The 115,386-nt window shown below is 52.8% G+C and overlaps 4 protein-coding genes across 6 annotated transcripts in view; 1 reads left to right on the forward strand and 3 right to left on the reverse strand.

The window, feature by feature from the left end:
- The window catches only part of LOC139239462 (heterogeneous nuclear ribonucleoprotein U-like protein 2), a 23,372-nt gene extending 10,981 nt beyond the window's left edge, over positions 1-12,391 (reverse strand). Inside the window, exons 1-6 of the mRNA XM_070868225.1 lie at positions 11,811-12,391; positions 4,437-4,602; positions 2,809-2,885; positions 1,983-2,122; positions 311-410; positions 61-173 (exon numbers count right to left, since the gene is read on the reverse strand). Of these exons, the coding sequence (XP_070724326.1) occupies positions 61-173; positions 311-410; positions 1,983-2,122; positions 2,809-2,885; positions 4,437-4,602; positions 11,811-12,360 (1,146 nt within the window). The 5' untranslated portion in view covers positions 12,361-12,391. The remainder of the gene's footprint in view (positions 1-60; positions 174-310; positions 411-1,982; positions 2,123-2,808; positions 2,886-4,436; positions 4,603-11,810) is intronic.
- Positions 12,392-34,763: 22,372 nt separating this feature from the next.
- Positions 34,764-46,818, reverse strand: LOC139239464 (transmembrane protein 179-like). The gene is made up of 4 exons (XM_070868229.1): positions 46,447-46,818; positions 40,913-41,050; positions 39,365-39,443; positions 34,764-36,942 (listed from the first exon to the last, which is right to left on the reverse strand). Exons 1-4 carry the CDS (start codon positions 46,752-46,754, stop codon positions 36,751-36,753), a joined length of 717 nt encoding a protein of 238 aa, XP_070724330.1. The 5' UTR covers positions 46,755-46,818; the 3' UTR covers positions 34,764-36,750.
- LOC139239463 (adenylosuccinate synthetase isozyme 2-like) lies at positions 46,612-87,140 on the forward strand. 3 transcript variants are annotated; one of them, XM_070868228.1, is made up of 13 exons: positions 46,612-46,709; positions 60,175-60,277; positions 68,588-68,656; positions 70,134-70,184; positions 73,187-73,253; positions 73,427-73,534; positions 75,863-75,944; positions 76,931-77,057; positions 79,272-79,426; positions 80,836-80,960; positions 81,489-81,586; positions 82,233-82,382; positions 83,481-87,140. In XM_070868228.1, exons 7-13 carry the CDS (start codon positions 75,894-75,896, stop codon positions 83,531-83,533), a joined length of 759 nt encoding a protein of 252 aa, XP_070724329.1. In that variant the 5' UTR covers positions 46,612-46,709; positions 60,175-60,277; positions 68,588-68,656; positions 70,134-70,184; positions 73,187-73,253; positions 73,427-73,534; positions 75,863-75,893; the 3' UTR covers positions 83,534-87,140. The 3 variants fall into 3 exon arrangements, with proteins under 3 accessions (XP_070724329.1, XP_070724327.1, XP_070724328.1); XM_070868226.1 differs by lacking the exon at positions 46,612-46,709 and adding an exon at positions 57,399-57,664; XM_070868227.1 differs by lacking the exons at positions 46,612-46,709; positions 60,175-60,277; positions 73,187-73,253 and having other exon boundaries at positions 68,587-68,656.
- Positions 87,141-93,569: 6,429 nt separating this feature from the next.
- Positions 93,570-107,736, reverse strand: LOC139239298 (zinc finger and BTB domain-containing protein 3-like). Its single transcript, XM_070867971.1, has 2 exons — positions 107,530-107,736; positions 93,570-95,422 (listed from the first exon to the last, which is right to left on the reverse strand). The coding sequence occupies exon 2, from the start codon at positions 95,358-95,360 to the stop codon at positions 93,816-93,818; it is 1,545 nt and encodes a 514-aa protein (XP_070724072.1). The 5' UTR covers positions 95,361-95,422; positions 107,530-107,736; the 3' UTR covers positions 93,570-93,815.
- Positions 107,737-115,386: the final 7,650 nt, after the last annotated feature.

The raw sequence follows: 115,386 nt of genomic DNA on the forward strand, positions 1-115,386 counted from the left end.
GAGAGAAATTTGGAGTCGAGGCAAACAACTCGCCCAATCAGGCCACATCAAAGTACTTACAGCGAAACAACCAATCACGTCATTTTCATCGAACTTCTCTCCGTAATCCTCAAATTTGGAGTTCTCCCACTTTCTCCCAGCTCCATCGTATCCGTAAGAAAACTCCGCGTCTCCTGCAACGTGTTAAAAATTGGGCGTCACTGAAAGCGAGATTAAAAACAAACTCTGCGGCAAGACGAGGCGACCGCTCCTCAAAACAGGTGGGAACCTGAAGTCAGGCGGAGTACGGGCCCTGTGGGCTGCTGCTTACCCAGCTGTAGCGAGGAGCTGTCCAGGGACCAACCCACACGAACAATGTGCCGCTCGCTGTCGCTCTCGGGCAGCTGCTTCACAGGGAACTTCTGGGTCACCTGGAATCGAAGTTGAGAGAGAGAGAGAGAGAGGGAGAGAGAGGAGTGCCTGTTAATGTAGACTCGCCAACAGGCAACGCACGTTTAGATTTCTTCGATCCAAACCCCAACCCCCCACACAAACTTTCCCGCTTCTTTGAAAGGTGCTGGAGTACGATTCCCTGCATCCCCTTCACCGAAACGGCCTTTCCGCACGCCCCCCCCCACCCCACGACAGGACGACAAGTGTCTCCAGGCTATTCGGCCACAGGGCTTAAACCCATTCCCACAACATGGTTCAGGAAAGGTGGTACAATTCCACAGGTGGCAGTCACCCTCCAGCATCTCAGCCGAGTGGCCACCCTGCACGAGGGAGCTTAGGCATGGAGTGTCGGCGGGCTATTCGACTACGGGCAGCATCGCAGCCAATCCTCAACCCATTCTCACTCAAAAATAGCCACAGTTCTGGTAAAACCGCTGGATAGGAATCGGGAGCAGTTACCCTGGCTAACTAAGCCCACAATAGGGCAAAGAACGCATGTGAACTGTTAAACACGAGGCGATTAACATAGGTTTGCAGAATAGCGTTTCATTGAAACATTAGGTTCGCTGCAGAGACACACACGTCTTGGCACAAGAATATAATTAGGAGGAGTAGACCACACCACCCCTCGAGCCTGTTCTGCCATTTAATAAGATCATGGCTGAATATACTCAACAACTGAGCCTCCACAGCCCTTTGGGGCAGAGAATTTCCAAGATTCACCACCCTCTGAGTGAAGAAATTCCTCCTCATCTCAATCCTAAATGGCCGTCCCCTTATTCTGAGACTGCGTGACCCCTGGTTCTAGACTCCCCAGCCCGGGGGAGACAGCCTCTCAGCAGCTACCCTGTCAATCCCCCTCAGAATCTTGTGTTTCAATTAGATCACCTCTCATTCTTCTAAACTTCAGAGACTATAGGGCCAATCTACTCAATCTCTCCTCATAGGAAAACCCGCTCATCCCAGGAATTAGTCTTGTGAATCTTCATTGCAATGCCTCAAAGGCAAGTATACCCTTCCTTAGGTAAGGTGACCAATATTGTGTACAGGCGTGGTCACACCAAAGCCCTTTACAATTGTAATCGGAGGGGAAGGTTGGGGCGGGTGAGCGATCGTGGCTAAGATTCGGCAAGGGATCGTGGCGGAGGTGCGGTGAATGTTTGTGGCGGAGGAGCGGCGAGAGATCGTGGCGGAGGTGCGGCGAATGAGGGTACAGGGCCTAGAAGAGCCGAGGGCCCAGGGGCAGCACGGGCCAGCCCACACTGCGATTGTGCGCGCACTAGGTCCGTGCAGCAGAGCAGGTCTCCAGTCATCCTGGTTCAACCCATGCCACTGGATAAAGGCCAAGCTGTGTCAAGGCCGTGTGGTGGCTGATGTGCAACGGTCACCACACGTTAAAAAAAATCCACGCACAGGCATCTTCCACCCCCTCAATTGGAGTTCAGGACTTGAATATCATGTCCTTCATTGAAACACCTGTGAACTCGTGTGGAAGCAAGTCATCCTGGTTCGAGGGACTGCCTATAATGATATTATAATTGTAGCCTTACCTTCACCTCGAAGCAGAGTTTGCCCTTCGTCACTCCGTAGGTAGCCCGCGCACCGCCCCAGAGGTATCCAAACTTCTCGGGGGAGAGGGGCTGCCCGCCATAGCGGTCTTTGGCCACCTGGAAGTGGAGGTCGGAGTTATCTGTCGGAAAAGAAGGAGAGGTGAAACAACCGACACGTCCGGGACGCCAGGATATTGGGGTCCATAGCCAAAGCACAGCTCGCCCGAGATCGAGACATACCCAAACCGCTCTAATTTAAAAGATCACAGGTTATTAGAAAGAGGTCACAGTACAATCTTAAAACGAGCACCCCAGTGGCTCAGGTGGTAAAGTCAACGTGTGACTGGACCAGAAGTGCCGGGGGGGGGGGGGGGGGAACGGCCCACGTTGTGGCCAAACCGAGCCGCTGCCCGCGTTGGAACCTGTAAGGTACAAAGTCTGTTCTGCTGGCCAATGTAAACCCACGAGTCAGTTTTAACCTCTGCCCAGCGTGTTTAACGTCCAATATGTGCAGCGGTAAATGGTGCACGCAACGAGAGCACTCGAGAGACAGAGAGAGAGAGAGAGAGACGTCCTGTCGATGAAGCATCTGGATGAAGAGCCTGGTTGTCCGGAATTTTTTAGCTCCCTCTCGAAAATTAACAAATTCACGAGACCAATAATCATCGCACGTCATCCGATTCCCCCACTTCCTGCAAACCCCCACAGCCATCCGGCACGATCGGTTAGACAGGCGTAATATAAAACGTTAAGAGAGAGACCATTTTTTTTTTTTTAAACTGATGGAGTGAACGTTGACCTTTGCCTCACAGAACGTCACACTTACAGGTGTCGAGACAAACTAAACTGTCGTCAAATTCTTCTTCAGCCTCCTCATCCCCCACAGGCACCGGGGACCTGGCCCTGTAGGGATCAACAGACACAACTTAGAGATAGGAGCAGAAATCAGGGCGCGGGCGATCAACAAAGTGGCCCCGCGTCTGAGCATGTGTGCACGCACCGAAACGAAAACTCAACAATTCAAATGCCAATGGGGGGGGGGGGGAACAACGCGCTTCTCCGAAAAGAATCTGGGTCTCACCCAGGAATCGGTTTGGAAGTCGGGGCTGGCTGGACATGCGAGCTTTCGAGTGAGTGGCATCGTCACTTACTGTAACAGGCAGACCACACATCAGCAGTCATGTACATTATATCGAACTTGGGTACTTAAACTCACCTGCTAATTGCTGGCGTGGCTCCAAGGTAATTAGATTTACAACTACCAGAAAACACTCCAAGTACACGTTACGCTGTAAACTGGATCGACATGTATCATTTATTCCCCCTCCCATGCCAATTTGCTGCCCTCCACTCCCTCTCTCGAAGCCACCGACACCTCACATTTGCGGAAGCCCTCCAATACTGCACCCAAGAGGCCGTTTCCGATGCAGGAGGCTTGATTGCATCGGTAGCCAGCCTCCAAACAGGAGGCACCACAAAGCAGCCCAAGATGGCCAGCGCTCAGGAGGGGGACCTCTATCTGTGGCCTATTTCACCCCTCCCCGACCCCCGCATCCCATCCCAGGGCACTGAGGCAAAGTGCAGTCCATTATCGCCACTTTGGCTAAGATAAGTCAGATATCAAACCCACCCGGTTCGCCACTCGGGTTCACCATATAACACTCGCTGTAAAAATCAGGGAAAATAAGAGTAGATTTTTCTTTAATACATTGGGGCGTATTTAATATTTACTTGTAAACGGCCTGTGGTTTCTAATGAATATAATTTTTTTTTTAAATATATACATACAAGGAGTTGGGAGAATGACTAAAGAAAGATGTTCTACCAGCCGTGTGGTTCCAGGGGCTATAACGGCATCGCAAATTACTTTGCCAACTGTCAACAGTGTGAAATGTGGACAGAAAAGCACGACGAATAAATCATAGAATCATACAGCACAGGAGGCCCGTGCTGGCTCTGAGAGCCTCCAGATGAGTCCCACTCCCCTTGCTCTTTCCCCACAGCCCTGCAATGTTTTCCTCTTCAATTATTGATCCAATTCCCTTTTGAAATAAGTCTCCTTACTTAAAAGGAAGGATATACTTGCATTGGAGACAGTTCAGAGAAGGTTCACGCAGTTGATTCTTGAGATGAAGGGGTTGAGCAGGTTGGGCCTGTACTCATTGGAGTTTAGAAGAATGAGAGGAGATCTTATTGAAACGTGTAAGATTGAGGGGGCTTGACAGTGTAGTCAAATCGCCTAAAGGCATTGCACACAGGTAGTGAAGACCATGTATAGTTTGCTAAATGAAAGGCCGAGAGGGAAGGGGACAATTGCACAGGGCGTGCAAATGTCATTCAGTCCCCACTTTGAACCTGGTCAATATAGTATTGATAGGAGTTAGAAGGCTTGCCGTATTAGTGTTACTTGAAACCACCGGTGAACCGGTTAAGCAATGGTGTGCATTCTCTCACCGGTTGTAGTAAGTCTCCTCCCTGAATTCGTAGTACCCGCGCCCGCGGTTCTCGTGGCGCCTCTTCTGCCCGCGCCGCTCGTTTTCAGATGGCCGCTCCTCGCTGCTGCCCGAAGCACGCTCCTCGCTGCCTCCCTCTCCGGGTTCCTGCTCGCTATTGGGTTTTTCTGCCAGCACAGACGAAAACAACGTTCAGAGTTACTGGTGTCGCGCGTTACACAGGAGTTCTAAACCAACTTCCGAAACGGGACGCACCGAGCATTTCCCACCTCTCCTAACTCAAGAGGCTCGGCAAGAGCCGTCTTGGCTGGGACATTCCACGCCAACAGGCCCCGGTGCTTTAAACACGAGGTTACATCAACACATTGCTCGGGGGTGTGATCACTTTTTAAAACAACTTAAAACCTCAGATCGACACAACAACAAACGGTACAAATAGATACAACTACACTTCAATAAATAACACATTTGTGCAGGAGAAACTTTATAAATAAAGGCTGAGACTATACGAACAGGAGGCCCTTCAGCCTCTCGAGCCTGTTTCTCCCATTCAATTAAAAGACTTGGATTCCCACAGTGCCTTTCACGACCACCGGATGTCTCAAAGTGCTTTACAGCCAATTAAGTACTTTAGGAGTGCTGTTGTAATGTGAATTAGATCATGGTTGATCTGTATCTCAACTCCATCTACCCGCCTTGGTCCCATAACCCTTAATACCCTTGCCTAACAAAAATCCATCAATCGCAGTTTTGAAATATTCAATTGACCCTCAGTCTCAACAGCTATTTGGGGGGAGAGAATTCCACTCCCGTGTGTGTGAAGAAGTGCTTCCTGACATCACCCCTGAATGGCCTGGCTCGAATTGTAAGATTACGCCCCCTTGTTCTGGACACCCCTACCAGAGGAAATCTAGCCTTCAGCTCCTTTGATAATCTTAAAACACCTCGATTAGATCAGCCCTTACTCATCTATAATCAAGGGCATACAATCTAGTTTATATGCAAGTTGACTTTATAATTTAACCCTTTTAGCTCTGGTGAATCTGCGCTGCCAATATACCCTTCCGGTGCAGAACCCAAAATGGGTTTGATGTCCTGTACAGCTGTAATATAACTTCCACCCCTCAAGATTATGACTGGCATTCCATTAGCCTTTTAAATTCGGTTTTGTACCTGTCCACTAGTTTTGCGATTTCCATACTTGGGGTCCCCCCCCACCAAGTCTCTCTGCCCATCCTACACAGTCCCGAGCTCCGTACCATTTAGAAAACACTCTGCTCTATCTTTCTTGGGTCCAAAGTGGATGAGCTCACACTGAGCTCCATCAGCTAGTTTTGCTCACTCACTTAAAATCGAGCAAAGCAGCCTACCGTTGCCTTCTACACTATTTACAGCGCCACCTAACTTAGCATCGGCAAATTGAGAAATAGAAACATAGAAAATAGGTGCAGGAGTAGGCCATTTGGCCCTTCGAGCCTGCACCACCATTCAATATGATCATGGCTGATCATGCAACTTCAGTACCCCATTCCTGCTTTCTCTCCATACCCCTTGATCCCTTTAGCCGTAAGGGCCATATCTAACTCCCTTTTGAATATATCTAACAAACTGGCCTCAACAACTTTCTGTGGTAGAGAATTCCACAGGTTCACAATTCTCTGGGTGAAGAAGTTTCTCCTCATCTCGGTCCAAAATGGCTTATCCCTTATCCTTAGACTGTGACCCCTGGTTCTGGACTTCCCCAACATCGGGAACTTTCTTCATGCATCTAACCTGTGCAGTCCCGTCAGAATTTTATATGTTTCTATGAGATCCCCTTCTCATTCTTCTAAATTCCAGTGAATATAAGCCTAGTCGATCCAGTCTTTCTTCATGTCAGTCCTGCCATCCCGGGAATCAGTCTGGTGAACCTTCGCTGCACTCCCTCAATAACAAGAATGTCCTTCCTCAGATTAAGAGACTAAAACTGTACACAATATTCCAGGTGTGGCCTCACCAAGGCCCTGTACAACTGCAGTAAGACCTTCCTACTGACTAATACTCTATGATTCTATGACAGGGGGTACAGTAGCATGGTGGTCATGTTACTGGACTAGTAATCCAAAGGCCTGGACTAATGATTCAGAGACATGAGTTCAAATCCCACCACGGCAGCTGGGGGAATTTAAATTCAGTTACTTAAATAAATCTGGAATTTAAAAAAAGCTAGTATCAGTAAGGTGACCATGAAACTACCGGATTGCTTCACACCGCTACAAGTCAGCACTGCGGTTCAAGAAGGCAGTTCACCACCTTCTCAAGGGCAATTAAGGATGGGAAGTAAATGCCAGCCTTACCAGCTGCCGTGGTAATATTACTAGGAGGAGTCAAGGAGTATGGCGAGAAAGCAGGAAGGGGGTACTGAAGTTGCATGTTCAGCCATGAACTCATTGAATGGCGGTGCAGGCTCGAAGGGCCGAATGGCCTACTCCTGCACCTATTTTCTATGTTTCTATACTCAAATCCTCTCGCTATGAAGGCCAACATGCGGCTCTCAATGTTGCCTGTAAGGTGCGCGGCTACGCAGCGCTCCAGGGAGCCCGTACAACCCGGCTTTTCAAGGCAAAAAAACGCGCAGGGCCAAAAGAAACACAGGGAGCGTGGCTCTCTATTCCTTCATCCGAGTCATTTACGGGTATAGCGAAAAGCTGAGGCACCCGTACAGGTCCCTGGGGGTGATGCGCTGGGTTACACTTCCCTTTCACCTTGAAAGCCTGGGTCCAAATCGGGCCCAGACTACTGACTGTTTGGGTCAGATTTCAAATGAGTTTGGGCAGTCTCTGTACAACCTTGAGTAAGCACGGCCCCACTTCCCCGAATTCTGAGCTCCAGTCAAGAGAGAAGAACTTGCATTTCTGTGGCGCCTCTCAGGACCTCAGGATGTCCCAAAGCACTTTACAGCCAATGAAGTACTTCTGAAGCGGGGTCACTGTTGGAATGTGGGAAACGCGGCAGCCAATCTGCGCACAGCAAGCTCCCACAAACAGCTACGAGATAATGACCGGATAATCTGTTTTAGTGATGTTGGTTAAGGGATAAATATTGGACACCAAGGATAATTCCTGCTTCTCTGTGGCCTGTGGGGAATCTTTTACGTCCACCCGAGAGGGCAGACCGGGCCTCGGTTTAACGTCTCGCCTGAAGAGAGGCCATAGGTTCGGCGAGCAAGGAGACCGTAAAGATTGCAGCAGGGGTGCTCTTCTGGAGGAGGGTGCTAAGGCACATTGTTGGCGCAGAGTAGAGGCAGTGCGAAGCTGCTGGGGCATCGAGCTAATGCCGCTGGCTCCCAGTCTGCAGACAGCAACAATTGCACGATGAACCTGGCAGATTTGCGGAGGCTGGCAGCCTTGTATAACTCAAGTAAGTGTGAGTTTACTTGGGTTATACAAGGACTGAGAGAGAGCCAGTCACAGTTGTTACCTGGGGCTTGGTTTACTGAAGGTATAGGATTTGCATTTACATAGCGCCTTTCACAACCTCAGGAATCTCCCAACGCACTTTGCAGAACAGTTCACTGCAGGACTTCTTGAAGTGGAATATAGGAAACGCGTCAGCCAATTTTGGGCATGGTAACGTCCCACAAACTGCAACGTGATAATGACCAGATCATCTATTTTAGTGAGGGATAAATATTGGCCAGGACGGTATTTAAAGAAAGAAAAGACTTGCATTTATATAGCGCCTTTCACGACCACCGAATGTCTCAAAACGCTTTACAGGCAACGAAGTACTTTTGGAGTGTAGTCACTGTTGCAATGTGGGAAACGCAGCAGCCAATTTGCGCACAGCAAGCTCCCACACACAGCAATGTGACAATGACCAGATCATCTGCTTTAGGTGATGTTGGTTCAGGGATAAATATTGGCCCCGGGATAGTATTTAAGATGACATTTGTACTCCCTTTTCAAGGAGTTGGGTTCAAATGGACCTCCCTGTATTTAAAGAAAAAATGTCACAATTTTCTTTGAAAGGGATATGGGGACAGTTCAGGAAAGTGGAGTTGAGGTCGAAGATCAGCCATGATCTTATTGAATGGCGAAGCAGGCTCGAGGGGCAGAATGGCCGACTCCTGCTCCGATTTCTTTATGTTTTTATGAAACGGCACTTGCACTGTGGAAGAACACTCCAGCGGGATAGTTGTAGATTCTGTCCTTCCGTTGCGCCCAGAGAGCTTATCTACTGAGCCATGGCTGACACTTTGTACATAAAGACATCCCAAAATATTTCATAAAAACTTATTTAACCTAAGAGTTCTCTTCTCTTCTCACCCTCAGTTGAGTACAGCTCCCTCAGCAGAAACCAAGGATGAACTGGGGAGCTTTCTGGTCTCTCCAGCTCAATTCCAGAGAGACCATTGCAATTATATTCATGCAAATATCAATGTTGTTGGCTCCAAAGCCAAACTGCAAGAAAACAAAGCTGGACATTCCGCATACTCATACACAAACATTGCATAATCATTGTGACCTTTACAGTGTCTCTCAGAAAGTTGGGGACAGTGTAGCAAGACTTCAGAAAAAATGACTTAAGCCAAAGTGTTTTATGCTTTTTGAATGCACTCAACATTAGGATTAGGAGCAGGAGTAGGCCATGCAGCCACTCGAGCCTGCTCCGCCATTTAATAAGATCATGGCTGATCTTCGACTCCGACTCTGCCTTCCCGCCCGATCCCCATATCCCTCGACAATCCAAAAATCTATTGACCTCAGTCTTGAATATACTCAACGACTGAGCATCTGCCCATTGGGGTAGAGAATTCCAAAGATTCACCACCCTCTGAGTAACAATTTCTCATCTCAGTCTTAAATGGCTGACCCCTTATCCTGAGACTGTGTGACCCCTGGTTCTAGACTCCCCAGCCCGGGGGAAACACCCTCCCTGCATCTACCCTGTCAAGCCCCCTCAGAATCATGTATGTTTCAATGAGATCACCTCTCATTCTTCTAAATTCTAGAGAGTACAGGTCTAATCTACTCACTCGCTGTGTGATCTTAAATCGGTCACATCAGATTGCTCCAACCATAACCAGATCGGTCACCGCCAGACCACCCTGCTGTTATCGAGCTCAAAACGCTCTCTCCACACACAGCCCAAGTGTAAAAGGCCAAAACATATGACTGTACCATTGGGAATCCATTCCCCGATTCATGTATCTTTTATAAAGCTTACAAAAACACAAAACTACACTGGATTTGGGATCACTAAGGGAGATGACTTGATCTCACTAGAGAGCTGCAAAATCAGGTCAGTGCTGTCACAGCACTCATTAATGTATTAGCACCGAAATGCTAACATTTTTTAAAATAACACACCAGCCAATATACTTAAACACCGTCAGGTTTTTGTGCGCTGCTCATAATACATTATCTCAGCTACAAGCATTAGAGTCAGCTGTGCCTCAATAGGTAGCACTCTCTCGTCTGTGAGTTCGAAGGTTGTGGGTTCAAGTCGCACTCCTAGACTTGAGAACAGAAGTCCAGGCCGACACTCCCAGTGCAGTGCTGATGGAGCGCCACACTGTCGGAGGGGCGGTGGCGAGGGAGTGCCGCACTGTGGGAAGTACTGTCTTTTGGATGAGACGGTAAACCGAGGCCCCGTCTGCCCTCTGGGGTGAATGTAAAAGATCCCGCGGCACTATTTAGAAGAAGCGCTGGGGAGTGATCCCCGGCGTCCAGGGGCCAATATTTATCCCCGGCGTCCAGGGGCCAGTATTTATCCCCGGCGTCCAGGGGCCAGTATTTATCCCCGGCGTCCAGGGGCCAATATTTATCCCTGCCGTCCAGGGGCCAGTATTTATCCCCGGCGTCCAGGGGCCAATATTTATCCCTGCCGTCCAGGGGCCAATATTTATCCCCGGCGTCCAGGGGCCAATATTTATCCCCGGCATCCAGGGGCCAATATTTATCCCCGGCGTCCAGGGGCCAATATTTATCCCTGCCGTCCAGGGGCCAGTATTTATCCCTGCCGTCCAGGGGCCAATATTTATCCCCGGCGTCCAGGGGCCAATATTTATCCCTGCCGTCCAGGGGCCAGTATTTATCCCCGGCATCCAGGGGCCAGTATTTATCCCCGGCGTCCAGGGGCCAATATTTATCCCTGCCGTCCAGGGTCCAGTATTTATCCCCGGCGTCCAGGGGCCAGTATTTATCCCCGGCGTCCAGGGGCCAGTATTTATCCCCGGCGTCCAGGGGCCAGTATTTATCCCCGGCGTCCAGGGGCCAGTATTTATCCCTGCCGTCCAGGGGCCAGTATTTATCCCTGCCGTCCAGGGGCCAGTATTTATCCCCGACGTCAAGGGGCCATTATCCCTGCCGACCAGGGGCCAGTATTTATCCCTGCCGTCCAGGGGCCAGTATTTATCCCTGCCGTCCAGGGGCCAGTATTTATCCCCGGCGTCCAGGGGCCAGTATTTATCCCCGGCGTCCAGGGGCCAGTATTTATCCCTGCCGTCCAGGGGCCAGTATTTATCCCTGCCGTCCAGGGGCCAGTATTTATCCCCGACGTCAAGGGGCCATTATCCCTGCCGACCAGGGGCCAGTATTTATCCCTGCCGTCCAGGGGCCAGTATTTATCCCTGCCGTCCAGGGGCCAGTATTTATCCCCGGCGTCCAGGGGCCATTATCCCTGCCGACCAGGGGCCAGTATTTATCCCTGCCGACCAGGGGCCAGTATTTATCCCCGGCGTCCAGGGGCCATTATCCCTGCCGACCAGGGGCCAGTATTTATCCCTGCCGACCAGGGGCCAGTATTTATCCCCGGCGTCCAGGGGCCATTATCCCTGCCGACCAGGGGCCAATATTTATCCCTGCCGTCCAGGGGCCAGTATTTATCCCCGGCGTCCAGGGGCCAGTATTTATCCCTGCCGACCAGAGGCCAGTATTTATCCCTGCCGACCAGGGGCCAGTATTTATCCCTGCCGACCAGAGGCCAGTATTTATCCCTGCCGACCAGAGGCCAGTATTTATCCCTGCCGACCAGGGGCCAGTATTTATCCCCGGCGTCCAGGGGCCAGTATTTATCCCTCAACCGACATCACAGCAACAGATGATCCGGTGATTATCACATCGCTGTTTGTGGGAGCTTGCTGTGCGCAAATTGGTGGCCCCGTTTTTTTTACATTACAACAGTGACTACACTCCAAAAGTACTTCACTGGCTGTGAAGCGCTTTGGGACGTCCAGTGGCCCTGAAAGGCGCTATATAAATGCAAGTCTGCCTTTTCTTTCACACCCGACACCATTGACAGGGTGAATGCAGTCAGAAAGCCCTTCGCACCCACGCCAGTCGCAGTGACACCACTCAGGGTGGTCTGAACACCACAATTTGCAGGGCCTCACCGGCCTGGGGCTGAGCCTGGGCCTCGCTGGGAGGCTTCTGGCCGTTCTCCTCTTGCTTGCTCCCGGCTTTTTCCGCCTCTTGCTCCTCCTGCCCGGGCTGCTGCTGCTGCTCCTTGTCCGCCTGCTCCATGGCCTCGAGCTTCTGCTCCCCCTCGCCTTGCTCTTGCCCCTGCTCCTCCGGCCGAGGCTCAGGCTGGGTAGGCCGCACCTCATCCTCGGCCTCGCCCGCGGCGCGCTGCCGCCCCTCGGCTTTTTCCTCCATTTCCTCCTCGTCGTCCTCGGCCAGGAGCTCGTCCTCGTCCTCCTCCTCCTCGTCGTCGTCCTCTTCCTCCTCGTCGCCGCCGTCGTCGTCGTGGCGGCGCTGGCGCTGGTAGGCCTTGCTAGGCCGCGCCTCGTCGCCGCCCGCCTCGTCGCCCAGCAGCTCGGCGTCCAGGGCCTCCTGCAGCCGCTGCGCCAGCTCGGCCTTCAGGCCGCGGGCGTCGAGGCCCCGCTCCTGCAGCTCCTGCCGCAGCTCGGCCACCTTCATCTTCTTCACGTCCAGGCCGCTCATCCTCCTCCTCCTCCTCCTCCCTCCTCCCTCCCTCCTCCTCTCGCCGGCGCGCCAAAACCAAAAAAAAAACCAAATTATTTTCCCTCCTCCTCCTTCCGTAAACAAAACAAAAAAAAAAACAACCGTTTCTTTTAATTTTTTTTTAAATTTCGACCGTTTTTTTTGGCCGTTTAACGGTCGGAAAAATAATTTTTTATATTTTTTTTTAAAAAAACAAAATGGCGCCCGACCAGCTCCGGACGCCGCGCACTTCCCGCCCCTCCTCGGTCCCCTTTGATTGACGCCGCCGTGCCGCCGTGGCTGATTGGCCCCCGCCCTTGGCAACTGGGCGGGACGCCGCGCCGGCCGCCAATGGGCGGCGCCCGCTCATCCTCCCCGCCCCCGTGGCGGCTGCTGCCGTCTCCTTTTCCCCTCCCGAAGCGGGATCAGCCGCGGGGTGGGCGGAGTCGCCGCCTCTCCGCCAATGGCCGGCGCCCGCACAGCCAGCCCGCGCAAGCTGGTCCGCTCCCGCTGCAAGCTGGTCCGCCAGTGGTGGGATTCGCCGGCGGGTGGGCGGGGACGGCCGCTCTCCACCAATGGGCTTGCCCCGTACGTTGTTTTAATCTTCCCGCCGCTGAGATTGGGGGGGGGGGTTGCTGGCAAGGGCTGATGGGAAATGTAGTCCTGCCTGATCAATGATGGAGGAGGCAGCCATTCAGCCCCTCTAATCTGTCCATTTAATTCGATCATGGCTGATCTGTATCTTAATTCCATCCCCCTGCCTTGGTTCTCTTCATAAACTTTAATTTTCATGACCCTTAACACCCTTGCCGAATAAATATCAGTTAGTGACATTTTCAATTGACCCTGCCGCCTCAACAGCATTTATGGAGAGTTCCAGAATTCCACTACCCTTTGTGACAAGATTCCCTTTAATACCAAATGGAAACAGAAAATGCTGGAAACACTCAGCAGATCAGAGGCAGCATCTGTGACGAGAGAAACAGAAGTAAGGTTTCAGGTCAATGACCTCTCCAGTTTAAAAAAAGAAAGATTTTCATTTCTATAGTGCCTTTCACGACTATCAGACGTCTCAAAGCACTTTGCAGCCAATGAAGTACTTTTGGGGTGTAGTCACTTGTAATGTGACTGTGGCCGGCTGAGGAAGAAAGTGTTCGAAGATCAGGCCCTTAAATCTGGCACCAAGCTCATGGTCTACAGTGATATCCGCCCTCCTGTATGGCTCAGAGACTTGGACCATGTACAGTAGACACCGCTGGAGAAAGACCACCAACGATGTCTCCGCAAGATCCTGCAAGTCCCCTGGGAGGACAGACGCACCAACGTTAGCGTCCTCGACCAGGCCAACATCCCCAGCATCGAAGCACTGACCACACTCGACCAGCTCCGTTGGGCAGGTCACAATGTTCACATGCCCGATACGAGACTCCAAAAGCCAGCGCTCTACTCGGAACTCTTACACGGCAAGCAAGCCCCAGCTGGGCAGAGGAAATATTTCAAGGACACCCTCCAAGCCGCCCTGATAAAGTGCAACATCCCCAGTGACACCTGGGAGTCCCTGGCCCAAAGACCAGTCCGCCCTAAGTGGAGGAAGTGGATCCGGGAGGACGCTGAGCACCTCGAGTCTCGTCACCGAGAGCGTGCAGAAACCAAGCGCAGGCAGCAGAAGGAGCGTACGGCTAAACCAGTCCCACCCACCCCTTCCCTCAACAACTATCTGTTCCACCTGTGACAGGGACTGTGGTTCTCGTATTGGACTGTTCAGCCACCTGAGAACTCACTTTTAGAAAGGAAGCAAGTCTTCCTCGGTTTCGAGGGACTGCTTATGATGAAATATTGGCCAGGGCACTGCGGATAACTACCCTGCTCTTCTTCGAAATAGTGCCATAGGCTCGTTTACATCCACCTGAGCAAGCAGCCTGGAGCTCGGTTTAACGTTTCATCTGAAAGACGGCACTTCCCACAGGGCAGCACCACCTCAGCACAGCACCGGGTGTGTCAGCCTAGATTTTTGTGCTCGGGTCCCTGTTGTGGGACTCGAACCCACAACCTCCTGACTCAAAGGCAAGTGCGTTACCCACTGAGCCACAGCTGACCCTGGAAAAAAGTTGGCGATGGAACAGGTTTTAAGCAAGTGCAAGGGGCAGGGAAAGTGGGAAGGGAAGTTCTGTGATAGGATGGAGGGCAGGAGAGATTAAATGACAAAAGGGATGAAAGTACAAAGCAAATAGAGATGGTAATGGGAGAGCTAAAGAATCATCAATAGCTGCCATGTGCAAAAATAAGGGTAGAGGTTATGGACTGAAATTGTTGATTCGATGTTGAGTCCAGAAGGCTGTAAAGTGCCTAACCAAATGAGTTACAGTTCCTCGAGCTTACGTTGAGCTTCGTTGGAACAGGCCGCGGACGGAGAGATCAGAGTGGGAGTCGAGCGGAGTATTAAAGTGACAGGCGTGTCACTTAACACCATGTGCTTTAATTTTTGCAACAAGTCTCTCATGTGGCACCTTAGCAAATGCTTTCTGGAAATCTATTATATGAACACAAGAACCTAAGAATTAGGAGCAGGAGTCGGCCATACGGCCCCTCGAGCCTGCTCCGCCGTTCAGTACGATCATGGCTGATCTTCGACCTCAACTCCACTCTCCCGCCCGATCCCCATATCCTTTGATTGCCCTATCGATCTCAGCCTTGAATATACGCAATGTGTGAGCATCCACAGCCCTCTGGGGCGGAGGATTCCAAAGATTCACCACCCTCTGAGTGAAGAAATTCCTCCTCATCTTAGTCTTAAAAGGCCCACTCCTTATCCTGAGACTATGCCCCCTAATTCTAGATTCTGCAGACAGGGGAAACAACCTCTCAGCATCTACCCTGTCCATCCCCCTCAGAATCTTGTTTCAATTCGATCAACTCTCATTCTTCTAAACCCTAGAGAGTAGAGGCCCAATCTACTCAATCTTTCCCCATGTGACAACCCTCTCATCCAAGGGATCAAACCAGTTGATACGCTCATAATAAAGGATGAAACTGAGTACTGTGTACAATGAACAAGTGTGACCTTAGCTCCCTTAATAAGACTCTAGAGTGCAGGTACCTCTTGGGTGGCCTGCTTATATACCGTGCTCCCAGGGGATGCTGGGATCCCTTGGGACTCCAACAGGTAGGCTCTCTGGTGGTAGAGTAATACAGGTTATAGGGGTTAAATACATAACACCAGTGAACCTTTATTGTACTGCCTCCAAGGCAAGTACGTCCTTCCTCAGATAAGGAGACCAAAACTGTGCAGCAACATCCACTGTATTTCCTTTATCAATACAGTTTGTACTTTTGTGCAGTTTGTACGGTTAAGCAACGCCTCGATTTCAAAATTCTCATCCTAATTTTCAAATTCCTCCATGGCCTCACCCCTCCCTATCTCTGTAATCTCCTCCAGCCCCACAACCCCCCCGGGATCTCTGCACTCCTTTAATTCTGCCCTCTTGAGCATCCCTGATTATAATCGCTCAACCATCGGTGGCCGTGCCTTCCGTTGCCTGGGCCCCAAGCTCTGGAATTCCCTGCCGAAACCTCTCTGCCTCTCTTTCCTCCTTCAAGACGCTCCTTAAAACCTACCTCTTTGACCAAGCTTCCTGCGCTAATTTCTACTTCAATCCGGAGAAGTGTGAGTTAATACATTTGGGGAGAGCTAACAAGGTAAGGGAATACACATTAAATGGTAGGACACTGAGAAGTGTAGAGGAACAAAGGGATCTTGGAGTGCAGGTCCACAGATACCTGAAGGTTGCAGGCCAGGTAGATAAGGTGGTTAAGACGGCATACGGAATACATGCCTTTATTAGCCGAGGCATAGAATACATGAGCTGGGGGGGGTGTTATGCTTGAACCGTACAAAACACTAGTTAGGCCACAGCTGGAATACTGCGTGCAGTTCTGGTCACCGCATTACAGGAAAGATGTGATTGCACTGGAGAGGATACAGAGGAGATTTACGAGGATGTTGCCAGGACTGGAGAATTCTAGCTATGAGGAAAGATTGGATAGGCTGAGTTTGACAAAAACCTTTAAAAAGTACGTGGATGTGCACTTGAAGTGCCGTAACCTACAAGGCTACGGACCTAGAGCTGGAAAGTGGGATTAGGCTGGATAGCTCTTTGTCGGCCGGCGCGGACACGATGGGCCAAAATGGCCTCCTTCCCTGCTGTAAATTTCTATATTCTACAATGTGTGAGGTGTACAACAGAGATTGTAAGAGGAGATTGAATCAAGTTTTCTTTTAATGCAGGAAGGGTTTTTGATAGGATTAACAAAGAGTCGATGACAAGTGTCAATTTAAACTCGTCACTGTTAGATATGCACACTATAGATATACTCGCTTCAGTCACTGTAGACACTGCATAAGATGGAGACTTGTTACCTGATGTACTATCAATTAGGTTTACACTGTGTATATACTATGCTGGCACCACTAGAGGGTGCAACTGGTGGAGACCGGGGTTTCCTGCCCCTGTGGCAGAGGGCACTGCGGTGGGAGACCTGAGGATCACCTGCATAGGTGTGCAGGGCCCAGTATAAAAGGCTGCTCACCATGCTTGTGTCTCACTCTGGAGTTACGAATAAAGGACCAAGGTCACTACAGTTTGAGTACAACACATTGCCTCGTGGAGTCATTCACAAGTGCATTACAGACATAACAGTCATGAAGACCAAGGAGAGAGCGTAGGAGACATTTCTTGGCGGAGAGGGTGGTAGGAGCAGGGAATGCCATGCCACTGGGAGTGGTTGAGGCGGAAAACATTGCACCTTTGATGGGAAACGAGGACACAGTTTTGAAGCAAAGGAAAATACAGGGCTACGGGCAGAGATTGAGGCCAATGGGGTTCACAGAAACATAGAAATTTACAGCGCTGAAGGAGGCCATTTTGGCCCATCGTGTCCGCGCCGGCCGACAAAGAGCCGCACGGCCCTCGGTCAGCAGCCCTGAAGGTTACATATAAACCTATGAACAATGAACAATGGCGGACAGATAAAGAGCATCCAGCCCAACCAGTCCACCCCATACAATTGCGATCATATATCATATCATCATCATCATAGGCAGTCCCTCGGAATCGAGGAAGACTTGCTTCCATTCTTAAAATGAGTTCTTAGGTGGCTGAACAGTCCAATACGAGAACCACAGTCCCTGTCACAGGTGGGACAGACAGTGGTTGAGGGAAGGGGAGGGTGGGACTGGTTTGCCGCACGCTCCTTCCGCTGCCTGCGCTTGGTTTCTGCATGCTCTCGGCGATAAGACTCAAGGTGCTCAGCGCCCTCCCGGATGCACTTTGTTAGCGTTAGTGTTTTCTTAGAAGAATCACTCAACACTCAGGGTCGGTTCCAATGCTGAAGCAGCTTTTATTACGCTCAGCGGGAAGGAAAAACTCAGGACCGTATCCAGGTTTCTCTTGACAGAACAAAGAGTTACATGTACCTTTATATGTTTCACAACAGTTACAAAACAGTTTACTGCAGCTACACAGCCCATCACGGCTGGACACAAGCCAATCACAATGATTATAGATTACATATAGGTTATTTTAACCCAATAGAATTCCCCTTATGTCTCAGGAACCATGTGTTCGTCTTTTGTCAGCTTGGGCTGATTGATATAGGTTCTCTCACTAGTTCTTTCTTCTTGGAGAAATAATTGGTATATAGCCTTGTTTACAGCAAATGGTTTCCCTCTTATCTTTCTTCCTGAAATAATTGGTTTCATGGCCTTGTTCACAGGAGATGGTTTCCTTCTTATCTCTGTCTTCCCAGGCATTCCTACAGTGGGCCTCACAGGGTTATTGCTCGGTCAGTGAACGTTCAACAGTTCACAGTTTGACTACCTGATTTCCCATAATGCCTGGGCAGCCATTTTATGTGTGTGTCCATTTAAGCTTATGTGAGTTTTAAATATCCAGCAGGTGCCTAATGCCTAAGTCTATATATATTTCTACTCTCTACAACAATTCCCCCCTTTCGGTAAAGGGACTAGTCCTAGTCCCCTTTTAACCGACCGTACTGCCTTTATCTGATATTTGTGCACTGCCCGGTACTCCTTGCCTCAACGTGCTGGCCAGTCACGCGGTTTCAGGAGTCCCGGTTGCTTAGATCAAATTAACAAAGGCTAGCTCCTCCCGTCCCCTTATCAAACAGGCTTGTTTAATATCCAGGGAACGGTGATTGGTCCGTTTCCGCCGTTTGTGGCGCCTGCATACCTGGCAGGCCATCACGCCCCATGTTATTGCTAAGATTAATTGTATTCCGACCAGTGTGTGTGAAATAATTCGAATCCATGGGTGGATATTCACATTTATTCCCCAGTCCCAGACCTTTCTCCACCAACTCTGACTTTGTAAGTCTACCTCGGTATCTTCTTTGATTTTAGTTTGTAGCTGGTGATAGAGTTTTACAGATTGACCCACTCTGAGCCTCAACTCCCGTAATACTTAGGTTAGATGTGGGATAGGGACCTGCTCTGGCTCGTCATAATCCTGCAAATGATCATGGAGCTGATCAGTTACTTCAATAACTTCGGACTTCCGGCGCCTAACCTGGGTGATATGCGATTGCCCGATTGCGACAGGTCGTAGTGGTGTAAAGCAAAAGTTTGGCTGCGGTATAGGGCACTGCAGGTCATTATACTGGTATGAACGCTCAGTAGTAGAGACGCAGTATCTTCCCCTCCCTCCGTAGCCTTCCCTCGCGAAGTGCATGTGTGCGGGCACTATTTCTAGTACACACCCGTTGGTTCGGTTAAACCCGCACTCGTCTAGTTCCCCTCGGCCCACCGGGTGAGGGCATACTGTGATTTCCCCCCTTTGCTTGCAATCTGCTAGGGAAATCCCAGTAAGTATGTTGTTTCGACGAACGGCAGAGGTGGTGGTTAGGTAGTAGCGAATGGAGACATTTTCCCGTATTACTCCGATATTCTCTAGTTGGTATAAGGGGAACGGCCCTGAGTCCGGCGTTGCTATGGGGATCAACAGGACTATCCCTATCCCGGTAGTCCTACCCATCTGGCAATCTGGAATTGCGGGGTATACTCGGGTCAGTCCCTTCAGAGTACAATTATCCAGTGTCCCCCTTTGGTTCGCCAACTGAGCCAAATGTGAACTGTCTATCCAATCGGGTACTTCCCCGCGTTGGATCTGGTCGAGGTTGTGGCGGATCTGTCCCACCATCCACAGACCATAAGCATGACAGAGTTGCCCCTGTCTTTGCTTTATTGTATCTTCTTGTTCTCTATCAATGAGGTGATTGATGGTTTTAGCGTGAGCTTCCAGGACTGAGATGCCATCCAACTGGATTTCGGCACCCTCCTTTCCTAGGTTGGCCTGGTCTTCCTGGTTTTGCTCCACCCTCTCCAATAACCCCTTCATCACCCCTTTAAGCTGTTCTACCCTCTCATTTAGCCCTTGTATGTCTATCGAGTTCACTACGGAGGTTCCTGTATTGAAAACGGTAGCAACATCATTTACTATTTCCCTCTTCACCCTGGGTGCTAACCCCTGTCCCCGGAACTTACTGGCACCCATGGCATCGGCAGCCTGCTGCATTACGACTTTACTTAATACATTGTACATCTTCCTTGACTGTTCGGTACAATATTCCGGCATCTGGATGCCTGAAATATTGATCAGAACAGGCACAATTTCATGTTTAACATTATCATACAATAATTCCCCTTCGTTGTACATTGCAATCCCATTTTCTGGTCCCTTAGTAGTTATGGGACAAGGCAGTTCTTCGGGCAATGTAGTGATTCTTATGGGGCGCGGTGTCGGAGGGGGTGAGAAACATACATACAATTATATTGCAGCCGCCCCCGCCTCCTCGTAATACCCACACAGCCCCATTCCCTTCTTGCGGATGACTGATTGCTGGGATTGTCCCGGAGGCGCGCAAATTATGCCAAAAGTACATTTATCAGGCCCTTTGACATCCCTCCGTTTAATGCATCTGCTCCTTATACCCGTGGAGCACTGTACACATACTCTTATTCTTATTAGGATTCTTATTAAAATAAGTCCTGTCCTTGCTCCAGTCCTTGGCTGCTGGGATGCACATTCCGTCCGTTAAATTAAACAAGACTCCATAGTTCATATAGTTGTTTATTTCCAGCGTGCTCTGCAATCCGTCGGTGTTGCCCAGGGTACGTGCCTGTCGCAGGGCTATCCATATTACGAGTAGCGCCGTTCGTATTCCCATTCCGGTAAGTATTATCTGTAATTTTAAACAGACGGCCTGGTCGTCACCAGGGGTTAAGTTTTTTTGCTCTACGAGTGTCCCTGTCACCCTGCAAAATCAGAAGCACAAGGTTATAATCGAACCATTTCGAGCTGAATCTGTAGGGCGTGCGCCTGTGTCTTTACCCACTTAAATATTACCCAAACTCCTATTATGACCAAGGCCAAAGCTATTCCTCCAAACATCGCTGTCTGCTTTACCGTTAGGTTGGGTTTGTGGACTACACCTACCCACCGTGGGGTACATTGGCTCTATTGCCAGAGGTGATGGTGCTATGGCTGCGCACTGCACTATCCGTCTAGTCCCGTTATCTCTTCCAGCCTGTTTATCTTAGCTTTTAACTCTTCAATTTGTTTTATTGAATATCTATTTCTTTATTGTATCAGGCAAGTATTATTACATAAGCTAGTTCTATTTTTATTTTTGTTTCCTCTGTTAGGTGAGTCTTTTTTTTTCCCTATTAAGAAATCCAAATTAATAATGTTCAGTATAAAACGGCTGTCAATGGAAAGGGTTAACTCCTTTCCAGGTTTGTAAGAAGACCTGATGTCATTACGTGACTTCACGTAATCATCTGGAAAAAAAAAGTCTTTGTGCCTTCAAAACTGGCTTCGAAATTAGGAATCCGTTAAACAGCATAAATCATTAGAGTAAACTCCAATGTTTTCTTAACTTCTAATTCAAGTACTTGCCAAAGAATTATTTTTTTTTTTTAATTGTTTTAAAACAAGACCACACATACAATAGCAATTTTGTTTACTGAAATTCAATTCTGTTTTTTTTTATTTCTCTCTTTCTCCTCGTTATCTTCAAAACCCTCCTGCTTGTTTAGACTGTTCGGGACATTTTGGAAATCTTTTCAAACTGCATTGAAACTTTTTCATAATTGAAAATTCGAATCCATGTAGAGTGTTTTTTACTTATTCCAATTTTTTTTTTTTCTAATTAAACCAATATCTTTTTCACAGCAAACATCAACTAGTATTTAGTAAGTTATGTCTTTTTCCATTTAGTCTGTTACATCTTTTTTTTCTTTCTTCAAATTAGGTTTTGTATTTTACACGGAGGGTTCGTAACTCCATAAAGTTGTTAATTTAAAATTTGTTTACTTTCAAAGTGGCATCTTTATCTTTTTCTTTTTCTCCATAACTGGAATGAAGTCCATCTTTGAGAGTTTGAGTGCTTTTTCGTTATCTCAAAATGCTCCAGTTTCAAAGTCGTTACTAAAGCTTGCTGTTTTTTAACATTTTCCAAAAGTTCCTTTTACACCTTCGCAGATAGCTCGCCACTTGCCCAGGAGTTTGACCTGATCAGATTTAATTTAATCTTTTTTTTTTTTAAATCCACCTCAGTATTTCCTGTGCCTTCTCTGAATATCTCAAAATCCCAATTCAAACTTTGTAATTTCAATCTTTATTTAAAACTTTTTTTTTAGAAGCTCTCTTTTTTTTCAGCATTCTTTATCTCATTCCGAGACTAAATTTATGTCTTTCAACCCAATCAATCATTGCATGTTTTCTTTCGGCAAGTAAGTGAGCATGTCAAATAAATATTTTGCTCAACAAACCTATTCTTTATTTGTTTATTTTCCTAGCTCCGTAACTTATCATCCGAATAAATCCACACCTGCGTTTCTAACTTAAATGTCTTAAAACTTCCCACATACAGGACAACATTACAAAGGGTTTAAAAAAAAAGACTTTCACTCTGTTTCTAAAATAAACAGACACTTGCATTCCTCTTCCAACCAGACTTTCGGAACATGAAAACATAAAAAAATTCATTCTGCAGTCAAAAATCACACAGACACTTCTCACTCAACGATTTACAACAGTCTCTCTTCTTGTTTTGGCCGGCTCTATTTTTGGATCCATGACCTTTCAGGGAATTCGTAGTTTTATCTAAATAATTCCTCACATAACTAATTCCTGAGGATTCCACCCTGCTTTAATCATATTTTCAATAAGCTTCTTTTGTTTTTCCGCCAGGTGGCGGGTAAGCGACCCTTCTGGTCCCCACTCGAGTTTACTTGTTTTCATGGCCATTCCTGGGTAGGACTACTACCGTTAGGAATCTACTCTCAGAGGTCCGCTTTCTTTCTAGCGCGACTTGTAGTAAACTTTCTCTTGGCTACTGTCAGGTCACAAGTTCTGCTGTTGCACAAACTTATACAATTCTTAAAAACGCGTTTAAGCAATTCCCGCAGTGCTCTACATATCCTTAACGACTACCTACCACCGCTCAGCCCGTTGGTCCGACCCTGTTCACAGGTTTGGATTCCGTTAGCCGCTGTACACCGCTTGGTTCTATCCCGGGGTATTTCAAATTACACTACTGGGTCCGGAAGATGTCTCTCGGTATCACGATCCCACGGTCTAAGTGTGTTCCCTACGCCTACTTGGTTCCTGGCCGTCACGTGGGACAAAAGTCCTCTTAATTCAGGCTCAGGCTAGGCGTTTGAGATATTAGACCGTCTCCTCATGTCGATCAACCAGCTTCCACCTTCCGCACCCTTTATACTTAAAAATAGTTTTTTTATACTCACCCGGGTTTTTTCCAAGGGCGTCCAGCGACTCCGGGAAATCCTGCCGACTACGCCATTGTTAGCGTTAGTGTTTTCTTAGAAGAATCACTCAACACTCAGGGTCGGTTCCAATGCTGAAGCAGCTTTTATTACGCTCAGCGGGAAGGAAAAACTCAGGACCGTATCCAGGTTTCTCTTCACAGAACAAAGAGTTACATGTACCTTTATATGTTTCACAACAGTTACAAAACAGTTTACTGCAGCTACACAGCCCATCACGGCTGGACACAAGCCAATCACAATGATTATAGATTACATATAGGTTATTTTAACCCAATAGAATTCCCCTTATGTCTCAGGAACCATGTGTTCGTCTTTTGTCAGCTTGGGCTGATTGATATAGGTTCTCTCACTAGTTCTTTCTTCTTGGAGAAATAATTGGTATATAGCCTTGTTTACAGCAAATGGTTTCCCTCTTATCTTTCTTCCTGAAATAATTGGTTTCATGGCCTTGTTCACAGGAGATGGTTTCCTTCTTATCTCTGTCTTCCCAGGCATTCCTACAGTGGGCCTCACAGGGTTATTGCTCGGTCAGTGAACGTTCAACAGTTCACAGTTTGACTACCTGATTTCCCATAATGCCTGGGCAGCCATTTTATGTGTGTGTCCATTTAAGCTTATGTGAGTTTTAAATATCCAGCAGGTGCCTAATGCCTAAGTCTATATATATTTCTACTCTCTACAACACACTTCCTCCACTTAGGGCGGACTGGTCTTTGGCCAGGGACTCCCAGGTGTCGGTGGGGTTGTCGCACTTTATCAGGGAGGCTTTGAGGGTGTCCCTGTAACATTTCCTCTGCCCACCTTCGGCGCGTTTGCCGTGAAGGAGTTCCGAGTAGAGCGCTCGCTTTGGGAGTCTCATGTCAGGCATACGAACAATGTGGCCCGCCCAGCGGAGCTGATCGAGTGTGGTCAGTGCTTTGATGCTGGGGATGTTGGCCTGATCGAGGACGGTAACCTTTGGTGCGTCTGTCCTCCCAGGGGATTTGTAGGATCTTGCGGAGACATCGTTGGTGGTATTTCTCCAGCAACTTGAGGTGTCTACTGTACACCTGTTATTACAACTGCGATACCCCATGCATCGCAACATTTTACACTTCACCCCACGCGGAGCTGTGCAATCTGGGAGAGGCCAAAAAAACAGATAAAACCCAGGCCAATTGGGAAAAAAATTTGGAAAAATTCCTCTCTGACCCATCCAGGTGATCAAAACTAGTCCGGGAGATCACTCTGGCGGGATTAGATTCCCTGACGTACTTACCTTCGTATCTGCGCCAGCCAACAAGAGGTTATCTAGTCTAGCGACAACTTTCCCAGTGGCTTATGACTGGTAAGCATCAAGGCTGTGACCTCCCACTCTGAACTCCAGTGGACCACTGACCCTCTCAATGCCTGCCCTCAACCAAGCCCCCGACCATCTACCATCAAGGGCGCTACTCGGAGCTGAGCTTGTGGCCAATATCTCGCCGTAGGCAATTAGGCTCATTCAGCAGTGCCCGGTCTCCAGTCGTCTTGGACCTTCTTGCCACTGGACCAAGACCTTGCTCAGCTCAGCCCGTGTGCAACGGCCACCCCACGTTAAAAGAACTCATGCACAGGCATCTTCCACTCTGTTAACATGAAGTTTTGGACCTGGAACGTCAGGACCCTCATGGACAACACCAACACCGACAGGCCGGAACGCCGCACTGCCATAGTTGCCCAGGAACTTAGGCGCTTTGATAGCGACATCGCCGCCCTAAGTGGAGGAAGTGGATCCGGTAGGGCGCTGAGCACCTAGAGTCTTGTCATCGAGAGCATGCAGAAACCAAGCGCAGGCAGGCAGTGGAAGGAGCGTGCGGCAAACCAATCACACCCACCCCTTCCCTCAACAACTATCTGTCCCACCTGTGACAGAGACTATGGTTCTCGTATTGGACTGTACAGTCACTTAAGGACTCATGTTAAGAGTGGAAGCAAGTCTTCCTCGATTCCAAGGGACTGCCTATTCCCAGTCTAACCCCACTTACCAGTTCTAGGTCCGTAGCCCTGTAGGTTATTTCATTTTGGATTTCTCGAATACAGTGCTGGCACCAACACGATGGGCCAAATGGCCTCATCCATGCCTTTGTTACCTCTCGACTCGACTATTCCAACGAACTCCTGGCCAGCCTCCCACCTTGCACCCTCCGTCAACTTGAGCTCATCTAAAACTCTGCTGCCCATATCCTAACTCGCACCGAGTCCCGCTCACCCATCACCCCCTGTGCTCACTGCCCTGTATCCTAACTTGCACCGAGTCCCACTCACCCATCACCCCCTGTGCTCGCTGCATCATGTCCTAACTCGCACCGAGTCCCGCTCACCCATCACTCCTCTGTGCTCGCTGCCCCATGTCCTAGCTCGCACCGAGTCCCGCTCACCCATCACCCCCTGTGCTCGCTGCCCTGTGTCCTAACTCGCACCGAGTCCCGCTCACCCATCATCCCCTGTGCTCGCTGACCTACATTGGCTCCCGGTCCAGCAACTCCTCGATTTTTAAAATTCTAATCCTTGCGTTTAAATTCCTCCCTGGCCCCCATGGCCTCGCCCCCTCGCTATCTCTGTAACCTACTCCAGCCTTACAAACCACTGAGATGTCTGCGCTCCTCCAATTCTGGCTTCTTGTGCATCGGGGGCTTCTTGTGCATCCCCCGATTTCCATCGCTCCACCATCGGTGGCCGTGCCTCCAGCTGCCTGGGCCCCAAGCTCTGGAACTCCCTCCCTAAACCTCTCCGCCTCTCTCTCCTCCTTTAAAATGCACCTTAAAACCTACCAGTCTTTTGGTCACAAGTCCTAATATCTCCTAATAGTTCCTATGGAGTGGAGGGTAGCCAATGTAACCCCACTTTTTAAAAAAGGAGGGAGAGAGATAACAGGGAATTATAGACCGGTCAGCCTGACATCGGTAGTGGGTAAAATGATGGAATCAATTATTCAGGATGTCATAGCAGTGCATTTGGAAAGAGGTGACATGATAGGTCCAAGTCAGCATGGATTTGTGAAAGGGAAATCATGCTTGACAAATCTTCTGGAATTTTTTGAGGATGTTTCCAGTAGAGTGGACAAGGGAGAACCAGTTGATGTGGTATATTTGGACTTTCAGAAGGCTTTCGACAAGGTCCCACACAAGAGATTAATGTGCAAAGTTAAAGCACATGGGATTGAGGGTAGTGTGCTGACATGGATTGAGAACTGGTTGTCAGACAGGAAGCAAAGAGTAGGAGTAAATGGGGACTTTTCAGAATGGCAGGCAGTGACTAGTGGGGTACCGCAAGGTTCTGTGCTGGGGCCCCAGCTGTTTACACTGTACATTAATGATTTAGACGAGGGGATTAAATGTAGTATCTCCAAATTTGCGGATGACACTAAGTTGGGTGGCAGTATGAGCTGCGAGGAGGATGCTATGAGGCTGCAGAGCGACTTGGATAGGTTAGGTGAGTGGGCAAATGCATGGCAGATGAAGTATAATGTGGATAAATGTGAGGTTGTCCACTTTGGTGGTAAAAACAGAGAGACAGACTATTATCTGAATGGTGACAGATTAGGAAAAGGGGAGGTGCAAAGAGACCTGGGTGTCATGGTACATCAGTCATTGAAGGTTGGCATGCAGGTACAGCAGGTGGTTAAGAAAGCAAATGGCATGTTGGCCTTCATAGCGAGGGGATTTGAGTACAGGGGCAGGGAGGTGTTGCTACAGTTGTACAGGGCCTTGGTGAGGCCACACCTGGAGTATTGTGTACAGTTTTGGTCACCTAACCTGAGGAAGAACATTCTTGCTATTGAGAGAGTGCAGCGAAGGTTCACCAGACTGATTCCCGGGATGGCGGGACTGACCTATCAAGAAAGACTGGATCAACTGGGCTTGTAATCATTGGAGTTCAGAAGAATGAGAGGGGACCTCATAGAAACTTTAAAATTCTGACGGGGTTAGACAGGTTAGATGCAGGAAGAATGTTCCCAATGTTGGGGAAGTCCAGAACCAAGGGACACAGTCTAAGGATAAGGGGTAAGCCATTTAGGACCGAGATGAGGAGGAATTTCTTTACCCAGAGAGTGGTGAACCTGTGGAATTCTCTACCACAGAAAGTTGTTGAGGACAATTCACTAAATATATTCAAAAAGGAGTTAGATGAAGTCCTTACTACTCGGGGGATCAAGGGGTATGGTGAGAAAGCAGGAATGGGGTACTGAAGTTGCATGTTCAGCCATGAACTCATTGAATGGTGGTGCAGGCTAGAAGGGCCGAATGGCCTACTCCTGCACCTATTTTCTATGTCTATGTTTCTATGTTTCTTATGTGGCTCGGTGCCAAGTTTTGACTGATTATCGCTCCTGTGAAGCACTTTGGGATGTTTTACTACGTTAAAAGGTGCTATACAAATACATATAAGAACATATAAGAAGGAGTGGTGCAGAAGGAAGGGAGATTCAAATTCCTGGCACATTGGAACCGGTTCTGGGGGAGGTGGGACCAGTACAAACTGGACGGTCTGTACCTGGGCAGGACCAGAACCATTGATCTAGGGGGAGTGTTTGCTAGTGCTGTTGGGGAGGGGTTAAACTAATATGGCAGGGGGATGGGAACCTATGCAGGGACATAAAATGGAGGCAGAAGCAAAAGATAGAAAGAAGAATAGTAAAAGTGGAGGGCAGAGAAACCCATGGCAAAAAACAAAAAGGGCCACATTACAAGCAAAATTCTAAAGGGGCAACTTGTGTTTAAAAGGCAAGCCTGGAGGCTCTGTGCCTCAATGCAAGGAGTATTCGGAATAAGGTAGATGAATTAACTGCGCAGATAGCAGTTCACGGATATGATGTAATTGGCATCACGGAGACATGGCTCCAGGATGACCAAGGCTGGGAACTCAACATCCAGGGGTATTCAACATTTATGAAGGATAGACAGGAAAAGGAGGCGGGGTGGTGTTGCTGGTTGGACGAAATTAATGCTGTAGTAAGGAGGGACATTAGCTTGGATGATGTGGAATCGGTATGGGTGGAGCTGCGGAATATCAAAGGGCAGAAAACGCTAGTGGGAGTTGTGCACAGACCACCAAACAGTAGTAGTGAGGTTGGGGACAGCATCAAAAAAGAAATAAGGGATGTGTGCAATAAAGGTACAGCAGTTATCATGGGCGAATTTAATCTACATATTGACTGGGCTAACCAAACTGGTAGCAATGCGGTGGAGGACGATTTCCTAGAGTGTATTCGGGATGATTTTCGAGACCAATATGTCGAGGAACCAACGAGAGAGCTGGCCATCCAAGACTGGGTGTTGTGTAATGAGAAGGGACTAATTGGCAATCTTGTTGTGCGAGGCCCCTTGGGGAAGAGTGACCATAATATGGTAGAATTCTTTATTAAGATGGAGAGTGACACAGTTACTTCAGAAACAAGGGTCCTGAACTTAAGGAAAGGTAACTTCGATGGTATGAGGCGTGAATTGGCTAGAGTAGACTGGAAAATTATGCTTAAAGTGTTGGCGGTGGATAGGCAATGGCAAACATTTAAAGATCACATGGATGAACTTCAACAATGTACATCTCTGTCTGGAGTAAAAATAAAACGGTGAAGGTGGCTCAACCGTGGCTAACAAGGGAAATTAAGGATAGTGTTAGATCCAAGGAAGAGGCATATAAATTGGCCAGAAAAAGCAGTAAACCTGAGGACTGGGAGAAATTTAGAATTCAGCAGAGGAGGACAAAGGGTTTAATTAAGAGGGGGAAAATAGAGTAGGAGAGGAAGCTTGCCGGGAACATAAAAACTGACTGCAGAAGCATTTATAGATATGTGAAGAGAAAAAGATTCGTGAAGACAAACGTAAGTCCCTTGTAGTCAGATTCAGGTGAATTTATAATGGGGAACAAAGAAATGGCAGACCAATTGAACAAATACTTTGGTTCTGTCTTCACGAAGGAAGACGCAAATAACCTTCCGAATGTATAAGGAAGCCGTGGGTCTAGTGAGAAGGAAGAACTGAAGGAAATCCTTATTAGGCGGGAAATTGTGTTAGGGAAATTGATGGGATTGAAGGCCGATAAATCCCTGGGGCCTGCTAGTCTGCATCCCAGAGTACTTAAGGAAGTAGCCCTAGAAATAGTGGATGCATTGTTGATCATTTTCCAACAGTCTATCGACTCTGGATCAGTTCCCATGGACTGGAGGGTAGCTAATGTAACACCACTTTTTTAAAAAGGAGGGAAAGAGAAAACGGGTAATTATAGACCGGTTAGCCTGACATCAGTAGTGGTGAAGATGTTGGAATCAATCATTAAGGATGAAATAGCAGCGCATTTGGAAAGCAGTGACAGGATCGGTCTGAGTCAGCATGGATTTATGAAAGGGAAATCATGCTTGACGAATCTTCTGGAATTTTTAAGGCTGTAACTAGTAGAGTGGACAAGGGAGAACCAGTGGATGTGGTGTATTTGGACTTTCAAAAGGCTTTTGACAAGGTCCCACACAAGAGATTGGTGTGCAAAATCAAAGCACATGGTATTGGGGGTAATGTACTGACGTGGATAGAGAACTGGTTGGCAGACAGGAAGCAGAGAGTCGGGATGAACGGGTCTTTTTCAAAATGGCAGGCAGTGACTAGTGGGGTGCCGCAGGGCTCAGTGCTGGGACCCCAGCTCTTTACAATATACATTAACGATTTAGATGAAGGAATTGAGTGTAATATCTCCAAGTTTGTGGATGACACTAAACTGGGTGACGGTGTGAGCTGTGAGGAGGACGTTAAGAGGCTGCAGGGTGACTTGGACAGGTTAGGTGAGTGGGCAAATGTATGGCAGATGCACTATAATGTGGGTTATCCACTTTGGGGGCAAAAACACGGAGGCAGAATATTATCTGAATGGTGGCAGATTAGGAAAAGGGGAGATGCAACGAGACCTGGGTGTCATAGTACATCAGTCATTGAAAGTTGGCATGCAGGTACAGCAGGCGTTGAAGAAGGCAAATGGTATGTTGGCCTTCATAGCTAGGGGATTTGAGTATAGGAGCAGGGAGGTCTTACTGCAGTTGTACAGAGCCTTGGTGAGGCCTCACCTGGAATATTGTGTTCCTAATCTGAGGAAGGACATTCTTGCTATTGAGGGAGTGCAGCGAAGATTCACCATACTGATTCCTGGGATGGCTGGACTGACATATGAGGAGAGACTGGATCAAGTGGGCCTTTATACACTGGAGTTTAGAAGGATGAGAGGGGATCTCATAAGATTCTGATGGGACTGGATAGGTTAGATGCGGGAAGAATGTTTCCGATGTTTGGAAAGTCCAGAACCAAGGGACACAGTCCAAGGGGTAGGCCATTTATGACTGAGATGAGGAGAAACTTCTTCACTCAGAGAGTTGTTAACCTTTGGAATTGCCGACCACAGAAAGTTGTTGAGGCCAGTTCATTGGATATATTCAAGAGGGAGTTAGATGTGGCCCTTACGGCTAAAGGGATTAAGGGGTATGGAGAGAAAGTAGGAATGGGGTACTGAGGTGAATGATCAGCCATGATCTTATTGAATGGTGGTGCAGGCTCGAAGGGCCGAATGGCCTGCTCCTGCACCTATTTTCTATGTTTCTATAAGAAAGAAACAGGAGCAGGAGTCGGCCATTCGGCCCCTCGAGCCTGCTCTGCCATTCAATAAGATCATGGCTGATCTGATCATGGACTCAGCTCCACTTCCCCGCCCACTCCCCCTAACCCTTCACTCCCTTATCATTCAAAAAGGTCTATCCCCACCTTAAATATATTCAGTGACCCAGCCTCCACAGCTCTCTGGAGCAGAGAATTCCACAGATTCACGAACCTCTGAGAGAAGAAATTCCTCCTCATCTCAATGGGCGAACCCTGATTCGTAATTTATGCCCCGTAGTTCTAGAGTTGTTGCTGGTGTTTGTAGAAACTTCCATAGTTGCATGGAGTGAATATGCATAAGCTTTGTCCCAAGAAATGTTCTGGATTTAGTTGTAATACAATTGATAGTCACGGTTCGTAGAGGAACATAATTAGAAGAGATGAAGCTCTGTAATTGATAGTGATCTAGTGTGGAATGCAGGTGTATGACATTTTTTATTTATTAATTCCTGAGATGTGGGCGTCGCTGGCAAGGCCGGCATTTATTGCCCATCCCTAATCGCCCCTTGAGAAGGTGGTGGTGAGCCGCCTTCTTGAACCGCTGCAGTCTGTGAGGTGAAGGTGCTCCCACAGTGCTGTTAGGGAGGGAGTTCCAGGATTGAGGCCGAGCAACGCTGAAGGAATGGCCGATATATTTCCAAGCCGGGATGGTGTGTGTGTGACTCGGAGGGGAACGTGGAGGTGATGGTGTTCCCATGCGTCTGCCGCCCTTGTCCTTCTAGGCGGTAGAGGTCGCGGGTTTGAGAGGTGCCCCTCCGACAGTACGGCGCTCTCTCAGTATTGCCCTTCCAACAGTGCAGCGCTCCCTCAGCACGGCCCCCCCCACAGTGTGGCACTCCATCAGTACTGCCCCTCCGACAGTACGGCGCTCCCTCAGCACTGCCCCTCCCACAGTGTGGCGCTCCCTCAGCACTGCCCCTCCGACAGTACGGCGCTCCCTCAGTACTGCCCCTCCGACAGTGCGGCGCTCCCTCAGTACTGCCCCTCCGACAGTGCGGCGCTCCCTCAGTACTGCCCCTCCCACAGTGTGGCGTTCCCTCAGTACTGCCCCTCCGACAGTGCGGCGCTCCCTCAGTACTGCCCCTCCCACAGTGTGGCGTTCCCTCAGTACTGCCCCTCCGACAGTGCGGCGCTCCCTCAGCACTACCCCTCCGACAGTGCGGTGCTCCCTCAGTACTGCCCCTCCGACAGTGCGGTGCTCCCTCAGTACTGCCCCTCCGACAGTGCGACGCTCCCTCAGTACTGCCCCTCCGACAGTGCAGCGCTCCCTCCGACAGTGCAGCGCTCCCTCAGCACTACCCCTCCGACAGTGCGACGCTCCCTCAGCACCGCACTGGAGTGTCAGCCTAGATTTTTGTGCTCAAGTCTCGGGAATGGGACTCGAATCCACGATCCGGCTCAGAGGCAAGAGAGAGGAGTGCTACCTACTGAGCCAAGACTGGCAATCCTTCGCCTCCCTCCCCCAATCTGCTGTGAGGGGGAACCACTTAGGCCGGGGAGGGGAGGGAGGAGACTGTTTGCCAGGGTTTCGGGCACCCCGACTCCCCCCGGTGTAAAGTGAGGGTGACGGGATCGGGGGCTTCGTTGCCGGCAGATCATTAATGGATGAGGTAGCAAGATTCTCTGCTTCCCATGCAAGCTGTTCCCCAGCGAGAGCCAGCGTCCCCTGGGAAAGGAGTGGGGGCGGGGGGGGGGAGGGGAGGCAGGGAAACTGGACAAAGCCTTAATACTCGTTCAGCCCCCGATACGCAGCTGCTCAGGCCCCTTTGAATTCTGACCGTTGCCGGGCGATAAAGCGATCAGGCTCGGCTAAGTGTCCCCAGGCCTTGGCCTCACCAACAAACAGATGCGGCCTGGTTTTCCTGGGTCTGTGTTGTCACGGTAACCCCAGCGAGCGGCCAGCTGTCTGGCTTGTTTTGTTTCAGGCCCAGCCGGGAGTTGGGGGTCACCGATGGGGCTGAGAGGGATGTGTGGCGAGATGGAGAGAGAGTGAGAGATGGCGGGGGCGGGGGTGGGGGGGGGGGGGGGCAGGGAGACAGAAATAGAGAGAGGACAGCATCCCCGAAGGTAGCGGGCCAGGTCGATAAGGTGGTTAAGAAGGTATGCGGGATACTTGCCTGTATTAGCCGAGGCATAGAATACAAGAGCAGGGAGGTTATGCTTGAAGTGTATCAAACACTAGTTAGGCCACAGCTGGAGTACTGCGTGCAGTTCTGGTCAACACATTACAGGAAGGATGTGATTGCACTGGAGAGGGTGCAGAGGAGATTTACGAGGATGTCGCCGGGACTGGAGAATTTTAGCTGTGAGGAAAAGATTGGATAGGCTGGGGTTGTTTTTTTGGAACAGAGGAGGCTGAGGGGAGACCTGATTGAGGTGTATAAAATTATGAGGGGCCTGGATAGAGTGGATAGGACGGACCTATTTCTCTTAGCGGGGGGGGGTCGACAACCAGGGGGCATAGGTTTAAAGTAATTGGGGGGAGGTTAAGAGGGGATTTGAGGGGAAATTTCTTCACCCAGAGGGTGGTGGGGGTCTGGGGCAGAACTCACTGCCTGAAAGGGTGGTAGAGGCAGAAACCCTCACCACATTTAAAAAGTACTTGGATAGAAACATAGAAACATAGAAAATAGGTGCAGGAGTAGGCCATTCGGCCCTTCGAGCCTGCACCGCCATTCAATGAGTTCATGGCTGAACAATGAGGAGAGACTGGATCAACTGGGCCTTTATACACTGGAGTTTAGAAGGATGAGAGGGGATCTCATAGAAACGTATAAGATTCTGACGGAACTGGACAGGTTAGATGTGGGAAGAATGTTCCCGATGTTGGGAAAGTCCAGAACCAGGGGACACAGTCTTAGGGGTAGGCCATTTAGGACTGAGATGAGGAGAAACTTCTTCACTCAGAGAATTGTTAACCTGTGAAATTCCCGACTGCAGAGAGTTGTTGATGCTAGTTCATTGGATATATTCAAGAGGGAGTTGGATATGGCCCTTACGGCTAAAGGGATCAAGGGGTATGGAGAGAAAGCAGGAACGGGGTACTGAGGGAATGATCAGCCATGATCTTATTGAATGGTGGTGCAGGCTCGAAGGGCCGAATGGGCCGGCCGACAAAGAGCCACCCAGCCCAATCCCACTTTTCAGCTCTCGGTCCGTAGTCCTGTAGGTTACAAATGCACATCCAAGTACTTTTTAAATGTGGTGAGGGTTTCTGCCTCTACCACCCTTTCAGGCAGTGAGTTCCGCCCCAGCCCCACACCAGCTCTGGGTGAAGACATTTCCCCTCAAATCCCCTCTAAACCTCCCCCCCCCATTACTTTAATTCCACACCCCCTGGTTATTGACCTCTCTGCTCAGGGTAATAGGTCCTCCCTATCCACTCTATCTAGGGGGGGATGGGTAAGAGAGAGAGCATGAGGGAAAGAGAGAGAGAACGTGAGACAGCGGGTACGAGTGAGAAAGAGAGAGAGTGTGAGCGCGAGCGACAGAGAGAGAGAGAGAGAGAGTGAGCACGAGCCACAAAGAGTGGGAGAGAGTGTGAGCGAGAGAGAGGGGAAGAGAGAATGTGAGCACGAGCAGCAGATAGAGAGAAAGAGGGAGAGAAAAGGAGGTGGAAAGTGTGAGAGAGACAGAAAGAGAGCCAGCGCGATCGAAAGAAAGACACAGAGGTACAGAGAGATGCAGACATACAGAAAGAACGATGCAGAGAAAAGAGGAGAAAGAGAGGTCTAAAAGAGAGAGAGAGACAGACAGCAAGGAGATGCACTGAAGAGAGGGAAGTGAAAACAGTGAGAAATGCAAAGAAATATGGAGAGAAAGAGTAAATGATTAAAACTGGAGAAATTAGCACAGAACTCAGTCTCATTGTATTGTTGTTTAATAAATACAAACAGATTGTAGACAGGAAGTAGCACAATTAATAATAACACTGTTTATACCAGTAAAAACTTAAAACAGTTTCATTAAAAAGTCCAGATAATAAAACACAGGGGGGTAGTTCTTGAGTGTGCTTGTGTTTGGGCGATAGGGAGTCATCTTACAACTCGCCCTATTTTTGTTCCCATGGATTCCAATTCGCTTTTGCCTGTTTCACACTGAAGTCAAGAACCACCCCACACAGTTTCTTATTTCACAGCTTGAAGACAGGACCCCTGTCCCAGGATACCAGGCCCCCCCTTAGGTGGGGAGTCCCTGGCTTTAATCCTCGATAGTAACACCCCACCCCCCCACTCCGCGCGCCCCCCCCCCACTCCCCTCCTGACGGTGACAGCTTAGTTCCAGGGACTCTGGCCGCATTCAGGCGCCTTGCCCGAAATCACCCACGGCCCGGGGCAGTGGAGCTATCCGGCTACAGCAGGCATCGCGGGCCGAATACCCGATCGCACCCTCATCCCCGCACGCGCACCGATGGGGGTCACTGGATGGCAATCAGGAGCCGGTACCCTGGCTGCTTTCTATGCCCTGCCCCCATCCCCCTGCTCTTAGCCCCACCAACGCTGAGAGAAATGGAGGAAGTGGGGGGTGGGGGGGGCAAGGGAGACGAACTAAGCGATGTTGAGATACTTTGAATTGTTAAGCTCTCCGAGAGAACGAGCACAGAATTATTTCTGCGTTTCAACAAGCACTGCCCTCCCTCCCACTCCCCAGTCACCCACACGACCGCTCGAGTTGCCGAGTGCAGACTCGTGTGAGACTCTCTCCAGATTCCATCCCTGGGCTGTGCTGAGATAGCTGGTCTCAGATGTTGGGATGTGAGTGGGCGTTACAGATAATCCCCAGCCCTGGGATGCAGTCTACATTCCCCCGTGTGTGTGTCTGCGTCCGTGCCTGTGGGTATGCATGTCTGTGTGCGCGTGCCTTTTAGAAAATGTATTCGCTCGCGGGATGTGGGCGTCATTTGCAAGGCCCAGCATTTATCGCTGATCCATAATTGCCCCTTGAGAAGGTGGTGGTGAGCCGCCTTCTTGAACCGCTGCAGTCCGTGTGGTGAAGGTGCTCCCACAGTGCTGTTAGGGAGGGAGTTCCAGGATTGTGACCCAGCGAAGATGAAGGAACGGCCGATATATTTCCAAGTCGGGATGGTGTGTGGGTGTGACTGGGAGGGGAACGTGGAGGTGGTGTTCCCATGCGCCTGCTGCCCTTGTCCTTCTAGGCGGTAGAGGTGGCGGGTTTGGGAGGTGCTGCCGAAGAAGCCTTGGCGAGTTGCTGCAGTGCGTCTTGTAGACGGTGCACACTGCAGCCAGGGGGCGCCAGTGGTGGAGGGAGTGAGTGTTGAAGGTGGTGGGTAGCGTGCTGATCAAGCGGGCATGTGAGAAGCTGACTGGACTGCGACGCCCCTCACGGTCGAATGGCACACCGACACTCGCCGCCTAACCTCACGGGTGACAAATGGCCGCTCGCAGGAAGGGGAGGGGTGGGGGGGGGGGGGTGGCATCATGGAACCCGTTCCCTAGCCCAGGGATGGAGATTGGGCGGGAAAATCAAACAATCAGTGACAGACTGAGATTGGGAGCTGGCCGCCTGTGGGAGTTGGACAGGTTCAGAACTGCATCTCATGGGCCCGCCGAGACCATGTGTCGGACCATTCCAGAGTGGCTGTGAAGCAAGATACCGTAGCTACCAACAAAAAGTCCCAGAGCAATAACTTACTACAAAAAAAAAACACACACACAATTCTTCGACACTACTCACCAAGTGTATAAATGGGGACCGGGGGCAAAGGGTTAACTTATTTGTCCCACTTAGAAGGCAATTGATATAGGCCCGAGGCCTCGCGACCTCAGATTTGACCTCTTCCCACAATGCAGCGTCTCTTAGCGGTTGGTTTGCACCCAGCATGCTGTGCGGCGCCGGCCACCCATTGGCTCAGATGAAGACGCTGGGGAGGGCGGCCTGCTCCTCCTGAGGGCCCTGCCTGCGGGAGGAGGGATCAAGAAGCAGCTCCTTCTCCCGGGATAGGCAGCGGGCCAGCTCCTTCCGCTTGTAGTTCCGGTAGACCTTCAGGAAGGCCAACACGCCAAGCAACACCCATATCGTCCAGATGCTCCACAGCCCGAACTGGAAAGAACAATAACTTGTATTTATATAGTGCCTTTAACATCGTGAAACGTCCCAAGTGCTACGCGATAAAAGTTTGACACTGAGCTGCATAAGGAGAAATGAGGACATGAAGCTTGGTCAAAGAGGGAGGTATTAAGGAGCGTCTTGAAGGAGGAGAGAGAGGCGGACAGGTTTAGGGAGGGAGTTCCAGAGCTTTGGGCCCAGGCAACCGATGGTGGAGCGATTATAATCAGGGATGGTCAGGAGGGCAGAATTAGAGGAGCGCAGAGATCTCGGGGGGTTGTGGGGCTGGAGGAGATTACAGAGATAGGGAGGGGCGAGGGCCATGGAGGGATTTGTAAACAAGGATGAGAGTTTTGAAATTGAAGCGTTGCTTAACCGGGAGCCAATGTAGGTCAGCGAGCACAGGGGGTGATGAGTGAGCGGGACTCGGTGCGAGTTAGGACACGGGGGCAACGAGCACAGGGGGTGATGGGTGAGCGGGACTCGGTGCGAGTTAGGACACGGGGCAGCGAGCACAGGGGGCGATGGGTGAGCGGGACTCGGTGCGAGTTAGGACACGGGTCAGCGAGCACAGGGGGCGATGGGTGAGCGGGACTTGGTGCGAGTTAGGACACGGGGTCAGCGAGCACAGGGGGTGATGGGTGAGCGGGACTCGGTGTGAGTTAGGACACGGGTCAGCGAGCACAGGGGGTGATGGGTGAGCGGGACTCGGTGCGAGTTAGGACACGGGTCAGCGAGCACAGGGGGCGATGGGTGAGCGGGACTCGGTGCGAGTTAGGACACGGGGTCAGCGAGCACAGGGGGCGAGGGGTGAGCGGGACTCGGTGCGAGTTAGGACACAGGGCAGTGAGCACAGTGGGTGATGGGTGAGCGGGACTCGGTGCGAGTTAGGACACGGGTCAGCGAGCACAGGGTGTGATGGGTGAGCGGGACTTGGTGCGAGTTAGGACACGGGGCAGCGAGCACAGGGGGTGATGGGTGAGCGGGACTTGGTGCGAGTTAGGACACGGGGCAGCGAGCACAGGGGGTGATGGGTGAGCGGGACTTGGTGCGAGTTAGGACACGGGGCAGCCGAGTTTTAGATCACCTCTAGTTTACGTCGGGTAGAATGTGGGAGGCCGGCCAGGAGAGCGTTGGAATAGTCACGTCTGGAGATAACGATGGCATGAATGAGGGCTTCAACAGCAGATGAGTTGAGGCAGGGGGCGGAGACGGGCGATGTTACAGAGGTGGAAATAGGTGGTCTTAGTTATGCTGCAGATATGTGGCCGGAAGCTCATTAAAGGGGAAAAGCGGAGAGGTCAACGTCAGTTGCAGGATCAGGAAGCTCGTGGCTTGCCCCCACCTCCGCTACTTCCAACCCCACCAACAGCTCACACTTAAACAGCGTCTTTAACTTGGTGTCAGCCGTGGCTCAGTGGATAGCACTCTCGTGCCTCAAGAGGTCATGGGTCCCACTCCAGAGACTCAGGCACAAATATCTAGGTCAACACTCCCAGCCCTGCGCTGTCGGAGGTGCTGTCTTTTCGGACGAGCCTTGCATTTCTACAGGGCCTCAGGACGTCCTAAAGCGCTTTACAGCCAATGCAGTACTTTTGGAGTGCAGTCACTGTTGTAATGTGGGAAACGCGGCAGCCAATTTGCGCACAGCAAGCTCCCACACACAGCAATGTGATAATGACCCAGATCAGCTGCCTTAGTGATGTTGGCTGAGGGGAATGCTGGCCCCAGCACACCAGGGATAACTCCCCTGCATCTTTCAATAGTGCCATAGGATCTTTTATGTCCACCTGAGAGGGCAGAGGGGCCTCGGTTTGACGTCTCATCCGAAAGACGGCACCTCCGACAGTGCGGCACGCCCTCAGTACTGCCCCTCCGACAGTGCGGCGCTCCCTCAGTACTACCCTTCCGACAGTGCGACGCTCCCTCAGCACTGCCCCTCCGACAGTGCGCCGCTCCCTCAGCACTGCCCCTCCGACAGTGCGGCGCTCCCTCAGCACTGCCCCTCCGACAGTGCGGCGCTACCTCAGCACTGCTCCTCCGACAGTGCGGCGCTCCCTCAGCACTGCCCCTCCGACAGTGCGGCGCTCCCTCAGCACTGCCCCTCCGACAGTGTGGCGCTCCTTCAGTACTATACTGGGAGTGTCCGCCTGAATTTGCTGCTCAAGTCTCTGGAGTGGGGCTTGGACCCACGACCTTCTGACTCAGAGGCGAGTGTACCATCTACTGAGCCAGGCCTGAGATAAAACCACCTGCCAGTACTGGAGATGACGCTCCCATTCCTGATTATGCTCCTCCCGAGGGAGAGGTCTTCCGTCTGGCTGGCTCGCTTGCTCCCAAGCCACACGGTGGAAGAGGAGGGCGGGCCGCTTCGATTCATCAGGTTACCATGACAACAGTACGCGTCTGCACTCACCTGGGCAATCCTGAAGTGGATGTAGAAGGCAGATGTGTCCACATTCAGGTGAAGGTTCGTCGATTGGATCTCCTCACAACTGCCAAGCAAAGAGAGCAGGAATAAATCCCAGAGCAACGCAGGAGGAAAAAAAGCATCGGAACAGGAGGAGGCCATCCAGACCCTCGAGTCTGCTCTGCCAATCAGATTGTGGCTGATCTGTACCACAACTCCATTTACCTGCTTCGCCTTACAGCCAATGAAGTACTTTTAGAATGTAGTCACTGTTGTAACGCGGCAGCCAATTTGCGCACAGCAAGCTCCCACAAACAACAATGTGATAACCACCAGATAATCTATTTTTGTTATTTTTGATTGAGGGATTAATATTGGCCCCAGGGCACCGGGGAGAACTCCCCTGCTCTTCTTCGAAATAGTGCGATGGGCTGTTTTACGTCCACCTGAGAGGGCAGACGGGGCCTCGCTTTAATATCTCATCCAAAAGATGGCGCCTTCGACAGTGCGGCGCTCCCTCAGTACCACCCCTCTGACAGTGCGGCGCTCCCTCAGTACCGCCCCTCTGACAGTGCGGCGCTCCCTCAGTACTGCCCCTCCGACAGTACGGCACTCCCTCAGTACTGCCCCTCTGACAGTGCGGCACTCCCTCAGTACTGCCCCTCCGACAGTGCGGCGTTCCCTCAGTACATCACTTGGGTGTTGGCCTAGATTTCTGTGCTCAAGTCCCTAGAGTGGGACTTGAACCCACAACCTTCTGACTCAGATGCGAGTGTGCTGCTTACTCAGCCACGGTCAACATCCATCCCACTCATTATTCCTCGCTTCTCACCATCTGGAAATCGAGACTCATCATTGCCCCATCAACTACTCTGACTCATTCTGTCCCCAGGTCCTCTGTCTCCTCCCCTCCCTCAGTCCATCATCGCCTACACGCTACAGTCTGTTAAAACCCGACAGTGCGGCGCTCCCTCAGCACTGCCCCTCCGACAGTGCGGCGCTCCCTCAGCACTGCCCCTCCGACAGTGCGGCGCTCCCTCAGCACTGCCCCTCCGACAGTGCGGCGCTCCCTCAGTACTGCCGCCTACGACAGTGCGGCGCTCCCTCAGCACTGCCCCTCCGACAGTGCGGCGCTCCCTCAGCACTGCCCCTCCGACAGTGCGGCGCTCCCTCAGTACTGCCGCCTACGACACTGCGGGACTTCCTCAGTACTGCCCCTCAGGGCATCTAGTTTCACCTCACCCTCAGAACAGAAAGAGGCCATTTGGCCCATCGTGTCTGTGGTGCTCTTTTGCATTGTGAGCTTTGAGCCATCTGTTTTTTTTCCATTCATTCATTCACGGGATGTGGGCGTCGCTGGCAAGGCCAGTATTTATTGCCCATCCCTAATTGCCCCTTGAGAACCGCTGCAGTATGTGCTTTATATACACCTTTGTAGCAGTTTGGTACAAGGCCATTTCCGAGGGCAGTTAAGAGTCAACCACATCGCTTGTGGGTCTGGAGTCACATACCGGCCAGACCGCAGATGGGGGAGGGAAGAATTCATCAGCTCACCTCATGGGCATGTTGCCGTGATCGGTGACCAGGTCACACCAGATGTTGAAGCCCACACTGATCATCACGCTGGCCACGATGGTCAGGAACAGCACCGAACAACTCAGCAACAGGTTCAGGAACGCAGAGAAGAATGTGCTGAAAGTCAAAACACATAGGACGCTCCGTCATTACAATCGAGATCCAGTGTCTGCAGCACTTGAAGACATAAGGTCTACCCTCATGTCAAATGCCAACGAGACCACATTTTGCCAGGCCTTGGCCAGGACGTCGGTACCGGAGAAAGAGAAGAAAGATTTGCATTTATATAGCGACACTGGATGTCTCAAAGCACTTTACAGCCAATGAAGCACTTTTTGGAGAGCAGTCACTGTTGTAATGTGGGAAACACGGCAGCCATCTTGTGCTCAGCAAGCTCCCACACACAGCAATGTGATAATGACCCAGACCATCTGTTTTAGTGATGTTGATTGAGGGTTAAATATTGGCTCCAGGACACTGGGGAGAACTCCCCTGCTCTTCTTCCAATAGTGGCCGTGGGATCTTTTACATCCACCTGAGAGGGCAGACGGGGCCTCGGTTTAACGTCTCATCCGTAAGACGGCACTGTTGGAGGGGCAGTACTGAGAGAGCGCCGCACTGTCGGAGGGGCAGTACTGAGGGAGCGCCGCACTGTCAGAGGGGCAGTACTGAGGGAGCACCGCACTGTCGGAGGGACTGTACTGAGGGAGCGCCGCACTGTCGGAGGGGCGGTACTGAGGGAGCGCCGCACTGTCGGAGGGGCGGTACTGAGGGAGCGCCGCACTGTCGGAGGTGCCGTTTTTCGGATGAGACATTAAACCGAGGCCCCGTCTGCCCTCTCAGGTGGATGTAAAAGATCCCTTGGCACTATTTGGAAGAAGAGCGGGGGGAGTTCTCCCCGGTGTCCTGGTGCCAAAATGTATCCCTCAGCCAACATCACTAAAACAGATGATCTGGGTCATTATCACATTGCTGTTTGTGGGAGCTTGCTGTGCGCAAATTGGCTGCTGGGTTTCCCACATTACAACAGTGAGCACACTCCGAAAAGCACTTCGTCGGCTGCAAAGCGCTTTGAAAGGCGCTATATAAATGCAAGTTTTTATGGGAACATACTGGCCCTTTCCCAGGTACTTCTGCATCCTTCCCTATAAACGGGGATGGCTGCAAGGAGCAAAATAATTCAATGCACGTGGAAGTAGCCGGTAATAATTTGTTCTCGCGAACAGTTGGAGGGAGAGGCTGGTCACTTTAGCAGCAAGGGCTGAAAAGAGCATGTCTGCAAGGGACGAGAGAGAGAGAGAGAGAGAGAGATGGCGAGGGGGAGCACCACAGGCCAAGATCATTAGCAAGGCTCCCTCCTGGTCAAATGGGCTTCTCGTCCCGACAATGTAATGGGGCCTGTGATTGAATGCACTGTGCCTGCAAGTCACGGTAATGGAATCGGCTAAACAGCGCACCCACCCCCACCCGGCGCCAATGGGCAGCTGCCCGGCAGTGTGGGAGGGGCCAGTCTGACAGCTTGTATATTGTCATACATCGTGTGACAATCAGAGGTTCCAATCTCTCCCAGAAACCCCCCCCACTGGCCATCTCCCCGACCCTAAACCGCTGTGCAAAACATGCAAGGAAAACTCTTAGAATTTGCAGAGATGGGTCGCTTTTTCGATCTTTCCCCCACGCCCCCAACTCCTCTCCTGCCCATCACTAGAGCAGGAGGCCCACAAGCAGGTAACTCGGGTTACCAATCCCTCAGAGACTGCCCGGGAATCTCCAGCAATTAACGATGAACCTGCGGGACACTGCTTCAAGTAACACCCAGCCCCCACTCTCCCCACCCACCCCCCACAGGAGAACATATATCATAGAAGCATTACTGTGCGTTTTAAATAAAGACAATTGTTCTTTGAACTCTCGCAGCACGGAAGACAACCATTCAACCTATCGTAATATAACAACTCTTTGAACGAGCAATCGTGCTCAGGCCCACAACTCCCCCCCCCCCGCCCCGCCCCCAGCTTTTTATGGCCCGCCACCCCTGCACGTTCTCTCCTGTAGCCGCACAAATATCGGAGCTTGCGGAAAATAGGCTGCTCGAGTGGGGCGGGGCGCTCATCTGATGAAACGTCCGGAAACACGAGCAGAGTTGGAAGTGCGAGTGTTTGCTGCCGCCCGACCCCTGCACCTTGCCCATCCGTCGTGGGCGAGCTCAGACAGCGAGCCTCAGCAGGCTTGTCGACCAAGGGGGGAGGGGGGAACAGGGCATTGAAACATCGGGGCTAAGCCCAGTCTTATCATTATTGTATATTGTCCAGCATCAGGAGGGGCGTCCCCTCCCCCAACTTGGGTCTCGCTGCGGCCTGCTGAAGCGACCTTAACATGGCAGGGGCCTGGGACCTAGCAGAGGACCCCCTGGTCCTTCCCCTGGCCCAGCAAACGCCGCAGGAGCTGCACTTCACCACCAGGGAGCAGTGCACCCCTCATTCTTCTTCCTTATTAATAACTCCACCATTAAAACTCGGCTGCCCCCGTGTCCTAACTCGCACCGAGTCCCGCTCACCCATCACCCCCTGTGCTCGCTGACCCCGTGTCCTAACTCGCACCCAGTCCTGCTCACCCATCACCCCCTGCGCTCGCTGCCCCGTGTCCTAACTCGCACCGAGTCCCGCTCACCCATCACCCCCTGTGCTCGCTGACCCCGTGTCCTAACTCGCACCCAGTCCTGCTCACCCATCACCCCCTGCGCTCGCTGCCCCGTGTCCTAACTCGCACCGAGTCCCGTTCACCCATCACCCCCTGTGCTCGCTGACCCCGTGTCCTAACTCGCACCCAGTCCCGCTCACCCATCACCCCCTGTGCTCGCTGCCCCGTGTCCTAACTCGCATTGAGTCCCGTTCACCCATCACCCCCTGTGCTCGCTGCCCGTGTCCTAACTCGCACTGAGTCCCACTCACCCATCACTCCTTGTGCTCGCTGACCGACATTAGCTCCCGGTTAAGCAACGCCTCGATTTCAAAATTCTCATCCTCCTTTTCAAATTCCTCCATGGCCTCACCCTTCCCTATCTCTGTAATCTCCTCCAGCCCCACAACCCCCCCCCCCCCCCACCCCGAGATCTCTGCGCTCCTCTAATTCTGCCCTCCTGAGCATCCCTGATTATAATCGTTCCATCGGTGGCCGTGCCTTCTGTTGCCTGGGCCCCAAGCTCTGGAACTCCCTCCCTAAACTTCTCCGCCTCTTTATCTCTCTCTCTTCCTTCGAGACGCTCCTTAAAACCGACCTCTTTGACCATGTCTGCCCTAATTTCTCCTTATGTGGTTCGGTGTAAAATTTTTTATCTGATAACACTCCTGTGAAGCGCCGTGGGACGTTTCGCTACATTAAAGGCGCTATATAAATACAAGTTGTTGTTGTTTCTTGGACTCAAAGGAGCATTTAAGCGATGGCAAAAACGATCGGTCAGTCCGATTAAAGGGTTACATCACGAGGACAGGTTGCATAAGCTTTGCTCATATTCCCTTGAGTTTAGAAGGTTGAGGGAAGATCTAATCGAGCTCTTTCAAAGATAGAGAGGAACTATTTCCTCTGGTGGGGGGAGTCGAGGACAAGGGGGCCTTAATATTAGAGATGGCTCCTTCAGGAGTGATGTCAGGAAGCACTTCTTTGCACAAAGGAAATCTGGAACTCTCTTCCCCCAAAAGGGCTGTGGATGCTGGAAGTCCACTGGAGCTTCCAAGACTGCGATGGATAGATTTTTTTGTGGGGTAAGGGGTATTGAGGGATGTGGGGCCAATTTGGGTAAATGTTGAGGTACAGATCAGCCATGATCTGGTTGAATGGCGGAGCAGTCGCGAGGGGGGGGGGGCCGAGCGGCCTCCTCCCGTGTAAATAAATCCCGCCCGCTGCTTGTGAATCCAACTCAGACCTGGCCGCAGAATTCCCCAAAGGAGCCAGGTCAGAGGCAAAGCTTAAACGTCGCTCTGCTTTCCCCTGCGTGGAAACGCACGGGTCCCCGCTCTGGGCTGGGCTGGTGGATCACCACGGGGCTGGGTGGGAGGCCCCGCACTTGGCCTCTTGGTCCCCGTACCGCGCTCTCGATCGCCACCTAGTGACCCCCACGAGTGGCACATAGGGCAGGTTCGGATTCGGCCGCGCGCCCCCTCCCCTAGTCGAATAGCCGAACGGGTATTCGCTCTCTCGCCCAGGGTGTTGGGGGCAGGGAGGGGAGGGGGGGGGGGAGAAAGAGGGACCAGTGCGCCTGCGAGCCACACCCAGCCAAGAAAATCAGGAAGGAGGGAAGGGGAAGAGAAAGACAGAGGCAAAGAGCAGGAGGAGGAGTGAGAGAGAGAGAGAGAGAGAGAAGGCAGGAGGGAGAGAGAGAGAGAGCGAAGGAGTTGAGAAAGAGAGCGAGAGAGAAGCAAGGGAGAGGAAGAAAGCGAGAGAGAGGGGGGAAGGAAAGAGAGGGTAAGAGAGAGGGAAGGAGGAGGAGGGAGGGACGGAAGGAGGAGGGAGGGACGGATGGAGGAGGAGAGAAGTAGGGATGGAGGAGTGGGATGGAGGAGGGGAGAGAGAAGGAGAAGGGGGAGAGAGAGAGAGCAAAGGGGAGAGGGGAAGAGGGGAGCGAAGGGGAGAGAGAGAGCGAAGGGGAGAGAGGAAGAGGGGAGAGAGAGAGCGAAGGGGAGAGAGGAAGAGGGGAGAGAGAGAGAGCGAAGGGGCGAGGAAGAGGGGAGAGAGAGAGCGAAGGGGAGAGAGGAAGAGGGGTGAGAGAGAGCGAAGGGGAGAGAGGAAGAGGGTAGAGAGAGAGAGCGAAGGGGAGAGAGGAAGAGGGGAGAGAGAGAGCGAAGGGGCGAGGAAGAGGGGAGAGAGAGCGAAGGGGAGAGAGGAAGAGGGCAGAGAGAGAGCTAAGGGGAGAGAGGAAGAGGGCAGAGAGAGAACGAAGGGGAGAGAGGAAGAGGGGAGAGAGAGAGAGCGAAGGGGAGAGAGGAAGAGGGGAGAGAGAGAGCGAAGGGGAGAGAGGAAGAGGGGAGAGAGAGAGCGAAGGGGAGAGAGGAAGAGGGGAGAGAGAGAGCGAAGGAGAGAGAGGAAGAGGGGAGAGAGAGAGCAAAGGGGAGCGAGGAAGAGGGGAGAGAGAGAGCGAAGGGGAGAGAGGAAGAGGGGAGAGACAGAGCGAAGGGGAGAGAGGAAGATGGGAGAGAGAGAGAGCAAAGGGGAGAGAGAGGGAAGGAGGAGGAAATGGGGAGAGGGAGAGAGGAGACAGAGAAAGGCGAGGGAAGGAGGAGCTGGAGAGGGAGGAAGAGACTGGGATGAGGAGGGGGGGAGGAGTGGGGAAGAGAGCTACCGAACAAAAAAACTCACAACCCGAAAGTGTCCCGTCCGGAATCTGCCAGCCCAGGACTGTCTCAGACCTAACTTAGCTCCGCGGCAGGGATTGTGCCGGTGTCATTGTCCAGGAGGGCTAAAAGGAAGGCAGGGTAGCTTAGCGGGTGCCCGCAGCTCCCCCCGGGAGTATCACTTACTCATCGTGCCCCTTGCAGAGGTAGAAGAAGGTCCTCCAGCCCTGCACTGCGCACAGGATCAGGGTGAAGACCCCCACAAAGGTGCAGAACTGGCAGGCTGCCGGGGGTCCCCACTCCTCCACCACGAAGCGGCTGATGAGGGAGCCGGTGACGTTCTCCTCCCTCCAGAAGGCCCGGCTGAAGAGCAGGCAGCTCCCTTTGAATTCCCGTCCGTTCTCGGCCAGGGGCACCACCACAAAGAGCGAGAAGAGCAGGGCCAAGAGGTAGGCACAGCACTGGCTGAAGAGCAGCTTGTTCCGGATCTCCATTTTCCTCCACACTGCCCGAGGGGAGTGATTTAAAATCTCAGCTGGGCGTTAACTTGCTCCACACCATCTGCCTCACAATTGCTGACTGGGATTTTAACCCTTTGTCTCCCCCCCCCCTCCCTTGGCAGTTTTCTTTCAGTGTTCCTTTGTGGTTTTGCAAACAAACAACAACTTGCATTTATATAGCGCCTTTAACATAGTGAAACGTCCCAAGGCGCTTCACAGCAGTGTTGTAAGACAAAACAAATACATTTGACACCGAGCCACACAAGAAATTAGCGCAGGTGACCAAAAGCTTGGTCAAAGAGGTAGGTTTTAAGGAGCGTCTTAAAGGAGGAAAAAGAGAGGTGGAGAGGCGGGGAGGTTTACGGAGGAGGTTCCAGAGCTTAGGGCCCAAGCAACAGAAGGCACGGCCACTGATGGTTGATGCAGAAAAAAAAAGAGAGACAGAGATGAGAGGGAGAGAGAGCAAGAAGAGAGAGAGAGAGAGTCAGAGAGAGAGATGAGAGAGATGTGGGAAAAGAGAGAGATGGGGAAAAAGAGGGAGAGAGAGAGAGACACACAGGAAAAAAGAGAGAGAGATGAGAGAGAGAGATGTGGGGAAAGAGAGAGAGATGGGCAGTGTTATATCTTGGATAAAGAGTCAGACTAGATACTGCAAGCGCAAAGTAAGTGTGACCGTAGTCTTTTATTGCAGATCTCAGAGTGCCTCTCCAGCCTGTGAGGCCTCCTTAAGTACAGGTGCTCCCAAGGGATTGTGGGATCCCTTGGGACTCCAGGGGATGAGCCCTCTGGTGGTTAAACAAGGTATTTACAGGTTTATATATATAACAATTCATGTATATTGTAAATAGCTGGGGTCCCAGCACTGAACCTTGCGGTACCCCACTAGTCACTGCCTGCCATTCTGAAAAGGTTTTAAGGAGTGTCTTAAAGGAGGAGAAAGAGAGGTGGAGAGGCGGAGAGGTTTATGGAAGAAGTTCCAGAGCTTGGGGCCCAGGCAACAGAAGGCACGGCCACCGATGGTTGGTGCAGAAATCAAGCGCAGGCAGCGGAAGGAGCGTGCGGCAAACCAGACTCCCAGCCCACCCTTTCCTTCCACCACTGGCTGTCCCACCTGTGACAGGGACTGTGATTCTCGTATTGGACTGTTCAGTCACCTAAGGACTCATGCTAAAAGTGGAAGCAAGTCTTCCTCGATTCCGAGGGACTGCCTATGATGATGATGATGGCGTTATCATCACAGGCGGTCCCTCGAAACGAGGATGACTTGCTACCATGCCAAAAAAGGATGAGTTCACAGGTGCTTCAATGAAACATAGACATAGAAGCATAGAAAATAGGTGCAGGAGTAGGCCATTCGGCCTTTCGAGCCTGCACCACCATTCAATAAAATCATGGCTGATCATTCACCTCAGTACCCCATTCCTGCTTTCTCTCCATACTGCTTGATTCCTTTAACTGTAAGGGCCACATCTAACTCCCTTTTGAACATATCTAACGAACTGGCCTCAACAACTTTCTGTGGTAGAGAATTCCATAGGTTCACAATTCTCTGAGTGAAGAAGTTTCTCCTCATCTCGGTCCTAAATGGTTTACCCCTTATCCTTAGACTGTGACCCCTGGTTCTGGACTTCCCCAACATTGGGAACATTCTTCCTGCGTCTAACTGGTCCAAACCTGTCAGAATTTTATATGTTTCTATGAGATCCCCTCTCATTCTTCTAAATTTCAGTGAATATAAGCCTAGTAGATCCAGTCTTTCTTCATATGTCAGTCCTGCCATCCCTGGAATCAGTCTGGTGAACCTTCGCTGCACTTCCTCAATAGCAAGAATGTCCTTCCTCAGATTAGGAGACCAAAACTGTACACAATACTCCAGGTGAGGCCTCACCAAGGCCCTGTACAACTGTAGTAAGACCTCCCTGCTCCTATACTTAATTCCTCTCGCTATGAAGGCCAACAAGCCATTTGCCTTCTTCACCGCCTGCTGTACCTGCATGTCAACTTTCAATGACTGATGTACCATGACACCCAGGTCTCAATGCACCTCCCCTTTTTCTAATCTGTCACCATTCAGATAATATTCTGCCTTCTTGTTTTTGCCACCAAAGTGGATAACCTCACATTTATCTACATTATACTGCATCTGCCATGTATTTGCCCACTCACCTAACCTGTCCAAGTCACCCTGCAGCCTCTTCGCATCCTCCTCACAGCTCACACTGCCACCCAGCTTAGTGTCATCTGCAAACTTGGAGATATTACATTCAATTCCTTCGTCTAAATCATTAATGTATATTGCAACTGAACCTTGCAGTACCCCACTAGTCACTGCCTGCCATTCTGAAAAGGTTTTAAGGAGCGTCTTAAAGGAGGAGAAAGAGGGGTGGGGAGGTGGAGAGGTTTATGGAGGAAGTTCCAGAGCTTAGGGCCCAGGCAACAGAAGGCATGGCCACTGATGGTTGATGCAGAAATCAAACGCAGGCAGCGGAAGGAGCGTGCGGCAAACCAGACTCCCAGCCCACCCTTTCCTTCAACCGCTGGCTGGGAGTCTGGTTTGCCGCACGCTCCTTCCGCTGCCTGCGTTTGATTTCTGCATCAACCATCACTGGCTGTCCCACCTGTGACAGAGACTGTGGTTCTCGTATTGGACTGTACAGCCACCTAAGAACTCATGCTAAGAGTGGAAGCAAGTCTTCCTCGATTCCGAGGGACTGCCTATGATGATGATGATGGCGTTATCATCATAGGCAGTCCCTCGAAGCGAGGATGACTTGCTTCCACGCCAAAAAGGGATGAGTTCACAGGTGTTTCAATGAAGGATCTAATATTCCGGATCCCGAACTACCTCCTGAAGGGTGGAAGATGCCTGTGGGTGGATTTTTTTAACGGCACAGCAGCCACCACACGGGCTTGACAGAGCGAGGTCTTGGTCCAGTGGCAAGGGTTAACCAGGACGACTGGAGACCAGCTCTGCTGCACGGGCCTAGTGCGCTCACACATATCGCACAGTGTGGGCTGGGCCCGTGTATAATCAGGGATGCTCCAGAGTGCAGAATTTGAGGAGCACAAACTTCTCATGGGGTTGCGAGACTGAAAGAGATTACAGGCACAGGGAGGGGCACAGTCATGGAGGGATTTGTAAACAAGGATAAAAATGTTAAATGGAGGCATTGTTAAGAGAGTTAAGAAGAGAGTTACATTGCATTAGCAAATCCTTTTCTGCCAGAACTGTGGTTACGATAACAGGAACTTTCATTTACACAGCGTATTAAAACGTCCCAAGGGGCTTCACAGGAGCAATATCAAACAAAATTTGATACCCATGCCACATAAGGACAGGTGACCAAAAGCTGGGTCAGAGAGGTAGGTTTTAAGGAGGAGAAAGACTTGCATTTATATAGCGCCTTTCACGACCACCGGACGTCCCAAAGCACTTTACAGCCAGTGAAGTAGCTTTTGGAGTGTGGTCACTGTTGTAATGTGAGAAACGCAGCAGCCAATTTGCGCACAGCAAGCTCCCACAAATAGCAACGTGATAATGACCAGATAATCTGTTTTTGTTATGTTGATTGAGGGATAAATATTGGCCCAGGACACCGGGGAGACCGCCCCTGCTCTTCTTCGAAATAGTGCCATGGGATCTTTTATGTCCACCTGAGAGAGCAGACAGGGCCTCGGTTTAACGTCTCATCCGAAACACGGCACCTCCGACAGTGCGGCGCTCCCTCGGCACCGCCCCTCCGGCAGTGCGGCGCTCCCTCAGTACTGCCCCTCCGACAGTCCGGTGCTCCCTCAGTACTGCCCCTCCAACAGTGTGGCGCTCCCTCAGTACTGCACTGGAGTGTCAGCCTGGCTTTATGTGCTCAGGTCGCTGGAGTGGGACTTGAACCCACAACCTTCTGACTCAGAAACGAGTGTGCTACCCACTGAGCCACAGCTGACACAGAGCGGCGGAGAGGTTTAGGGAGGGAAATCCTGAGCTTAGGGCCCAGGCAGCTGAAGGCACGGCCGAGCCCCCGTCTGCCCTCTCGGCTGGATGTAAAAGATCTCACGGCACTATTTCGAAGAAGTACAGGGGAGTTATCACCCGGTGTTCTGGCCAATATTTATCCCTCAATCAACATCACTAAAACAGTTTATCTGGTCATTATCGTATTGCTGTTTGTGGGAGCTTGCTGTGCGCAAGTTTCCCACATTACAACAGTGACTACACTCCAAAAGTACTCCTTTGGCTGTAGAGCACTTTGAGACGTCTGGTGGCCATGAAAGGCGCTATATAAATGCAAGTCTTTCTTTCTTCTTTATCTTTCATGATATCTCCTTCTGTGGCTTGGTGTCAAAAAGGTTTTTATTGATAGCGTCTTGTTAAGCATCTTGGGCCGTTCGGCTATGTTAAATGTGCTCTATAAATGTGAGTTGTTAATAAAAGCTAGGTGGTTAAACGTAGGAATTAGTTACTCTGCATGTCATAGAAACATAGAAAATAGGTGCAGGTGCAGGCCATTCGGCCCTTCGAGCCTGCACCACCATTCAATAAGATCATGGCTGATCATTCACCTCAGTACCCCATTCCTGCTTTCTCTCCATACCCCTTGATCCCTTTCGCCATAAGGGCCACATCTAACTCCCTTTTGAATATATCTAACGAACTGGTCTCAACAACTTTCTGTGGTAGAGAATTCCACAGGTTCATAATTCTCTGGGTGAAGAAGTTTCTCCTCATCTCAGTCCTAAATGGCTTCACCCTTATCCTTAGACTGTGACCCCTGGTTCTGGACTTCCCCAACATGGGGAACATTCTTCCTGCATCTAACCTGTCCAATCCCGTCAGAATTTTAAATGTTTCTATGAGATCCCCTCTCATTCTTTTAAATTCCACTGAATATAAGCCTAGTCGATCCAGTCTTTCTTGATGTCAGTCCTGCCATCCCGGGAATCAGTCTGGTGAACCTTTCTTCTTTCCCCCTTTTTGAATGACTCTTTACTTTTCATTGGGACATTCTTAGCCAGTGGCTGCACAATGGCAAAAGTGAAAGCTTGCCATGCCAAAATGTGAGGGCAGTTGGAATAAGAGAACTGTCTTAGGTGTTGAGGCTGTTTGCGGGCTCTAACACATTCTGGGTCCCAATGTCATTTAATGGGCTCTGTCAATGCCCCAGAAAATTCTCTGTACCAAAACGTTCTCGTTCAAACATTGAAAATAAAATAAACTTTTGCAACATTTTTAATAGAAAGCGATACACTTTCTTTCCCTCTCAATCCATCTCTATATGTCTCTCTTCCATGATCTGGAACGCGCTGCTTGAAAGGGCGGTGAAAGCAGATTCAATAATAACTTTCAAATGGGAATTGGATAAAAACTTGAAAAGGAAAAGATTGCTGGGCAATGGGGAAAGAGCCAGCGAGAGGGACTAATTGGAATTCTCTGCCACAGAAAGTTGTTGAGGCCAGTTCGTTAGATATATTCAAAAGGGAGTTAGATGTGGCCCTTACGGTTAAAGGGATCAAGGGGTATGGAGAGAAAGTAGGAATGGGGTACTGAAGTTGCATGATCAGCCATGATCATATTGAATGGTGGTGCAGGCTCAAAGGGCTGAATGGCCTACTCCTGCACCTATTTTCTATGTTTCTATGATAGCTCTTTCAATGAGTCAGCACAGACTCGATGGGCCACCTTCTGTGCTGTATCATTCTCTAAATTCTATGTGCTAAATTACAAGGAGAGATTACACAAACTAGGGTTGTATTCTGTGGAATTTACAAGATTAAGTTTTCTAAATATTATGGGGAACTGGTAGGGTAGATAGAAACTAATGCCGCTGGTTGGGGAGCCTAGGACGAGGGGCACAGTCTAAAGATTAGAGCCAGGCCTTTCAGGAGTGAAGTTAGGAAACATTTCTACACACAAAGGGTGGGAGAGGTTTGGGAACTCTCTTCCGCAAATGGCAGTCGATGTTAGATCAATTGTAAATTTTAAATCGGAGATTGATAGAGTTCTGTTAACCCAAGGTATTAAGGGATATGGGCCAAAGGCGGGGAGATGGAGTTAGGTCGTGATCTCATCGAATGGCGGAGCAGGCTCGAGGGGCTGAATGGCCTCCTCCTGTCCCTATGTCCCATTTTAAACCTTGTGCATGCAACACAAAAAGTTAGTATGCAGGTACAGCAAGTAATCGGGAAGGCAAATGGAATGTTGGCCTTTATTGCAAGGGGGATGGAGTATAAAAGCAGAGAAGTCCTGCTACAACTGTACAGGGTATTGGTGAGGCCACACCTGGAGTACTGCGTGCAATTTTGGTCTCCATAGTTAAGGAGGGATATACTTGCATTGGAGGCTGTTCAGAAAAGGTTCACGAGGTTAATTCCGGAGATGAGGGGGTTGTGATGAAGATAGGTTGAGTAGGTTGGGCCTATACTCATTGAAGTTCAGAAGAATGAGAGGTGATCTTATTGAAACATCTAACAAGGTGGATGCAGAGAGGATAATTCCACACATAGGGGAAACTAAAACTAGGGGACATAGTCTTAGAATGAGAGGCCACCCATTTAAAACTGAGATGAGGAGAAATTTCTTCTCTCAGAGGGTTGTAAATCTGTGGAATTCTCTGCCCCAGAGAGCTGTGGAGGCCGGGTCATTGAATATATTTAAGGCGGAGACAGACAGATTTTTGAGCGATAAGGGAGTAAAGGGTTTATGTGAAGTGGGCAGGGAGTCCATGATCAGATCAGCCATGATCTTAATGAATGCTCAAGGGGCCAAATGGCCTAATCCTGCTCCTATTTCTTAATCAGTTTCCATAGAAGCTTTCTCTTTAGTCACAGTGTTCTCAGTAAATGTGCTTCCAGCAAACTCGTGTTCCCTGTAATCACATTGCACTGAGAAGGTTGCTGGTGGGTCAAATGTTTGTCCTTAGTCCTTGGCTGCATGTGCCTGCTGAGGGAATGTCTCCAAACAGACGTCTAAAAGCCCAAAGCAGCCGGATAAAGAAAAAAAGGGGAGTGGGGCAAGGGCTCCACTGGACAGAAACTTTCACTCTGGCATCGTCATCATAGGCAGTCCCTCTGAATCGAGGAAGACTTGCTTCCACTCCTGAAGTGAGTTCTTAGGTGGCTGAACAGTCCAATACGAGAGCCACAGACTCTGTCACAGATGGGACAGACAGTCGTTGAGGGTAAGTGAGGGTGGGACTGGTTTGCCGCTCGCTCCTTCTGCCACCCGCGTTTGGTTTCTGCATGCTCTCGGCGATGAGACTCGAGGTGCTCAGCGCCTTCTCGGATGCACTTCCTCCACTTAGGGCGGTCTTTGGCCAGAGACTCCCAGGTGTCGGTGGGGATGTTGCACTTTATCAGGGAGGCTTTGAGGGTGTCCTCTGCCCATCTTTGGCTCGCTTGCCATGAAGGAGTTCTGAGTAGAGCGCTTGCTTTGGGAGCCTCGTGTTAGGCATGTGAACAATGTGGCCCGCCCAGCGGAGCTGATTGACTGTGGTCAGTGCTTCAATGCTGGGGATGTTAGCCTGGTCGAGGACACTAACGTTGGCGCAGGAAAGGGGTACTGAGGTGAATGATCAGCCATGATCTTATTGAATGGTGGTGCAGGCTCGAAGGGTCGAATGGCGTAGTCCTGCACCTATTTTCTATGTTTCTATGTTTGTCCTCCCAGGGGATTTGCAGGACCTTGCGGAGATATCGTTGGTGGCATTTCTCCAGCGACTTGAGGTGTCTACTGTACATGGTCCACGTCTCTGAACCATATAGGAGGGCGGGTACCACTACAACTCTGTAGCCCATGAGCTTGGTGGCAGATTTGAGGGCCTGGTCTTCAAATACTCTTTTCCTCAGGTGGCCGAAGGCTGCACTGGCACAGTGGAGGCGGTGTTGGATCTCGTCGTCGATGCCTGCTCTTGTTGATAGGAGGCTCCCGAGATGTGGGAAGTGGTCCACGTTGTCCAGGGCCGAGCCGTGGATCTTGATGATTGGAGGGCAGCGCTGTGCGGCAAGGGCAGGCTGGTGGAGGCCCTTTGTCTTACGGATTTTTAGCGTAAGGCCTATGCTTTTGTACGTCTCGGTAAATACGCTGACTATATCCTGGAGTGCGGTCTCTGTATGTGCACAGATGCAAGCGTCGTCCACGTACTGTAGCTCGACGACAGAGGTTGAAACTCTTTTTGAGTTTATCTGTAAAATAAAAAAACATTAAACCGTGCCACCCGCCCTGGATGACATAGCAGACATTTACAAGGCCCTTTTTTCCCCCTTTTTTTGTGTTTTTTTTTGTGTTTTTCTTTTTTTTTTTTGGCGCTAAAATCACATTTTTCCAAGTGCCCCCTATAAAAGGGGAGGGGGACACTAAAAGCACCGGCAATTAAAACAAATTAAACTTTAAAACGTAAAATCAAATTAAAATTTGGTTGCCGGGCGTGATGATGCACTCCAGTCCCTCCGGTGCCCACCTCTCGCGGAAGGCCGCGAGCGTACCGGTGGACACCGCGTGCTCCATCTCCAAGGACACCCTGGACCGGATGTAAGAGCGGAAGAGAGGCAGGCAGTCAGGTTGAACGACCCCCTCGCTGCCTGAACCGGCTGATGGCATCCTTGGCCGTGCCCAGGAGCAGTCCTACGAGGAGGCCTTCGGACCTACCCGCTCCCCTCCGCACAGGGTGCCCAAAGATCAGGAGAGTGGGACTGAAGTGCAGCCAGAATTTCAGGAGCAGCCCCTTCAAATAATGGAACAGGGGCTGCAACCTTGTGCACTCACTAAAAATATGGAACACGGACTCCTCCAGACCGCAGAAATTGCAGGCGGCCTGGGAGCCCGTGAACCGGCTTAAAAATTTATTGCACGGCACTGCTCCGTGCACCACCCTCCAGGCCAAGTCCCCGATGAATAGTGGGAGGACCCCTGCGGAGAGTGCCCTCCATCGGGGACCCCCGCCTCCTCCGGACAGCAGGATGGTACGCCATGGCGTGTCCGGACGGCAGGCGAGGATGGCAAAGTTGAGAGTGTGCAGGAGCAGCCCGTACAGGAAACCCCTCCGCGCGGAACTGAAAGGCACGGAGGGGATTTCCCCGAGGCGGCTCAAGTTGTGAGGCGCCGGCCCCCGAGGGAGGTTCCGGGGTTTGGCGCCGATGAGGAATTCCGTCCGGACGGGGGTCAGTTCGGACGGGATCTCCCCACGTGCTTGAGCCTCCTCGATGCACCTAACGGAGTCAGGGCCCAAAGCTGTTTTTAGCGACTCGATGGCTTCGGCCGCGCGGCGGATGTCGGCTGAATTTAGGCGCCGCGCCAGCATGCCTGGCGCCATCCAGCCCGCTCCTCCGCCATCGAGCAGGTCCCTGACCCTGGTCACCTCACCAGCCACAGCCCTCTCTTCCGACCGCCACATAAAACCTCGGTCGTGGAGGTACGGATTCCCGAGCAGCGGCTCCTGCAGGACAGCCGCCACTCCAGCCGGCAGAGAGCTGCGCTTGGTGGAGACTTTGTTCCAGACCCTGATGAGTTCCTTGTAAAAGACAGGCAGCTCCCGGAGGGCGGTCCTGACACCCCCCAAGTTCACAAACAGGAGCTGCGTGTCGTAATTGAGGTCGCGCTGCTGGCGGAAGAAATACGTCGCTAGAGCACACCACCTAGGAGGGGGCTCGACGTAAAGGTATCTCTGCAGGGTCTGAAGACGGAAAGTCGCGAGCTGGGCGCTGACGCACACCAACGACTGACCGCCCTCCTCAAGCGGGAGACTCAAGACCGCGGCAGAGACCCAGTGCTTCCTGTTGTTCCAGAAGAAGTCCACCAGCTTCTTCTGTATCTTGGCGACAAACGTAGGGGGAGGGGTCAAAGTGACCAGCCGGTACCACAACATTGCGGCCACCAGCTGGTTTATGACTAGCGCTCGACCCCTGTAGGACAGCACTCGGAGCAGTCCTGTCCAGCGCCCTAGGCGAGCGGCGACCTTGGCCTCCAGCTCCTGCCAGTTCGCCGGCCAGGCTCCCTCGTCGGGGCTAAGGTAGACTCCCAGATAGAGGAGATGGGTCGTGCTCCAGGCAAAAGGCCTGAGCTCCTCCGGCAGGGAGTCCACCCGCCACTGACCCACCAGGAGTCCGGAACATTTCTCCCAGTTGATTCTGGCGGAGGATGCGGCCGAGTAAATCTCTTGGCACTCACGCATCCTCCGCAGGTCAGCGGGATCCTCTACCGCGAGGAGCACGTCATCGGCGTAAGCCGAGAGGACGACCTCCATGCCCGGCCCTTGCAGAGCCAGTCCCGTCAACCTCGTCCGCAAGAGGTGCAGGAAAGGCTCCACGCAAACGGCGTATAACTGGCCGGACATGGGGCATCCCTGGCGCACCCCTCTACGATAGAGGTTGAAGTGGGCAATGACGTTTCCAGCTGTTTACACCGGTGGGGAAATTCCCAATTCTGCGTTTCTCGGGAAGGAGGCTAATTTGGAGACGTTCCCCGGGGCCGTGACGTCATATGATTGACAGCCCCTTTTGTTGAGGGAAATATAATTTTTTATTAACAAAAAACATTTAAACTCAACCTGTGATGAGATTACTAAGCGGCAGCCGCCTGAAAAAACATATAAAAGCCAGTGGAATACAATTTTTTCCCGGTTGCCCAGCAACGCGGGGTGTTTTCCATTTCCGGTCGGTCGCGGGGTAAAATGGCGCTGGTGCGGAACGGCTCGGCCGGAGGCGGAGATCATCAGCCCAGCCCCAAGCGGCCTCGGACGGCGGCGGTGGCGGTGGCGGCCGGAGGAGGAGGAGGACCGGCCCCAGCCCCGGGGCTGGGGCCCCGCTGGCCGGGTAACAGGGTGACGGTGGTGCTGGGCGCGCAGTGGGGCGACGAGGGCAAAGGGAAGGTGGTGGACCTGCTGGCGCAGGACGCGGACCTGGTGTGCCGCTGCCAGGTGAGGGGGCGGGGCGGCGCGGCTCATCGGCATAATATATGCGCGACGCGGCGACGCACAACAATCGAGGCGGGGTGACGCGTCGCCTCATCAACATAATTTATGCGGGAGGCGCAACGCGCAACAATCGAGGTGGGCGGGGTGAAGCGTCGCCTTATCAACATAATTTATGCGTGCCGCACAACAATCGAGGCAGGTGACGCGTCACCTCATCAACATAATTTATGCAGGAGGCGCGATCCACAACAATCGAGATGGGCGGGGTGACCAACTCATCAACATAATTTATGCGGGAGGCGTGACCCACAATCGAGGTGGGCGAGGTGACTCGCTGCTTCATCAACATATTTTATGCGCGTCCCATGACATCAGCATAATTTATGTGCACTGCACAACAATCGAGGCGGGTGACGCGCTGCTTCATCAGCATAATCTATGCGCGACCCATGATATCAGCAAAATCTATGCGCGCCGCGCAACATAATTTATTCGGGGCGCTTCACTTGGTAGGGGGCGGGGTGTGTCCCTATATTTTCATAATTTATGCTGTCTTCCCCCCACCCACACAGATTATGCAGGAATCTCCCAAGTCCTGATGCAGCCGCCGCTTGTCTGGTACTGAGGCCATTTTGGGGGCCAAAGGGGGGCAGTAATGCCTGGGGAGGCTCCGCCCTCTGCGCCCAGCCGGTGCCATGGCTGAATTTGGCCTCGGCCCCCCCCCCTTTATAGATCAACAGATTTTGGATATTAAGGGAAGCGAAGGATATGGGGGATCGGGTGGGGAAGTGGAGTTGAGGTCGAAGATCAGCCATGATCTTATTGGCGAAGCAGCCTTGAGGGGCTGTCTCCTGCTCCTTATTATGTTCTTTTGAGATTCGGAAGGGGCGGGAGACGGGACACGGGATGAGAGGAGATGGGTCGTGGCTCCTGATCCTGGTGACCGAGGCTGGAACATGTTCGTGGGTGTTGGCTGAAAACAGGGTTGGGGGGGGTGGGAAATCGGGTCTGGCTGCGATGTCCCCAGCAGTCGAATGGCCGCCTCCACTCGCCACCTACCCTGGCTGCCGGGCTGGAGGGTGGTTGTCACCTTTTGGAGCCCTGAACCGGTGGCGTGAGTCAGCGCCCCGCACGAGCTCGTCCGCTAAAGTTGCCGGGAGCGGGGAATTCCCTCTCCCGGTCAGGCCACTGCGCGAAGAGCCCCAACAAGGGCCAGAATTGGCAGCGGTCAAATAACATCATACACACAACCTTCAGAGACGTCCCCTTGGCCTGGCATTGTACTAATGGTAGCGGTTGTTGGGATGTGCAGATGAATGTGTGGAACAAGAGGGAATCTCGTCAATGTGTCATTCCTGTGAGAGCTTTTAATGTAGTAACACGTCCCAAGGCGCTTCACAGAAGCATTATAAAACAAAATTTCACCCTGAGCCACATAAGGAGCTGTTGGGACAGGAGCTTGGTCAAATAGATAGGTTTTAAGGAGTGTCTTAAAGGAGGAAAGAGAGGTTTAGTGAGGTAATTTCAGTGTTTGGAGCCTAGGCAGCTGAAGGCATGGTTGCCAGTGCCCGAGCGATTATAATCAAGGATGCTCAAGAGGCCAGAATTAGAGAAGCACAGACATCTCAGTGGGTTGCAGGGCTGGAGGAGGTTACGGAGATATTGAGGGACGAGGCCCTTGTTGGGAGTTGAAAACGAGGATGAAAATTTTTTAAACGGTGTTACCGGACCGGGAGCCAATGTAGGTCAGTGAGCACAGGGGGTGATGGGTGAGTAGGACTCGGTGTGAGTTATGACACGAGGGCAGTGAGCACAGGGGGTGATGGGTGAGTGGGACTCGGTGCGAGTTATGACACGAGGGCAGCGAGCACAGGGGGTGATGGGTGAGCAGGACACGGGGCAGTGAGCACAGGGGGTGATGGGTGAGTGGGACTCGGTGCGAGTTATGACATGAGGGCAGCGAGCAAAAGGGGGTGATGGGTGAGCGGGACTCGGTGCGAGTTAGGACACGGGGCAGCCGAGTTTTGGATCACCTCAAGTTTACGGAAGGTAGAATGTGGGAGACCAGCCAGGAGTGCGTCAGAATAGTCCAAGCTTGAAAGGCGTGGATGAGGGATGAGCTGAGGCGGGGGGGGTGGAGTCGAGTGATGTTGCAGAGGTGGAAATAGCGATGACACGGATATGTGGTTGGAAGCTCATCTACCGTATATTGCATATGTGTTTGCCCTGTATCAAACAACAAGTCGCAAACAGCAACTTCCGTCTACAGAGCAGCTTTTTAATGTAGAAAAACGGCCCACTGAAGCAGGAAGAAAGCGGACACTGAGGCGAAGAGGGTGGGATTAGGAAGCATGAACAACCTCTCTTCCTTTCGCTCAGAAGCCTAAGGCTGGGAGTCCTGACTTGGGCTGTAGAGTGAGTGAGCCGATGTTGTCAGGAATCTGGTGGATTCTGCCTTCGTATTTAACAATTCTTCTGTTTCCGTCCCCCCCCCCCACTCTCTCCCTTTTCAGGGTGGAAACAATGCCGGGCACACGATTGTGGTCGATTCGGTTGAGTATGACTTTCATCTCTTGCCCAGTGGGGTCATCAACAAGAACGCCACATCCTTCATTGGTGAGTGTTCCGCTGCTGTACAAAGAGCCGTATTTTATACACACAGATCCCACCGCTAAGGAATTACCAGAGGAGAAAAGACCTCGGTCCATTTAGTTCGCCCTCAATACCATCCCAGTAGTCACACGATACAACGATAAGTTGTTGACTAATTATACCAATCCATTAATGTGCACAGTTTTGGTCTCCTTACCTAGAATTATAGAATAGAAACATAGAAAATAGGTGCAGGAGTAGGCCATTCGGCCCTCCGTGCCTGCACCGCCATTCAACAAGATCATGGCTGATCACCCACCCCAGCACCTCCCCCTCCCCCCCCCCCCAACGCCCCCCCCACACCCCCCCCCCCCGACCCCCCCCAGCCGCAAGGACCACATCCAACTCCCTCCCGAACACATCCAATTAACTCTCCGCGGCAGGGAACCCCACAGGCCAACAACTTCCCGAGGGAAGAAGTCTCTCCAAATCCCAGCCCCAAACAGCCCACCCCCCATCCCAAGACTGTGCCCCCCCCCCCCCCCCCCCCCCGGACCCACCCAACACCAGGAACACTCCCCCCCGCACCCAACCCGCCCCGTCAGAATCCTTCCCAATTGCCGAACACTCCCCCCCCGGATGTCGAGCCCCCGCGACGCCAACCACACCACATCCACCAACCGCCATCTGCGTAGTCAACCCGTCCACCCCACTCCGAACACTCCCCGCACCGAGGCACAGAGCCCCCAGGTCCACCCCTCCAACACACTTCGCCCCCCCCCCCCCCCCCCCAGACCTCCGCTGCAATGTGGCCCCTCCTGTCCCCCGCCCTGGGTTTCTCCGCCCCCCCCCACTCACTCTCCCCTCCATCCCCCGCCCCCGTCTCCCCTCAACTTCCCTCTGCCTCCCCGCACAGGCTCCTACCTTGGGGGCGGTAACCTTCTGGGGCAGGGAATTTTAGCCCCCAGCGTGGAAGACCTGCTCCCACCGCAGAATTGGCCTTGCCACCCCTCAACGGAAGCGGAGTATAATTTCCCACACTCCACTTCCTTTGGGGGCAGTTACCGGGGCACGACTGGATGGTCCTGTGACAGTTGGAACTGGTGCTCTCCACTCTCTGTCCTGTGACAGTGGGAACTGGTGCTCTCCACTCTCTGTCCTGTGACAGTGGGAACTGGTGCTCTCCACTCTCTGTCCTGTGACAGTGGGAACTGGCGCTCTCCACTCTCTGTCCTGTGACAGTGGGAACTGGTGCTCTCCACTCTCTGTCCTGTGACAGTGGGAACTGGTGCTCTCCACTCTCTGTCCTGTGACAGTGGGAACTGGCGCTCTCCACTCTCTGTCCTGTGACAGTGGGAACTGGTGCTCTCCACTCTCTGTCCTGTGACAGTGGGAACTGGTGCTCTCCACTCTCTGTCCTGTGACAGTGGGAACTGGTGCTCTCCACTCTCTGTCCTGTGACAGTGGGAACTGGTGCTCTCCACTCTCCCGTCCTGTGACAGTTGGAACTGGTGCTCTCCACTCTCCCGTCCTGTGATAGTTGGAACTGGTGCTCTCCACTCTCCCGTCCTGTGATAGTGGGAACTGGTGCTCTCCACTCTCTGTCCTGTGACAGTGGGAACTGGTGCTCTCCACTCTCTGTCCTGTGACAGTGGGAACTGGTGCTCTCCACTCTCTGTCCTGTGACAGTGGGAACTGGTGCTCTCCACTCTCTGTCCTGTGACAGTGGGAACTGGTGCTCTCCACTCTCTGTCCTGTGACAGTGGGAACTGGTGCTCTCCACTCTCTGTCCTGTGACAGTGGGAACTGGTGCTCTCCACTCTCCCGTCCTGTGACAGTGGGAACTGGTGCTCTCCACTCTCTGTCCTGTGACAGTGGGAACTGGTGCTCTCCACTCTCCCGTCCTGTGACAGTGGGAACTGGTGCTCTCCACTCTCTGTCCTGTGACAGTGGGAACTGGTGCTCTCCACTCTCTGTCCTGTGACAGTGGGAACTGGTGCTCTCCACTCTCTGTCCTGTGACAGTGGGAACTGGTGCTCTCCACTCTCTGTCCTGTGACAGTGGGAACTGGTGCTCTCCACTCTCTGTCCTGTGACAGTGGGAACTGGCGCTCTCCACTCTCTGTCCTGTGACAGTGGGAACTGGTGCTCTCCACTCTCTGTCCTGTGACAGTGGGAACTGGTGCTCTCCACTCTCTGTCCTGTGACAGTGGGAACTGGTGCTCTCCACTCTCTGTCCTGTGACAGTGGGAACTGGTGCTCTCCACTCTCCCGTCCTGTGACAGTTGGAACTGGTGCTCTCCACTCTCCCGTCCTGTGATAGTTGGAACTGGTGCTCTCCACTCTCCCGTCCTGTGATAGTGGGAACTGGTGCTCTCCACTCTCTGTCCTGTGACAGTGGGAACTGGTGCTCTCCACTCTCTGTCCTGTGACAGTGGGAACTGGTGCTCTCCACTCTCTGTCCTGTGACAGTGGGAACTGGTGCTCTCCACTCTCTGTCCTGTGACAGTGGGAACTGGTGCTCTCCACTCTCTGTCCTGTGACAGTGGGAACTGGTGCTCTCCACTCTCTGTCCTGTGACAGTGGGAACTGGTGCTCTCCACTCTCCCGTCCTGTGACAGTGGGAACTGGTGCTCTCCACTCTCTGTCCTGTGACAGTGGGAACTGGTGCTCTCCACTCTCCCGTCCTGTGACAGTGGGAACTGGTGCTCTCCACTCTCTGTCCTGTGACAGTGGGAACTGGTGCTCTCCACTCTCTGTCCTGTGACAGTGGGAACTGGTGCTCTCCACTCTCTGTCCTGTGACAGTGGGAACTGGTGCTCTCCACTCTCTGTCCTGTGACAGTGGGAACTGGTGCTCTCCACTCTCTGTCCTGTGACAGTGGGAACTGGTGCTCTCCACTCTCTGTCCTGTGACAGTGGGAACTGGTGCTCTCCACTCTCTGTCCTGTGACAGTGGGAACTGGTGCTCTCCACTCTCCCGTCCTGTGACAGTGGGAACTGGTGCTCTCCACTCTCTGTCCTGTGACAGTGGGAACTGGTACTCTCCACTCTCCCGTCCTATGACAGTGGGAACTGGTGCTCTCCACTCTCTGTCCTATGACAGTGGGAACTGGTACTCTCCACTCTCTGTCCTGTGACAGTGGGAACTGGTGCTCTCCACTCTCTGTCCTGTGACAGTTGGAACTGGTGCTCTCCACTCTCCCGTCCTGTGACAGTGGGAACTGGTGCTCTCCACTCTCTGTCCTGTGACAGTGGGAACTGGTGCTCTCCACTCTCTGTCCTGTGACAGTTGGAACTGGTACTCTCCACTCTCCCGTCCTATGACAGTGGGAACTGGTGCTCTCCACTCTCTGTCCTATGACAGTGGGAACTGGTACTCTCCACTCTCTGTCCTGTGACAGTGGGAACTGGTGCTCTCCACTCTCTGTCCTGTGACAGTTGGAACTGGTGCTCTCCACTCTCCCGTCCTGTGACAGTGGGAACTGGTGCTCTCCACTCTCTGTCCTGTGACAGTGGGAACTGGTGCTCTCCACTCTCCCATCCTGTGAGAGGGTTAATTAGCAATCTTGTTGTGTGAGGCCCCTTGGGGAAGAATGACCATAATATGGCGGAATTCTTCATTTAAGATGGAGAGTGACAGTTAATTCAGAGACTAGAGTCCTGAACTTAAAAGAAAGGTAACTTCAACGCTATGAGACGTGATCTGGCGAATTATAGTAAAGGGTTGACAATGGATAGGGAATGGCAGACATCTAATGATCACATGGATAAACGTCAACAATTGTACATCCCTGTCTGGCGTAAAAATAAAATGGGGAAGGTGGCTCAACCGTGGCTTACCAAGGGAAATTAGGGATAGTGTAAAATCCAAGGGAGAGGCATATAAATTGGCCAAAAAAAGCAGCAAACTTGAGGACTGGGAGAAATTTAGAATTCAGCAGAGGACAAAAGGTTTAATTAGGAGGGGGAAAATAGAATATGAGAGTAAGCTTGCAGAGAACATAAAAACTGACTGCAAAAGCTTCTACAGATACGTGAAGAGAAAAAGATTAGTGAAGACAAATGTAGGTCCCTTGCAGTCAGAATCAGGTGAATTTATAATGGGGAACAAAGAAATGGCAGACCAATTGAACATGCTTGACAAATCTTCGAGAATTTTTTGAGGATTTAACTAGTAGAGTGGACAAGGGGGAGCCAGTGGATGTGGTGTATTTAGACTTCCAAAAGGTTTTTGACAAGGTCCCACACAAGAGGTTAGTGTGCAAAATTAAAGCACATGGTATTGGGGGTAACATATTGACGTGGATAGAGAACTGGTTGGCAGACAGGAAGCAAAGAGTAGGAATAAACAGGTTCTTTTCAGAATGGCAGGCAGTGACTAGTGGGGTACTGCAAAGTTCAGTGCTGGGACACCAACTATTTACAGTATACATTAACGATTTAGACGAAGGAATTGAATGTTAATATCTCCAAGTTTACAGATGACACTAAGCTGGGTGATAGTGTGAGCTGTGAGGAGGATGCTAAGAGGCTGCAGGGTGACTTGGACAGGTTAGGTGCATGGGCAAATACATGGCAGATGCAGTATAATGAAGATAAATGTGAGGTTATCCACTTTTGTGGTTAAAAACAGGAAGGCAGATTATCTGAATGATGATAGATTAGTAAAAGGGGAGGTGCAACGAGACCTGGGTGTCATGGTACATCAGTCATTGAAAGTTGGCATACAGATACAGCAGGCGGTGAAGAAAGCAAATGGCATGTTGGCCTTCATAGCTAGGGGATTTGAGTATAGGAGCAGGGAGGTCTTACTACAGTTGTACAGGGCCACATTGGTGAGGCCACACGGTACAGTTTTGGTCTCCTAATCTGAGGAAGGACATTCTTGCTTTTGAGGGAGTGCAGCGAAGGTTCACCAGACAGGATGACAGGACTGATATATGAAGAAAGACTGGATCGACTAGGCTAATATTCACTGGAATTTAGAAGAATGAAAGGGGATCTCATAGAAACATATAAAATTCTGCCGGGATTGGACAGGTTAGTCCATCATCATCACAGGCAGTCCCTCAGAATCGAGGAAGACTTGCTTCCACTCCTAAAGTGAGTCCTTTGGTGGCTGAACAGCCCAATACGAGAGCCACAGACCCTGTCACAGGTGGGACAGATATTCGTCGGGGGAAGAGGGGGGTGGGACTGGTTTGCCGCACGCTCCTTCCGCTGCCTGCGCCTGATCTCTTCACGCTCGTGGCGTTGAGATTCGAAGAGCTCAGCGCCCTCCCGGATGCACTTTCTCCACCTCGGGCGGTCTTCGGCCAGGGACTCCCAGGTGTCAGTGGTGATGCCGCACTTTACCAAGGAGGCTTTCGGGGTGTCCTTGTAACGTTTCCACTGCCCACCTTTGGCTGGTTTGCCGTGAAGGAGCTCCGCATAAAGCATTTGCTTTGGGAGTCTCGTGTCTGGCATGCAAACTATGTGGCCTGACCAGCGAAACTGATCGAGTGTGGTCAGTGCTTCAATGCTGGGGATGTTGGCCTGGGCGAGGACACTGATGTTGGTGCGTCTGTCCTCCCAGGGGATTTGCAGGATCTTGTGGCAACATCGTTGGTGATAAATCTCCAGCGACTTGAGGTGTCTACTGTACATGGTCCATGTCTCTGAGCCATACAGGAGGGTGGGTATCACTACAGCCCTGTAGACCATGAGCTTGGTGGTAGATTTGAGGGCCTGGTCTTCGAACATTCTTTTCCTCAGGCGGCCGAAGGCTGCACTGGCGCACTGGAGGCGATGTTGAATCTCTGCATCAATGTCTGCCTTTGTTGATAAGAGGCTCCCGAGGTACGGGAAATGGTCCACGTTGTCCAGGGTCGCGCCGTGAATCTTGATGACTGGGGGGCAGTGCTGTGCGGCGGTGACAGGCTGGTGGAGGACCTTTATCTTCCGGATGTTTAGTGTAAGGCCCATGCTTTCATATGACTCCTATAGAATAGTTCTTCATCATAGGTGGTCCCTCGAACGAGGATGACTTGCTTCCACGAGTTCACGGGTGTTTTGATGAAGGACCCGATGTTCCAGTCCTGAACTCCAATTAAGGGGGTGGAAGATGCCTGTGTGTAGATTTTTTTTAACGTGGGGTGACCGTTGTACACCAGCCACCACACGGGCTTGACAGAGCGAGGTCTTGGTCCAGGGGCAAGGGTTAACCAGGACAACTGGAGACCAGCTCTGCTGCACGGACCCAGTGCGCGCACATATCGCAGTGTGGGCTGGGCCCGTGCTGCCCCTGGGCCCTCGCCTCTTCTGGGCCCTGTACCCTCATCTGTCGCACCTCTGCCATGATCTCTCGCCGCTTCTCCGCCACAGACATTCACCGCATCTCGCCACAAACACTCGCCACTCATCCGCCCCGACCTTCCCGCTCCTCTGTATCTGGGACCTGCCGATGTTCCCGCCCACGCTCCAAAACAGCGATCGGATGACGTCACCCAGTCGGGCTGTTCTCTCACAGGTCAGGGGTGGCCACGATGTGCTGTAACTATAGAATACTTGCATCACACAAGGAGGCTGTTCAGCCCATCGAGCCTGTGTCGGCTCTCTGCAAGAGCACTTCAGCACAGGCGTTGAGTATATTCAAGGCTGAGATCGATAGATTTTTGGGCACTAAGAAAAGAAAGCATTGCATTTATATAGCGCCTTTCACGACCATTTCACAAAGGGAATCGCGTGATATGGGGATCGAGGTGGAGTTGAGGTCGAAGATCAGCCATGATCTTATTGAATGGCAGCGCAGGCTCAAGGGGCCAAATGGCCGACTGCTATTGCTCATGTTCTTATCGATTAGTCTACAACAGACCCAGAGATGAGGCGTGGAAAACGCCCAGTGGTGGAGAACTTGGGGAACAGAAAAACAAACAAGGGGAGGCCATTCAGCCACTCGAGTCTGTCCGCCATTCAGTGAGATCATGGCTGACCTGAATCTTAACTCTGTTTACCCGCCTTGATTCCATAACCCTCAATACCCTTGCTTATCAATCTCTTTTTTTGAAATCTTCAGTTGACCCTGAGCTTTTTGGGGGAGAGAGTTTCAGATTTGCACTAACCTTTGAGTGAAGAAGTGCTTCCTGACATCACCCCATTGGTCCAAAGTCACCTGTTTCCCCCAAGCAGGCTACACTTACCACGTGTTATGTCTCAAATCACTCGTATACTTATCCCAAACTGTTCGCTAAAAGAAAAAGACCTGTATTTTCTACAGCGTTTTCATGACATCAGGATGTCCCAAAGCGCTTATGTTGTAATGTCGGTGGTCTGGAAATCGGCACGGTCCCGGCCTGCAAGACCATCAGCAGGCCAGGCCCATTGGAGGGGGCAGCGTGTAGCGGTATACCACTGCAGGGAGCAGCGCGGGCTGCTGCAGGAGGGCGATGGCTGCGAAGCCAGGTCGCTGATTGCAGTGCGGGCAGGCACAGCGAGAGGGGCGAAGGAGCGGCGAGAGTTCATAGAGGGTCGTGATTGGGGCCCGGGAGAGGCACGAGTTCGGGGTCCAGGAGAGGCGAGGGCCCAGGGGCAGCACAGACCAGCCCACACTGTGCGATATGTGCGCACACTGGGTCCGTGCAGCAGAGCTGGTCTCCAGTCGTCCTGGTTAACCCTTGCCCCTGGACCAAGACCTCGCTCTGTCAAACCCGTGTGGTGGCTGGTGTGCAACGGTCACCCCACGTTAAAAAAATCCACCCACAGGCATCTTCCACCCTTCAGGATGTAGTTCGGGATCCGGAATATTAGGTCCTTCATTGAAACACCGGCGAACTCATCCCTTTCCGGCGTGGAAGCAAGTCATCCTCGCTTCGAGGGACTGCCTATGATGATGAATGAAAAATTCTGAGAGAAATCTCTCTCATTTGCATTTAAATGAATTAATTCCACTTTCTCCCTAGCATGCCTGTTCCATGGATTGTCAGCTCGCTCACTTAAATATTGTTTCTGTAGATTAATTTTGGGGTGAGGTATGTATGCGAGTTATTCATTTCTGGATAAAGGGCTCAGATGGGGTTGGAGGGCTGACGTGAGTAGCTTCTAGTCTCTGGTGACTAATGGTAAGTGAGGGCCAATGGCCATCGGGGTGGACAAGTTTGGGCTTGGGCGTGATGCCACGTGGAGTTGAATAGTCTGCGGACACTCGCTGTCTAGGTTCCTGGTGGGGGCAGTCATTGAATCGTGAGTTAGTTCCCGCAGGAGAGGAGGGGAGGAAAGGGGTTGGAAAAGCAAGCATGCTGTGGAGTTTGAATTTGCGGTATTACTGCAGTTGCTGACTGATCCTCTTGTACCTTCAGGCAACGGGGTGGTTATCCACTTTCCTGGACTCTTTGAGGAAGCTGAGAAAAATCTCCGCAAGGGCAGAGGTGAGAGTCTGCCGACCTTTAACCTGCACAGATGAAGCTATGTTTGCACCCGAGACTGGAGAGCTTAAGTTACTTGTACTTTTCACTGCATAAGAGACAGAAAGAGATAAAGAGAGAGAGTGTGTGTGTCCTTCCAAAGTCTTGCTCCCCCTGCGCTCCTCTTGTCCCGCCCCGCCCCATGCACGCACGCGCTCTCTCTCGCGCTCTCTCTCTCGCGCTCTCTCTCGCGCTCTCTCTCTCGCGCTCTCTCTCTCGCGCTCTCTCTCTCGCGCTCTCTCTCTCGCGCTCTCTCTCTCGCGCTCTCTCTCGCGCGCTCTCTCTCTCGCGCGCTCTCTCTCTCGCGCGCTCTCTCTCTCGCGCTCTCTCTCTCTCGCGCTCTCTCTCTCTCGCGCTCTCTCTCTCTCGCGCTCTCTCTCTCACGCGCTCTCTCTCTCACGCGCTCTCTCTCTCTCGCGCTCTCTCTCTCTCGCGCTCTCTCTCTCTCGCGCTCTCTCTCTCTCGCGCTCTCTCTCTCTCGCGCTCTCTCTCTCTCGCGCTCTCTCTCTCGCGCTCTCTCGCGCTCTCTCTCTCGCGCTCTCTCGCGCTCTCTCTCGCGCGCGCTCTCTCTCGCGCTCTCTCTCTCGCGCTCTCTCTCTCGCGCTCTCTCTCTCGCGCTCTCTCTCTCGCGCTCTCTCTCTCGCGCTCTCTCTCTCGCGCTCTCTCTCTCGCGCTCTCTCGCGCTCTCTCTCTCGCGCTCTCTCTCTCGCGCTCTCTCTCTCTCTCTCTCCATCCCCCGCTTTCCCTCTCTTGCTCTCTCTCTCTCCATCCCCCGCTTTCACTCTCTCGCTCTCTCTCTCTCCATCCCCCGCTTTCACTCTCTCGCTCGCTCTCTCCATCCCCCGCTTTCCCTCTCTCGCTCTCTTTCTCTCTCTCTCGCTCTCTCTCTCTCTCTCTCCATCCCCCGCTTTCCCTCTTTCTCTCTCTCTCGCTCTCTCTCTCTCTCTCCATCCCCCGCTTTCCCTCTTTCTCTCTCTCTCTCTCTCTCCATCCCCCGCTTTCCCTCTTTCTCTCTCTCTCTCTCTCTCTCTCCATCCCCCGCTTTCCCTCTTTCTCTCTCTCTCGCTCTCTCTCTCTCTCTCCATCCCCCGCTTTCCCTCTTTCTCTCTCTCTCTCTCTCTCCATCCCTCTCTCTCCCCCCCTCTCCATCCCTCGCTTTCTCTCTTTCTCTCTCTCTCTCTCTTCCCCCCCGTCCCCCGCCCGCTCGCGCGTGCTCTGCCCCCCCCCCCCCGTCCCCCGCTCTCTTCCCCTTTCCCTGCTCCCCCAAAGTCCCCACCTTTCCTCTAATTTCTCTTGCTGTCTCTCTTTCTCTCTCTCTCTCTGTTAGACGCACTGATTCTCCCACGAATTAAATAATGCAGTGGCAGCATGGAAAGCATGGTTTCCGAGAGCGGAGCTGTGGTTACTAACATCTCTGCTGGTTTCTCTGCTCCCCTCACAGGTCTGGAAGGATGGGAGTCGAGGACAGTGATTTCGGACAGAGCCCACATCGGTGAGTTGGTATATTTCCGATTGAGGCCCGGGTGGGAGGCTCATTACGTGGGATTTGCTTGCACAGGTGTTTTAATTCTCCAAACTGAGTCAGCACGGAGATTTCATAAATTAAAAATAACCCCTTTCTCCGTTTTCCCCCAATTTATTCCCCTGTGACAATGTGCCCCAGAATTACTGTCTCCATCTCTATCTCACCTCTGAGAATCCGTGCGTACATTCTCACATGTGGCGCCCCCTTCCTGCAGGAGGTACTTGCTTCGCATCACAGGAAGGATGTGATTGCACTGGAGAGGGTACAGAGGAGATTTACGAGGATGTTGCCGGGACTGGAGAATTTTAGCGATGAGGAAAGATTGGATAGACTGGGGTGGTTTTAATTGCAACAGAGGAGGCTGAGGGGAGACCTGATTGAGGTGTATAAAATTATGAGACGCCTGGATAGAGTGGATAGGACGGACCTGTTTCCCTTGGCAGAGGGGTCAACAACCAGGAGGCATAGATTTAAAGTAATCGGGGGGAGGTTTAGAGGGGATTTGAGGGGAAGTGTCTTCACCCAGAGGGTGGTGGGGGTCTGGGGCGGAACTCACGGCCTGAAAGGGTGGTAGAGGCAGAAACCCTCACCACATTTAAAAAGTACTTGGATGTGCACTTGTAACCGACAGGGCTACGGACCGAGAGCAGGAAAGTGGGATTAGGCCGGGTAGCTCTTGGTCGGCCGGTGCGGACACGATGGGCCGAAATGGCCTCCTTCCATGCTGTAAATCTCTATGATTCCCGCCATGCTTGGTTGATGAGCCCCGAGTGTCGCAAAACAGCCAGTTCGTCACCTCGCCGTGAGCAATGCCACAGGAGGTCTGCAGACTAGCCCACCTCCCGTGCCATTGCTCGCAGTGAGTTGGGAGGGAGGAGGGGTGGGGGGGGGGGGGGAAAGGGGAAGGGAAGGGAGGAGAGAGGGTAGGGAGGGGGAGGAGGAGGAGGAGGAGGAGGAGGAGGGGGAGGGAGGGGTGGGGGGGAGGGAGGGAGGGGTGGGGGGGAGGGAGGGGCATGTTTGGCCCATGAATGGTCCTCCGCCACATTGCTCACTTGATTCACAGGCTCCTCATGCCTCCAAATCTGATTGGTTGCTGCTGATTAACCAATCAGAGAGAAAGTGGCTCATATTATTTGAGTTTTAACCCTCCATGGCTTCGCCCCCCCCCCCCCCATCTCTGTAACCTCCTCCAGCCCTACAATCCTCCCAGATCTCTTGCACTCCTCCAATTCTGCCCTCTTGAGCATCCCCGATTTTAATCACTTCACCATTGACTTCAGCCGCCCTTTAAAGAAAATAACATGCAGGGCCACAGGGAAAGGGCGAGGGAGTGGAACGAGCTAGGTTGCTCTTGCAGAGAGCCGGCATGGGCTCGACAGGCTGAATGGTCGTCTTCCGTGTTGTAACCATTCTATGAGCCTGTGCCTCGGCCCTAAGCTCTGGAACTCCCTCCCTCCCCACTGCGGTTAAGCTGCAGGCACCTCTGGCACGCCTGCAGAAGGCTGAGGGGTGACCTGATAGAGGTCTTTAAAATTATGAAGGAGTAGAGAAGATGTTTCCACTTGTGGGGGAGGGGGCCATCAATATAAGATAGTCAATAATAAAATCCAATGGGGAATTCAGGAGAAACTTCTTTGCCCAGAGAGCGGTGAGAATGTGGAACTGGCTGCCACAGGGAGGGGTTGAAGCGAATAGTATCGATGTATTTCATCATCACGGGCAGTCCCTCGAAGCGAGAATGACTTGCTTCCACGCCAAAAAAAGGGATGAGTTGACAGGTGTTTCAATGAAGGACCTAATATTCCGGATCCCGAACTACATCCTGAAGGGTGGAAGATGCCTGTGGTGGTTTTTTTAACGCGGGGTGACCGTTGCACACCAGCCACCACACGGGGCTTGACAGAGCGAGGTCTTGGTCCAGGGGCAAGGGTTAACCGAGACCTGCTCTGCTCATGCATTTGAGAGGAAGCTAGATAAACACATGAGGGAGAAGGGAATAGAGGGTTATGCTGATAGGGCGAAATGAAGAAAGGATGGGAGGAGGCTCGTGTGAAGCATAAACACCGCTGTAATGTATTTGCTTCAAGGGTTCTTTGCTTAGGAACTCCTAGCAACACATTGCTATTAAGAACTAGTTGGTTTATTAGCAAAAGGTTGAACAATCACGCTACACATTACCAGTTCATCCACCAGGCTCACAACCACCTGCCCCATCGTGGATCCCCCGAACCCAACTGGCCGGGGTTTTATTGAGTCTTGTGAACATCACGTGACTGGCTAAGCCCCTCCCAACTCAACAGCTCTACAACAATTTTAAATTAAACGATAAAGGGACACTAGAAGCCACAAGTTAACAATAAAACTTTAAACTGAGCCGATCAAATTCAAATTTGGTTGCCGGGGGTGATGATGCACTCCAGTCCCTCCGGCGCCCACCTCTGGCGGAAGGCCCGGGAGCGTACCGGTGGACACCGCGTGCTCCATCTCCAGGGACACCCTGGCTCGGATGTAACCGCGGAAGAGAGGCAGGCAGTCGGGCCGAACGACCCCCTCGACCGCCCGCTGCCTGGACCGGCTGATGGCCCCCTCGGCCGTGCCCAGGAGCAGTCCCGCGAGGAGGCCCTCGGACCTGCCCGCTCCCCTCCACACAGGGTGCCCAAAGATCAGGAGCGTGGGACTGAAGTGCAACCAGAATTTGAGGAGCAGCCCCTTCAAGTATTGGAAGAGGGGCTACAACCTCACACACCGAACGTACACGTGGGACACGGACTCCTCCAGACCGCAGAAATTGCAGGCGGCCTGGGAGCCCGTGACCTGACTTAAAAACCGATTGCACGGGAATCAGCAGCTCTACAAACCTGTGAGCATGGTCACCGGTGCATACATTACAACCGGCACGGAACAGTTGGGCCGAATGGCTGTAGCTACTGTGTAACAAACGCCTATGAGCATTGTGCTCTTGTTTTCAGTGTTTGACTTCCACCAGGCGGTGGACAGTGTACAGGAGCAGCAGCGGCAGGAGCAGGGCGGCAAAAAGTGAGTGCGCGAAAACGTCTTAACTCCTCGCCACCTTTTGAGCGGGAAGCGTTTTCCTTTTCGGGTTGTCTGGACGCTCGCGTTTCGAGGTAAACGGTCGGTCGGCTCGGGGCCCGTTCTCACCATCTCCTTCCGCCTTTCCTTTTCCCTGTCGCCGTTTCTTTCTCGGTCAGCCTGGGAACAACGAAGAAAGGCATCGGACCCGTGTACGCTTCGAAGGCGTCCCGTACCGGCCTGCGTATCTGCGACCTGCTCTCGGACTTTGAGGAATTCTCGAAGCGGTAAGGCGAAGGGGGAACGGGAGGGTGGGTGTTGTTGTTGGAGGTGGGGGGGGGCCATGGTCAGGTGTCTTGTCTCGCGGCAGAAATGACAGGTGGGGGGAAAAAAAACAGCGGGTCCATTGAGCCCATCCCCACACTCGTGACGGCCGGAGGCGTTGTTACTGGAAGTTCGGCACCATCCAGGACAAAGCAGGCCGCTTGATGGGCACACTACCCACCACCTTCAACACTCACTCCCTCCACCACCGGCGCCCCCTGGCTGCAGTGTGCACCGTCTACAAGATGCTCCGCGGCAACTCGCCAAGGCTTCTTCGGCAGCACCTCCCAAACCCGCGACCTCTAACCCCTAGAAGGACAAGGGCAGCAGGCGCATGGGAACACCACCACCTCCACGTTCCCCTCCCAGTCACACACCATCCCGACTTGGGAATATATCGGCCGTTCCTTCATCGTTGCTGGGTCACAATCCCGGAACTCCCTCCCGAACAGCACTGTGGGAGCACCTTCACCACACGGACTGCAACGGTTCAAGAAGGCGGCTCACCACCACCTTCAAGGGGCGATTAGGGACGGACGATAAATGCTGGGCCTTGCCAGCGACGCCCACATCCCAGGAACGAATACAAAAGAACGATAATTCTTACCCCCTCCCTCAGAGGCAAGAAAGCAGCGAGTTCGCGCCCAATGTTTGCGTTAAGCTGCGCTGCCGTGCAGTGCGCTGCAGCTCCCGTGCAGCCGGGCTCACCGGCTTTCAAACCCCGCATGTGTGCACCCGGTTATGTCTTTAATACTCTAGTATAGAAACATAGAAAATAGGTGCCAGGAGTAGGCCATTCAGCCCTTCGAGCCTGCACCGCCATTCAATATGATCATGGCTGATCATGCAACTTCAGTACCCCATTCCTGCTTTCTCTCCATACTCCTTGATCCCTTTAGCCTCCAGGGCCATATCCAACTCCCTTTTGAATATATCCAATGAACTGGCCCCAACAACACTCTGCTGTAGAGAATTCCACAGGTTCACCACTCTCTGGGTGAAGAAGTTTCTCCTCATCTCGGTCCTAAATGGCTTACCCCTTATCCTTAGACTGTGACTCCTGGTTCTGGACTTACCCAACATCGGGAACATTCTTCCTGCATCTAATCTGTCCAATCCCATCAGAATTTTATATGTTTCTATGAGATCCCCTCTCATTCTTCTAAATTCCAGTGAATATAAGCCTAGTCGATCCAGTCTTTCTTCATATGTCAGTCCTGCCATCCCGGGAATCAGTCTGGTGAACCTTCGCTGCACTCCCTCAATAGCAAGAACGTTCTTCCTCAGATTAGGAGACCAAAACTGAACACAATATTCCAGGTGAGGCCTCACCAAGGCCCTGTACAACTGCAGTAAGACCTCCCTGCTCCTATACTCAAATCCTCTCGCTATGAAGGCCAACATGCCATTTGCTGCCTTCACCACCTGCTGTACTTGAGCTGTTGTGACCTTAGTCCCATTTACTGTAACTCCAGAGTGAGGCACAAGCGTGGTGGGCAGCCTTTTATACTGGGCCCTGCACACCTATGCAGGTGACCCTCAGGTCTCCCACCGCAGTGCCCTCTGGTGGCACACCTTATGTGACTATACAGTTAGTATTCATGGTCTACCTACATGATACACCCAAAATATAATTAAAGGGAGCATTGCTTGCACCTTGATATGTTTTGGCGCTTTTATGCAGATTTGGCAAGGATGTTTTTAGCCAATAAAAACCCTCTGATCTGCTCCTTATCCGATAACTTTTATTGGTAGCGAGCTGCTCTGGAAACGGGTTGTTGCAACGGGACTCAGGCCCAGGATCCAGGCTGGCACTCCAGCGCAGTACCGAGGGAGTCGCTGAATTGTCCCACGCTGCTGCCAAACCGAGGCCCCGCCTCCCCGTTCAGCTGGGTGTTGAAGATCCCATGGCACTCTTAAAAAAAAAAACACAGCAGGGAGTTCTCCCCGCCCTTGTGGGGCCAACATTCTCCCTGCCCCCCCCCCCACCCCAACCCACACCAGCCAAGAACAACACGCCGCGACAGGTTGTGGGTCTCATTGTTGTTAATGGGATCTTGCTGTGTGTGCGCGAAATGGCCGCCGCTTTCTTTAACACGAGTCACCTGACTTCACAGTACTCAAAGTGCTTTGTGACATCTGTACGAGTGCGAGATCTCCTTGTGTGGCTCGGTGCATTTAACTTTTGTCTGATAACGCTCCTGCGAAAACGCCTTGGGCTGTTTTGCTACGTTAAAGGTGCTCTGTAAATGCAAGGTGTGAAGGCGTGATTAACCCATCTCTCTTTCCAGCTTTCGCGTGCTTGCTAACCAGTACAAAGCCATGTACCCAACACTAAGCATTGACATCGAGGGAGAGTTGGAGAGACTGAAGGTAAGCAGAAGGTAGATCGTGCTCTGACCAGCAGTGAATGGCTTGCCTGATTGACCCTGTTATTATCAGAGGGCTGTTTCTAAGGCTCGCCCTTTTTGCTCACTTTCTACACCCCCCCCCCCCATCCAGTGGTCCTGACTTAGTTACTGAACTTTCAGCTGCCTGTCCTACCCATGCGACTTCTCTCCGTAAAGCCCTTCCCCTTGGGACTTCACGCCGATTGAAACCGGGGCTTAATGGGTTAAATTACGAGGCCAGGTTGCAGAAAAGGGGCGGGATGCGGGAGTCATGAACAAGCTTAAAATTCGAGCCAGACCGTTCGAGGGTGATGTTCAGAAGCACTTCTTCACACAAAGGATGGTGGGAATCTGGAACTCTCTCCTTCAAAATGGCTGTGGATGCCGGGAGTGAACTGGAGCGTTCAACACTGAGATCGCTACATTTTTTTTTTTAAGGTGAGGATATCAAGGGATGTGGAGACACGATCGAATAGAATGGCGGAGCGAGGGGCCGAATGGCCTCCTGTTCCTAATATTCCTCTCCCATCCTTTTCTTTAAAAACAAAACCCAAATTTTCAGCTGTTCTTTGCTCTGCTGTGAGAGTGAGAGTGAGAGTGAGAGTGAGAGTGAGAGTGAGAGTGAGAGTGAGAGTGAGAGTGAGAGTGAGAGTGAGAGACCAAGTTTTAAATGGCGTGCGGTCGGTCCCAGCCGTGCCAAATGACCCTCGACCCGGCCTGACCCACGCCACCATCCGTATTTGTCTCGGTAGCAAACGTACGCTCTTGATTTTTCGGTCCGAAGTGCGAGAATCGGCCCGGTGTCAGTCCCGAGGCTGCCGGATTTGGGACTTTGTACAGTATGTGTACTGCGGGATGTTTAAACCCTGGGGGTGGGGCCAGGGTTCAAAGGGCAGGGCAGCCAGCGCTGATTGGAATAGGCGCGGGCTCTCCGATGTTTATTTACCGCCGGCCTCGCTTCCTCCGCAGGGATACTCCGAGCGTGTCCGGCCCCTGGTGAAGGATGGCGTGTACTTCATGTACAAGGCCCTGCACGGGCCTCCCAAGAAGATCCTCGTCGAGGGAGCAAACGCCACACTGTTGGATATCGATTTCGGTAAGAACTGGGGCCGTTTCAACTGTGGCTGCTCTCGTGAATGGGGGCTTCCTGCCCCAGTGTCGCCAGACTGTGTTCAATTCACGCCCAGCCTGAGGAGAGCAACCTCCTACTGCTCCGAAACAACCTCCCCCAGCACCGCCTCCCTCCTCCGTTTACTTATCAGAAGGTCCAGGGTTTGAGTCCCAATCCAGAGACTTGAGCCCATAACCAGTACTGAGGGAGCGCCGCACTGCGCTGTCGGAGCGGCAGTACTGAGGGAGCGCCGCACTGTCGGAGGGGCAGTACTGAGGGAGCGCCGCACTGTCGGAGGGGCAGTACTGAGGGAGCGCCGCACTGCGCTGTCGGAGCGGCAGTACTGAGGGAGCGCGCTGCACTGCGCTGTCGGAGGGGCAGTACTGAGGGAGCGCCACACTGTCGGAGGGGCAGTACTGAGGGAGCGCCACACTGTCGGAGGGGCAGTACTGAGGGAGCGCCACACTGTCGGAGGGGCAGTACTGAGGGAGCGCCGCACTGTCGGAGGGGCAGTACTGAGGGAGCGCCACACTGTCGGAGGGGCAGTACTGAGGGAGCGCCGCACTGTCGGAGGGGCAGTACTGAGGGAGCGCCGCACTGTCGGAGGGGCAGTACTGAGGGAGCGCCACACTGTCGGAGGGGCAGTACTGAGGGAGCGCCGCACTGTCGGAGGGGCAGTGCTGAGGGAGCGCCGCACTGTCGGAGGGGTAGTACTAAGGGAGCGCCGCACTGTCGGAGGGGCAGTACTGAGGGAGCGCCGCACTGTCGGAGGAGCCGTCTTTCGGATGAGACATTAAACCGAGGCCCCGTCTGCCCTCTCGGGTGGATGTAAAAGATCCCGGGGCCACTATTGAAAGACGAGCAGGGGGAGTTCTCCCCGGTGTCCTGGGGCCAATATTTATCCCTCAACCAGTATAACAAAAACAGATAATCTGGGTCATTGTCACATTTCTGTTTGTGGGAGCTTGCTGTGCGCAAATTGGCTGCTGTGTTTCCTAAATTACAACAGTGACTACACTCCAAAAAGTAAGTAATTGTCTGTGAAGCGCTTTGGGACGTCCTGGGGTTGTGTAAAATGCTGTTGAAATACACGTCTTTAATGGGGTGTGGCACTCTTGAGGTGCACCAGGAAGACGACAGTCGCCACCTGCAGGCACAAAGGCTTACTGCAAACGACCCCCATTACCCCGGCCCGTGACAGAGGGCGGCCTGTCCCCTCTGCTGTGGGCTGCACTCCTCCCGTACAAGTGCGCCGCGAGATGCTTGTTGATTCAGTCAGTGTGCCGTGATTGCGAGCCAGGCAGAGCAGGATTCTCTGTCATTGGTTGAATCAGACAGCGCAGAACGAGGCCATTCGGCCCCATCGTGCCCCTTTAACAGGAAGCTCAGTGATGGTGGGGATAAATAGTTTCTTGTTCCCTTTCAGCTGCGTGGCCACGAAGCGTCCTGCACCTCCCGCATTGCCGGCTCAATGGCACATGCGCGGAGTTCTGTACAGGCCGCTCGGCCTGTGATGTATTTGCTTTGCATAAGAATTCATAGCAACGCGTCGCTATTAAGAACTAGTCGGTTTATTAGCAAAGGTTTAACAATCACACTAAACATTACCGGTTCATCCACCAGGCTCACAACCACCTGCCCCATCGTGGATCCCCCGAACCCAACTGGCCGGGGTTTTATTGAGTCACGTGACTGGATAAGCCCCTCCCAACTCAACAGCTCTACAACTATTTTAAATTAACAGATAAAGCCGAGTGCTCCCTTTTATTAAAGGGGCACTACAACCGACAAGTTAACGAATAAAACTTTGTGAACCGTAAACGGTCAAGTTAAAATTTGGTTGCCGGGGGTGATGATGCACTCCAGTCCCTCCGGCGCCCACCTCTCGCGGAAGGCCGCGAGCGTACCGGTGGACACAGCGTGCTCCATCTCCAGGGACACCCTGGCTCGGAAGTAACTGCGGAAGAGAGGCAGGCAGTCTGGCCGAAAGAGGTTAGCGGAGCAGACATGAGGGAGGTGGGGCTGGGTGCCTAGATAACGTGCTCAAGTCCTGGAGCAGGGGCCCGAACCCGCAGCCTTGTGACTCGGGAGTGAGCACGACCAGGTGAGCCGCGGGGAGGGGGGGGTGGCTGTGCCTCGCTTCCCGGTGTCCTCTCCGTCGCCCCCCCCCCTTGTGACAATCCTCTTGGTCTGTTCCAGGTACCTATCCTTTCGTGACCTCCTCCAACTGCACAGTGGGGGGTGTCTGCACGGGGCTGGGGATCCCCCCACACAACATCGGCAAGGTGTACGGCGTGGTGAAGGCCTACACCACCAGGGTGGGAGTCGGGGCCTTCCCCACCGAGCAGAGTAACGTGAGTACCGTTCGCCTCGAGGGCTTAGTGACCCGTTGTACCTTGTCCCACTCCTTGATGCGTCAGTGGATGGCCGGGGGGTGGCGAGCGGGGCAGCTCCGGATGGGGGAAGGAACACAGGGACAGGAGCCGGACATTCAGCCCCTCTACCCGTCCCTGATTTTACAGGACCAGTTGAGCCAGCGTCTGCTGCTTTTTGTGGGAGCGAGTTCTGCACATCTACTGCTCCTTGCCTGAAGTGTTTCCTAACTGCATCCTGAATGGCCTTGGTCTGTCTACCCCTCCCCCTTGCTGCTCTCTCTCTCTCTCTCTCTCTCTCTCTCTCTCTCTCTCTGTCTCTCTCTCTCTCTCTCTCTCTGTCTGTCTCTCTCTCTCTGTCTCTGTCTCTCTCTCTCTCTCTCTCTCTGTCTCTCTCTCTCTCTCTTTCACTCTGTCTGTCTCTGTCTCTCTCTTTTTCTTTCTCACTCTCTCTCTCTCTCTCTCTCCCCCTCTCCCCCTCCCCCTCCTCCCCCCTCGCTGCATCTCTCTGTCTCTCCCCCCCGCCCCCCCTCCCCACATCTGTCTCTCTCGCTGTCTGTCTCTCTCTCTTTTTCTGTCTCGCTCTCTCTCCCCTTCTCTCTGTCTCTCTCCCCTTCTCTCTGTCTCTCTCCCCTTCTCTCTGTCTCTCTCCCCTTCTCTCTGTCTCTCTCCCCTTCTCTCTGTCTCTCTCCCCTTCTCTCTGTCTCTCTCTCTCTCTGTCTCTCTCTCTCTCTGTCTCTCTCCCCCTCCTCCCCCCCTCGCTGCGTCTCTCTGTCTCTTTCCCCCCCCCCCCCCCCATGTCTCTCTGTCTCTCTCTCTCTGTTTCTCTCCCCCTCCTCCCCCCCCTCGCTGCGTCTCTCTTTCTCTTCCCTTCCCCCCCATGTGTCTCGGTCTCTCTCTCTCTCTCTCTCTCTCTCTCCCCCCCCCCCCCCATATCACATTCTCTTCCCTCCCCCTCCCCCTCGCTGCGTCTCTCTTTCTCTCTGTCTCTCTGTCTCTCTCTCTCTCTCTCTCGCTGTCTCTCTCTCTCTCTCTCTCTCGCTGTCTCTCTCTCTCTCGCTGTCTCTCTCTCTCTCGCTGTCTCTCTCCCCCTCCTCCCCCCCCCCCTCGCTGCGTCTCTCTGTCTCTTTCCCCCACCCCCGTGTCTCAGTCTCTCTCTCGGTCTCTCTCTCTCTCTTTTCCCCCCCCCCCCCCAACACCGCATTCTCTTCCCCCCCCCCCCCTCGCTGCGTCTCTCTCTGTCTCTCTCTCTCTCTCTCTCTCTCTCACCCTAACCCTAACCCTAACCCTAACCCTAACCCTAACCCTAACCCTAACCCTAACCCTAACCCTAACCCTAACCCCCACCCCCTCTCTCTCCCCGCCCTCACTGCCTTGTGTCCTATTTCCAGGAGCTGGGTGAGGTGCTGCAGACACGAGGACGTGAGGTCGGGGTGACCACGGGCCGCAGGAGGCGTTGCGGCTGGCTGGATCTGGTGCTGGTGAAATACGCTCACATGATCAACGGCTTCTCGGCGTGAGTACCCGCAGGAGCAGAGAGTGTGGCCCGACCCACTATCGTCCTCCATGTCTTGTGCCCCCTCTCCTCGACCTTTCAGGGAGAAAATCCCAGCTCCCCTCTTCCCTGCTCCCCCTCCCTCACGCCCATTCCCTCTCCTAACACTGTATCATCCCTATCTCTCTAATCTCCACCCTCCTCCAATTCAGGCCCCTGATTATAATCGCTCCACCATCGGTGGCCGTGCCTTCTGTTGCCTGGGCCCTAAGCTCTGGAACTCCCTCCCTAAACCTCTCCGCCTCTCTCTCCTCCCTTAAAACACTCCTTAAAACCCACCTCTTTGATCAAGCTTTTGTCCACCTGTTCTAATATCTCCTTATGTGGCTCGGTGTCAAATTTTGTCTGACAATTGCCCCTGTGATGCCCCTTAGAATGTTTCACTACGATAAAGGTGCTATCTGTACACGTTGTTGGGGTGGGGTGTGGTGTGATTGAGACCTGTTCCAATGATAAGCATTCTAATGTGATTTTCATTCTTCCCCTTAGGCTGGCCCTGACTAAACTGGACATTCTGGACACACTTGAAGAAATAAAGATTGGCGTTGGGTACAAACTGGAGGGGAAGACTATTCCTTACTTTCCAGGTTGGTAACGGGCACCGTGATTAAGTCAGTTCCCTTTTTCTGCACAGCATTTTTTCCAGTGTTTTGGGAATCACGTTCCGCATTTCCGTAAATGTTGAAGCTCAGTGACCCGTTGTTGCCCCAACTTTCCCACCCACTTCCTCCATCACTTCGAATTTCCCTCCTTGATTGAGGGATGAATAATCGGGAGACCTCCCCCCTATTCTTCTAACAGAGGCCATGGGATTTTTACGGTCCACCCGAGAGAGCAGACAGGGCCTCGGTTTCTCATCCGAAAGACCGCCCCTCCGACAGTGCGGCACTCCCTCAGTACTGCCCCTCCGACAGTGCGGCACTCCCTCAGTACTGCCCCTCCGACAGTGCGGCGCTCCCTCAGTACTGCCCCTCCGACAGTGCGGCGCTCCCTCAGTACCGCCCCTCCGACAGTGCGGCGCTCCCTCAGCACCTCCCCTCCGTCAGTGCGGCACTCCCTCAGTACTGCCCCTCCGACAGTGCAGCACTCCCTCAGTACTGCCCCCCCGACAGTGCGGTGCTCCCTCAGTAGTGCCACTGGGAGTGTCAACTTTTGTATCATTTAGTGCCTGTCCCCGCCCCGTCGAGGTGTGTGTGACGCTCTCACTGACCTTCGGACTTTGCTTTTTCACAGCTAACCAAGAGGTGCTGAACAAAGTGCAGGTGGAGTACGTGAGCCTCCCGGGATGGAGCCAGAGCACGGAGGACGTGCGGACTCTCGGGGAGCTGCCGGAGAACGCCAGGAAATACGTGCGGTTCATCGAGGAGTACGTTGGTGTGCCGAGTAAGTATGAGGCGACGGAGCTGCCATTGGTCACCAACACTGTGCCCCTCCCCCCCCCCCCCCCCCCACCACACGCCGCTCGATGAGCACCGAGCCCCGCAAACCATGGGCGGCCGTATCGCCAATCGGGGGCAGTGCGAGTAGCCGCGGAACTGGGCTTTGCATCCCCTCGGTGAGGGAGAATAATCAGGGGAGGTTCTCGCTACTCGGGACTGTACTTGGAGCGCTGAATGATACCAGCACTCCCTCAGCACCGCCCCTCCGACAGTGCGGGGCTCCCTCAGCACTGCCCCTCCGACAGTGCGGGGCTCCCTCAGCACTGCCCCTCCGACAGTGCGGGGCTCCCTCAGCACTGCCCCTCCGACAGTGCGGGGCCGCCTCAGCACTGCCCCTCCGACAGTGCGGGGCTCCCTCAGCACTGCCCCTTCGACAGTGCGGGGCTCCCTCAGCACTGCCCCTTCGACAGTGCGGGGCTCCCTCAGTACTGCCCCTCCGTCAGTGCGGCGCTCCCTCTGCACTGCCCCTCCGACAGTGCGGCGCTCCCTCAGCACTGCCCCTCCGACAGTGCGGCACTCCCTCAGCACTGCCCCTCCGACAGTGCGGGGCTCCCTCAGCACTGCCCCTCCGACAGTGCGGCGCTCCCTCAGTACTGCCCCTCCGACAGTGCGGCGCTCCCTCAGTACTGCCCCTCCGACAGTGCGGGGCTCCCTCAGTACTGCCCCTCCGACAGTGCGGGGCTCCCTCAGTACTGCCCCTCCGACAGTGTGGCGCTCCCTCAGCACCGCCCCTCCGGCAGTGTCGGCCTGGGGGATTTTTGTGCTCAAGTCTCTGGTGTGGGACTTGAACCCGTGACCCTCTGACTGGAATGGATGACGGGTTGAGTCGGGGAGGCAGAAACCCTGGAATCATGTCGGACACAATTGGGAGGCTGCGATCGGGGACGAGTCGGGCCCCTCTGCGTGGGCTGAACGGGTGCCTTCATCTCCTGTGATCCCGCTCGCTGCTGCCCGCCTCCGAGAGTTAACGCGCTGTACGTGGCGCGAGGGAGTTACTGCTGCCCACCCCCTCACCCTCTGCTCTCTTGCTTCTCCCTTGCAGTTAAATGGATCGGGATCGGCAAATCCCGGGAATGCATGATCAAGCTGTTCTGAGGACCTTCGGAAGCACAAAGACCCCCCCCCCCCCCCGTACCCCCCACGATAGAGCCCCACCCACCCCCAGGACGTTGAGTTCCCTACGTCTGAAAAGGTCTGCTCGCTGGAATGGAGAATCGTGGGCCGTGTGGGCGGGGAACTGGTTTGTGGTGTTGGTGAGGTACTCCCGAGCACGCGACATTTCAGTGTTACCTTTTTTTAAAATCAACCGCCAAATCTCTAGGAAAAATGTATATTGTGTATACTGGACCAGCGTGCATTTCACCGCGGGGGTTAAACCGAGGGAGAGGGAGGGATCTCTGCACAGCCGATAGCCAGGGGACTTATTTTTATATTTTATTTTTTTAAATGATCAAGGCGAGCTTCGCGGGAGTGCCTAGGATTTCAAAAACGAAACAGACACACACACACGCACGCGCGCACAACTGCCGGAGAACATATTAGTGGGTCCACTCCCTCCGCTGAGAAGCTATATTCGGAACCCAGGTTAGATCACTGCGTTAGCAGGCTGGTCCAGTCGGGGACAGATGTAATTGGCCTCGTTTACCCTGTGCTAGCCATAAATCCTGCTCCCGATCACTGCTCAGTGACCCCCTGGGTTAGGGAGAGGGGGAGAATCAGCCAGGGTTCCTGCTCCCGATCACTGCCCAGTGACCCCCTGGGTTAGGAAGAGGGGGAGAATCAGCCAGGGTTCCTGCTCCCGATCACTGCCCAGTGACCCCCTGGGTTAGGGAGAGGGGGAGAATCAGCCAGGGTTCCTGCTCCCGATCACTGCCCAGTGACCCCTGGGTTAGGGAGAGAGTGAGAATCAGCCAGGGTTCCTGCTCCCGATCACTGCCCAGTGACCCCCTGGGTTAGGGAGAGGGGAGAATCAGCCAGGGTTCCTGCTCCCGATCACTGCCCAGTGAACCCCTGGGTTAGGGAGAGGGGAGAATCAGCCAGGGTTCCTGCTCCCGATCACTGCCCAGTGACCCCTGGGTTAGGGAGAGAGTGAGAATCAGCCAGGGTTCCTGCTCCCGATCACTGCCCAGTGACCCCCTGGGTTAGGGAGAGAGTGAGAATCAGCCAGGGTTCCTGCTCCCGATCACTGCCCAGTGACCCCCTGGGTTAGGGAGAGGGGGAGAATCAGCCAGGGTTCCTGCTCCTGATCACTGCCCAGTGACCCCCTGGGTTAGGGAGAGGGGGAGAATCAGCCAGGGTTCCTGCTCCCGATCACTGCCCAGTGACCCCTGGGTTAGGGAGAGGGGAGAATCAGCCAGGGTTCCTGCTCCCAATCACTGCCCAGTGACCCCTGGGTTAGGGAGAGAGTGAGAATCAGCCAGGGTTCCTGCTCCCGATCACTGCCCAGTGACCCCCTGGGTTAGGGAGAGGGGGAGAATCAGCCAGGGTTCCTGCTCCCAATCACTGCCCAGTGACCCCTGGGTTAGGGAGAGGGGGAGAATCAGCCAGGGTTCCTGCTCCCGATCACTGCCCAGTGACCCCTGGGTTAGGGAGAGAGTGAGAATCAGCCAGGGTTCCTGCTCCCGATCACTGCCCAGTGACCCCCTGGGTTAGGGAGAGAGAGAGAGAATCAGCCAGGGTTCCTGCTCCCGATCACTGCCCAGTGACCCCCTGGGTTAGGGAGAGGGGAGAATCAGCCAGGGTTCCTGCTCCCAATCACTGCCCAGTGATGTCCTGCTGGGGAAGTGTGTGCATGTGGTGGTGGGGGGGGGGGGGGGAACGTCTGGTGAGGAGAGGATTGGACCAGATGTGATGTACTCCACAGTGGAAGAGCCTGGCCAGCCTCACTGCCTGACGTGGAAAATGGCCCCTCGGGCGAGGTGCCTTGCTGTGTGTGTCACGCATGTGATGTGACTCAGCACACGAGGGAAGTGCCGATAACATAAGAAATAGGAGCAGGAGTCGGCCATTCGGCCCCTCGAGCCTGCTCCGCCATTTAATAAGATCGTGGCTGATCTACCTCAACTCCACTTTCCTGCACTGTCCCAATATCCCTTAATATCTAAATAAAAATGTCTGACACACACACACGCTCCCCGAGCAAACATAATTCTACCAGGAGTGGAACCACTCTAGCCATTTGTGCGCTCTTAATTCCTGCCTCCCCCCCCCCCCCCCCCCCTAGTCCACGGAATAGCAACGTAAGACAGGTCAAGGGTTAGTTGCTCTCCAGGGAATTCCTTCCTCTGGTGTTTCACACCGAGGACTAACCTGTTGAATTGCCTGTGGGCGCTGTGCAATGCGAATGTCTGTCTCGGACACCCGTTTTTTTGTGAGGAGGAACGATGTCACTGCTTTTTTTTAATGTATGTTATTTCTGCCTCGCAGTGAGTGAACACACCAGCCCGTAGGGGGGCAGAGCCATAACAGACCAGGAAAGCCCGGGTTCAATGACCTGGGCCTCACTGATTTAGTCGACCTGAGTCAGTGCAGTGGCTCTGACACTGCAGTTATCCTCCGAGTCACTCGCCTACGGAGGAGGGGGTGGGGAGGAGGAAAATCAAACTGGATTCCCGCTCCCAATTTATTCCCGGGACGGTGGGAATAAATTGGGAGCGGGAATCCGATTTGATTTTCCCAGGATTCGGCTCGGAGTATGATGGACTCCGTCTGGTGGCTTGACCGTCTGGCCTCGCGCGGGACAGTCGGTTACCGTAGGGCTGTGGCTCCTGTGTTGACTGAAATGCTCCTCCCCCCCCCCACCTCTCTGTTCCTGCCCCTGAACTCGACTCAGCATCTTCAGAAGAGGAGTGACAATGCTCTGCATGGTGTGTGTGTGTGTGTGTGTGTGTGTTCGCTGATCAGTCTTGGGGCGAAGATGCCAGCAATAAAACAAAAAGGGAAATTAAACCTGCAAGGTACAGCGAGGGGGAAACCCTTAATTCCACCTCCCCATTCGTCTCCTTTACGCTGCTCCACATTCTAGGGACGAGCGATATCGCCATCACTCTCCCCGGTGCCAATCACCCCCTCTGCCTGCATCCGCCCGAGCCGGAGGCTGCCGACAGCTCGCAGGAAGAGAAAGAAAGTGGGTCTCCGGCAACCGAAGAACTGGATCCTTTTGACACCCGGCAGTGTCGGTAAGGTTCCAGCGTTCCCTGTCTTGACCCCACTCGCCAATGCTTGTAGTTAAGCTCTCTCGTTAATCCGTCTGTGAGCAGTGCAGGGGGCAGAAAGCACGTTGCCCCCCACGCCCCATATCTCGGTCGCTAACCTCGGAAGCCAAAAGCTTGGTCAAAGAGGTAGGTTTTAAGGAGCGTCGCGAAGGAGAAGAGATTTAGGGAGGGAGTTCCAGAGCTGGTAACGGCCGAAATCAGTGGACCGAAAATTGGGGTGGGCACATTTGTGATCCATGCAGGGGTTAAAGCGGCACTTCCTGAGAAATTGTCCCTTACAGGTGAACACACCTGACTGTATTTGCTCACTTCCATGAGTTGTATTACTTAACACAGATTTTTATATTTGATGAATGTCTTACTGGTAACTTGGTGTAAAATAATTCCACGGGGCGGGTCAGATTGCCGGAGAATGGTTTGCACTATACTGCTGACTGTAACACTCCTTTCATTCTATGTACTGAGATGTAATAAAGTCACTGACCGTTCACCCGAGTCACTTCATTAATCAGACTTCATTGCAGGAATACCGTCTTAAGAAACTGTTGCAGCTGTCGGGTACGGGGGCCCAGGAGAGGCGAGGGCCCAGGGGCAGCACGGGCCCAGCCCCACACTGTGCGATATGTGCGCGCACTAGATCCGTGCAGCAGAGCTGGTCTCCAGTCGTCCTGGTTAACCCTTGCCCCTGGACCAAGACCTCGCTCTGACAAGCCCGTGTGGTGGCTGGTGTGCAACGGTCACCCCACGTTAAAAAAATCCACGCACAGGTAGTTCAGGACTGGAACATCGGGTCCTTCATTGAAACATCTGCAAACTCGCCCCTTTTGGTGTGGAACCAAGTCATCCTCGTTCGAGGGACCGCCTATGATGATGATGTATGTCAGCCGTGGGTCAGTTGGTAGCACGCGCGCCTCTGAGTCAGAGGGTTGTCCGCTGGTCGTGAAAGGCGCTATATAAATGCAAGTCTTTCTCACAGAGTATTAATGCACCACAGAGAGTTCCCCCTTTGTTACTGTACCGTCAGTTGCTGTACTGTCTAATTAGTTATCGAATTAACTGATAGTTTCAAACTGTTTGTCCTCAATAACAAATTGTCACAATCGGTGTTACATTACTGTATGTGACACATGGTTAAATGGATGCGTCTCATATTTACATTATTAGACTGCTCTGTGTAGCATCCATATGTTACGTCAGAGGCTGGGTATTTTGCGGTGAGTGTCTCGCCTGCTCACTCCCCAAACCTCTCCACCACCTATCTAACCCCGTCCTGTACCTGCCCTGGGAATGTTTGATGGGACAGTGTAGAGGGAGCTTTACTCTGTATCTAACCCCGTCCTGTACCTGCCTTGGGAGTGTGTGATGGGACAGTGTAGAGGGAGCTTTACTCTGTATCTAACCCCCTGAACCAGCCCTGGGAGTGTTTGATGGGACAGTGTAGAGGGAGCTTTACTCTGTATCTAACCCCCTGAACCAGCCCTGGGAGTGTGTGATGGGACAGTGTAGAGGGAGCTTTACTCTGTATCTAACCCCCTGTACCTGCCCTGGGAGTGTTTGATGGGACAGTGTAGAGGGAGCTTTACTCTGTATCTAACCCCCTGAACCAGCCCTGGGAGTGTTTGACGAGTGTAGCGTCAGCCATCTTGGCCAAAGCTGGTCCCACGGCTCTCACCAACCAATCACATGAGGCAACCACGAACAGCCTCTATGATTGGCTGTTTCAGATCCCTTACGTCAGACGGTGGATTTTGATTGGTGGACTGGAGGATGCTGAAATCAAGCTACTTTAAAAAAAAATTCCTTTATGGAGATGAGATGTTTGTGTTTGGGGCATGCAGTATTTTTCCTATCACGTAACTGGCCAGGGAGTTCCCAGATTCAATCACTGGCTTATGCTGAATGCGCTGATCTGGCCCATCAATGGGATCGGAGCTTCAACTGGTCTCAGTGTTCCCCCTATATTCAGGAGCGCAGAAAACAGACAGGGTTCCCACGGCCTGATCGTTTCCACCGAACGTTTTATGGAAACTCCAAAGATGGTCGCATGCGGACGGGATCAGGCGGAGGTCTGCCGCCCAACACGGTCGAGCAGCCCGCCATAACACTCGTTGTCCAGGCTCATAAATGGTTAATGACCAGTTACTGGAGGACGCCTGTGGAACCCGTACCCCAGAAAGGAGTCCACGGCTTCAGAAGTGGGGGGGGGGGGGGGGGGGAAATTTTGCAAGATTTCTTTTTCAAAATTAGTTAATCAGCCATAGTCAGCTGATGAATTTTAACACTTTTTAAACATACAAGTTTTCAGAGATGTGCACTGCAGCACCACCTAGTGGCTACAGCTTACAGGTACACCGTGACAGTTGACATAGCAACATTGAGTGTAAACTATTGACATAGGAATTTAGTGGTAAATATGTTGCAAAAGACGTGACCACAAATTGGGAAAGTGAAGTTTGTGGACAGGAAGCGCTTGTCTGGCACACAATTCCACAAAATATGGCGATGTACACATTCCCCAAACCTCACTTCCACTTTCGCTGTTCGATTCCTAGACTATATGCTCTGATTTGTATTTTTAGCCTTTATTACTGAAGCAAAGGACGATCGTCCACATAGAGCTCCCTTCCTGTTAACTTCCCACATTGTCATTCAGTCGCCCAGTTCAAGGAAGAGCTCAGGTGGATTTCCTGGCCTTGTGTTGAGTTGACTTGAGGCCTGCAACTGCGGGTTCAGCTCGCCTGGGCAAAGGGCGCGGTCAAATCAGCCAGGAGTGCCCGCTCGCGGAAGGTGTGCGTGCGTGCCAGTTGGAACTTTGGGCCAGATCGGGACTGGCGGCGCTGCCCTTGTCGTGGAATAGCTAGCCACCACTTGCCGCGTCTGCTCGTGCATGGGAGAATGGCCACTCGGCCGGGGCACCCTGGCGAGAAGGCAGCCCCTTCAGGAGAGAAAAGGGGTGGGGGGGGGGGGTGAGAAGGGGAATAAACAGAGTCATTGTTCAAGCCTTTTATGTGGGAGTAGTTTATTAACTAGCTCCAACAGAGGGTTTCCTAATGTCTTTGTGCTTTAATAAAAAAACTGCATTAAAGGGTATTTTTGTGTTGTCTAATGCTGTCTTCACACTCGCTTTAGGACTGATCACTGGAAGTGACTCTGCCTCCAGTTGCACAATCCAACCTCGTGTCAGCTGTGGCTCAATGGGTTGTACACTCTCCTCTGAGTCAGCAGGTCATGGGTTCAAGTCCCACTCCAGAGACTTGAGCACAAAGATCAAGGCTGACACTCCCAGTGCGGTACTAAGGGAGCGCTGCGCTGTCGGGAGGGTCAGTACTGAGGGAGCGCCGCACTGTCGGAGGGGCAGTACCGAGGGAGCGCCGCACTGGCGGAGGGGCAGTACTGAGGGAGCGCCGCACTGTCGGAGAGGCAGTACTGAGGGAACGCCGCACTGTCGGAGGGGCAGTATTGAGGGAGCGCTGCACTGTCGGAGGGGTGGCACTGAGGGAGCGCTGCACTGTCGGAGGGGCAGTACCGAGGGAGCGCCGCATTGGTGGAGGGGCAGTAGAGGGAGTGCCGCACTGTCGGAGGGGCAGTACTGAGGGAGTGCCGCACTGTCGGAGAGGCAGTACTGAGGGAACGCCGCACTGTCGGAGGGGCAGTACTGAGGGAACGCCGCACTGTCGGAGGGGCAGTACTAAGGGAGCGCTGCACTGTCGGAGGGGTGGCACTGAGGGAACGCCGCACTGTCGGAGGGCAGTACTGAGGGAGCGCCGCACTGTCAGAGAAAAGTGCAGAGAGAGTGCTACACTGTCAGCGGGGCTGAACAGAGGGAGTGCCGCACTGTCGGAGGTGCAGAACTGAGGGGAGGAAGAGGAGGGGAGGAAGAGGAGGGGAGGAAGAGGAGGGCAGTAAGGAGGGAGCACAGCACTGTTGGAGGTGCTGTCTTTTGGATGAGATGTTAAACCGAGGCCCCCGTTTGTCTTCTCTGGTGGATGTAAAAGGTCCCAAGGCCATTATTGCAAAGAAGAGCAGGGTATTTATCCCCGGTGTCTGGGCCAATATTGATCCCTCGATCAACATCACTAAAAAAATATAATCTAGTCCCTTTATCACATGGCTGGCTGTGTGAGCTTGCTGTGCACAAATTGGCTCTCGTGTTTCCCACATTACAACAATGGCCAGACCTCAAAAAGTGCTTAGTTGGCTTGAAAAGTGCTCTGGGACATCCAACAGCAAATGCAAATGGCAGCCTTTCATAGAGACAGAAGGCCCTGGAGACAAAGCAACAGGACAGAAAAGCTATGTGCCTGCAGCTTACCCCCCACCCCCGCTGAGCTGACGCACTGGGAGGCCCGAGGGCAGGGCAACAAGTCGAATGATGGCCCTTTGCCAGATTAACCCCCCTCACCATTATAAAGCAGAGGATGTCTGCGCAAACACATCGCTCTTTCAGGAGTACGTGAATGGCCAAGTGTCCGAGACCCCCCCAGAGAGGTGTGAGGTAATGTATTTGGGGAGGGCTAACAAGGCAAGGGAACGCACATTAAATGGTAGGACATTGAAAAGTGTAGAGGAGCAAAGGGACCTTGGAGTGCAGTTCCACAGATCCCTGAAAAGTAGCAGCCCAGGAAATAAGTTGGTTAAGAAGGCATACGGGATACTTGCCTTTATTAGCCGAGGCACAGAATACAAGAGCGAGGGGGTTATGCTTGAACTGTATAAAACACCAGTTAGGCCACAGCTGGAGTACTGCGTGCAGTTCTGGTCACATTATAGGAAGGACGTGATTGCACTGGAGAGGGTACAGAGGAGATTTACGAGGATGTTGCCGGGACTGGAGAATCTAAGCTATGAAGACAGATTGGATAGACTGGATTTGTTTTCATTGGAACCGAGGAGAGACCTCATTGAGGTGTATAAAATTATGAGGGGCCTAGATATAGTGGATAGAAAGACACCTTTAGCAGAGGTGTCGACAACCAGGGGGCACAGATTTAAAGTAATCGGGGGGGAGGTTTAGAGGGGATTTGAGGGGAAATGTCTTCACCCAGAGGGTGGTGGGGGTCTGAGGCGGAACTCACTGCCTGAAAGGGTGGTAGAGGCAGAAACCCTCACCATATTTACAAAGTACTTGGATGTGCACTTGTAACCTACAGGGCTACGGACCGAGAGCGGGAAAGTGGGATTAGGCTGGGTAGCTCTTGGTCACCGGCACGGACACGATGGGCTGAAATGGCCTCCTTCCGTGCTGTGAACTTCTATGATTCTCCCCACCTTTGCTGGGGGGGGCGGAGGGTACAGAATCGAGGGGTTCCACACCTCTGCTCCCTCCGGATCACCTGCCTTTTATTCTATATGTGACCACTTCAGCTCCCAGTGAACCAAAGTAAACCTTCACTCACACATCCACCCCCCCAGTTCTCTGTGGAGCCGCAGCTTGAGAAAATGTTTATTGTTGCCCTGCAATGATAATTAAGGCTAGAGAAGCTGGGATTGTTCTCCTTGCACCAGAGAAGGGGGGTGTGGGGGATTTAACAGAGGGGTTCAAAATCATGGGGGGTTTTGATAAGAGTGAACTCGGAGAAACTGTTTGCAGTGGCAAGAGGGTTGGTAATGAGAGGGGGGGGGATTGATGTGGAGAATTTTTTTTACACAGCGAGTTGGGATCTGGGACACGCTGCCGGAAAGGACGGTTGGAGCAGATTCAATTGTAACTTTCGAGAGGGAATTGGAAAGGAAACATTTTCAGGGATACGGGGAAAGAGCAAGGAGGGGGGGGGGGGTGTGGGATTAATCGGATCACTCTTTCAAAAGGCACAATGGGCCAAACGGCCTCCTTCTGTACTGTGAGATTCTACGATTTCTGAACGATAAGGGAGTGAAGGGTTATGGGGAGCGGGCGGGAAATGGAGTTGAAGCCAGGATCAGATCAGCCATGATGGTATTGGATGGCGGAGCAGGCTCGAGGGGCCGTATGGCCGACTCCTGCTCCTATTTCTTATGGTCTTATTTGAAGAAGGGACTATCAAGGAACATAGAACGATAATCACGAAGGAGGCCTTTTGGCCCATCGTGCCTGTGCCAGCTCCTTGGTGGAGCTGTTCAATTAAACCCCCCGTAGACGTGCAAATGTTTTCCCGTTAAGTATTCATCCACTCGATACACAGGAACGAGAATTTCCAGTGTTGCAGGATCAGTCTGACATATTGATGGGGGATCCTGCAGATCCTTAGTTAATGCAACGGAGTCGTTGCCGCCCCAGATAAATCTGCCGTACCGCCATTGGTCCAGACTCCTGTCACTCAAACACACTAAATGGGTCATGTGGGTTCTTGCTGCCCAATGAAATTGCTGGGAACAGTCTCACAGCCTTGGCCAATCAGACGGCTAGTAAATGGGACCAGATTCGAGTGAATACTTTTGGCCAATGAAATTACTCGACAGTGACTCCAGCACTGGGAGTGATGACTAGCTCAAAAAACTCCAGCCGCCAATTTAAACAAAATTAATACTAGTTGATCACCCACCTTGTTGCAATCAGGAAGTCAAAACCAAGTGGCAGTGGGGTTAGAGAACTGAACCCGGACAGAGACATAATTTAGTCCCCATTTTAAAGCCACACATTCTGCCCGTTTAAATTTCCGCTCAAAATTGACTGCACTTAGAGCGAAACTGCCCCCGTCAACCCGTCACGCTGTAATCGCACCTTCCTGCCAGCGAGGGGCACTGCAGACTTCACGGTCAAGAGGCTGACGTCAGCGTGACGTTTACATAGAAAATTCCCATTGTGAATGCGGTCGCGGGATGTTTACATGGGGAAAAGTTGGCAGGAGGCGAGCGTGGGAGCAGATGCAGTATAGTTCATATATTACAGGCAGAGGTGTTAAATGTACCAAAGACAGAGAAAAAAAAACAATTCATTAAAAAACACAAGTTCTTTACTCCATTGGTACAGCATTTACTGGACTGCTCTCCGGATGAATTTAATTTAAAATGGGCTTATTTTACAAGATGGCTGGTACGTATATATATATTAAAAGATTTTTTTTTCCCTCCTCCGTTTTCTGGGTTGGGTTTTCTTTTTCTCCAAATGTAGATCTCTGCAGAACAGAAAATTGTGCACTGTCAGTTTAAAACACACGGCTGTGGGGGGGGGGGGGGGTGGGGGTTCATTTCCATTGTTCCGAGGGGGGCTTGTCTAGCCACTTCCAGTCCCCGTTGGCGGTGTCCTGTCGGCCGGTGCTGCTGGGGGCCCCGGTGCCGGCTCCGGCCGAGGGGGCGGTGCAGGAGGAGGAGGAGGAGGAGGAGGAGGAGACGTGGGCATTGTGGTACTTGCGCATGTGGCGGTACAGGTCGCCCGACTGCGAGTAGCGGCGCAGGCAGAAGCGGCAGCTGTGGGGCCGCTCGCGGGTGTGCACCAGGGCGTGGCGCTTCAGGCTGTAGGTGCAGGAGAAAGTCTTGCCGCAGGCCGGGCACGTGGGCAGGTCGTCCTCGGAGCCGGGCGGAGGCGGCAGGTCCTGGAAGTAGAGCTTGGCCGAGAGGGCGAGGGCACCGCCGCCCAGGTCGGGGTAGGGCTTGCCCTCGGCCAGACCGCCGCAGTACAGGCCGGCCCCCGGGTAGGCTTCGTCCTCCGACGGCATTTCGTCCTCGTCCGAGATGACGATGTGGCCGGCGGCCTGGCGGTGGTGCTGGGGATGGCGGGGGTCCAGGGCCAGGCAGCCGGCGGGGGGCTGGAAGACGTCGGCCAGCTGGGGGCAGGCGCCCGCCTCGTCGGGCAGGTCCTCGCCGTCGTCCGAGAAGAGGTCGTCCTCCACCTTGACCGTGATCAGGTCGCCGTCGTCCTCCTCCTGCCTCCTGTCGTCATCCTCCTCCTCCGCCGCCGCCGACGCCTCGCACGCCTCGGGCAGCCGGGGGAGGGGCAGGGCCAGGGGCGAGGCGTCCGAGTCCCCCCGCCAGGGGGGGCCGGCGTCCAGCGAGCGGGCCAGCCCGTGGGGGGCCGACTCGGTGGAGGAGCAGGGGCTGGCCAGCACGTTCTCCACCTTGGCGGCGTAGGCCTCGGTCTCCATGCCGGGCTGGGTGGTGTCGGCTGGGTCGGGGGGCCACTGATGCCCCGGGTCGGGGCGGGGGGCCCCCTCGGGGCGGGGGGCCGGGGGCGGAGGCGGGCGGGGGGGAGGGGGCAGGGCCTCGTCCTCGCCGGCCCGGGCGGGCCCCCAGCCCGAGGCGTAGGGCGGGTCGTGGGGGCGGAGCTTGGACGGCAGCACGCCCTTGTAGGCCCCGGCAAGCCGGGCGGCACCGGAGCCTGCCCCCAGCGCCTCGTCTTCCTTCCTGGTGCTGTCGGCCTCGGCCATGGCCCGGGCTTTCAGCCGGCTCTTGCAGACCTTGACGATGTCGTTCATGTGCAGGAAGCTGGCAGCCGCCAGCACGTCCTCGGTCGGGGCCCCGCCAAAGCGCAGGCGGCCCTCGTACATGAACTCCAGCAGCAGCGAGAAGGCAGGCGCCGTGACGATCTCGTCGTCCAGCCCCACCACGTCCCGCTTGCCCGCCGCGTCCTCCTTGTAGAACATGTGGAAGTAGGTGCTGAAGGAGGCCAGCACGGCCCGGTGGGCCTGGAACTGCACCGGCCCCACAAGCACCGTGCAGTCGCACAGGAAGCCCTGGTGCCGCTGGTCGCGTAGGCTCTGCAGCAGCTGCCGGCTGTGGTCGGGGAACTCCATCGGCGCTCGACGGGCTGCAGGTCCTCTCTCAGTGCGGCGCCGCGCTCCAGGCCTCAGTCATTCTGGAGCAAAAGGGGAGAGGAGACAAGCCTTAGATTAACACAGCAGCAACTTGCGTTTATACAGCAGGGTGCTCGCCTCAGTCCTCTACACTACTGCAAGCTGTGATTGCACTGGAAAGATTTGGATTTATACAGCGCCTTTCACGGCCACCGGATGTCTCAGAGCGCTTTACGAAATAGAAGTCGGCCATTCGGCCCCTCGAGCCTGCTCCGCCATTCAATACGATCATGGCTGATCCGATCCTGGACTCATCCGATCCTGGACTCAGCTCCACTTCCCCGCCCGCCCCTGTAGTTCAAGAATCTGTCTATCTCCACCTTGAATATATTCAATGACCCGGCCTCCACAGCTCTCTGGGGCAGACAATTCCACAGATTCACGACCCTCTGAGATAAGATATTCCTCCTCATCTCGGTTTTAAATAGGCGGCCCCTTGTTCTGAGACTATGCCCCAGAGTTCCAGATTCCCCCACCAGGGGAAACATCCTCTCTGCATCTGCCCTTTACAGCCGATGAAGTATTTATGGAGTGTAGTCATTCTCGCAGTGCGGCGCTCCCTCAGCAGTGCACTGCCCCTCCGACAGTGCGGTGCTCCCTCAGCAGTGCACTGCCCCTCCGACAGTGCGGCGCTCCCTCAGCAGTGCACTGCCCCTCTGACAGTGCGGCGCTCCCTCAGTACTGCCCCTCCGACAGTGCGGCGCTCCCTCAGTACTGCCCCTCCGACAGTGCGGCGCTCCCTCAGCACTGCCCCTCCGACAGTGCGGCACTCCCTCAGTACCGCCCCTCCGACAGTGCGGCGCTCCCTCAGCACTGCCCCTCCGACAGTGCGGCGCTCCCTCAGCACTGCCCCTCCGACAGTGCGGCGCTCCCTCAGCACTGCCCCTCCGACAGTGCGGCGCTCCCTCAGCACTGCCCCTCCGACAGTGCGGCGCTCCCTCAGCACTGCCCCTCCGACAGTGCGGCGCTCCCTCAGTAGTGCACTGCAGTGTCAGCTTAGATTTCTGTGCTCAAGTCCCTGGAGTGAGACCTGTACCCACAACCTTCCGACTCCGAGGCGAGTGTGCTACCCACTGAGCCACAGCTGATCGGGTGAGGGTGAGGGCTGGAACACAGAAAGAACTTACATTTATATAGCGCCTTTCACGACCCCGGGACATCTCAAGGCACTTTACAGCCTACAGGGCTACAGACTGAGAGCTGGAAAGTGGGATTTGGCCAGATAGCTCTTTGTCGGTCGGTGCGGACACGATGGGCCGAAATGGCCTCCTTCCGTGCTGTAAATTTCTATGATTCTACGCCAGCATTTATGCCCCACACGCGCCCTGATTTATGAGGAAAGGTTGAGCAGGTTGGGCCTCTACTCATTGGAGTTTAGAAGAATGAGAGGTGATCTTATTGAAACGTGTAAGATCCTGAGGGGGCTGGACAGGGTGGATGCAGAGAGGATGTTTCCCCCACGTGGGGGAATCTAGAACTAGGGGGCATAGTCTCAGAATAAAGGGCCGCCCATTTAAGACGGAGATGAGGAGGAATTTCTTCTCTCAGAGGGTTGTAAATCTGTGGAATTCTCTGCCCCAGAGAGCTGTGGAGGCTGGGACATTGAATATATTCAAGGCGGAGATAGACAGATATTTGAACTACAGGAGAGTCAAGGGTTATGGGGAGCGGGTGGGGAAGTGGAGCTGAAATTAAGATCAGAGCAACCATGATCTTATTGAATAACGGAGCAGGCTCGAGGGGCCTTATGGCTGGCTCCTGCTCCTATTTCTTACAAGCCTCTTCCCACTCTAGCGATAGAAAGGCTTGGATATATATATATAGCACCTTTCATGATCGCGAGACGTGCCTAAACACCTTTCAGTCGACACTGTTGTAGGGAAGGCACAGGTGAAGGTTTCAGCAGCAAATGGGCTGAAGGGGGGGGAAAGAGAATGGGACTAAAGTGACAACTTTTTCAAAGAGCTGGCACAGTCACGATGGGCCGAATGGCTGTATCATCCCGTGGTCCGAATAGTATCGTGGTTATAGAACGTTCTTCTGCCCTGCTCCCCCCCCCCCCCCCACCACCCACCTCTCCCCGCACTACGCAGATAGGCAAGGATTGAACGTTGCGTCCACTAAAGATGGGACTCTAAGGATGGGGATTCGCCCGGAAAATATTAGACGCTGCAGTTGCCGGCTGCGAGCCACTAGGTGGCACTGATGCTCCACTCTTACATTCACGCACACCGGGAGCAATGCCACGGGGGCGGGGGAATCGACTGGTGATGACATCACAAACACCACAGCAGCCCCATAATCCCCATTATTACCCCCCAACTGGACACTCCTTCCATCTTGAGCCTGGATCCATCTCCGGGCCCCCTACGTCAAAGCCCGTCTCGCCATCTCGCCAATGAACCGCCCAACCCACCACTTAGTAACCAAGCCTTCTGCTGGCTATTCGACCGTGGGGGGGGGGGGGGGGGGGGTGGGAGGCACACCACGACTGTGGCTGATCCTGCTCTCCCCACGATGCTCGCAAGTTTTCCAGCGACCTCCTCCTTCAACAGCCTCCGCGATAGTTACCTCCCTGGTACCCTTTGCCTGCTGCTCCTGCTCCCTGTCCAGTGCCCGGCACACTCTGGGTTATCCCACTGTATAAACGCAGACTAACGGGAACACCTCACCACCTAGCCCACCCTCAGCCCAGACCAGCTAGCTCAGAGGGCCGAGAATTGACCCTGCAACTGCCCTGAAGGGCTCAGTGGGTTAATCACGGCATACACACAAGCCTGCCCTCGCCGCACAGCACTGCACCCCGCTCCCCCCTCCCAGTCATCAAGATCCACGGCGCGGCCCTGGACAACGTGGACCATTTCCCATACCTCGGGAGCCTCTTATCAACAAGAGCAGACATTGATGACAAGATTCAACACCGCTTCCAGTGCGCCAGTGCAGCCTTCGGCCGCCTGAGGGAAAGAGTGTTTGAAGACCAGATCCTCAAATCTACCACCAAGCTCATGGTCTACAGGGCTGTAGTGATACCCGCCCTCCTGTATGGCTCAGAGACATGGACCATGTACAGTAGACACCTCAAGTCGCTGGAGAAATATTACCAACGCTGTCTCCGCAAGATCCTGCAAATCCCCTGGGAGGACAGATGCATCAACGTTAGCGTCCTCGACCAGGCCAACATCCCCAGCATTGAAACACTGACCACACTCGACCAGCTCCGCTGGGCAGGGCCACATTATCTGCATGCCCCAGACACGAGACTCCCAAAGCAAGCGCTCTACTCGGAACTCCTTCACAGTAAACGAGCCCCAGGTGGGCAGAGGAAACATTACGGGGACACCCTCAAAGCCTCCCTGATAAAGTGCAACATCCCCACTGACACCTGGGAGTCCCTGGCAAAAGACCAGTCCACCCTAAGTGGAGGAAGTGCATCCGGGAGGGCGCTGAGCACCTCGAGTCTCGTCGCCGAGAGCATGCAGAAATCAAGATCAGGCAGCGGAAGGAGTGTGCGGCAAACCAGTCCCACCCACCCCTTCCCTCAACGACTATTTGTCCCACCTGTGACAGGGACTGTGGTTCTCGTATTGGACTGTTCAGTCAGCTAAGGACTCATGTTAAGAGTGGAAGCAAGTCTTGCTCGATTTCAAGGGACTGCCTATGATGACCCGCAAGTTACATTGCGGAACCTGTTTCACTGACCAGGCCATCACACACATTAAAAACAGTATTTAAAATTACATTACGCTGGATTGGTGATTTGGGGTATGCAGTCTATCAGGAAGGCTGGGGTTCTTTTCTCTAGAAAAGAGCAGGCTGAGGGATGACCTGATAGAGAAGTTTTTCCTGAATTCCCCATTTTAACCTGAGAGTGGTGTCATGTATGTAACCACAATGTACCACTGTATTACTGTATACACTCAACCTAGATGCACACCTTGACCACAAGGGGTGAACGTGTGGGAGACACTCCTTACCTGATCACACAGGTATAAAAAGGGAGGTCCCGCACAGGGTCATCGTCTTTGGAGTCCTGTGAATAAAGAGTTAAGGTCACAGATTGACCTTGTCCCCGGAATGTGCCTCGTGTGGTTTCATGCTGTAGAGTAAGGACTTTACATTGGCGACGAGAAACGGGAATTCACGACCCACGAGAACGGCCACCGGTAGCACAGAGGAACGGTACTGTGTCGGGGAAGACTGGGACGATTTTGTCGAGAGGCTTCAGCAGAGCTTCGTTACAAAAGACTGGCTGGGGGATGCAGCGGCCGACAAGCGTCCGGCTCATCTCCTGACCAGCCGCGGACCAAAGACTTACGCGCTCATGAAGGACTTACTGGCACCTGAAAAGCCGGCGGACAAAACCTTTGAAGAACTTAGCAAATTGATCGGGGAGCACCTCAAACCGGCGAGTAGCATACACATGGCCTGCCATAGATTCTACACCCACCGGCGTCGTGAAGGACAGAGCATACCGGATTTCGTAGCGGACCTCCGGCGTTTGGCCAGCCTCTAAGTTCACAGACGCCAGCAGGGGGGGGAGATGCTAAGGGACTTCTTTATCAAGGGCATCGGTCATGTGGGAATTTTCCGCAAATTAATTGAGACCAAGGATTTGACGTTGTTAGCTCAAACTTTCATGGCGGGGCGAGGGAGAGATGAAAATAATATACGTGCGCAATTCTGCCTCTAACGTGGTGATGGATCAGGGAGTCAACATCATCAATGCGACTCAGAGCCCCGCAGGCAGGCAGGGGCAGTCCGACACTCCACAGGCAGCTATAGATCCCAGAGTAGGACTTCAACAGAGACAATGGCAGGCTGAACGGACATTCACGCCATCACAGTGGACAATGTGGCCAGGGATGGGGCTATTGACACCCACTAATAGGGTACTTAAGAGCAGTCAAAGGGACAGTCAGCAGAATGCCTGGCCATAGTCCCTTTGTTCCCAACAATGGAAACTTTAACTCATGCTGGAGGTGTGGGGGAAAACACTCAGCTAGATCTTGCAGATTCCAACAGTTTGTCTGCAGGAACTGTAATCTCAGTGGCCACTTAGCTCGAATGTGCAGGAAGTCTGCAACCAGACTAATATATGAGGCGGATGGACCAGAAGAGGGATCTTTGAGGCAGGATGACTTTTGGGGCAAATCGATGGACGCCGAGGTTCAGCGGGTCCATGTGGCGAATATTCACAGTTCATACACCAAAACGCCAACAATGATGATGAGGGTTTTATTAAATGGTATCCCAGTACGCATGGAGCTGGACACAGGGGCCAGCCAGTCACTCATGGGCGTTCAGCAATTTGAAAAGCTATGGCCACGTAAAGCCAGTAGACCCAAATTAGCACGTGTTGAGACACAATTACAGACTTACACTAAAGAAATCATTCCGGTGCTAGGCAGTGCAATGTTGGCTGTCACACACAATGGGTTAGTGAAGTTTACTCAATGTCATCTGTGGAGCGAAGTTCGTGCTCACAAGTTCTACAACAATTCGATTCACTATTCCAACCTGGCGTCAGGACTTTCAAAGGCACTAAAGTAGTGATACACATCACCCCGGACGCCAGGCCAGTGAACCACAAAGCCAGAGCGTATGTGATGCGGGAAAAGATCGAGAGCGAATTGGACCGGCTGTTGAGAGAGAGCGCATCATCTCGCCTGTTGAATTCAGCGACTGGGCGAGCCCCATCGTTCCCGTCCTAAAAGTGGATGGCTCTGTCAGGATCTGTGGCGACTACAAGGCTACCATCAATCGGGTGTCCCTACAAGACCAATACCCGCTCCCATGAGCGGAGCATCTCTTCGCCACGCTGGCAGGCGGCAAGCTGTTCACCAAGTTGGACCTCACTTCAGCCTATATGACCCAGGAACTGGCCGGCTAATCTAAACTACTGACCACCATCACCACGCACAAGAGACTGTTCGTTTATAACAGGTGTCTGTTTGGCATTCGATCAGCGGCCACGATTTTTCAACGAAACATGGAAAGCCTGCTTAAATCCATTCCTGGAACAATCGTATTCCAAGACGACATCCTCATCATGGGTCGAGACACCAAGGAACACCTCCACAACCTGGAGGAGGTGCTACGCCGACTGGACCGGGTAGGCTTGCGACTCAAGAAGTCCAAATGTGTGTTCTTAGCTCCTGAGGTCGAGTTTCTGGGCAGGAGGGTTGCTGCAGATGGGATTCAGCCCACCGAATCCAAAACAGAGGTGTTTCGACGAGCACCCAGGCCCTGCAACACATCGGAGCTGCGTTCATTCCTGGGATTGTTGAACTATTTCGGGAACTTTCTGTCGAACTTGAGCACGTTGTTGGAGCTGCTACACCTGTTCCTGCGTAAGGGTTGCGATTGGTTTTAGGGGGACTGTCAGGAACGGGCTTTTGATCGGGCACGAAACCTACTTTGTTCAAACAAGTTGTTGGCCCTTTACGAGCCCTGTAAAAAATTGGTTCTGACATGTGCTGCATCGTCCTATGGGGTTGGGTGCGTGTTGCAGCAGGGCAATGCTGAGGGCCAACTACAACCTGTGGCTTATGCCTCCAGGTCGCTCTCTCAAGCAGAACGGGGCTATGGGATGGTCAAGAAGGAAGCGCTTGCATGTGTCTATGGTGTAAAAAAAATGCATCAGTACCTCTTTGGTGGGAAGTTTGAATTAGAGACGGACCACAAGCCATTAACATCCCTGTTGTCAGACAGCAAGGCCGTCAATGCCAATGCATCAGCTCGCATACAGCGATGGGCTCTCACGCTGGCTGCTTATGACTACTCCATCCGGCACCGGCCCGGCACTGAAAATTGCGCTGACGCGCTCAGCAGGCTTCCGCTGGCCACCTCTGAGGGGACAGCGGAGCAAAGCGCCGAGATGGTCATGGTTGTCGATGCCTTTGACAGCGCAGGCTCCCCCATCACAGCCCGCCAGATCAAAATCTGGACAAACAGAGATCCCCTTCTATCCCTGATTAAGAACTGGGGATTGGGCGCCCTCACACGGAGCATGCCCTGAGGAGGTCAGACTGTTCCACAGACGGATGGATGAGCTCTCCATCCAAGCCGACTGCCTACTATGGGGCAGCCGGGTAGTCATGCCCCAGAGGGGCAGGGAAGCATTCATCAGGGAACTCCACACCGAGCACCCAGGCATTGTGCTGATGAAGGCCATTGCCCGGTCACATGTGTGGTGGCCGGGAATTGATTCAGACCTGGAACACTGTGTTCGCAGGTGCACGACGTGTGCCCAGCTGGGTAATGCCCCCAGGGAGGCCCCGCTCAGCCCGTGGCCCTGGCCCAACAGGCCATAGTCATGCATTCATGTTGACTACGCAGGCCCGTTTATAGGCAAGATGTTCCTTATTGTGGTAGATGCGTGCTCGAAATGGATCGAGTGCATCATAAGCCTACATGCGATCTTTGCAACCCATGGCTTGCTGAACATCCTGTTAGTGATAATGGTCCGTGTTTCACAAGCTACGAATTCCGAGAGTTTATGTCGGGCAATGGCATCAACCACGTCAGGACTGCGCCGTTCAAGCTGGCCTCCAATGGCCAGGTGGAACGTGCGGTCCAAATCATTAAGCAAGGTATGCTCAGGATTTAAGGACCCTCCCTACAAAGCTGCCTATCACGTCTCCTGCTGGCCTATAGATCCCGACTGCACTTGCTCACGGGGGTCCTGCCCGCAGAGCTAATTATGAAATGGACACTCAAAACTCGGTTGTCTCTCATTCACCCAGTCCTGACCAACATAGTTGAGGGCAAGCGCAAGTCACAAAACGAGTACCATGACAGTAATTCGAGGGGGAGATGCATAGACATAAATGATCCTGTATTCGTCCTCAATCACGTCATAGGGCCCAAATGGCTTGAGGGCACTGTAATTGACAAAGAGGGGAATAGGGTCATTGTGGTAAAACTCAACAATGGTCAGATATGCCGTAAGCATCTGGACCAAGTAAAAAAAAGGTTCAGCAATGACACGGAGGAACCTGAAGAAGACCATGAGATGGAGCTCACAACACCGCCAGTGAACGAGCAACAAGAGCAATCAGAAGAATGCACAGTCCCTGCGGTCAGCCCGGACAGGCCGGAATCATCACAGGTGACGGACACTCGCGTCAGTGTCCAACAACCAGAGCCCCAACTGCGGCGCTCCACGAGGGAGCGTAGACCACCTGAAAGACTAAACCTATGATCCCAATAAGACCTGGCGGGGGGGGGGGGGGGGGGGCGAAGGTGATGTCATGTATGTAACCACAATGCAACACCACTGTATTACTGTATACACTCAACCTAGATGCACACCTTGACCACAAGGGGTGAACACGTGGGAGACACTCCTTACCTGATCACACAGGTATAAAAAGGGAGGTCCCACGCAGGGTCATCATCTTGTGAATAAAGAGTTAAGGTCAGAGTGACCTTGTCCCCAGAATGTGCCTCGTGTGGTTTCATGCTGTAGAGTAAGGACTTTACAGTGAGAATGTGGAACTCGCCGCCACAGGGAGTGGTTGAGGCGAATAGTATCGATGCATTTAAGGGGAAGCTGGATAAATACATGAGGGAGAAAGGAATAGAAGGATATGGTGATGGAGTGAGATGGAGAGGGGTGGGAGGGGGCTGGTGTGGTGTATAAACCCCGGCACGGAGCGGTGGGGCCCAATGGCCTGTTTCTGTGCTGTAAATTCTTGAATTATAGAAATTTACAGCACGGAAGGAGGTCATTTCGGCCCATCGCGTGTGTCCTGATCGAAAAAGAGCCACCCGGCCTAATCCCACTTTCCCGCTCTCGGTCCGTAGCCCTGTCGGTTACAAGTGCACATCCAAGTACTTTTTAAATGTGGTGAGGGTTTCTGCCTCTACCACCCTTTCAGGCAGTGAGTTCCGACCCAGACTCCCACCACCCTCTGGGTGAAGACATTTCCCCTCAAATCCCCTCTAAACCTCCCCCCCCGATTACTTTAAATCGATGCCCCTTGGTTGTTGGCCCCTCTGCTAAGGGAAACAAGTCCTTCCTATCCACTCTATCCAGGCCCCTCATAATTTTATACACCTCAATTAAATCTCCTCTCAGCCTCCTCTGTTTCAAAGAAAACAACCCCAGCCTATCCAGTCTTTCCTCATAGCTAAAATTCTCCAGTCCTGGTAACATCTCGTAAATCTCCTTTGTACCCACTCCAGTGCAATCACATCTTTCCTGTAATGTGGTGACCAGAACTGCACGCAGTACTCCAGCTGTGGCCTAACCAGTGTTTTATACAGTTCAAGCACAACCTCCCTGCTCTTTTCTTTGGGGAGTGAATAATGCCAGGGATTTCGGGGGGTGCAGGTGGTAGGGTACATCAGCCAGGGTTTATACTACTGACATCCAGTAACCGCTGCTGAAAATCTCTGACTTGCAAATATTGGACGAAGTCAGGAATGTGCTCGGCTAACATTCCTTCCTCTGGACAGACTGGCAGAACGCGATACTGAAATGACAGAGATTCTGAACAGATATTTTGCCTTGGGTTTCACCGAGCTGTCTAACAGGGGACAAGAAGCACTTAACACGGGATCTGCAGATCATGGACCATTCCGAGCTGGGAAAGTTCAGTGTGAACCGTACAAATTATCGGATTTACTGAACACGATTACGTTATAATTGGTGCTTCCCGGGGTCAGTTAATAAATATAGTTTTTTTTTTAAATATACAAAATGGGGGCTTCTGAAACATGCTCCACAGCACCGCCTACTGGACAGAACCTGCAACTACCCCGTTACAAGCAAGTGTTTACAAACAGGATTTCCATTCTAAATGTTGACAGAGGCAGTTTCAATGTTAAATGTTAACATATAGCGTGACCAAAAGTTGTGACAACAGGAATGTGGACAGTGCACATGCACGCAACACACACACACACACACAGATTTTTGGTAATGTATAGGAGATTTTAACTATGGGTTAAGACAGTCAATAGTCAGGATAATTGGAGATAATTCCTGCTACTGGACGTTCCCTCTGTTAGTACCCCACAAAGGGAGCTCCCCTTGTGCTAAAGGAACAATCTCCATTTATACAGCGCCTATAACATAGTAAGCATCCTCAAAATGCTTCAGGATTTTTGCAAAAACACACTTGGCACTAACTGGATTCGAGCTAGGCAAAGTGACTGAAAGCAGAATCAGAAGATAGCACTGGGGAGGTTTTTGAAGATTGAAGTGAGAGGTTTAGGACAATGTCCCAGTATGCGGGACTGAGCGGTGGTTTTGGACACAGAGTGGGGCATTGGGCATGGGGAAAGCATTGGAACAGCCTAGTCTGGAGATGACAAGCAACAACTTCCATTCACATAGCGCCTTTAAAAAAACGTCCCTCGGCACTTCACAGGACCGTTATCAAACAATATTTGATACTGAGCCATATAAGCAGTGTAAGGACTGGCAGCATCGAGCCCCCCCCCCCCCTCCCCAAAGATTTATTGGACATTGTGTTTAATATTTTTCTCATCGCAGAAAGAAAGCTGCAAGCTGTTTGTGGGAGGGGCCCAGGTGTGGCTCCATGTTTGACTTAGAATGATGGGCAGGGAGTCGGGAATAACAATGGGCAACATAAGGCAGTAGGTGGGCTAATGGAGGCCATTGTTAGGCAAGGTAACCTCGCCAATCAGTGATTACCTGGATGAGTTACCAGAACAATAGAGAGCCATTAAGCCCAGACTGCCTGGAAGCGAAAACTCATCGCTGGACTCAAACACAGGCAGCCTCGAAAACAAACTTTATTCAACCTGAAAAGGCAAACGAACTGGGGATATAAAAACATGCCATGTGGACACAGCTCCGACAGTGCGATGCTCCCTCAGTACTGCACTGGCAGTGTGGGGCTCCCTCAGTACTGCCCCTCCAACAGTGCAACACCCCTCAGTACTGCACTGGCAGTGTGGGGCTCCCGCAGTACTGCCCCTCCAACAGTGCAACACCCCTCAGTACTGCACTGGCAGTGTGGGGCTCCCGCAGTACTGCCCCTCCGACAGTGCAACATCCCTCGGTACTGCCCCTCCGACAGTGCGGCACTCCCTCAGTACTGCCCCTCCAACAGTGCGGCACTCCCTCAGTACTGCCCCTCCGACAGTGCGGCACTCCCTCAGTACTGCCCCTCCGACAGTGCGGCACTCCCTCAGTACTGTCCCTCCGACAGTGCGGCACTCCCTCAGTACTGCCCCTCCGACAGTGCGGCACTCCCTCAGTACTGCCCCTCCGACAGTGCAACATTCCACAGTACTGCCCCTCCGACAGTGCGGCACTCCCTCAGTACTGCCCCTCCGACAGTGCGGCACTCCCTCAGTACTGCCCCTCCGACAGTGCGGCACTCCCTCAGTACTGCCCCTCCGACAGTGCAACATTCCACAGTACTGCCCCTCCGACAGTGCGGCACTCCCTCAGTACTGCCCCTCCGACAGTGCGGCACTCCCTCAGTACTGCCCCACCGACAGTGCAACATTCCACAGTACTGCACTGACAGTGTGGGGCTCCCTCAGTACTGCACTGACAGTGTGGGGCTCTCTCGGTACTGCACTGACAGTGTGGGGCTCCCTCGGTACTGCACTGACAGTGTGGGGCTCCCTCGGTACTGCACTGACAGTGTGGGGCTCCCTCGGTACTGCACTGACAGTGTGGGGCTCCCTCGGTACTGCACTGACAGTGTGGGGCTCTCTCGGTACTGCACTGGCAGTGCCAGCCTGGGGGCAGCTGCCCTGGGAGAGAGAGGGAGAGACGACCGCCCCAATTGGCCGGAGCCGGGGCTGCCGGCTGAGAGCCGCCCCCTCATTGGCCGAGCCCCGCACGCACGAGACCCGCCCGCCATTGGCGCCGCGCGGTGCCGGTGCCGGCGCTGCCCCCCCCTCGCGCCGGCGGCCGGCCAATGAGCGCCGTCCGCGGCCGGGGCGGGGCGTTGCCCGCCAATTGGCCGGCGCCCGGCCGTCAATCAAAGTCACCTCCCGCGCTGCCATTGGCTGGCTGCACAAACGCTGCCGGGTGACGGGGAACACAAAGGGGGAAAAAGCCCGAGCGATCGAACGATGGCGGCCCGGCCCGGCCCGACACCGCGACTGTCCGCCTCACCTTCTCCGCGGGAAGCGGCTGGAACCGGCGGCCGTCTCTTTTCCGGTTCTTGTGAAGGGGTTTTTTTCCCCCCTTTTATTTTTTTTGCCCCCCTCCGCTCGCCCAGCCGAGCCGCCGACTCGCCGCGCAGCCGCAGACCCCCGGACCCTGGCGCCCCGGCGGAAGCTGCCAGCTCTCGCGAGGCCCCGCAGTCTTCGCCATGGCAACGCCCGAGTGAGGTGGCCCCGAGTGCGGCGGCGCGGGCGCTGCAGCGCCACCCGCTGGCTGGGCGGTGTCATTGTCTCTGCACTGCCTGCAGCGCCACCCGCTGGCTGGGCGGTGTCATTGTCTCTGCACTGCCTGCAGCGCCACCCGCTGGCTGGGAGGTGTCCTTGGCTCTGCACTGACTGCAGCGTCACCCGCTGGCTGGGAGGTGTCATCGTCTCCGGGGATCGTGCAGCGCCACCCGCTGCCTGGGAGGTGTCATTGTCTCTGCACTGCCTGCAGCGCCACCCGCTGGCTGGGAGGTGTCATTGTCTCTGCACTGCCTGCAGCGCCACCCGCTGGCTGGGAGGTGTCATCGTCTCCGGGGATCATGCAGCGCCACCCGCTGCCTGGGAGGTGTCATTGTCTCTGCAGCGCCACCCGCTGGCTGGGAGGACTCCTCCCCTTACATCCTGCAGCGCCACCCGCTGGCAGGGAGGAGTCATCGTCTCAAGAGTCAAGAAGCCAGCCTGCAAGACCATCGGCCGGCCGGGGCCATTGGAGGGAGCAACGTGCGGCGGCGCGCCACCGCAGTGCTGCTGCAGGAGGGCGACGGCTGTGACGAGGGCGACTGGATTCGACGTCACCCAAATCCAGGTCGCTGATTGGAGCGTGGGCAGGTACAGCAGGAGCGGTGAGGTCGGGGCGAAGGAACGGCGAGAGTTTGTAGAGGGACGTGATCGGGGCCCAGAAGAGCCGAGGGCCCAGCCCACACTGTGCGATATGTGAGCGCACTGGGTCCGTGCAGCAGAGCTGGTCTCCAGTCGTCCTGGTTAACCCTTGCCACTGGACCGAGGCCTCGCTCTGTCAAGCACACCCTCTGTGGTGGCTGGTGTGCAACGGTCACCCCACGTTAATAAAAACCCACCCACAGGCATCTTCCACCCTTCAGGATGTAGTTCAGGATCCGGAATATTAGGTCCTTCATTGAAACACCTGTGAACTCGTCCCTTTTTGGCGTGGAAGCAAGTCATCCTCGCTTCGAGGGACCGCCTACGATGATGACAGCCTCCAGCGCCACCGGCTGGCTGGGAGGTGTCATTGTCTCTGCGCTGCCTGCAGCGCCACTTGTTGGCTGGGAGGAGTCATTGTCTCTGCACTGCCTGCAGCGCCACTTGCTGGCTGGGAGGAGTCATTGTCTCCGGACATCCTGCAACGCCACCCGCTGGCTGGGAGGAATCATCATGCCCATACATTCTGCTGGCTCGGTAGAGTCCTCCCCTTGCATCCTACAGCATCACCCGCTGCTTGGAGGAGAGAGACACGGGGTTTAGGGGTGCGGGGGGGGAAACATCTTTGAGTGGATGAAATCTAGAAGTCACGACACTGTCACTATTCACTTCATACACAATAAACCTGTTAACAATCCGTGACCCACACACAATGCCCCATCTATGACGGGCGGGTAAGGTCATGCACTTGCGCTGGGGTAAGGATCCTCTCTGGCTTCTGAAGTCAAAATGGAGTGAATTATAACTTGCAAAATCAGTCAGAACTTGGGCTGGGCGGTTCCAGTTACACATTCCAGAGAAATGTCAGGGTATGACTTATCCTCCAAGCGGTACCAATCAGCAATAGGTCATGTGATAACGCAGAGCCAATCAGAGACAAGGGTGGCCATTTTGGCAGTACAAATAAGCACGTCCAAAAAAAAACTTGCTGTTATATACAAAAGAAAAATGCTGCGGATTTTGCCAGTTCATTGATGAAGAAAAATGTTCCCAATTTATTATTGGGAAGATCGAAGCCATTGTTTTTTGGTCCGCACCATGAACTCCGTTCCCTAGCCACCGACTCCAGCCCTCTCCCCAACTTCTGTCTGAGGCTGAACCAGGCTGTTTGCAACCTTGGTGTCACATTTGACCATATATCCGCAGCATAACTAAAACCGCCTATTTTCACCTCCCTAACGTTGTCCGTCTCCGCCCCTGCCTCGGCTCATCCGTGCCTTTCTAACCTCTAGACTTGACGATTCCGACACACTCCTGGCCGGCCTCCCACATTCTACCCCACGTACACTAGAGGTGATCCAAAACTCGGCTGCCCTGTGTCCTAACACGCACTGAGTCCCGCTCACCCATCACCCCCTGTGCTCGCTGCCCCGTGTCCTAACTCGCACCCAGTCCCGCTCACCCATCACCCCCTGTGCTCGCTGCCCCCGTGTCCTAACTCGCACCCAGTCCCGCTCACCCATCACCCCCTGTGCTCGCTGCCCCGTGTCCTAACTCGCACCGAGTCCCGCTCACCCATCACCCCCTGTGCTCGCTGCCCCGTGTCCTAACTCGCACCCAGTCCCGCTCACCCATCACCCCCTGTGCTCGCTGACCGACATTGGCTCTCATTTAAGCAACGCCTCGATTTCAAAATTCTCATCCTAGTTTTCAAATCCCTCCAAAGCCTAGCCCCTCCCTATCTTTACAATCTCCTCGAGCCACACAACTGCCCACCCCCACCCCCGAGATAGCTGCGCTCCTCTAATTCTGCCCTCTGGAGCATCCCCAGTTTTAATCGATCCACCATCGACGGCCGTGCCTTCAGCTGCTTGGGCCCTAGGCTCTGGAATTCCCTCCATAAACCTCTCCGCCTTTCCACCTTTAAGACGCTCCTTAAAACGTAGGCCGCCCCGACCTGTGCGAGACCACCACCGCAGGTCGGGGCTATAAACAGAGCTGGAGCACCAGGCCCTGGAACATTGTGGGCGGTGGTGCGGCGAATGAGAGTTCGGGGCCCAGAAGAGCCGAGGGCCCAGGGACAGCACGGGCCCAGCCCACACTGTGCGATATGTGCGCGCACTGGGTCCGTGCAGCAGAGCTGGTCTCCAGTCGTCCTGGTTAACCCTTGCCCCTGGACCAAGACCTCGCTCTGTCAAGCCCCGTGTGGTGGCTGGTGTGCAACGGTCACCCCACGTTAAAAAAAAATCCACGCACAGACATCTTCCACCCCCTCAATTGGAGGAGTTCAGGACCTGGAACATCGAGTCCTTCATTGAAACATCTGTGAACTCCTGTGGAAGCAAGTCATCCTCGTTCGAGGGACCGCCTGTGATGAAAACCTACCTTTATGACCAAGCTTTTGGTCGCCTGTCCTGATATCTCCTTATGTGGCTTGGTGTTAAAAATCTTTTGTCTTACAATACTCCTGTGAGGGCCTTGAGGTGCTATATAAATGCAAGCTGTTACGGAGGCTGGAAATCTGAAAAAACAGAAAATGCTGGAAACACTCAGCGGGTCAGGCAGCATGTGTGGAGAGAGAAACAAGAGTTAACGTTTTGGGTCGATGACCTTTCGTAGGCCGCATATAGCCCTGGTAAAATGAGTATAGCTCTCAACAACACTCAAGTAACTCGACACCATCCAGGACAAAGCATTTCCTACACTGCAGGAGTAACCACAATTCAACAAAAGTACTTCGTTGGCTGTGAAGCGCTTTGGGACGTCCTGAGATCATTCGACAAATGCAATACTTTCTTTATTGTCCATCCATCACCTTCGACACTCGCTCCCTCCACCACCGGCGCCCCCTGGCTGCAGTGTGCACCGTCTACAAGACGCACTGCAGCAACTCGCCAAGGCTTCTTCGGCAGCACCTCCCAAACCCGCGACCTCTACCCGCCTAGAAGGACAAGGGCAGCAGGTGCATGGGAACACCACCATAGACAACAGGAGCAGTAGTAGGCCATTCGGCCCTTCGAGTCTGCACCGCCATTCAATATGGTCATGGCTGATCCTCTATCTCAACACCATATTGGATGGAGTATAAAAGCAGGGACGTTTTGCAATCACCGTATAGAAACAGAAAATAGATGCAGGAGTAGGCCATTCGGCCCTTCGAGCCTGCACCACCATTCAATAAGATCATAGCTGATCATTCCCTCAGTACCCCTTTCCTGCTTTCTCTCCATACCCCTTGATCCCCTAAGGGCCATATCTAACTCCTCTTGAATTTATCCAAAGAACTGGCGACAACAACTCTCTGCGGCAGAGAATTCCACAGGTTAACAACTCTCTGAGTGAAGAAGTTTCTCCTCATCTCAGTCCTAAATGGCCTACCCCTTATTCTAAGACTGTGTCCCCTGGTTCTGGACATCGGGAACATTCTACCTGCATCTAACCTATCCAGTCCCATCAGAATTTTATACGTTTCTATGAGATCCCCTCTCATCCTTCTAAACTCCAATGTATAAAGGCCCAGTTGATCCAGTCTCTCCTCGTATGTCAGGCCAGCCATCCCTGGAATAAGTCTGGTGAAACTTTGCTGCACTCCCTCAATAGCAAGAACGTCCTTCCTCAGATTAGGAGACCAAAACTGAACACAATATTCCAGGTGAGGCCTCACCAAGGCCCTGTACAACTGCAGTAAGATCTCCCTGATCCTATACTCAAATCCCCTAGCTATGAAGGCCAACATACCATTTGCCTTCTTCACCGCCTGCTGTACCTGCATGCCAACTTTCAATGACTGATGAACCATGACACCCAGGTCTCGTTGCACCTCCCCTTTTCCTAATCTGCCGCCATTCAGATAATATTCTGTCTTCGCGTTTTTGCCCCCAAAGTGGATAACCTCACATTTATCCACATTATACTGCCTCTGCTATGCATTTGCCCACTCACCTAACCTGTCCAAGTCACCCTGCAGCCTCTTAGCGTCCTCCTCACAGCTCACACCGCCACCCAGCTTAGTGTTATCCGCAAACTTGGAGATATTACACTCAATTCCTTCATCCAAATCATTAATGTATATTGTAAAGAGCTGGGGTCCCAGCACTGAGCCCTGCGGCACCCCACTAGTCACTGCCTGCCATTCTGAAAAGGACCCATTTATCCTGACTCTCTGTTTCCTGTCTGCCAACTAGTTCTCTATCCACGTCAATACATTACTCCCAAAACCATGTGCTTTGATTTTGCACACCAATCTCTTGTGTGGGACCTTGTCAAAAGCCTTTTGAAAGTCCAAATACACCACATCCACTGGTTCTCCCTTGTCCACTCTACTAGTTACATCCTTAAAAAATTCCAGAAGATTTGTCAAGCATGATTTCCCCTTCATAAATCCATGCTGACTTGAACCGATCCTGTCACTGCTTTCCAAATGCGCTGCTATTTCATCTTTAATAATTAATTCCAACATTTTCCCCACCACTGATGTCAGGCTAATCGGTCTATAATTACTCGCTTTCTCTCTCCCTCCCTTTTTAAAAAGTGGTGTTACATTAGCTACCCTCCAGTCCAAAGGAACTGATCCAGAGTCGATAGACTGCTGGAAAATGATCACCAATGCATCCACTATTTCTAGGGCTACTTCCTTAAGTACTCTGGGATGTAGACTATCAGGCCCCGGGGATTTATCGGCCTTCAATCCCATCAATTTCCCTAACACAATTTCCCGCCTAATAAGGATATCCTTCAGTTCCTCCTTCTCACTAGACCCTCGGTCCCCTAGTACTTCCGGAAGGTTATTTGTGTCTTCCTTCGTGAAGACAGAACCAAAGTATTTGTTCAATTGGTCTGCCATTTCTTTGTTCCCCATTATAAATTCACCTGATTCCGACTGTAAGAGACCTACGTTTGTCTTCACTAATCTTTTTCTCTTCACATATCTATAGAAGCTTTCGCAGTCAGTTTTTATGTTCCCTGCAAGCTTGTTCTCACTCTATTTTCCCCCTCCTAATTAAACTCTTTGTTCTCCTCTGCTGAATTCTAAATTTCTCTCAGTCCTCAGGTTTGCTGCTTTTTCTAGCCAATTTATATGCCTCTTCCTTGGATTTAACACTATCCTTAATTTCCCTTGTTAGCCACGATTGAGCCACCTTATTTTTACTCCAGACAGGGATGTACAATTGTTGAAGTTCATCCACGTGATCTTTAAATGTTTGCCATTGCCTATCCACCGTCAGCCCTTCAAGTATCATTTGCCAGTCTATTCTAGTCAATTCACGCCTCAAACCATCGAAGTTACCTTTCCTTAAGTTCAGGACCTTAGTTTCTGAAATAACTGTGTCACTCTGCATCTTAATAAAGAATTTTACCATATTATGGTCACTCTTCCCCAAGGGGCCTCCACGACAAGATTGCTAATTGGTCCTTTCTCATTACACATCACCCAGTCTCACCAATACCTGGCCACACCTGGAATACTGCGTGCAGTTTTGTTTTCCATATTTACGAAAGGATATACTTGCTTTGGAGGCAGTTCAGAGAAGGTTCACTAGGTTGATTCCGGGTTGAGGGGGTTGACTTATGATGAAAGTTTGAGCAGGTTGGGCCTATACTCATTGGAATTCAGAAGAACGAGAGGTGATCTTATTGAAACATTTAAGATTATGAGGGGGCTTAACAAGATGGATGCAGAGAGGATGTTTCCACTGATGGGGGAGACTAGAACTAGAGGGCATGATCTTAGAATAAGGGGCCGCCCATCTAATACAGAGATGATAAATTTCTTCTCTCAGAGGGCTGTAAATCTGTGGAATTCGCTGCCTCAGAGAGCTGTGGAAGCTGGGACATTGAATAAATTTAAGACAGAAATAGACAGTTTCTTAAATGATAAAGAGTTATGGGAAGCGTACAGGGAAGTGGACCTGAGTCCATGATCAGATCATCCATGATCTTATTAAATGGCAGAGCAGGCTCAAAGAGCCGTATGGCCTACTCCTGCTCCTATTTCTTATGTTCTTATATTCTCGCTTTTTCCCCACGTTTCCCTCCGAGTCACACACCATCCCCACTTGGAAATATATCGTCCGTTCCTTCATCGTCGCTGGGTCACAATCCTGGAACTCCCTCCCTAACAGCACTGTGGGAGCACCTTCACCACATGGATTGCAGCGGTTCAAGAAGGCGGCTCACCACCACCTCCTCAAGGGGCGATTAGGGACGGGTGATAAATGCTGGGCCCTGCCAGCGACGCACACATCCCGAGAATGAAATAAGAATTGTATCAAGGCATTTTGCAGGAGCGTTATAAGACAAAATATTTGACACCGAGCCACATAAAGTGACATTTAGGACAAGAGCTTGGTCTAAGAGAGCTTTCTATGCGAAAAACTAGCCACCGTGTTACCTACATTACAATGGTGACTACATTTCAAAAATACTTCATTCGTTGTAAAGAACTTTGAGATGTCCGGTGGTTGTGGACATAAGGAAATCGGAGCAGGAGTCGGCCATTTGGCCCCTCGAGCCTGCTCCACCATTCAATAAGATCACGGCTGATCTTCGACCTCAACTCCACTTTCCCGCCCGATCCCTTGATTCCCTTAATAGCCAAAAATCTATTGATCCCAGCCTTGAATATACTCAAAGACTGAGCCTCCACAGCCCTCTGGGGCAGAGAGTTCCAAAGATTCACCACCCTCTGAGTGAAGAAATTCTTCCTCATCTCAGTCCTAAATGGCCGACCCCTTATCCTGAGACTGTGTGACCCCTGGTTCTAGACTCCCCAGCCCAGGGGGAAACACCCTCCCTGCATCTACCCTGTCAAGCCCTGTAAGAATTATGTGTGTTTCAATGAGATCACCTCTCATTCTTCTAAACTCCAGAGAATATCGGCCTAGTCTGCTCAATCTCTGCTCATAGGACAATCCCCCCATCCCAGGAATCAGTCTGGTGAACC

The sequence above is a fragment of the Pristiophorus japonicus genome, chromosome 27, assembly GCF_044704955.1.
Source record: "Pristiophorus japonicus isolate sPriJap1 chromosome 27, sPriJap1.hap1, whole genome shotgun sequence".
NCBI lineage: Eukaryota > Metazoa > Chordata > Chondrichthyes > Pristiophoridae > Pristiophorus > Pristiophorus japonicus.

Excerpts from the sequence above, each read along its gene's own strand:
- LOC139239464 (XM_070868229.1), bottom strand. The coding sequence starts at position 46,754 with ATGGAGATCCGGAACAAGCTGCTCTTCAGCCAGTGCTGTGCCTACCTC. Across the intron at positions 39,444-40,912 it reads CACGGCAACATGCCCATGAG|TTGTGAGGAGATCCAATCGA; the intron begins GTGAGCTGATGA and ends TTTGCTTGGCAG. Across the intron at positions 36,943-39,364 it reads TCCACTTCAGGATTGCCCAG|TTCGGGCTGTGGAGCATCTG; the intron begins GTGAGTGCAGAC and ends TGTTCTTTCCAG.
- LOC139239463 (XM_070868226.1), top strand. The coding sequence starts at position 57,419 with ATGGCGCTGGTGCGGAACGGCTCGGCCGGAGGCGGAGATCATCAGCCC. Across the intron at positions 79,427-80,835 it reads TCCCCACCGAGCAGAGTAAC|GAGCTGGGTGAGGTGCTGCA; the intron begins GTGAGTACCGTT and ends TCCTATTTCCAG. Across the intron at positions 82,383-83,480 it reads GGAGTACGTTGGTGTGCCGA|TTAAATGGATCGGGATCGGC; the intron begins GTAAGTATGAGG and ends TCTCCCTTGCAG.
- LOC139239298 (XM_070867971.1), bottom strand. The coding sequence starts at position 95,360 with ATGGAGTTCCCCGACCACAGCCGGCAGCTGCTGCAGAGCCTACGCGAC.